Here is a 144,179-nt window from a genome sequence, read left to right as displayed (position 1 = left end):
AATAAAAAGGCACTTGGCAGCTGAAAAGTAAGGTTTAGCTGCTGAGAAATACAGAAGCAATGATAATGACACTATTTCATTAAGAGGAGAGTCACGCCTCTTCCCTGATGTGCTATGAAAATGCCGCTGCAGCTGCCTCCACCCAACAGTTGTATAGTCGTATGGCATGGATAACATCAGCCAGTGGAGAGAGTGGCACGGCCAGGAGATAGCGTGCAGAGATAGAGATAATAGTGGCCACTTGTTCCTCTGATGCCTGTGAAATGATGGACCCCTCTGGGGAGTTTCCTCCGAGAACCAACGCACACAGTAAATGTACTGTAACTGGATTTGTATCTGTGTTCAGGGAGGCCGAGTCTAACGTGGGAAAGGCTCAGACTATTGCAGGATGGCATGGACACAACGCACTGAAGTCGCATGAATCATTTAAGATGTGAGGTACTTAATTATGGACAATGGACACAGATCTAGTCATCAAACATATAATTTTCCAAACAACTCACTCACGCTCTAACGCTCACGCTTATCTACGTTTATCTATTCACTCGCTTCAGCAACTGATCCCAAAGTTCACATGGTATTGGCCATTAGCATTATACCAACGGTGACGGAGCCCGAATTTCATTTCTCCCAAATTAAAGCTGTTTATTAGCGTTTTCTATTGTCTGTTGGTTACGGTCTGTTCCTCCAGGCCATGGGATCTGGAGCCCCACACACACACACAGCTCCCTCTCTCACAGTTAGGAATGTGCTCTCTCTCTCTCTCTCTCTCTCTCTCTCTCTCTCTCTCTCTCTCTCTCTCTCTCTCTCTCTCTCTCTCTCTCTCTCTCTCTCTCTCTCTCTCTCTCTCTCTCTCTCTCTCTCTCTCTCTCTCTCTCTCTCTCTCTCTCTCTCTCTCTCTCTCTCTCTCTCTCTCTCTCTCTCTCTCTCTCTCTCTCTCTCTCTCTCTCTCTCTCCATCATTATTGGCAATTATGCAACAAATGTGTCCAGATTTTGAACCGCTTTATACCTGGGGTCACTATTTTGGGCATGCCATTTTTGGGCATGTCAAACATTTCCAAAGATTATTTAAAATGTTCAAATACTCCATATACGATATGGAGTATTTGAGTATATTTGGCAAAAGGGCCTTTCTGTGTGGAGTTTGCATGTTCTCCCCCATGTCTCCTAGGGTAGATACCCTCACAAAAACATGCAGTAATCCTGGTCTCAATAATGCCTCCCCCTGGCCAGCCAGGGCGCCTGATGGAGGGGAAAGGAACTGGTTGTAATAACATGATCCTTCCACCCGCTACGTTCATACTGTGGATATCCCCCTGTCAGGTGAAAAGAAACAACTTGGACTACTCATGCATTGAAGGAAGCATGAGGTCAGTCCGTTGTCTCCCCATGCGCGGCAGAGGGAGAGCAGAGCCCAGGATTACATAGCTTAGGCAATTGGCACTGGGTGAAAAAATGGGTTACAAAATCGTGTGATAAAAATTATTAAAAAAAATAAAAAAATACTCCATATACAAGCTGACAATGCGTAGCATCGCGATGCATTGTGAGCGTATAGATTGGCTATTATTTGAAAAATAAATAAATGGAAGGAGGCAGGCAGGTTTACTGGTCCGGAGAACACAATCACTGGCCTGGGATTCAGCTCAGGTCTCAGGTGCACAGCAGCAACGTGCAGCGAGCCAAGAGTTTTCAGGAGTCCAGTGGGAAAGTGCATGAGGGTATTGAATTTCCGGTCACATCGAGAAAGGAAATACAGGCCCCTCTGTCTAAACTGTGGGTTTTGAACAACATAGTACAACTCGAAGAGAGCAGAGCTTAGGAAGACCCTGATCACTAGTCCTGTCGGAATATGTGGAGACTTTAAAATTACATTAGTAAAAGCTTGGCACCTGTGAGGCAGGGCGCATTATCATGGTTGGCTGTCCACTCTGGTGTACTAGCAATGCTGGTTACTGAAAAAAGTACACAATTTCCTTTCATCACCTCCCAACTCTCACAGGCTGTTACATCTGGTAGAACTGCATGTGCTTTGAGTAATTGTTCTTATGGTTTAGTTAATGCTTCCACAAAGGTATACCTTTGGTCGTCACACACTCAGTCCTCAAATCATCGTATTATTTTATTGTGCCATCAAAATAATAACACACGCCTTCCCTTGTGATCACATTATTCTGGCTTATTTGAGCTAAAATTAGCAAATCTTGAATTCATCCTATTCCGAATCCAAACCCCAACCTGATATGACTGTGCATGCGTGCGTGTAATGGTCTAAAGCAAAATGAATCTCAGATGTCAGTTTTCCGACTTCTAGATGAGGTTAAAGAGTGTTAACAGGCTTTCCACTCATAACCACAGTTTTCCCCCTGTGGGAAGATAGTAACACACAAAGAACAGCTGTCTGACACCCACTAGAAGATGTGGAAGAGTAGGAAACAAACACTAACTGATGTAATGAATGTTCAGAGTCAGACTCAGTTTTATTGTATTTGTACACATTTATTTATTTATATATTATAATTGTTATTACAGGATGACCACCACTCCACCTGGTTAAATCTTTTGCTATTGATGCTGGAATCAATGGCTCCAAAGTCCAAACTGAGAAAAGAGATCTGAGCTTTTGGGTCAATCAGATCGTCAGAGCATTTTCTTTCTTGACAATTATTCAATTATGTATATTTTTGCTTCTTTCATGTGGTATGGTTTGACCACTACTAGTTAACAAGTAGAACTGCCTGATGGTCAACATTCAATATCTCCACAAGCAAAAAAGCGTGCTCTATTGGCTCAGTGATAAGAATTTCACATAGTGCAAGTTTAAGTTAAACTTTTGTCCTTTAAAATTCAAACAGGAAACATGGTGTCCTCTGTCCTTGACCAACTTCTTTCCTGGGCAAAGAAGTGTCTAATCTCTCTCAACCTCATCTGGTCTCATTCTGCTCTGATTTCAAAGCACTCGTGATTAGGGATGAGGCCGAATATTCGGCACCGAAAATTTTTGTCCGAAAATGGCTAAAAATGCATTTTCGGTTTTCGGACGTATTGTTTTTAAAACCGAATAGTATAGCACCGAATAGTGTGAAGAACAGGGGTCCAGTATAATCTCTCAAAAAGCAGCATCAGCATGCCACAGTAGTTCTGTTGGTGTGGCCAACAGCGTTAGCTAGAATCTAGATTGTTGAAACTTGTAAACAAAGGGAACGGAGGGCTGCTGTCCCTCGGACGCGCCTCCATAGTCCACGTTAAAATAATTTACCGCATCGCGGTAAAAGAAAAACATTAGCGAATAGCAAAGGCTGCGGGCCGCGATTTTCTGCAAAGTAGACTTCCCAAGCAATATGGAGACGTTTTAATTTTAGAAATCCCTTCATAATTGACTACGCAATCTAATAATGTCCTTAAATCCTTGTGCATTGATTAAAAGCTGCAAAGTGAAAGTGATTTCTGTGCAACTGTGGCTCCCCCTCCAACTTTTGGTGTGTGTCTTAGGGTGCTTTTTTTTGCCTTGATGAAACTTAAGCAAGGCAGCGACATACAGTACTTTCTTCCTTGACAACAATGAGAGGCAGACAATACCATTACTGACATTTTGCTGAATATAAAAACGTTTTATATTGCTAATAAACAAAGTCAAATGGAATCTTTTGGAAACTTAATGGGTCTGTAACTCAGTGAATAAATGGAACCAAATGGACCTGTTCCATTTGTACTCTAGTATTTTAACATTTAATATAAATTGGGGTCCCAGTGATATAAATATAATTAAATGGGTGTCTGTAGCCTAGTGTATTTAGAAATCCTAGTTCTAAGTTCAAACATTAGCCAAATTGTAAAATAAATATAAGAAATAGAAATCTGGAATAACATGTGGGTCCCTGGCTGGCACACAATATTTTGAGAAGGGAGTCTGTGACTAAATTGGCCTATATAATTATGGTTTTGACATAATCACGTTTGCCATAATAAGGTAGCTTTACAGCAAATGTACTGTAATGACAGCAATGATACAAAAATGGCAATAAAAATACATTATGCGCATAATAATATATATTAATAATATTCGGCTATTCGGTATTCGGTTTTCGGCCGAGTGTTTCCATTATTCGGTATTCGGTTTCGGCCAAGAATTTTCTATTCGGCACATCCCTACTCGTGATATCTGATGGTCCATTTATTACCTCATCTGTACATTTGATATATATTCCTCATCTTCAATAATGTCATGCACTAGAATGTACCACTTTGCACTAAATTGAGTGATCTTGCTCCTTTCTGCCAATTGTGTCATGTGTATGTATGGTTGACTTGTGCACCACGGTCAACTAATCAAAGTCCTGTGCATTTATTGTGCTTCTATTTATGCTACTGATTGGGTCCATGCTACCCACAGATCTCCTGTCCTGTCCCGTACTGTCCCGTCCTGTCCCAAGTGTCCCCACCCTGTCCTGAAGTGATCTTGTCCCTGGACCCAGGAGTTTGGGGAGAGGCAGCACAGCAGGCAAGCAGGCACAGAGCTACTGGAGGAAATTAAAAACACATCCACCCTTGCTCCTCCTCCCTCTCCTGCCGAGTACAGCCAGAAAATCTGCCTACTGGGTTCCCTTCATTTTTAATCTCCATTCCCAGAATACTCAAGAGTTTCAGATATGAGAGAATATGACCTGGGTCTGGTGCCTCCTGGGCAACTGGTTATTCAGGAATCCTCTGATCACAACAAGGCCTTCTCCCCCCCGTATTTTTGAGGGAAAGACGACAAGAATGAGCCTCAATTGTACTCTCTCTGACTGGCTATTCAGGAATCCATAACCCTTTTCACTTAAAACTCATTAAGAGGAAGCCCTTTCTCCAGAAACTCATTTATGAGGGCCTCGCTCTCCTCTTCCTCTGTGCATTCTTTCCCCCGCTACTGTGGTTGAGTTGGTGCGCAACGTCTGGAATCAGTGGGTTTTCAGCCAAGGAGATGAAAGGAGTAAAGTAGGAGAGCGGCGGGCAAACAGACAGACTGACTGACACAGGGAAGAGAAGGGGGCTAACCTAAGGGGTAGGAGAGAAGGAAATGTTGAACAGAAAAGACAGGCAAGACAACATGGAAAATAGAGGGAGTGGAGGGGCTGTATAGAGGGGAACCCCCCAAAAATATGATCCACCATGTTTTCACAGTCAGTCAAACTGAGAATGGCCAAGTGAAGAAATTCCCCCAGTCTAACCACCTGACATCCACTCTAACAATGCAAGGTCCAATCCATTCAAAATATTAAACATATTCACATTCTCACACATCTTGAAGGCAAATATTGCAATATCTATTTGTATTGCATTCCGTTTTAGTCTCAAGTGCAGATTTCTTTGCAGACAAATCTAATTTATCTGCACTATTCTATTAGCTCTCCAATGCAACCATATTGAATACTACATTTTGTTGGTTAGTTAACACTACTGAATGATGAGGAGAAAAACTAGTATAGACCAGAATGCCAGTCATGTAGAAGCATACACATGGAGGTGGATTTATTTGGTTCTGTGTAAAAAATGCAAAGCCGGCAGTAATGACAGCTCTTCGGTATGCCACTATTTCGGGATATCTGTATTAAAGTGGCTCATCATGTCTGCCACTCTTGAGGGACAGTTTCATCTAAACATGTTCAAGCAGCCCAAACAACCCAAACAAAGTGGCCTGGAACTGCTGGCGTAACAGGAAATTCAACTCAAGACACAGTAGCATACACACACAGGAGAGTTGAAATGACTCCAAAGAAACCAGGCAATCAAGTTTCACTACACCATGACTCACCCACTGCTCACAAAATGTGTTGTTCCTCAACAGACAATCAACAATAAGCAGCTTCTCTTTTATATGGGTCACCTGATTGTTTGATTGAATGATGATAAAAGTGTTTCCGTTGTTATCGAGAGAACAGACAGTATGTAATGCAAGAAGTACTGGGGGGGAAACGGAAGTTCTGGAAAAAACATTCAACACGTGAGAAACCAACCTAAAGCTTGTTTTCAAAGGCCTGGAACTTCCTCTGTGATCCCATAATGCAACTGTAGTCAGAACCAGAGAGGCAGCCAAGTAGTAGAGTAGAGAGATGGTTTGAGTGGTTGCATCTGTGGCAGGTCTGGTTAATGAGACTAGCATGTCTCTTTATGTGACACATGTGTTGCAGAAACAGAGACACACTTTTATGCTTGGCAACGCCTTCTTTCTACTAATTAGCCCCTCAGCCTTTCTCTTCTTACAGTATTCCCCACCACCTTCTGCCCTCTTCAATATAACCCCCCGGGTATGTAAGAGCAAGATTGCTACCGTGTAAATATGGCCAATCAGTGTTTTCTGCATGCCAATTCCCTCTTTCTAGCCATCTCTCAAGCTCACCTGTGTATTAATCGTGCTCAGCTCAACACCACGTCTCTCTCTCTGCCTGTCCTCTCCCTCTGCCAGATGGACAGAGCAGAGGGTGAAAACGGAGAGCGGGAAACAAACAGCAGAGTGCCTACAGCTCTCTGGGTGGCCTGGGTCCAAGCTGTTTGCCGTTTGCTGATGGTGTATGCGAGGCAGCAGTAGCTCATGATAGAAACATGCAGCAACCCCACACACACACACCTGTGAGTGCTAGATGGTAGCCATGTAATGAACCCTGTTCAAGCCACTAACCACTTAGAGCTGTGGTTTGCTCTGATGCTTTTTATAAACACAGACCTGGAGAACATTAGGAACAGGTGTCTCACACACACACTTATGTACAGTATGTATGGAGCTAGGAAGTTGCAGTCGTGCTAAGATACAAACGAACGAGACTCGCTCTCTTTCTCGTTTTTACCTTGTTTTCCTGCCAGAAGTCAGGCACTCACAAAAGCAAATATTGACTGTGGGCTGGTTGGGTGCAGCCTCTGTGCTCTACCGCATCACCTTGGACTACAGCTCAAACGGCTGAAGCCGGCTTCCAAAGCCACACAAACCACTCTGGTCTGTTAGTCACTGTGTTAGCGGCTGAAAGAAAAAACCCACTCAAAGTCAGGTCTGCGACAGTATTTTTTCCTGCTTTCTTTCATTGCTGGCATAACTGTCATTTCCACATTTCTGAAAAAAAGAGGCATGGGATTATTTTCAGGTCACTGCAGTGATTCAGACAGTAGCTAAAAACTAAAGGAATACGACTGACGATTGTCTGACCTAGTAGTTCTCAACCCGAGAGACCGTTTAATCTCAAAACATTTGAGGCGAGAAGTAGGCAGGTATCAAACATGATTCAGCATTTGCCTTGGGGCTGTACATGACGCACCGTAATGTGTCGCATGTCATAGCATTTTGATCAGATACACACCCAGCCCGTTTCACAAAGACATTTGTCACGATATGGTCACTAAAAGTCATTTAATTTGATCTTTAGATAGTAGGCAGCATTTTTCTTTTGAGGAGAGAGAGCGAGCCAGGAATTTGGCTGTGTGTGTGTGTGTGTGTGTGTGTGCACACTGAGACAGACAGATCACGTTGGCTCCGTGCAGAAGACAAGCCTCCTAAACCTAACCTGCCCTACCAAAGTTTAAGAAACATTCATAATGACAACAGTGAAAAGTTTATCTAGATAAGGAAATATTGTTACTCTGTGACAGAGAGTCTCTACATGAAACAGTGGCTTCTCGAAAAGCCCATCAAAGGAACCGCAAGATCCATCTAAGAGTACCACACCTGACACCCCACAAGAATCATCGACCTTAATCGCAAGTGAGAAACATAAAGTGGTTAAGGATGCATCGTTTATACACAGCCAAAGCTGTGCAGCGATGCACTTGCAGCACTCAGATCCACTGTCATACCTGTGTGACCTTGTGTCCAGGAGGTAGGGGTCTACAACCACTTCCTGGTGAAACCGGAAGTGAACAGATCCACTTGTGGGTTGCACCATTTAACTCCACACCCCTCGGAGAGGGTGTGGGTGAAGTTTCAAGTTTCCGACAAACCGGAAGTAGGAAGGAAAACCTGACATGGTCATTTTGTATTAAATTGAAGTCTGTAGGACCAGCTGGACCACTCAACATGTTTGGGGCCTGTAGCATGCTGGGAACTGGGCTTATCACTGATGAAACCCCAGCCAATAGGAACATAGAGGGGGCGGAGCAATGGTGCGCCAGTGGAACCTAGGGAGTGGCACACGTGGTCCCTGGTGTGGTATTGTAAGGCAGGCAGACCCTAGCTCGTAAACCACCAACTTCCGGAGGTTGGTGGTTTACGAGGCTAGGCAGACCCCTGACCAGTGTTGGTGGTAAGTTTGGTGTGGAATGGATCGGAGCAACAGTGCGCTTCGCAGGTCTGCATGTTAGGTTTGTGACGTCCACCCACCCACCTTGGGTTGACCCTCTAGGCTAATTTAATATAGGATAGATTCACCTGTAATGTTATGAAATGGATCAGCCTGAGGTTCTGGCACGCAAAAGCTTAAAACCAAAGAAAATTAAGAGGTATTTCCAAACCAAACACCCAGATCACATTGATAAACCAGTAGTCTTTTCAACATAAAGAGGCAGAACTGTGGGGCCAATGTGAGTGGCCCACTCGAGCTGCATGAAGAGGTGCCTATTCCGTCCCAGGATGGATACCAATAAATTGCAGGCATTTCAAGCGAGTGGGAACGGGAATCTAGACTTGAGGGAGAGTGAGAGAAGGTGGTATCAGTTCCCCCAGGTGTGAATAGAAGAGAAGTCACAGTAAGCGACCATAAGAAGCCCAGATGGCAAAGATCCTGTCTGGACAGCCCCCACCACCACCATCACCCCTATCCTACCCTGGCCTGCACTGGGCCATCTGTCTGACAAAGCAAATTGTTCTAGGCCAGGTCAGGTCTTTAGCGGGCACTGGGCAGACTGGAAACTACTTCCTCCGACGCTCTAATTTATCATCGTTTGGCTTGCCTCCATCTCATCTTTCTTAATGAAATCCCTGAACTGGTAAAGTAGCAGCTTCAATTGTGGTTTAAATTATAAAACAATGCCCTGGAAGAATGCATGTTCTCATGTGAGAGCTCAGAGATAATGCAAGTCTTAGGGGGACAAGGGGGCTTCTGTGAGATGCTAACAACAAGCCTTCATGGCTGCCTGAACCCATCAGAATGTAGATGAAGATCTATGCGATGCTGGTTATGTGCCACTGTACCCCGCGCACCCCCCCCCCCCCCCACCACCACACACACACACACACAAAACCAGGCCACTGTTAAAGTTTAAGTTCTGCCACCATGACTAAGCAGCGTGGACTTGGCCAAGACCTTCATACAAAAAGAAGGACAGCATCTTTCAGCCCAAATGATGCACTGTCTTTTCAATCGAGGGCTTCTCTTTGTCATTCCAGCTCACATGTTCTTCTATTTATTGCCTCTGCCAGTTGATCAATTCATTCTCTCTCAGTCATTTTCATTCACAGTCTTTACGCTGTACTATGTAAACTCATTTTCCTGCACAGACACTTTTACACACACGTCCCACTTTCATTGTAGAAAATAGTATCTCACCCTAACCCCCGCCCGCTCATTAGCATAGGAGGGACGCAGTAAAGATGTGGGAAGGAAGAAGATAGCAGGGGAAATAAAGAGAATAGGGAATGAGTTGGGGGTGAGGAAATACAGCTGACCCCGATTCTGCAGTGTGTCGTGTGTGTGCGCTCTGGTAGGAGGGGGTTGCCAGCCAGCCCACGTGCACTGCAGACGTAAACCCACAGTGACAGGACCGTTGCCCTGAACTGCTGCACTTCTACTGCACACACACACACACACACACACACACACACACACACACACACACACACACACACACACACACACACACACACACACACACACACACACACACACACACACACACACACACACACACACACACACACACACACACACACACACACACACAAGAGGAGGCACCATCCTGACATGTCGACAAAACTGATACCGTAAACCCAAGCAATAACAAAAACAATCGGCCTCTGTTGAGTGCTGGGTATGTATCAGTGAAATCTGTGCAGCCCTATGGCACCCACCCGTGCATGCATGTGAAAAGAGAAAACAGCCTGCACACAAAGAATGTGGGGAACGTGGCGCTACTATGAGCCAATTCTTATTAACTGTGGGAGGCCAACATAGCGAGGAAAACAGGCGTGCAGCGGTGGTTCTTAAACTGAGGTGATTAAAGCCTGACCGATATTTCGGTCATTATTGATTATTATCAGTAACGCCAGTTATGCAGCTGATGCGTCTCAATTTTTAACCACTTTCAGCCTTTCTGTCCCTATATTTTGGGTATGTAATTCTTGGACTCTCCAAAATCGGGAACGGCTTAAGATTTCTGGCATCAGTCGGGCACTACACTTGATGGGAGCTTGAAGCCCTACCGCCTACCCACCCCTCAATGTGGAAGGGACCCCCCTGGGGCAGCAGACCAGTCCAGCGACAACCACTCAAGTGGGGGACTGGGGGTACATTAACATGCCTGCTCGGCTGTGAATGTTGTTAGAAACCAACAGGAGGCTCACTTCAAACCACATCAGGGCCACTTCACTGGTGTGTGTTTATGATGGGGAAACTGCCTGATGAGTTGGCAAGCCACACAGAGAAGAGAGAGCAACACATTAACTGTATTATGTATCCATCCGGTAGAATTCTTTGGTTATTCCACTGTTAAACTGATGACAGTTTCTAGGACTACCCATGTTTTTTAGATTACTATTTCTATGCATTTGATGTATTACTACTACGACTACTGGCTCACTTGGGAAGGATTAAAAGCATTAAGCTAACGTTTTGGCAGGAGACCCCGGTTGGTGTGCTACTGCTAAGTGGGTTAAAGCACACAAGTCTAATAATCGCTGTGGCCTTGGCTTGCACCCCCCACTGATTTCTCTCTCACTCCTTCCTTCTCTATCTGCCAGCACCATTTCTGTCCAAGTTCAAGAGAGTCCCACAAATGACATATGGAGGATACTACAAATTGCCTGAAAGAAGACATGCATCAGGATTTATACACTTTTTCATCAACGTTATTACATTAGTTTGCCATGATGACTACTTTTAACTTAATTTCCACAACATTTCCCAGGGCTGCCACTGAAAAATATGTGCTGTAACACTGACTGTAATGAGAGGCAGACTGTTGCACAACCTTTATATACATCACAGAAACGTTACTGCCCCCACGATGGTTCCATGGCGTGCACAGTCAAATTACAAGACTATTTTAAAATAATTGGTTTCATTAATAATGTGCTTGACATACTGACTAAATACAAGACTTAAGAAACAAACCCGAAAAATTGAATAGCTTTAACAGATTTCTCTGTGGTTTTCATGACAGTAAGGATGCAGCATAATGTCATCATAATACTGCACACATGAACAAAACAAGTCCCAGACTAATCCATGTCATTCTGGCCCTTAGGGACATAACTGTCTTTTACAAGGGTCTGCTACCTCTCCTTTCCCACACCAATGAGCAATCTAGTACTTTAGTACTTCCCCCTCAACTGTCTCCCGCTCCAAGGACATTATACTCAGAATGTGTACAGTTATAACCTTGCTCTTGTGTGTACAGTTTTATCACTGTGTACACACACTGTGCCTGCTTGGCAAAAATACACATCTGGAGTACACACTACACACATAATCACTAGCCATCGCCAATACATGTTCACTTTGAGCGCACACACACACACACACACACACACACACACACACACACACACACACACACACACACACACACACACACACACACACACACACACACACACACACACACACACACACACACACACACACACACACACACACACACACACACACACACACACACACACATCTCATGGTGTCGCTAGCCAGACAGCATGGTAACATGAGGACATGTTGTAACAGTAATACTATTGCATAGCTTGCACGGCCCCGCTTCACTGTAAAACACACTAGTGCTACGGTCCCAGAGAGACCACGCTCCGTTTGGCCTGCCAGACTGTAGCTAGCTAGAGCAAACACAGTACAGTAGGCCCATTGAGACTGGGCTGAAAACGCGGGGCCGCACAGACACTGAACAAACGGAGACAGTAGACAAAGGGGAAGAATGCTGTGAGTAAGCTAGTGCTTTAAACCCAAGCAAATAGCGTTAGAAGCTTTCCCAAAGGCATTAGATTTTTTTTCTTTTTCTCACATGCACGATTGCACGTATATCGCACATGTAAATGCATGGCATAAGTGGATGCACTCACACAAACTGACATACAATCCCTTCCTCCTAGCATAGTGAAGAGAGGCAGGTGGTGAACACAGGTGAATGCCCAGTCTATTCACAGGACATTATAAAGAAGGGCTTGTCTCAACCAAAAGAGACTTACAGAAATAAGGTGTGGCTCTGTTCAGTGCACAGTAGCATTGTGTAAGTGTGTGCATGTGCGTGCGCATGAGTGTGTGTGTGGCTAGCTAGCACATGAACTCAGAAAACTCTATTGTGGCACACAAATGGAAACACAAGATCCAACTAAACTTCTGTCAACACCTTGCCTTCAGAATCCAGCGGTCACAGCTAGCTAGCGTTGGCCCACTTTCAAAACCAATCTCTCCTCTCGCACCGACAACATATGTTTCTAATACAAAGGCAGCGCTGGCAATTTATGTTTACTTGTTGGTTTTCAGGTCGCTGCATGAATCAAATGTAGGAGAGTGTGAGTGAGTGTGTGTTTATGTGTTGGGGGGGGGGGGGTAGAGATCTCAGCTCTGGTCTGACAGAGAAGAGGTATCTAAACATGGAATTCAGACGTTATTACTGGTCAAAGATGTGTCCTTTCCAATTATATCGTCCCGTTTGCTGTAAAGTCAGCTTTCCTATGACCATGAGCAAACTCAAACAGGGAGGATACAACACTGCATCGTCAATTCATCACACCGATTTGTCTTGCTCACCAACTGAAGGCTCTGTGCAGTCGAAATGGGGAGGGTGTGGATGTGGGGGTAGGGGTGTGCTGAAGTGCAAGACTTGTGCCATCATCACTTCTGCTCACTCATCCCAGCGTGATCCCCTCTCATCAAAGTCCCGGCCTGAACCAACGCAGAGCGCTGTCACAACAAGCTAAATCTGTCCAGAACTCGCCTCTTCGACTCGGTTTGAAGCGTGGCGTGAGTCCAGGGTGTGGTTCCAGTGAGATCTTGTGCACACATGTGCACGCCTTTGCACGAATTGTAATTCATGCATGCATGCAGAAAACACACAAACACATGGCTTACTCTGTATCCAAGTGCATATATTAACAGCAGTGGCCAAACTTTTGACTAATGAGAGAGAAAATGAGTGTAGCCAGAGTGATAGAGAAGGGAGAGGAGGACAAGAGAGAGAGAAAGAGAAAACAAGAGGGAAGAGACACAGCCCAGAGGCTCCCTGCGGGGCCGCCAACATTCCTGTCAAATTCAGACGTGGGAACCACTGGAAAAAAGAAAAAACATCCCGGCCGGCATACATGTGTGCGCGAGTGTTACTGGCTGCATATCGGGATATTTGTAGTACTTGTAAAGCAGGAGTAGAACTGAAGGCAGACGTTGGTGCACTTAAGTGTCTGAGTTGAGAGCAGTGAGAAAGTAAGTTCTATGGCTGTGTAGAGGACAGACTAAGTAGTTCCTTAAGAGCAAAGGGTGAAGTGGAGTGGAGGAGGAGGAGGGAGCTCATAGTGTGTTTGTGCGCCTCGAGCAACAAAGTGGGTCAAGACAGTTTTATCTACAGGCGGGTGATAGCGGTGACCTTCACAACAGAGAAAGAAGAGAGAGACAGACAGACAGATAGACAGACAGACAGACACCTGGCAGTGGTGGTAACCATTATAGTGTAGCTAGGAGAGTCTCAATGCACTCTGATCTTTTTTCTTCAGCCTTTTCACGTAGCTCCTCTTTAACTGTATTCATTTCAATGGGAGATGTGCTGGATGGTTCTGCTGGTGCAAATACAAACACCCTCTTCTCTCTCCAGAGACACAACACACCCACTTGCCTTTTTCTCTTTCCCTCAGTCTCTCTCTCTAGGGGATTCTGTCACATTTTCTTTTGTCTCCCAACAGGTGTTTGTTGGCTATCTAGTTTCAAGCCCCAACCTGAGCCACAGGAGGACCAGGCCGTTAGTAGGCTATCATCTTAAAGAGTTGGACCACTGAGGTCATGGGGAAAAGTGAAGAAGAAAAGGTGGGGTGGGGCCGAGTCGCCCGTGTGAACGGAGTGAAAGGAGGAAGGAAGAGGTGAGGTGAGGTAGAAGAGGGGAAGGCAGCATGTGGGTCTGTTTAGGCTCTACTGACAAAACTCCCCCCTTTCATCCATCTCCCTCTCCCTCCCTCCTCCTTTCCATCATACCACCCCCGGCCATGGTCCAGCCGTTACTCTCCGTCTACATTATCACCTCATCCATCTCTCTCCTCACCAATAACAGGTTCTGCGACTGTGCAGCAAAAGATGACTAACTTCTGTTGCTTCCTTCCTTCTCTCCATCACTACCTGGTCCTGGACTACTCCTAGGGGACAATAGAAAGGCCGTCACTGTTGCTGCACAAGACAATAACAAACTCACACTAGAAAGAAAATAAACATTTAATTAAACATTTTTCATCGTTAGCTGTAGCTCCACAAGTAGGCCTTCACACATGTGTGTGCAGTGCACACACACACACACACACACACACATGCCCACACACACTCATCTTAGTATGAAAAAACAACAAACGGTTACATGTGTTGCTCAGAAATCCCCCTATTTCCTCGCTAGTCACTATCTTGTTAGCGGAATGCGGGTGCTCGGCTATGCCGCCATAATAACAGCAGCACATTAGCATACCATTCCCTTCTTTGTCGCAAAAGAAAACCCGTCAACCTCACACAGAAATGGCCCACTGAACAGCCTCCACCCCGGCCCCTCAAATCTGATTTGGAAATGAGAGGGGAAAGCAAAATTGACCTTCTGATACAGTACCATGAAAATAAAATAAAGTTAAAAAATGGTCCGAAACTCCAAATGGCATTCGAGGAATGACCGCATGCTACACTCAATTAGCATGAAAACAATGACTCCACAGTTTGCAGTTGTGGCGGAAGATCTGTGCTATGAGGAGGAACTACAGGGAGGGACCCTGGTAACATTCCAGAGTGGAAGCGAGAGAGTGTGTGTGCGTGCGTGTGAGACTCTCAGAGAAAGACAAGGGAAAGAAATGGGTAATTAAAGTGAAAGAGATAAGAGAAAGTGTGTGAGTGTTTCAGGGCATGAAGGTCACCAAAGGAAAAACATCCTGAAAGACAGAGGAAGTGGAAACGAAACATGCAAATCTATTTCCATGTTTCCTGGTGCCTGGTGGTGTTGTGTGTTACACCCTTATCCCTGCTGCAGCTTCTCCAATATACAACAGCTGGATGCTGAGCAGTGTGGGGTAAACCCACTACTTCCTCTCCAGACAGATGAACTAATCCAACTATCTTCATGACCAATGAGCAGAGAAAAATGTCTGAGTAATCAGCTGTATTGTCTTGGCATTGAGAGGTCAGCTAGCGTTAATACTTTGATAAACACAGCAGCAGTGTTTTACTTCTATGAGCAAGCCTTTCCTGTATATCGATCGCCCATGTGTAGCCTTATTCCTGCTTTACTCAGCGTCCGTGCCAATGGTCTGATTCACTGCAATACTGATCCCTGACCACATACTCACTTCCTCCACACACACACACACACACTTCCTGTCCTAACCCAAACACACACACAGCAGAGATAGCCGCAGTGAGTAAGAAGCCAACAATTCTGCTCCCAATAACAGACATGGAATTTCAGGTGTGGTGCCGTGCCTAGCAGAAACAGTGTCAGTAACTCTTACTGCTTTACAAACTCAAAAGGCATTCGGGTTCAAATTAAAAGGGGATAAATGCACATCTTTCAAAGTGAAGGAAAAAGGCTTAAGGAAAAAGGCTCACTGTTTGATTGAATGAGCTGGATCTTAATAAACTTTCACTCTAGCAATGATTCATCACATTGAAGGGACCGAATAAGAAAAACTATGTTCTTAAACACTGGTTAGGGATTTGCTTTCTGTTCACCTGTTGGTATGGTTTCATACTTAACCCAAGTATGGAATGATGGTGTAAACCATATTTGGACCCACACATACCACTGCTGGTCTAGGATTCTATCCCCCAAGTGTCATGGGCAATATCAATAAAAAAGATAAAAACTACACCTTTTAATAGGTGACTCTACTACTTTCATGAAAGTTGTGCATTCAGGGCCCCAAAGTATCGTTTTAAACAGACAACAAGCAAACTGTTCAGTTGACAGAGGATAACGGTCAGAGAGTGTGTGTGAGAGAGAGAGGGGCGCACAGGGCTAATTCACTCCTCCTCGCTCCATAAAACAGACAGCGACTAAATCAGCTGTTTCCTTATTCTTTCATGCTGGATTTCCTCTTCTCAATAACATTTCTCCCCTGGTAGTGAATCCTTGGCAGAACACACACACACACACACACACACACACACACACACACACACACACACACACACACACACACACACACACACACACACACACACACACACACACACACACACACACACACACACACACACACACACACACACACACACACACACAACCTGTCATGGCCCCATGCGTGAAGACTCAGTTAGGGACAGACATGGAGCAGGTGTAATAACATGGATGTTATGCCACTTAGAACAGCGGCAGAGAACCCCCCTTTTCCACAGGCAAAGGAAACACAGGAAGGGTAAAAGATAAAGAAGAGGGACATTAAAAACACAAGGTAGCGCTTGCCTCAAATTGCATAACTCGCATGACAATTCATATTAGGGTGGTGGGGTTGGAATGCCTTGCATGTTTGCAGAACAAAGGCTATCCCCAGAGATCAGCATTCGTGATTTGTGCTCCTGTCATCTTCGGCCTCTTGCTGAGCTGAAAGATCTTTTAGCATCAGCAGTACTGTCTTAAATAGGCTTGTTGGTTAGGTACACAGACACGTTACAAAATGGGACAACACAGAGAAGAGCAGCTCAAATAATACTGAAAGGCACACATCAAGCTTGTCCTAGATCATTGAAGGACAAATCGAGATGCGGACAGAGTTATCCGAGTGACGGTCCGAGTCAAGGTTTCAAATTCAGCCTTGAGAACTTGGAGATAACACAAACCTGTTTTCCTGTCACGTCTGTGAGAAGGTTCCCTGAGCTTTGTACCTAGGCCTATCTCATCTATTTAAACAATTCACAGTTGGCACTAAGAAATTAATTTCTGACAAGGCCAAATACTGGCTTGATCTGAAACGGAGTAACGTCCACTATAAATTCACTAAATGAAGACACATATGTAGGCCAGTGCAAATAACGTATATATGCACAGTCTTTGTGGGTCTGTACAAATGCTTTGTAGAACCATGTATGTCAAATGTTTTGTGCCAAGTCCAATAACCCTGTTAAAGTGCTTTGTGAGTGAATGGCAGTGGGAACTGGGAAGGCATGCCTCTCTCTCTCTCTCTCTTCCCTTATGCTGCCACTGCTGGCCAGGGGGAGGATGCAGGCCGACCTGTGGTGAGAAAGGCCTACTCAACATCTGTGTTTATCCTCTAGCTAAAACCAACAGGCTATATTTACCCCAGTCAAACAGCCCCAGCACAGAGGACTTTAAAAAGGAGGGAAATATCCTGGGCAAAGACCTGGTCTTGTCTGTGCCAGGGAGACCCAGGCGGTCGGTCTATTATCCCCTCTGAGATGTGGATCTTTTCGATCTTCTCGCTTTCCCCTCAGCAGCGAGAGTGAGACATAGAATCAACACAAACCACAAGTGTAATGCATATACTGCTCATCCTCTTCCTGAGAGTTGAGGCATAAATTAACAAACATCTCTGAGGGAGTTAATGATGCAGTATGCAAGTTGTATATCCTCTCACGACCGAGAGATGCAACTGCAACTGATTTCGGTCCCGTGTGGGAGACCGGCAACACCTATCTACCGCTCATTCAAGAGGGAACGTATCTGCTAGGCCAAAATATTATAGGGGAAATATTGGGCTTATAAGCTTCAGGCAGGTCTACTTGTCAACCCACAGGTGTCTTACATACTACATTTCTCTATGGAAGAGTAGGTACTGAGAGACAAATTTATTGTACAGTATTAAAACAAACTGTCATCTACCATACAGATTGGTTAAGTGTTTTATTCATTCAAATAAGTTCCTGACAGCAAAGGGCTGCCGGAGCAGGACTGGATAGCTAGTTATAGAGACTAGTAGAGAGGGGAGAGGGCACCTACCTTGGAAATGTTTTATAGCTGTACAGGGGGTTGTAAAGCACAGACTCATTTCAGGAAACAGTGCACTCTTCTTTCTATAAATCTCTCTAGCCTCTTGACACTGCTATACATGTTGAGTTATGGACAAGAGCCTCAAGGGAAACCAATACATCAAAGAGATTAGGAAGCAGCGATACTGTAGGTGGTCCAAATTACATTTCATGTCATGCCTGGTGTGGCAGCAGTACAAGTTGCTCACTGGCTAGCCCATCTCTACAAGTTAACAGACTTAAAAATTGTGTCAAATCTATGCCATCACAAGAACACCTATGCCTAAAAAAGCCTAAAGCAGGTGGGGAGAAAAGACTTTGAAGATACTGTAGCAAGATATCAAGTTCACAATAATGTCCAAAATGTCTCGCTTGGACCTTGGATACCCCCCTCACACACACACACAGGAGTGACAGGACGACATACACCAGATGGTATCCTTAGCCAAAGGCATGTTCCCCTCTCTTCATTACCTAGCAGGCTATGCTAATGAGTGCAATGGACCCTATTTGATGTGTGTATGTGTGTTTGTGTGTGTCTGCGACTCTGTGTGTGTGTGTGTGTGTGTGTGTGTGTGTGTGTGTGTGTGTGTGTGTGTGTGTGTGTGTGTGTGTGTGTGTGTGTGTGTGTGTGTGTGTGTGTGTGTTCAGTGTGTTTTGTGTTTTATTTGAGAGAGAGAACGAGAAGTCACGCACATGCACGTATCCGTGTTTTGACACGCAACTCTAGCCAATTGTTTATTTCGGTTAACCTTTATTTAACCAGGAAGCCTCCAAGGATTATTGGAAAACCTGGCAAGAATACATTCTTTCAGTTCTAAAATTACAAACGGCCGGAGGACTGCCAAGGTGTCGTGGTCGGGAGAGGAGAGCTCAAACTGGGTCTCATGGTGAAGACCAGCAAATCTGCCTGAAATACATCTCACGCAGGACTTGTGTGATGTACTTTGATGCATATCAATGCAACTCAAAAGATTTACGTAAAGTGCAGATTCAGTCTGAGCACACAGCAGAGACAGAGACACCTTTGAATAACCTCCTAGACTGTAAATGCAAGAGATGACTACAACTGCATAGCTGTCAACAATTTCCTTTGAAAACCCATAAAGACAGAAAGAAAAGGAGATGAAAGTTGTGCTGTAGTAGTGTATACAGTGGTAACAGAACTCAGGTGGCCTAATTCAGTCTCCTTTGAAAAGACAATGCTTTGCAAGGAAAATACTAAAATATCAGAAGTAGAGCCTGGTACATAATCTGTCCAAAGAGTCAAACTTTGTTCAGATCGGTGTGCAATAACTACTTCATTCAGCTTCATTCTGCTGTACTACTGTCGCACATATTTTATATCAACTTTTTTACAAGCAGCTGTACATGAAATCAAATCAATGAAGATTCTGCAACTACATGTCATATTTAATATCTAAAATGTATACATTGTTTAAAAACAAACTAGGCAAGCTTTGAGCGGTTGCATTTAGCCACATCTATGACATCTGACATCAAACATACAATCCCTTTTATGCAGATACATGGAGATCCCCGTCTGTAGAACCAGCCACACAGATATGGGCTGTCGTGGCCATGTATGGATTCTGTTGTTGTGGTATGTGGCCTCCATATATGGGCATTCCCATATGATGTCCTGTTTATTGATGACATCAAGGAACTCCAAATATGGGCATAAAAGGGATTCTGTTAGTGTGGTTACCCTGACATCACAGTGATGTGTGTCACAAGTTCTTTCAACAGTACTATGAAGCAGATGAATATGGCCTGGTATAGCTTTCCTTATTGTGGGTCATATTAATGCTGAATTAAAAAAATATTGCATCGCCTATACATGGTAGCCTATGTGATTTAGCCTTTCAGGTCATTTTGACATCCATCTCAGGGGTTGACACTAAGGTCTCAGAGACACTTGCTCATCGGGCAAGTAAGTACAGGCCATGTTCTACTTGCCCAAAGGTCATGCCCACTTGCCCGAAAAGTAAATTGAATCGAATAATTATAAAATTATAGGTAGAATTTGAATTTTCGTTCAATTTAACACTTATTTTGTTTTACTTCCTGGGGCTGTGCGATTAAGAAAAATGCATACCTAATTTTGTATCCAAATTCCTACATAGCTATGATTGAATATGACTATGGGTTCACACCTATTTTATATTTTTAAGTGTAGCAACAGTGAATATAGCACATTATATCTGGTGTTGTGTTTATAGACGGTTGCGTCCCTGCTCAAACAAGCACTTGCCCGGTCGGGCAACCTGAAAGTAAACTCCACCTGCCCTAAAGATTTATTTACCTGCCGGGGGCAGGTGGGCAAGCCTTAGTGTCAATGCCTGCATCTGCTTACCGGCGTGTGTGCATAGTGTAAGATTGATATTACTTCACTCAGTGGTGCTTTGGTGTTTTCTTTTCAGGGGGACAGTCATTTATTGACGCCACATGCACGCGTGCTTTTAGATGTGTGCGTGCGGCTACATTTGCGTATGGAGCAAATAGAAAATACTGCACTGCAGTAAAGAAACTAAAAGTTTGCTTTGAACAAATCTCAAACGGTACCTACCACAGTAATGGAGCCATGTAGCCTATGAGGACACACACACAATGCACACACAGCATACAGTCACCGCTGGAAACCTACAGTAGGTGTTAAAGTAGCCTATCCATATGAATAGGGTAGCCTACTTCACTTGGGCTTTGTGAATCAGGGGGATGCGCAAGCCCACCAATCACTAGTAAACGGGTAAACCTGGTAAACTTGTTAAGCAAATAGCCATTTGATTAGATAGGCTACGGCACGTTTCACTCTTATAGCCTATAACTCCATGGTTCTTCTAGCTAGCTCTGGTCCATCCATAGCGTTAGTGGAGTTCTCCCTAACGCTATGTTAGTCTACCTCCCAAATCCTTGGCAAATCCGGAAAGACCCGTCGTCTGGTCAGAAAATAACAAAAACTGTTTCGCCCCTCACCAAACCAAAGGTATCAGTGGACAGTTGAAAGCTTACTCTACTTAGTGGACACGGTCTGAGCCCCCCCACCACACGATGAAAATACATTTCTAGGGCAAAATGAAAATTGTTCTACCGGATGGAGACTCAATTTCTTCTAGTTTTTCATTATTTGTCGTCGCCATCAAGGTGCCAACTCACTACTGCCGTGCAGGTCAGAGGACCGAATTACACAGAGCATTAGTCTTCAACCAGGAAGATTGTCTCCATCCGGTGGAATATTTGTAATTTTGCCCTAGAAATGTATTTTAATCGTGTGGTGGGGGGCTCAGACCGCGTCCACTAAGTAGAGTAAGCTTTCAACTGTCCACTGATACCTTTGGTTTGGTGAGGGGCGTTATTTTCGGACCAGACAACAGGTCTTTCCGGATTGCCAAGGATTTGGGAGGTAGACGAACATAGCGTTAGGGTGAACTCTACTAACGCTATGGACCAGAGCTAGGTTCTAGCATGCACTGTTCCGCGCCGTTCCTGCGTGTGCATGTGGGAAATATATTGGCCTGACGGTGTCCGGCCTCGAAAGCACTACTGCTTCAGATCTGATAACCAATATCACAATGATGATCCCTTTGTAGAAATCACCTTTTGAAAAGAGTTCTCCATCACAGTGATTTGAACAAATGGAGAGTAAGAGTCTGCAGACCCTCCTGGCCATCCTTTGGCATTCAAAACTTCACACACTGACTGTAGTATGTGTTGTCGTAATATGATTTCCTTCTCAATTCAAGAAGGAAGATACTATTTTTGTCCTTGCAGCAGCTGGTATTGGTGTGACACCAATGATCTGTGCTAAAAGAACCCACTGTTCTCAGTAACAGGCAGGTTAGTGAACATGGCCCTTTTCCTCTCAAAAGTAGCATAACCAAGTTAAGCTACTTAAGCATGGGCCTGATTACAGTTATTGTATTAGTTACGGACGCAAGCTGAATCAATGCTGAGCACTATAATGTCTTCCATGATGTATATAGAGCAATAATTATTCTGATATAATTTGATGTGCCATTTCCTGGGGCACAACTCACAGCATCTTCATTGAAAATGAGAGGATTCACCTGACACAGTTTAACCGCGCATGCTGGATGAACTTATGGCAAATATGGCATTTGGCGTTGGAATAGGCAATGGCATAGTACAGTATGCCTGCCCGCACAGGTAACACCATGATGATCGATCCTCCATTCATACATTAATAATGTTTTAAATAATCAATGACACTTCCTTTCTCAGACAGAATGTACTATGCTGCTCCAATGCAAGAGAGATGTATCAATCTAAACCCCTGTGTAATCGCAGGGTTCAGTTTTATGTGCAGCACAATGAAACAAACCCTCTGTCATGGCAACTTCCGATTGCAGCACAACTATTCAGGATTCAAAGCTCGTCCAAGCTAACTAGCTGCTAGGAATACACTCCCCAACTCAAGAGACAATGGTCCCATTGTCTGGAACTTGTAGTTTCGGGGTGCTCGCTTGGCCCTTTACAACCGCGATACTCAGACATGAAAAAACTACAACACCGAAGTCTGCGTTGCACTATGCGCATGCGCAATGGTGTCCTGGTTGATCAGGAAGGCTGCATCGAATCATTTCTAGTTAATGTGTTAATAACGGATAATAACTCCATATTCGTGATAACAAGCTTGTTGGGAGACCCGAGGCGAGGCGCCGTCCCCAACGAATTCATGACAAGCAGGACACAAGGTGAAAACTGCGCCGTAGCATGCAAGCTTGTTGCCTGAAGAAGTTGGTCGGCTGCTCGGCTCGCCTACTCTCGGTGTTTGCCTTTGCTCGTTGAGACTAATATACTCCGTAGTACGACAAGCGACGCCGTCGTACTACGAAGTATATTGGGCTCAACAACGACACTTCAATGTTGTCTAGTACTGTTAAATCACTCTCACACACACACACATAATAACACAAGAGCCCGCTTACCGTATCCAACGAACGAGGCTTCCTTTCTTTCCGTTCGGCTTACATCCCGTGGAAATAACGCACGCGCCGCTGTAGAAAGAAGAAACATTCACTGCCCTTGATGTTTCCACTTCGCCAGCCCTGCTGCTGTGCTGCTGTGCTCGCTCGCCGCTCGCAACGTTGCCAAGAATGCTGAACAGAAACCACGAACACCGTGGAGCTCCGCTCCGCCTCCACTGCGCCTGTGCAGAGTCTGCAGACATGCTGCATGCGCCATGGTCATAGTAACACATAGGGGGCGCTATTCGGCGCTTTTCGATTACTTCCCTGTTCCCACTCATTAACTGATGAAGAGCACAACCTTGTGGTTGTCAGACATGACAGTCACATTTAAAGGTACTGAAAGTTACATAAATAATCATTATTATTTGTATTATTATTATTGTTATTTTTATCTTATAATTAAGTAGTGTCTGACATTTCAGATTTGTTTTACAGATCTTGAGTGTACCAATAGAGGGTATGCGCATGCATAAAGTGAATGGCAAATCGAGTGGCAAAGTGAGTGGCAAAGTGAGTTTAACGTTGTTTAACATTGTTTAAAGCAATCAGATAGGACTTTACTTTTTGGATGTATGGGCTTTCAAGGCCAAAAAGTATTTTTTTGCCACTCAATAGGCGTTCCTGCATAACTTCCTGGTACGGTGATGATGTCACGAGCATACCCTCTATTTGCATAATTGTTGCTTTGATTGATTGATTGATTGATTGAAGGCTTTATTAGAAGTTTGCATAGGAAAATGTACAGATTCATGACGGTACAGTTCACTGGTACAAGGTCTACTAAAAGGAGATCCATGAAAAGACTAAGCTTATTTCAACAGGAAACCATTAAAGTATCTCATATAACATTGAATGACAGACAAATAGAACACAGTACTATGCAGTAGATATGTAAAGAAAAAAAGAAAACAGTAGGTCTATACAATCAGTAAGTACAGTATATACAATATATACAAGGAAGGGGCAGGTAACAGTAAGTCTAAACAATCAGTATGTACAGTATATACAAGGAAGGGGCAGGGAGGGTAGGGTTGGGCTAGGTTTTTTACCAGTTGCGAACGGCTGCTGCCTGTAAGTGGTTTTTTAATATGAATCTAATATTTAGCCTGTGTGCAGAAAGCTGTCGAAATGTTGCAATGCATCATGGCTTTGCATAATAACGTTACAGAATATTACAAGTGTGTGTGTTTTCTGATAGGATAGATAGAAAACTAGGGATACCAGGACCAGAGTCGAGAACATTGCAATAGATGAGGTTGAGAGTTGAGAACATTGCATAGGTCACATCCATATTGTAACAAAATGACATTCCTGACAACTCATGCTATGTGTGGTTAATAATCCATACAATAATAATAATGGTACTACTTTATAATGGATTGTTGTTTATGTTGGTAGCTCTCACAGAGGATGACAATTCCTAGCACATTGTTCTAATCTAATTCTAAACAGTGTAAAAACACTGGTCATGGATCTGTACTTCTCTGTACCCAATCAGAACTCATCTCCTCAGCCTCAGGCCATAGCTAACTACCCAGGCAGTGTGTCTGTCTGACTGTCTGTAGATGAAAAACTTCAGATTTTAATCAGTGGAGCTTGAGAGGAGGCAAATGCTGATTTTCTGCCCTAATTGGTATGGAAAGAAACCCAAGAAATCTCTGGATAATATGGTTACAGTAATAGTGTATGGAAGAAGAGAGTTGACAGCCTTCCATTGGCGTTATTGAAGCTGTGTAGCCTACAGTTATTATTATAATGTTAAGTTCTCTTCATCTTACTTTGCTGTTATGTTTTGATCTCTCCCACATTCATTTTTGCTCAGTTTATACTCACAGGTGCGGTGACCCTGATAAGCAAGAACTTGGTCTGCTGCTCTGCTATTAACACATTACGTGATGTTAACTTGCTTCTAACTTTAAACATTGTCACCATGACAAGAAAAGATCTCCTTGTCTGTACCAAGGGGGACACCTACTTGTATGAATTGCGAATGATGAGGCACTAACCCTTTGCCAGGAGGTACAAATTCTACTAGCACATGTCGACTGGTATAGAGGTTCCCAGCTCCTTTATGAACTACAGCTTAAACCTGGATCCAAGGAGGTTAATCACCCCAAATTGAACTCAATGTTTAATTGGTATTTATCCATTATTATCAGCATTATCATACTAGTTGGGTCAAGGTTCACGATTTTAATTGTATCATTCTCACAATATAGCTGTGGCAGCATTGCAGGCAGTGAAATTCTTGTTAGAAGCGCCTCAGCAAAGAGAACAAAATCCAATAAGAAGGTCAGAGTCATAATAAAATCAAAATATCAAACAGTCATGTAGCAAAATATAATTACAGAAAGAAAGTAGGCTAGTATAAAATAAACCTGCGTCTACACAAACATCCATATTGTAAGTAGTCTATGTATAGTGTGTGTCTCATATGTGAAAATCCTCAGTGCCTTCACCCTACTCTCACTGTTTCCCAAACAGTGGGTCGGGACCCATTTGTGGGTCACGGACCAATTTTTATGGGTCATGACTATATATATATATATATATATATATATATATATATATATATTTATTTATTTTTTATTATTATTTTTTTCCAAAAGATTTTTTTAGAACTAGTAAAGTTTTCAAATATTTTTAGTGGAGTAAAAGTACAATAATAGTACAAGTACCTAGTTACTTTACACCAATGGTCTCTGTCTCACTACCTTGCCCTACTGTGCTCACATGTGACCAACCTAGGTCCTCATTGATGTGAACCCTGAGGAAATTGAAGCTACTCACTCCTTTTACTGTCCCATTAATGTGAATGTGCTCCCCACAGCCTCCTGTAGCCCATAATCATCTATGCATGCTATCCTGACACTGACACCACAGTGTCAGGGCTCTAACTCTCTCTCTGTAGGCCATCTCAGCAATGTCTGTGATCAAGCAATATTGCAATAACATTGGTGTCGCCTGTGAACTTTATGATGTGTGAGTGCAGATGGGGGTTAAGCACACATCCTTGGAAGGCATTAATGCTAAGAGTAAGTGTGGAGGAGGAGCTGGTGCCAATTAGTGTTAGGAAGTCCAGGATTCAGTTGCACAGGACGGTGTTGAGCCCTATATCTCTCTTAGCTTGAGCATGAGCTTTGTGAGCATGATGATGTTGATGCTGAACTGTTGTCAATGAATAGTCTCACCATGTACAGTATGTGTTCCTCGGTCCGTGGTGGAAGAGGGCAGTGTGGAGGTTAAGGGCAATGGTGTCATCTGTTGACCTGTTTTGTCCGTAGGCTTTGCATGTCATGGAAAGCTGGGTTATGGTTAATGAAAGAGTAAAGGCATAAGTACACAGAAGTACCTATAGCATATATATGTGCCATATTAGGTACAGCAGTAGTGGGGCTGTGAGATAGGGAAAGGAAGAATCCAACCCAGAGACACCTGGAGGGAGAACAACCTTTTTCTTGTTCTGCATCAGACAGGATGACTGTATGGGGTCTATACATCTGGTCTGTTTACTTAAATAATTGTTCATCACGCTCACAGTGTTATTTTTCTGCACCAGACAAGATGATAGAGTGCATACTTATTATGGTGTTATACTCTTCTGTATCTACTGTATTTCTATTCTATGCCCTATCTGTAACTTTTACTGAATTTCCCCCACGGGATCAATAACCGTATCTAAAGGTACAAGTGTAAATCATGGTGTAAATCCCTAACTTCCTAATCAGTCTGAAAAGTCACTTACAGGCGGCTGCTACTCAAAACTTGTAATAGACAAAGCCTATACTTACCTTCTCCACTGTAAATATCTTTTATTTTATTTTATTCTTTATTTTATTCTTTTTCTTTTGCTATTGATGATGTCCTCTGCCTGCAGTGCATAGTAGGCTACTGTGTTCAATGTATATGAGATACATAAAGGTTTCCTATGTAAATAAGTCAAAAGGCTTTCTTGGATCTCCTTTAAGTTGACCTTGTACCAGTGAACTGTACTGTTATGAAACTGTACCTTTTCCTATGCAAACTTCTAATAAAGTCTTAGTCTTCAATCAATGAATCAATCAAGATCTGAAGCAGAGAACATGACCAAAGGAAGACTAAAACAGTACCCGAGTTTCCTTTATTGGCCAGCAGGTGTCAGTATAGCCATACGTGTGTGTGTGTGTGCGTTGCGTGCATGCGTGCGTGCGTGTGAGTGCGTGCGTGCGTGTGTGTGCGCGCGCGCGCGTGAGAGCGTTATAATAATAATACATAAACTATTGCTCTTGCTGGTACTATTAATCTCAATCTAGATATAAAAAGACTGGTGTAGACAAAATTGCTGTCAATGGTTATCCTTTGGATCTATGGTTTGGATACAGGTCCAGTAGTAGGCCACCTAAATTTGTGGTATCTGGTATGGATAGCCTACCTGCCTCAAATTGGAAAAGAAAAAAAATCCTCCCTATTAAATGTAAAAGAAATAAACAATTTTAATCTCTTCGCTGTGAAATTCAATATTTTCTGAAGTAACTAAATATATCATTATTAGGTTTTATCAGCTGTCATGGTGATATAGGTCAGTGGAGATCCCTGACGAACTACATTACCCATAATCCAATAGTTTTGCCACCCCCTGCACAGCCGAGTCCCGTTCCCAGTGTTGTGTCAGTTTCAATAATCTTACACGCTCGTCAAGTAGCTGCATAAGCATGTAATTTCCGGTTGTTGAACTTCAAATTAAGAGTATATTGGGCCTATCATATTTTAAAGCAGGTGTCTTCAACGTTTTCAGGCCAAGGACCACTCTCTTAGTTGATAGAGAGATGAGCAGGGACCCCCACAACCTTTTCAGAGATTCCATAGTTTCATTGTTTGACAGCCCAATCATCAGTGTATTTATTTTAGTGTTTTCTGAGTGATATTAACCACTTGAAAGTCTGCACTTCCCAAATTTCACATCACACTCTGTACACAGAACTAGAATGCATCTCAGATGCATTCTAGTTCTACACTTGCATCCACTTACTGGGTGATAACCGGAGCTGATGACATGTAGATCTTTGCGTTTAACTACAACACCCTGGAGAGAGTTCACATGTTTGAGACGTATAGACTACATCTGCTGTATCGCTGTGCAGTGCACCCCACCCAGCCATGCATACTGACTAGTAGTGATGATGACATGCTGATCAAGCTGTGGAACTAGGACAAGAAGTGGACATGCAGTCAGGTGTTTAAGAGTCAGGTGTTTACACTCACTACGTCAGGCAGATCGTCATCATTCCCAACAACCAGTTTACCAGAGCTTCTTGGGAACAGAACCATCAAGGTGTGGCTGCTACTTATAGTCCAGTCATTTTAGGCCAAAATTAGGCCAAACCTGGAACAAATTGCAATAGTAGCAAACTCAACTGATTTTGTATCCTCAATATGTCCTTAGTGAGGGAAAAAAAGTCCCAAGGAATCCCGCCGGGGCAAAGTTTTGAAAACGACCTATCTACCTTCACTTACTATACACTACAATATAAAGGAAAAAATTACTGAAAAAAAATCTGCTTTAAGTGGGATATGAGGGGTCAAACTAGGGGTTTTTAATTATTCTGAATCCATTGCAATCATTTGTTTTGCACGAAAAACATTCCTTGGGCCAGAAATGGCCACTCAAAACGTCAATTTTCATCAATTTTCAGTCTTTTGGGGTCCGTTTTTAGCCCAAGGAATGTTTTTCATGCAAAACAAATGCTTGCAATGGATTCAGAATAATTAAAAACACCTAGTTTGACCCCTCATATCCCACTTAAAGCAGATTTTTTTTCAGTCATTTTCTCCGTTATATTGTAGTGTATAGTAATTGAAGGTAGGTAGGTTGTTTTCAAAACTTTGCCCCGGTGGGATTCCTTGGGACTTTTTTTCCCTCACTAAGGACATAATGAGGATACAAAATCAGTTGAGTTTGCTACTATTGCAATTTGTTCTAGGTCTAACCCTAAAATGACTGGACTATTAGGCTCATCCTCTCCTAACTTCAGGGCCATGATAAGGTGAACTGCACAGATTACTACACTGGAGGAGACAAGCCCTACCTCATATGACCGTCTGCCGTCTGATCTGGGATTACCAGATCAAGAGTGTGTTCAGAGTTCAGACCCTGGAAGACCACACACCCCAGAACGTGTCATTTCCTGTGTGTCTCCTTCCAACCTGAACTACTGAATGTTAAATAAGCAAAAAACTATGTTGAAATGTACATTATCCCAATAGACCACATATTCAAGAATGACAGACAATTGTTATGTTATAGCCTAATGTTGTCCTTTATGGAATTTGGGATTGTTTTCCCAAACGTCTAATGTACTTGATGATACTATGATGATTATTATTATTGTTGTTTTTATTTTAATTATTATCATCATTATTATTATTTTAAAGTACATAAATCAAACATAAATAGAACATGAACATAATATTGTCAGTCAATTCACTCTTATTGTGAAGTCCACTGATCGGAAGTTAAACGCTTACAAAGGTATGCCTTGATAAACGGGTTAAGATGATTTAAACTGACGGAACACAAGTGGTCTTCTCTTACCTTGGAAACCATCCTATAAACCTATCTAACAACAAAACGGGGTGGGGGGAAAGAAATTCTAGACTAGACACAGCGCGTCTACCAATCCAACAGCGCTAGATCAGTGACAAATTGAAGCACTGTCGTATATTCGAACGGCGCCGGTGTATTTGGATGCAAAAGTCAGACTGACAGCTGCTGGGCCGACGGAATGGCACATCTTTTGGAGAGAAAGGCTATTTGATTACAATGGACAACAGGTTAACGGACTGATCCCCGGGAATAGGGACTGCAAAGACATTTATTTTTCAGGAATTCTACTATGGACGCTGATGGTCCCTACTCGGATGCAATTACACGCCCATGCGACGATGTCGGTGGATGGGGCTGCCTTCGGTGTCCAGGTTAGGCTATACAGCAGAAATGCAAATATGTAGGCTATGAATTAAGATTCCCATGTTTATTTGAAACGCAAGACGCACATTTTATTTGGGTTTTACAAGATGTGCAAGGAATATTAAAAAGATACAATAGGCCTAATAATAATACTCGTTTAATATGATTTTATGATTATTGCGTGAGTATTTAATTTAACACTGATGGTCCTATAATAGTCTATCTTTAATTTCCCATCCTTATTCCCATGATTTCAAGTGGGATCACTTGGACTATAGGCTACTGTAGCTCTGTCGTCAGTCCCAATTGAAAACACCGTATCCTTTTTATAATACAATGACAAGTCGGTGACATTTCAGTTTACCTAACACACTTCAAGGATATTATCAGGCAGCAGCGCGTTGTCGACTAGGTTTAGCCTGTCAAACACTCTCTCAAGAGATCTCTCTCTTTAAAACAGAAGTGGACCATCCACGCTGCTGAAATACTTGAGGCCACACAGCAATGAGGCAGGGCGCAGGTGATCTTTGTTGTGATCTTACTGACATGGTGCCACAGCCACTTCATAACAGAGCATCCCCGCCTTTCTGTTCGCTGCCCATTATTCCCAATGTTAACATGGATGAGCCTTTTTGCTAAAGGCTATTTAAGGGCATTAAACTGGCTTATAGTTGCATGTAGGATTTAGTCCTGGCTAGCTTGCCAGAATGTAGGGCAATATCAGAGGACAATTCCAAATACAGGGGAGATATAGAAAACCACAAGCCTGATATGGGAGTGTGCTGTAAACCTTCCTGTGGTTTATTTTTGCATTGACACCATTGCTTATTGTCAACATGTCTTATAGCAGATGGATAATTTACATCTGTAAATAAGTTACTTTGAGACTGTTCTAAATGAGTCAAAATTATGTAGAGCATTAACCATTTACTATTCATCAGACATCAGACAAGGACCTAAAATTGTCAGGGCACCATGAACAAATAGCCTACTTAAATATCAATGGTAAATAAAAGAACATTTATAGAAAATGATTGATGTAAGAAATGTAACTTATGTGTTTCAGAAAGATTACTAAATAGTTATAGTTGTGAGGTCAATATGAGAACCTGAGCCCACAACTGTCATTAACTTCAAACTGAAGCCAAGTTACTATTCCTGAGGACTTTTGCCATAATGCTGTTTACCAGCTAAACCAGTGGTTCTCAACCTGTGGGTCGGGACCCCAAATTATTTTGGGGGGTCCCCAGATGTTTAGCTAAATGTTAACATTATTTTCTCACTCAACAGTAAACAGACCAACATACAGTATAAGTGTATGCAGGGTATCTGCACATTTCTAAACTGACAATTTAAGTACTTTAAAGACCCTTTTAGTGCCTCTGGAGAGGCTCTGGTCAAACATTAGTCAAATTGTCAAATATTGGAGGCAGAAATTGTGAAAATAGCTGATCTATTTTCACAATGGTATAGAACATTTAACTTGCTTTAGGGAACACATGTCAATTACTCACTGTATCATATACTGTAGCAAAAGTGTTGACACAATTTGGAACTGTTTCAACAGCGAGACAGGTGATGGGAGAAAGGAGCTGCAGTCCTCTGATCCACTGATGCCATCTCTCCTCTGGTCAAAGAGGCCTTGTCTCAGTCAATGGGCCCTGTATGGATGTTTTGCGTGAGTTGACAGAGGGCAGGGCTACAGTGGCGACCAGCAGCCGGCCTGCCATGGAGCCATACGGCACAGTGAGCAGCACAGCCTCCCCCCTGCCTTGCACCAGCTGTGGGGGCTGCTGCTCCCCTCCTCCCCCTTCCCTCATCCCCCCTCAGCCTCTCTCTTCAAACACCTCGTCCTCCCACATGCCCCCAAATATGACCCCCCCACCCCCGATGTACCCTGCCCCAGCCATGCAGGTGGAGAATGGAAGCGGCTGGAGCTCGTACACCATCTCTTCCTCGGGCTCCCCAGACTCCCACCACCATTGCCACCACAGTGTCGCCACCAACCCCAACCATTACTGGACGGCAGTGTTTGACTACGAGGCCACAGCGGATGAGGAGCTAACCCTGCGCCGCGGGGACCTCCTGGAGGTCCTCTCCAAAGACTCCAAGGTTTCCGGGGACGAGGGTTGGTGGACAGGCAAGATCCAGGATAAGGTGGGCATCTTCCCCAGCAACTATGTTACGAGGAGGGATGCTGGCAACTACCCACAGCTGGCCCCTGGGGGGCTGGTGGCAGGTGGGGTTGGGGTGGGTGTGTGCCCCCTGGAGATTGACTTCACAGAGTTGGTCCTGGAGGAGGTGATCGGAGCAGGTGGGTTCGGAAAGGTCTATAGGGGCGTGTGGCGGGAGGAGGAGGTGGCAGTGAAGGCTGCCAGACAGGACCCTGATGAGGACATCAGTGCCACAGCGGAAAGTGTGCGGCAGGAGGCCAGGCTATTCTGGATGCTGCGCCATCCCAACATCATCGCTCTGCGGGGAGTTTGCCTGCGAGAGCCCAACCTGTGCTTGGTGATGGAGTACGCCAGAGGTGGGGCACTGAACCGGGCCCTGGCAGGAAAGAAGGTGCCTCCGAGGGTTCTGGTGAACTGGGCTGTCCAGATCGCCACAGGGATGGACTACCTGCATAATAAGACATTTGTACCTGTTATACACCGAGATCTGAAGTCCAGTAACAGTAAGTACTCATTAACAACCAAGTTACATGTCATCGGAAATCATACATTATTATTATATTATTCTTATAACGCTCAGCAGTCAACATAATACATTTGTTTTCAGTTTTTGCTTTATTTAGACAGGATAGGAACTAGGAAGGACATGCAACACAGTTGTTGAACCAAGACATGGCCCACGCACAATCCAGTCAAATACCAGCACACCCCAGAAATAATATCTGCAGAACTATTATAACACATAATATGCAGGACTAGAATACTTATTGTATTCTACAAGATATTACATCAGTTGTGGGGAAATAAAATAGATTTCCTTCGGCTTGTTTGCACATTGAATCTGTACAGTTACCGTATACTGACATGATTCTATTTATAGTCTTGCAAAGGTTATGGATGCGCAATGGTAGTCAAGTGCATTAGAACTTCCCTCCAGTCAGGATAGGTTAACCTAAAATCCAATGTATAATAATGTACAATCCAGTCCTCTGTTTCATTTTATGGTGTTGTACTGACTACTGACTTAGTTCAGTGATGTTTCATAGAAATCTGGTAATTATTTTGGGGTGTTTGAGACAAGACTCTTAAGTTTGATCATAGCAGTGCATCTTTAGTACTAGAGAGTGGGTCTCCTTTTGCCATCTTCCCTCAGCCTGCTCTTCCTCCCCATCCTCCTCCTTCTGCCTCCCCTCCTCAAGGAGAGCAGTTCTGCTCTGCAACTCACTGTGCTATTTTTGGTCTTTTGTGCTACTTGCTGTTTAAAGACGCAGTTGCAGTTGTGGATGCATCAAAGACATAATACGGTGTGTGCGTTTAACTGTGTGTGCGCATGTATGTGTGTGCGCGTGTGTGTGTGTGTTTATCTTAAGTGGCATGACTGATGGGGGATGGGGTGTATAAATATGGGCAGAGTGCACGGGATGCTGACTACAGGCCTTTTTAGAAGTAGAGCTTGCAGTGGCTGAAAACAATTCCAACTGATCTGCTAAAAAGATCTAGTAACCTTCTGCCTCTCAGTAGTTCTCGACTCGAGTCTCTGATGTGGAGAGCGTTCTTGTGTCTATCGGCTTCAGTATCCATCCTTCTTTCTCTTTGTTATATAAACAGTACACACACCCCATTATATCCATTACCTTCTCCCTCTTTCCTGTTCCCTCCCCCTCCACGTTGCTCTTAACAGTGATGATGAGGCTCTGATGGGTATTGGACAGCGAGGCCTTGGCAACAGCACCACCAGAACGCCGCCTTGCCATGGTGACACGGGTGTTGCTGTGTTGTTGAGTCATACAGCCGCTAGTTTCTGTCAGTTGCAGCGCAAAATGTCAATCTCTTTATGAAAACAACCAAGCTGAAAACTGGAAGGCATGCCCTTCTGCTAATAATGATTCTTACTGCAAATCGCTGATTCGACTATACTACTATGGAATGATAACCAGAGGGATGTTTGTGTTACACGGTGATGCCCATCGGGAGAGAAATGGTGGAAAGTATAATATCAAGCAAGAGAGATGAGAGGAGAGCAAACTTGGGGACCAGGAAGAGCGAAGAGATGTGAAGCAAGAGGAGAGGGATGGGAGCGAACAAGAGAAGGAGAGGGAGAGAGAGAGAGGGGGATAAACAGTGGTTCATCACAGGTTAGAGTTACACCTCAGCTCATTGTCCAGGTGCGCTGGGCTCAGGTATCCTCTTCAAACCACCAACTGCTTGGCATCGCCGCGGTTACAGAGGAGAACAGGCCCCCAAGCCTCTCTTGTGTCTTCCATCACATTGTTTTTTGGGGGGGCTCAGTAAACTATTCAGAGTATTCTTGCAGCATTGATACATATATGTAGACTGAGACTCTGACTTTCACAGTGCTGCTGAGAGTTATACAGCAACAAAAAACAAATGTGTATAAATGTCACACAAGTGTTTTTTTTTTTTTTTTCTTCAATAATTGGGATTATTTCTATTGGTGGAAGGTGTTTCAAGCACCTCAGTTTGATTGTGCATGTTTGTTTGGATGCGCCTTGTCTAGTGTTCAGAGAGTAGTGAGTGAGTGAGTCTGTGTAACTGGGATAATCTGATTATGGTGACCTCCTTAGAGTGATGTCACAGTGCGTTTGGGTGTTGGAAGGTTGCTGCCCTCATAGTCTTTATAAGCCTTACCTGACTGTCACCCTGATCCTGGATCAGTCTCTAGGCTCACAGTGCACAGACACACCACTAGTCATTTTGGGTTAAATGTAGAATTAAAAACAAGATAATCTATTTCATTATTGCATAGGCTACATAGGATAGTCCAACCAATCGTGGCACATAGTTACGGTACCTGTGCTATACATTACTGTCTGACAGCCACTGACACTTTATCCATAGATGTACAGATAGCATGAGTCAGCAGGAGCAAGTAACACAATACATCCCTGTTGATCACCTGTCTGTGGCCACAGAGAGACTCAGGCCTCTGGCTATGATTCTACCTTACACTTGCACACACAAGTGTCACGTGATTGCACTGCATGTGAGTTACATACCATCTGTACAACATTTGTCCGCTATTGTCAACTAATAGATTAGATCCCCTGTGTATTCATTCTACAGCCATCAAAGAATAAATAAAAGCCTAATTCATACTCTTTACATTCATTGTGTCGCTTGTCACAAGAGACACCATCGTGCAATGTAGTTTAAAATGAAGCTTAAGGTGGAGGAGTTGTTTCTGTAAAGGTTAACATGTGAATGCATCAGTTATTACAGACAAAATGAAGACACAGCAGGTCTAACCATACCTTCTGTTTTGATTGCTGTTACTTCAAATGGAAACCTTGTTTACACAGTCAACAATAGCCTGAATAGAGGACCAGTCTGTCCAAAAGCAGGATTGACCGGTCCATCGCTCAGTTATAATAGAATACTTATGTATTACTATGTGAGTAAAAAAAAAGACAAAGAATGGAGAAATGTATTTGCAATAGGGTCATGTTTACATTTCTCGTCATATATATTTGTGTCATATAAACCATGTAGCTCCTGGAAAATAACAGAATTTCAGCTGAAAGATATGGCAGAGGTGCAGCTGAAAATCAGTTATTTTCGTCAAGCAACACGGTTGTACGACAAAGTAAATATTAAGTATTACCGCAACACAGGGCATCAACAACTGCACCACACTGAAGTCCCATTAATAGCTATTTATCAGATTAGTAAGGTGAGATATGCCATAAAGAAAAGGCTCTGTGTGTGTGTGTGTGTGTGTGTGTGTGTGTGTGTGTGTGTGTGTGTGTGTGTGTGTGTGTGTGTGTGTGTGTGTGTGTGTGTGTGACTGTGTGTGTGTGTGTGTGTGTGTGTGTGTGTGTGTGTGTGTGTGTGTGTGTGTGTGTGTGTGTGTGTGTGTGTGTGTGTGTGTGTGCGCGTGCGTGCGTGTGTGAGAGAGAGAGAGTGCGAGAGAACATATTGAGAGTGATTGTGTTGAGGAAGCGATTAGTGTTGTGGTTAGTGCTAGGCCGCCTGTTAATCCCTCAGAGAGACAGAGTGGTAGAGAGCTAGACTGTGACTAACTAGACCAGCGGAAGCTAGCAGCGGGACTAGAACACAAATGGAAGGCGTGCATGAGGGAGAGAACCTGTCTGCCAGCCATTTCTAATAAAAGCTTGCCTTGAGCTTTAATTAAATGGAGGAGTCTCCTCCCGAATGAATGGTTGATGTTTCCTTATGGGGGATAGAAATGTTTTGTGGTGTATATATACTTATCAGGCCTGGAATTTCGTCATTTTAGGGGCAAGGCCACTTGGCCTTTGGTGTAGTCCATTTTTTTAAGGGCACAAAGGCCAAATGCCAGGGCAGGAAGGCCATCAAATAAAACAAGATTTAAGAATTAATTGAATGTAAGGGTTAAGGATAACTTTAAATGTAATGTAGACTATCTGCTGTGAAATAAATAAATTGGTATTTATAATCTGATCCATGCTCAGCCCTGCACCAATCAAAGATACTGACGTTGTTTAAATATGGGGACTCAACAAAAGACATGTCTACAAGACAGAGACAGAGGAGAAAGTGGGGCATTAAGGCCACTGTGACCTCAGGGCATACCATTTTTTGGAGGCCAAACTGAGGGGCAACGACGGCCATGGCCTTCATGGCCTCCATGAAATTCCTGCCCTGATACTTATACATTGAGTTGTGTACAATATATACTGCTAGCAGGTTAGGACAGCCTGTAGTTTTGTTTGTGTGCAATGTCTGTTTGTGTTTCATTAAGCGTGTCTGCATGCTTAGTGCAAATGTATGTATACACATGTTAATATGAGTGTGTGTGGAGGTGGGACAGAGGATCACTGTGGCACGGCAGCCGAAAACAAACACACATGTGTGCATGCGCGACACCCTTACACGTATCCCACACCGGCGCACACACACACACACACACACACACACACACGCACACGCACACTCTCTCTCCCTCTCTCTCCCTCTCTCTCTCTCTCACCCACCGCAGCAGAGCAACAATGACCCCATTCTCACACAGCAGCTCGAGACAGAGTGAGAGCGAGACTCACAATGGCAGGAGTCACTGTAGTGGGGAGAAGGGGGGGGCATGAACGAGCGACAAGAGATGGTAGCAGCGAGGGCAACTGTAGACTTTGAATGACAGAGTGGAGAAATGGAGGAACGAAGGAGAGATAAATGGATGGATGGAGAAACGGAGAAGGAATGCAGTGGCTCTAGAATAGCCCCCGGAGGTGGAGTTGGGGGAGGTGGTGGTGATGTTATATGTAGATGGGGGATGGATAGAGAGAGAGCGAAGTAAAGGGTCAGTCTGATAGGAGGTCATAGCGTTCTGTGAGTCTGGCTGCTGCAGATTATAACTAGCATTGTCAATGTAAGCTACACTTAACCACTATCTCCGTGTCTGTCCTCCTTATAGCAATAGACCTTCAATAGTAGGAGCTCACTATCGCGTCAAATGTAACTGAAGATGTAATATATCAGTATAATGGGGCATAATTTGCTATTATTCTTAATTGCTATTACAACATGCTGCATTAAAAGATAGTTGTTAATTGAATGCAAAATAAATAGCTAAAAAAAGAATATACAATAGTACATACAGGTTTTCTATCTAGAAAGGTCCACCAGGCCTCAATGTGCTTTGGGTATGATTGGATGTTGTTGTTTTGTAGGAAATAGGCCCTAACTCACATTTTTATGTGAGCTATGAAGTAAACCCTGTTTGATGTTCATTGTCATATCTTGCTTAATTATTGCTTATCACTTTCACACAACAAACAGTGATGTTGGTAGAAGCATTTGTGGCACCCCTACAGGTAGAAGTGAAATTTGTGGTAGATTGGATGCTGTGTTCATGAGTTTAGGCATTTAAACGGGCCCCTCCCTGGCCTCCCACAGACTTTGGAAGCCAAATGCAATGGAGCATGAAATATCTGACTGATGCTTCTTGATGACTCAAGAGATAGTGACCGGGTTTCCCAAAGCGATTTTAGCCCTTCGTAGCTCACACATGGTCGTTGAGACGAAGCCCTGACCATCATGTTCCAGAGCTAGTAGTAGCAGAAAGTGTGTTTTGAAGAGAATTTAGACAGGTGGAAATGGGTGTGACTGTGACCTATATGAAGACTTGAAGAGTTGTGTACATTTTATTGTATGACCTTCAGGGCGCCACCATGAGGCTGATTTGATCCAGTCATGTCCTAGATTAGCTCTGCTTACAGACTCACAGACAGATAGACGGACAGGTGCCCAGACAGGGGCAAAAACATCCCCATCCCTTGCCATTCTGAATTGGCGGAGATAATAACAGTAAAATAGGAGGTTAAAAACAGGATAATAGGATTTAACAATAGACAGTAAAAACTGCACAGAAGACAAACACGTTGCAAGACAAAGTACTTGCAGTTCTTAGCAGCTATTTAAAAGAATCAACTGACTCTGCGTTTTTTCCACCAGGGGAAGGCAGTTCCATAGAGTAGAGAACTGTGAAGGCTCGGGCACCCTTAGTTTTTAGCCTAGATTTTGGGACAGTTAGAAGACTGAGAGTTATCTCACAATGTCCTGACGGCACAATAAGTTAGATAATATCGGGGCCAGCCTGTGTGGTGCTTTTGTATGTGATTAAACTTAATTTAAAATCGATTCACTAGTCAATGGGTAACCAGGGTAATGCAGCAAGCACTTCCATTCAGCATAAAGGATACATTTTAATTCTATGTAATGTTATTATGTTGGAGACGCAAAATGTACCCCAATTCTGGAATAGGCCATATATACTCTCACACGCACACACGCACACACACACACACACACACACACACACACACACACACACACACACACACACACACACACACACACACACACACACACACACACATTGACACATATTTGCTGGAACCAAGCAGTGTACTTTTGTTTTGTTGAACTGCATTATGTACATTTACATTTCACACTTTTCAGAATAATAATGTAAATCTACATTACCCCAGTCATGTAGAACCCACATTGTTTTATCATTTCCCAAGTTCTTGCAAAATGTAAGTACCTGGCTGTTCACAGAAAAAAATTAAGAAAAAACTTTACTCACCCCATGATGTCTTATTCAAGGAGAATGTTTGTTTATAGCATTCCATTACAGTGAACAAAGAATACAAAAATAATAAAATACTTGATAAATTGTAGGCCAAGATTAACAGCAGCAAAGCTATATACAAATGTGGTTATAAACACCAAAACACAGCTCACAGTTTGATCCCATGTTACTCCTATCCAGTCGTACATCACTTTATGTCAAAGAAAATGTACTTTATTATAGTTTAAACCGTGACATGCACAAAGAACACACCTGGGTGTACCAGTGGGGCTCACCAGGAGCCATTCAGATTGTGCTTTTAGAAACACATTTTTTATATAGTTTTGTTGTTGTTGATCTTGGCCTTAATTTACTTCAAGTACCATCTTCATTTTTGGATTCTTAATAAACGAAACCTCTCCTTGTATCTCTGGGGTAAGTAAATGATATAAACAGTGTTTAGAAATCAAATTCAGAGTGCTTCCGTCCAACTCATGCTGCTCTGTCGTCGCGCCAGTGCAGACCACAGAACTGGCCTTGCAGCGTACCTTCCTCCATCTGTTAGCATCACGTGACAAATGGCAAATACAAGAGATATAGTGCACGCACGCACACACGCACAACAAATGCAAATACAAATACTGTACACAACATTTCCTTCTCTTATAGCAACAGCAAACACACATACAGTATGAGTGTATGTGTATGAGTTTCATACACTCACTGTCATCTAAAGGGCTGTCCATCTGTTGGCTGCATGCTAACTGCTAAATGTAAACGGGAAAAAATAATCAGTGTTAGTTTAACTCTGAGACCCATACAAGACCATTTTCACACTCTCGTATAGTTAAATGAAGACTGAGGATTTGACGGTGGGCACTGCTGTCAGAGCGCCATTGTTGCTGGCCGGCAGCCTGGCACGGGTAGTGGGGCGTCAGGCCCCGGGTGTCCCCTGAGCCAACACTTCTTGACCCACAGTCATTGTTAAGTCAAGCAGAGGACACTTCATTGAGTCTGTTAGACAGTGCACTGTACACAGTCAAATCCTCACCATTAATTTAACTCTGAGGCTTGTTTCCATTTGCACACTCTTAAGACAATGTTCCCACTCCCAACATTTTCTGGATCAGGGACCACTTGGAAATCTTGACACTGTTCGCAGCCCACCCATCTGACCCACCCGTTCACGGTCCACCCAAGTATATTTTTAAGTGGTCAGATGTGTGGGCTGCCTGCATTTTCAGAGCTTATTCAGTGTTTATTTTAATGATCAATCAATCGATTGTGTTCCGGCATGGATCAATGGAACTGACATTGTAAAGTATATGTTAAGTATCGGAATCACAATGAATGATTTTTCAGAGCTTTAGATTAGAAATACCATGACATTTAATTGTATAATTTTTTTATTTTAGTTTATTTTAGTTACTTTAGTTAGTACGAAAATGTCCAGCTCATATCCGTCCGTGAGTCTGTGAGCCACCCTCACGTGTCACGCTAATGCACAACATTAGACTCATGTGCCACGTCGCGTTTCTGTGTCGCGTCGCTGATTGCCTGTGGCTTTCACAGACAGCTCAGCTGTTCAACCGAACGGTGTCTCTGTGTGTGTGTGTGTGTGTGTGTGTGTGTGTGTGTGTGTGTGTGTGTGTGTGTGTGTGTGTGTGTGTGTGTGTGTGTGTGTGTGTGTGTTGGGGGAAATTGCTTCGCGACCTGACAGTAGCTTCTTGCCCTTGCGGCGTGTTACTTGGTTGCAGTTTGGTATGAGAAACGGCACATCTTGTTTATGGGTTTGACGCTCTGACATCACGCTCTGACATCACTGTGATGTCAGGGGAACCACACTAACAGAATCCCTTTTATGCCCATATATGGAGATCCCTGATGTCATCGATATTAAGCCCACATCTAACAGGTCTTCATATGGGAATGCCCATATATGGAGGCCTCATCGGCCACATACCACACTAACAGAATCCATATATGGCCAAGATAGATGGCCAAAGCAGCCCATATCTTTGTGGCTGGTTCTACAGACAGGGATCTCCATATATGGGCATAAAAGGGATTGTATGTATGATGCCAGATGTCATAGACGTCATAGGACTTTCACATAACGAATAACTGAGTAAGCATGTTTGGGTCTCACATCTCACATCTCCATATATGGGTACCAGGGGTCTCCATATATGGGTAACCGGTCTGATATACATCACTGGCCAGAAGACTTTATTAGAAGTTTGCATAGGAAAAGGTACAGTTTCATGACGGTACAGTTCACTGGTACAAGGTCTACTAAAAGGAGATCCGTAAGGGTCCGTTTGGTTCCATTTTATTTTGAACACTCTCAGAATTAAGTTAACACTCAAGGATTGTACGTATGTATGCGCTAGTATCTACAGCCAAGGGGCAATGTTAGCTTAAGTGCGTAAAAAGTGCGTAATGGGTCTCCTGTGTATAGGACTGACCAATTAACCGAAAATATATTGAAACCAATATTTAGAACCAATAACATGTAGGTTAATTGAATAATCGAGAAGCAGATTTTTCTTATTATTTCTTATATATCAACAAATCAACCCAGAAAACATGTAATAGTTGTTTTATAATCGACTAAAACATCTATTAAATGTTTTCTGTGTCGATTTGTATATTAATCAGAATAATGCATTTAATTTATTATTCTGTTTAACCACTTAACCCTGAGTTATATTACAGAAATGGTTCATAAGGCGTCGCATTGCCATGTGTTGTGCTATTTTCACTTAATTTATTTTTAATTTATTTGAAGTCAAATTACCCAGCCCAACCTGTGTTATATCTGGGAACATCAGAAGAGCTCGACCATCCAGGCAAATTCAGCTAGGTTTCCTGGTCCTGATGGTTTGCATCACAAATAGACAGAAATAAATGGTCACCCAAAATGGTTTAATTCAGTAGAGTGTGAATGTGAATGTCTTAATTGGAAACATTCTGTATTGTACAACATTTTACTATTATAGGTCGGACTATGTTGTGGACGGTTTTTGAGTAAAATATGCTACATCTGTCCCAATTCTCTGTGAATTTCCATATCCCAAAGTAATACCCCCCAAACACACACACACACACACACACACACACACACACACACACACACACACACACACACACACACACACACACACACACTCACACTCCCCACAAGGAGAGTCAAAAGTAAGCCGCCTTATTTAATACCTCCATTTCTTCTGGTGGAGAGCCTGCCTGGTCACACGAATCTGGCAGCCGCATTTGTGTGGAGACAAAGTGAATGGCTTGAGGGTGAAACTGTGCCACTGACTGCACAGTGCAGGATTAGAGCCCCAATGGCCTGTGGAGGTACCAGTGGAGCCAAGCAGGGGTATCAGTGACATGGGAGCATACAGTGCAACTTCCATATCAAAGTAATGGAAAAGACCCAAATATACAGTATTATAACGCATGCATGCATGCACTGCCACTGCACTGTTACCGTTGGACCTTCATGTTCTTTCATATTAAACCAGTGTCGTTTAAGAGGATACACAGACTCAACTCATAGCAAATAGTGGTTGTACATGGATATGTCATGGGCTGAATCTGCAACTTTAATGTAATTAGAATCTTACTCAATAAAGCCAGCAATGGTCTGGATTTGGTTCCTCTAGAACAGATGGACTGAATGTTACTTACATCATTACATTGCCTAATGGGCACTACTCTCCCTCTTCTAACCTGGGGAGAGCCACGAACTGAGCTCATGTTTCCTTAAATGTATGAGGAGTGAGCAGGCTGCTTCTTATCCCCTGACAGTGGGAAGTTTCCCTTGTAGGGTGTAACACGTGGAAGGAACACTTTATTCCAACCAGTTCCTTTCCTTTCCCCTCCATCAGGCGCCCTGGCTGACCAGGGGGAGGCAGTATAGAGACCAGGATTACTGCATGTAATCCCACAGCGTCCCCAGCGGGAATCGAACCCGGGACCAGCTGTGAGGGAACAGCGCTATATTATTCAACACATACTTCAATGTTATATTGACTCTTGATGCAAGGAATGGTAGAGCGCAACTCGTGAGAGTAGCTCAACAACAGTTTTTTTTTAAGATTTGTTTTTGGGCTTTTTGCCTTTATTGGACAGGAAATGGGGGAGAGACAGGGAGTGACATGCGGCAAAGGTCGCCCGGATTGGGAATCGAACTGGCGACGCCGACAGGCATTGATGCCGAAATGGCAATGCCTATATGGTATGCGCCTGGTCCACTAGGCCACCAGGCGCCCCGGCTCAACAACAGTTTAATGTTTTTTAGACTGAATATTATTTCTAAATGTGGACTGTAGTATAGCAAAACAGACCTGTATTTTGACTAATGATGTAGTGAACTATACGCTGTGTCTGTGTGTGTGTTTGTTTAATTCACTGTGATCAGCCTGCTTATTTTGCATGTTTAAGAGCGGCAGCAGGGGGAGGATATGGGCTTCATGTCTGTCTATTCATCTTGAAATCTCTCTTTTAGAGAGAACTATGGGAAAGGAGAGTGTTTGAATGCCAAAGAAAATGACAGATACCTTATGAGATACAAAGACACCAGGTATAACATCCTGCCAGGGAGATGACAAAAAATCCCTCCAGTCATCTCTCTCCCACTCCACCAACGCACGATGTCTATGATCCTCCCATTACTCTCGTTCCCATAACTCCCCTCCTTTCCTGCTCAACCCCCCAGTCACTCAGCCAGTTTATTCCCATATTTCATCCCTTCCTTCTGCCCTGATTTCTGTCCCTTTCCTCTTGTAATTTTTCTTCCTTTCCTGCTGCCATCTCTTTTCATCTCCATATCCCCTCCCCCATCCCTCATCTTCAGATTCCCTCCATCCTTTTTGACGGACCCCCCCCCCCCCCCCCCCCCCACCATTCCCTTACTCTACTTCCCACATTATGAACACACACTCTACCTCTCAATTTCTCAATTCATCACCGTCTCCTTCACACTTTTTTCTTCTTTTTTCTCCATCTCTCTGTTTCTTTTCCCCTGTGTGTGGTGTAGGCTGAACTGACTCCAGTCAGGCTGGCGACAGCTGGAATGGCAGACAGTCAGGGAGGGGGCACCAGTGGAGAAGAGGGAGGGGGTTATAAGGGGTAAGATGGAGTCACATTGGGGATGAAGAGACAGGGTCTTAAGGGGTTTGTGGTGGGGGTAAAGGGGTTTCCTTTTTGTTGGCAATGGCTATGGCTGTGTGATCCTTGAAACAGAGGCAGGCTCTGGCCCCGAGGGGCAGGGGACAGGCTGCATCAAAGATGGATTCATTCTCTTTGTACGTCTCTCGTGGCCCCTACAGCCAGATGTATGATAACAATATTGCTGATCATCACCCTGCGGGTCAACATTTGTAGTCACAAACACAACACTAGTGGTGATTGGGGGGGGGGGGTGTAGCACCAGAGGTAGCAGTTTCTCTATAGGCTGTTATAGGATCATGGGACCTGATTCGCTGACTTGGCGCCACGGCAACAGCTGTTCCGCCCTGTGGGCTACACCTGTTCCTACAAGAGGGGAACAAGGGTGGGGGAGGGGGGGGAGGCAGGGTTGTGAGAAAAGACAGAAAGAAAAGAAAGGGGATCAAGTAGGACGATGCGGTCTGTGTAAAAGGAGGTTGAGGTATACGAGAGACTCTACGAGAGAGAGAGAGAGAGAGAGAGAGAGAGAGAGAGAGAGAGGAATAGGACAATGGGGAACTTTACGGGGACAGAGGGCTACTAGTCTCTGTCTTTCTTTTTCTTTGCCTCCTAGCTTCATGTATGTCAGAATGTGACCTCTGCTCTTGTTACCATAACAACTACTTAATGACACAGTTCACTTGGCTTTGGCCAGAGTAACAGATTACAACGTATAAGTCAAATGGTTGGGCTTCTATGTGTCGACAGACTTGACACTCTTACGTCATTCTACAGTATCTGTTGAGCCGTGACGCGCTACTAGGTGGCATGAAAGAGGAGAATCCGGTTTTGGTATGGCGTGCAGGAAGGCATAATTGTTGTCCTTGGCATTTATATGTAGCTGACAAACAAAACTCTTTCAGTAGTGTCTTGCTCACGCTCAACCTTTTTCGAAACTCTTTCATAAAAAAAATATAAAAACAAAAAATATATACATACACACACACACACACACGCACGCACGCACGCGCGCGCGCGCGCGCGCGCACACACACACACACACACACACACACACACACACACACACACACACACACACACAGGGTTGTGCACACTCAAAGTATTTGCAGACTTTGGGTTATGTGCTGTGTACAGTACACACTACAGTATATGCTTTCACTGTCATGTACATAGAATGCATTGCGTTTTTATTACTGAACACATCCCTAAACAAAGTAGTAGCAGCAAGCAACTATTAGCACACCATTCAGGTGAATGAAGAAAGCTTAGATGGTTATTGGTAATTGTAGCCGAGTGAGAGAGAGAAAGAGAGAGAGAGAGAGAGAGAAATGGTAAATGGTGCATTTATATAGCAATGTGATATTACATTTACACAGATGCCAGTGGAAACTACATGCAAGGCATTACTGTAAGAGCAGTTAGGAGATAACCACTTAAACCCCCAGGGCTCAATAGGCACCCTCCTATTGTCATTCTACACTAAATATCTTAGCAGAAAATAGCCGCTCACAAATGCAAGCTCACAATGTGTCACAAGTGTCATGTCTTTAGACACTCAGCCCGGAGGAGCCGGGGAACGACCTGGGAAACCTTCGATTCTAAGGCGGCCGCTCCAACCTCCTGAGCGTCTGCCGCCACATCACCCCTAACTCCCTTGATCCATTCTCTTTTTGTCTGGTGGCAGGCAGTGGGCTAATGTGTCACCTATACAGAATACACTGACTAACCTGTCTGGATGATCATTAGTCAGGGTGAAGTCTGTGTAGTTTCTCCTCTATCAGCCCCATGTTTAAACAGTGACTCACATTTCTCAACACTGGTCTCGGGTCAGGGTCCAAGGACGAAGTGATGGCTGGGGGGAGTTTGGGGGTGTCAGCAGGTAGAACGTAGCAGTAGTATTTGTTAACCACTTACAAACTTGACAGTTGTTGGCTGTGTGTCTTTTTCCCATACACCAAATCTCTTGGAAATAGCTGATCTATAGCTGATCGCCATGTTGTGACTTGCCAATATGTTGTGAGCTTGCAGATCTGCTGTTTTCAGTTCCTCACAAAATAGGCATGCTAGGGTTAAATGGTTTATGGTTTGTTTGTTTATTTTGCAAAATAAACATACCTGGAATTTGACCTCCAACCACCCACCCACCATCGGTTGACCCTCTAGGTATTTTTAATATAGGATGGATTCACCTGTAATTGCGACCATAGGTCGCAGTTAACTATGAAAACCGGTGCATCTTGTCCGTATCTCTGTCACGCCTGATACTGTGGTTAGTCGCTCTGACATCACACTATGACTTCACTGTGATGTCAGGGGAACCACACTAACAGAATCCCTTTTATGCCCATACATGGAGATCCCTGATGTCATTAATATTAAGCACATGGACTTCATATGGGAATGCCGATACAGTATGTGGAGGCCACATCGGCCACATACCACACTAACAGAATCCATATATGGCCAAGACAGCCCATCTGTGTGGCTGGTTCTATCCATCCATCCATCTTCAACCGCTTATCCGGAATCGGGTCGCGGGGGTAACAGTTCCAACTGAGACTTCCAGATTTCCTTATCCTGCGCAACTTCCTCCACTCCCTCTGGGAGTATACCGAGACGTTCCCAGGCCAGTCTGGAGATATAATCCTTCCATCTGGTCTTCGGTCTGCCACGAGGTCTCCTCCCAGTGGGACGTGCATCGAGGACCTTCCTAGGAAGGCGATCGGGGGGCATCCGTACTAGATGCCCGAACCACCTAAGCTGGCTCCTTTCCAAGTGAAGGAGCAGCGGTTCTACGCTGGTTCTACAGACAGGGATCTCCATGTATGGGCATAAAAGGGATTCGAATGTCATAGACATGGCGCGACCTCACCCGAGGTTGCATGTCTCCCTGAGGCATCTTACTAGTGTTTATTAAATGAATCAGCCTGAGGTTATGTTCATGGTGTCCACCGTCAGTCTGCCCCGCCCACCCACCTACCCACCCTATGGGCAATTTAATTAAATATAGGATTGTATGACGAATAGCAAAGATAGACAATTTATAAGCTCACAACGTGTAACATTGTAATATTTTAATTCTTGAAATGTTTGGAAGCTTTTGCCAATAATGACATGCCCAAAATAGCGACACCAGGTTGAAAGTGGTTAAGTCTTAAAGTAATAATATTTGATAATATTATTGATCTTTTCCACATTTATATCTGACATGGAAAGTGGTCTGTCATGCCACGTCTTCTGTTTCTGATAAAGAAGATGGTTTGTTGACTGTAAGCAAAGTATCATAGTATAGCTATAAGTGTGTCTCAGTGCTCAGTACACTTAGTGCTGAGTGCATACAGTACACATTGATCCAACTGATGTGTGACAAAAATGCTGGAGACAGTGAATACACTATATACTGTGTTGTTGGTGTTGTTATACAGAAGATTATATATTTAAGCTCTTTTGCTTTGAAGAAAACATGTCTTCTCAGGCTGTGAATCTAGCGAGACATGCAGTGGAAGCAGGTGCCTCGGTTTTGATCACATGACAGGCTTGCGCTCTCAGTCTCTCTTTCATCCCCTCCTCTCTCTTTCTCTCAGCGTCACTTCCTTCATACTTATTTTGCATTTGTCTCTCTGTCCCACCTCTCTCAGCATCAGTCCTTCGTTCTTGCTATCCCAGGCCATATAGATACGCTCCCTACATGCTGAAAGACGCACTAGTACACAGTACACATCACCCACACAAACACAGCATAGTCTCTTCTTCTTTCTGCCTGTCATCTGTCTGTCTTACTCTGTCTCCATCCCCCCTTTCACACACACACACACACACACACACACACACACACACACACACACACACACACACACACACACACACACACACACACACACACACACACACACACGCGCGCACGCGCACAAACAGAGGGAAAGAGAGAGTCCTGGGGAGGCAGGAGACATTGGTATTAGAATAGAAAAGAGTGCTGGAGGATGACAATGGCTTATTATGCCTGTCTGCCAGCTATAGCCCCTTTTCCCTCTCTGTCTGTCTGTCTGTCTGTCTGTCTGTCTGTCTGTCTGTCTGTCTGTCTGTCTGTCTGTCTGTCTGTCTGTCTGTCTGTCTGTCTGTCTGTCTCTCTCATTCAGTCAGTGGCAGGTCCTGAGTCGAGCACTGGCCAGTGGTGTAACCACTTACTCAAGTACTGTACTTAAGTACCATTTTGAGGTATTTTTGCTATACTGGAGTATTTCCAATTTTCTGTATTTTTACTTCTACTCCACTACATCTCAGAGGCAAATATTATACTATTACTCCACTAAAATTATTTTAAAACTTACTAGTTACTTTGTAGATTCTGATTATTATTACAAAAGATACATTAACCATTTTAGCCGGGCTGCGAGCTTGTAGATCTGCTATTTTTTTAAAGTTGTGAAAATGTGTGCAAATCTTTGAATATATGTATTTTTTAAGCGAACCTTTGTAACTCAAATTTTGCTTCTGAGGGGTCCCTGGAACTAAATATTTTATAAATACATACCTTTTTCGGGGTCCTTCACATGGAAAAAGTTTAAGCACCACTATAGAAACCTAGGTTTTTCAAAAAACCATGCACAAACTTTGGTGATTTTTCAAAAATAGCAGATCTACAAGCTCGCAGCGTGGCACTCAGTGGTGCGCTGTGAGCTTGTATATCAGCTATTTTTCAATAGTTAAGGTACCCAGAATTTGGTGCGACACCCCTGGGAGTACAGCTGGTAGCATTTATGGGAGTCTCTCTGGAGTCCCAGCTAGACTCCTAGTAAGGTAGGGAGGGTGGAAAGTGGGCGTAGCTTTCACAGCTGAGACCAGAGTGCAGAGTCTAGGAGGCACACCTTGATCATGTGAGACACTTCAGCACTGTGTGTGTGTGTGTGTGTGTGTGTGTGTGTGTGTGTGTGTGTGTGTGTGTGTGTGTGTGTGTGTGTGTGCGCGCGCGTGTGTGTGTGTGTGTGTGTGTGTGTGTGTGTTAACGAGGACACCGCTGTGTGTATTGCCTCTGTACGCCTCCCTTTGCATACACCTGTAGATAAGCCAGAGAGAGAGCAACCCCCACCTTGCTCCCAGTGCCGTGGACTGTGTACACTCCAAATATTTCCATAGCCAGCCCTCACACGGAAATATAGGAGGAAGTACATGGAGAGAAAGAGACAGACAGACAGGCAGACAGACAGACAGACAGACAGGCAGACAGACAGGCAGACAGACAGACATACAGACAGACAGGCAGACAGGCAGACAGGCAGACAGGCAGACTGACAGACTGTACAGACTGTACAGAGGGAGGTTCAAGGCCATTGCTGAGAACTGACCAGGAAAAGCAAACTCAAAGTTGTCCTTCAAATAAGCCTTGCATTTGAAAGTCATAGTTAAAGATACACACATGCACACAACGCACACAGACGTGCGCGCACACACTGTGCACTCCAAGGCAAGTTGCATAATGCACATCTAACAGAAACCTGAATAGCACTTGACCACACCTGCTCTGTAAACATTGTGGTGTACACGCACCTTTGAAATCTACTCTAATATTCATGCCTTGTTTGATCGTGAGGTTTCTTTTCTTATCGTGGTATGTGATGAAGCTGGATTACATATTTTTCTGGCAATCAACATACACACACACACACACACACACACACACACACACACACACACACACACATTGACACACAACATTGACATTTAGCAACAACAGCATGTTCTGTTGCAAGTCAGCTTTCGTTGCATGCTGGTGTCCCACACTGAAAATAGCTGATCTACAAGCTCACAAATGCAAAAAGTTGTGGCAAAGAATTAATGGTAGTACTTCAAATGAACATACTATTAACAAGCATTAATTAATGTAATAGTTTTTTTTTTGTTATCAAATATTTTTATTTTCCATAATCAAAAGAAAAATGCAATTAACAGACAAACAACACAAACAATAGTAAAACAAGAAAAGGAAAAGAAAACCCACCCACCCCCTTTCCCCGGACCAACACGGAATGTACAATAGTGCATGCCTGTGCTAGGCTGTTACCACTATATAGTGATTTCTTGAATCATAGCCTTAAGCTTATCTGCAATGTCCGACCACATATTAATGTTTTCTTCTTTTGCTCCGTGTAACCTTGCTATCGACTGCTCTAAATATACTATATCTAGAAAGGTTAAGGCCCACTGGCGAAACGTTAATTAATGTAATAGTTAATAAGATACTTACAGTAGTCCTATTTCCTATTTTTATATTAAATATAAAATTCGAAATATCTAAATACTGAATCAAGCAACTCAAATACCAACTGGGGTGCACACAAAAACCAGAGTACCAAAAGTATTTTAAAGCAAAATATCCCTTTAAGCAGTCTATAAACTGTTGACACAACAATTATATCAATCCTCTATACACTCGGATCAGAGGTGTATCACTTACATCTCACGTTAAAGGAACTCAAGTAGCATTTCAATGTGTTAAAACAAATAGATTACAGTAGTTATGGATTATAGAGAGGTGACCTGAGGTTTAAACACCTCACGTGATAATCCCCACCAGGGCTACACTGCTGTCGTCTCCCACTTAACCTGAATTGCAATTACTCAATAACCTCCACTACTGTGTATCGTCTACTACTCTAGGCTACTGTAGTATGTACAGTATGTATGATGAGATTGTAGTCGCCTCGCTGTGTGACAGTTGCCCTATGTGAACTATGTAAGTGGTTTTCAAACAGTGGTCCGGGGACCACCAGTGGTCCTTGAGGGGGTGCCAAGTTAGCTTAATGATGGAGAGTCGGTAACTAAATGGACAAATGGAATTGTGGACAAAATCCTATCCAATGATAAAAAAAAATCTACGTTGTCTGAGAGGTCTGAGAGGCTAAATCTCATCAATAACATACCTTGCTATGAAAAAGGTTGAAAACAACTGGTCTATGTGGTTTGGTTTGCAGTATTCAGTATTCTGGCAATAATAATAAACACACAATGTGTGTTTATTAAGAGTTTATAAGAGTATGTTTTGTACAAGATCCACACACTATGCAGTTTCAAAGAGTCATAAGTACAGGGAAGTGAAAGAAGCAAAGGAAACAAAGACAGATAGCAAGAGACAATGTCGGATCATATGGTGCATATGGTTGTCAAAATAGAAATACAGATCAATCACAGGCTGACCACCTTCATGCCATGCTGAATGAAGACATTTGTTCAAAAGTATTCCAGACCAAGTACTGAGTGCATTAATTAACATAACTTTTCCGAAGTTGACATTTCTGTATTTCTTCTTATTACAGAAGAAAATGAACTTTTACACATTATTCATTTTATTTAGATTCATCTTTAAGTAAGGCAGCATACCGCCTCTTGTGCAAGTCAACACATTTAGTAGCAGATATCGTGTCATATGTTTGTGCAGAGACAGCACCTGTACAGCAGCAGTATTCAAGGTAGTGACAATGCCTGTCATATTATTATTGCATAACATTTACAAATTAGTTAGGCTACTATGTCAAATATTTAACATGATCATTTAAAAGAATGTGAGCATGACTAGTCTCAGGTTTCTTACCGGGTGCACAGCTCAGAATGAGTTCATATAACATCACAAGCAATCACAAAAAGTAATCTTTATTTAAATAAAAAGGGACACTTTGGGAGTGCTGGTGATCTTTGTGCTTATGCCACATCAACATGCCAACATACCATCTCTGTTTGCCCCCCTCACTGTCTTAAATCTTATCTCTTTCCCCTCCTCTCCCCAGTCCTCATCCTGGAGCCGCTGGACATGGATGATCTGAGCGGTAAGACGCTGAAGATCACAGACTTTGGCCTTGCCAGGGAATGGCACCAGACCACAAAGATGAGTGCAGCGGGGACCTACGCCTGGATGGCTCCGGAGGTCATCAAAGTCTCTCTGTTTTCCAAGAGCAGTGATGTGTGGAGGTACTGCTCTGTTTACTGTCTGGCCACTTAAGTGTGTGTCTTGTGCTCAAGCATGACATAAAAACAACATGAGACATTAAAGGTGATGTTAACGTGAGCTAAGCTAGCATCATCCAAGTCGTTATCCTCTTTTGATGTGACTAACCTTGGTCATACGCAACTGAATTTCTTTGCATTGGTGAAGTAGACAAGCACAATGCAAGGAATCAAAAGCATCTGCACCATCCTCATTTGCCCAATAAAGATCAATTTGATAGGCAATGTTTCAATCAGTACAGTATATGATATGCCTGAAGAAGGTTGTCTAGTAAATGTATATCTGTTGAGCAGGTGAATACAGTTTGTGGGTGTTTTTGATCTTTCTAGACAAAGTAATTAGAGGGAAAAGAAAATCCAATAACAGTGACAGGACTACAGTATAGTACAGTAATGATGTCGTCTATAGAAAAATCCTGTAGCAGTAAATAATGGAATCAGTAGAACACTATGACAGAAACCACTATGGTTTTATTGGGATATGAGCATGTTTTCTGATTCAGAACTGTAAGTCCCACATTCAAATAAAACTCATGACGTGTAGATATTGTAGATAAAGGTCCAAGATCATGGAATGGCACAATGTAAATTATTACCAGTGGTATGCCATGGTTTACTGTCAAAAAACATTTTAAGCCTGTTCAATGCTTACTTGCTCATCTCTCTGGCTCTGTGATGCTCCCTCTCTCTTTCTGCATCTGTATCTCACCTTTTCTAGTTTTGGAGTGTTACTGTGGGAACTGCTGACAGGAGAGGTTCCATACCGGGAGATTGACGCTCTGGCAGTAGCTTATGGTGTAGCCATGAACAAGCTAACCCTCCCCATCCCTTCCACGTGCCCAGAACCCTTTGCACACCTCCTGGGAGGTAAGCAGATCCTTTGTGGTAATATTGTATTACTTAGACCTCAAATGGTCAGCATTAATCATGTTGAAGCCTTTTATTTCCCTGCTGGGATCTACAGCATGAGGGTAAATGGTGCATTTATATAACGCTTTTATCCAAGGCGCTTTACATAAATTGTGCATTACATTCACCCACACATTCATACACCGTTGGCGGTAAGAAACCATGCAAGGCACCAACCTGCTCATCGGGAGCAATTAGGGGTTCAGCATCTTGCTCAATGACACTTCGACTCTTACTCCGGGGAGCCCAGGATTGAACTGGGAACCTTCCGGTTCCCAAGCGGCCGCTCTACCTCCTGAGCCACTGCCGGGAAGATGGATAAGGAAGGACCCCTATGGACAGTTTGAGTAAATAGTTGTTATTTTATTTACAGGCCTGTACATACACTCCTTTGTGTAATGTACTATTTGTTGGTTCCAATCTAAGATTGATCTAGAGCTTTCCTGAACCAGACCAGACGTTCCTAAACTTTTTAGTTCGACACCCAAAAGAGACATTTGATGTCTCCCTGGGACCCACCCAAACTAGTGAAAATAGTCAAGCTCACAATGCGCCACGATGCAACGTGTTGTGAGATGAAAAAGTGAAATGGCTCTGGTGCCTGACAGTGTGTTGTGGGTTCGAGTCCCGATCCCGACGACCTTTGCTGCGTGTCACTCCCCATCTCTCTCCCCATTTCCTGTCAGTCGAGTCTACTGTCCTATCAATAAAGGTATAAAAGCCCAAAAACAAAACAAAAAAAAAGGGATATTTACTAGCAACCCAGAAAAATGTGTCCGTGACCCAAAAGTCTATCATTGTTTGGGAAACAGTGCTCTAGACTCACACCTGTACTAAACACTAAACTGACTTAACACCCGGACTCCAAAGCTGCTTTCATCTGATGTCATCATTCATAATTCTTGCAGTATTACTGTCAGCCCGACATCAAACTTCAAAGTCACCTCCTTCTGTTTCCATCTCATGCTGTTCCTAAAGCAAATTCTCAACTATTCATTTATCCCATCTTTTGTCACCTCTCTCTCTCTCTTTCTCTCGCACGCACGCACACACATGCACGCACGCAGCGCACGCACGCACATGCACGCGCGCACACACACACACACACACACACACACACACACACACACACACACACACACACACACACACACACACACACACACACACACACACACACACACACACACACACACACACACACACACACACACACGCACACACACACACACGCGCACACACACAAACATTCTCTTGATCCACATGGTCTTCTATCAACCTTTGTTAAACATGCCTAGGAGTCCAGTGCGCTATCCATTGTGCCACAGAGCCCCAAACAGAGCCTCAAAACAGTTCACTTTGAACAGGTGTGACGTCGTTCTTTGCATTATCACTCAAATTATGTGTTAATGTTAGACGTTACCGCCATTCTTTTAGTTAAGGATTGTATTGGTTGTCTAGTGTATGTTGACACTCAACGATCAGCAAATGAGGTGCATATTGCGCCCCCCAAAAACAATGCATGAACCTTGCCATATGACATCCTACTCTACCGATCTCCTGTCTTTTCTCGTCCTATAAAGCTATGAGAAACCAGTGTAATTACAATAATAAACCGTTGTGTTTCAATACAAGGCAGCTTGTCTGTCAAAAACGTACACATTCCGAACAGAAGTAGATGCACTGATGTGTGAGAAGGAAGAGCTTATATTCAGTCTCCACTTGCAGGTGTGGCAACCAGGGATACTGTCAACTCACGAGGGCACCACAGTGCAGTCTACACTCTACATCAATAGTCCATTACTAGCTAGAGTTTCAACAGTGAGTCTCTACTTACAGAATGACTCAGTGACATTCACTCTAGCCTGACTTCTTGATGGGCTTACAGTTTTTACGTTACGTAGCAACCACGTGTTTTTGTATGCTACCTAGATGCTACCGTAGCATCTAGGTAGCATTGCTAGGTTGATTGATTGATTGAAGAGTTTATTAGCAGTTTACAATAGAAAAGACAGCACAAATCACTGGTACAAGGTCAACTAAAAGGAGATCCTAGTAAGCTTTGCGGCTTATTTACACAGGAACCACTTTATGTATCTCATCATATACCATTGAAAGACAGATGGATAGAACATAGTACTTTACATAGGATAACATCAATTACAAAAGCAGAAAAGAATAAGAATAAAAATAACAGATGGGGGCTTAGTAATTTTACAAGTAACAAGTAGCAGCCGTCTGAAGGTGACTTTTCAGACCAATTTTGAAGGAGGCTAGGGATTTGCCTGCAGTAGGGTGTTCCCCATGTTGGTGGTATAGCTGGAGAACGAATTAGAGCCTTGTTTAGTGTTAAATCTACGTTGAACACGATTAGTGGAGCTGCCTCTGGTGTTGTGATCATGGACATCATTGACCTTTAGGAAGTAGTTTGTCAGATACATGGGTATCTTGGAGGTGTAGTGTATCTTGTACACCAGCTGTCTCACCCTTTACAAAAGTCAGGTTCTGTTTGTGGTTTCTTCCCGTTAAAAGGGAGTTTTCCCCTTGCTGCCGTCACCAAGTGCTTGTTCATGGAGGAATTGTTGGGTCTATAAATAAAATTGACTTACTCTCAAGACACTCTCTGATTGTTTTTTGCACTGCTATTTCTTTGTTTTCTCTCTTGTCCAGAGTGCTGGAGCCCCAACCCCCACAATAGACCGTCCTTCACCAATATCCTGATGCGGCTGCTGGCAATCGAGCAGTCAGCCATGTTTCAGATGCCCCTGGAGTCCTTCCACTCTTTACAAGAAGACTGGAGACTGGAGATCCAGCAGATGTTTGATGAACTCAGGGCCAAAGAGAAGGTGGGGGACTAACGAATAGTGTACATACATGTATAGTCCAATCTACTATACAATGGTGAGGATAAATATGATCCACAATTCAAATAAAGTATGTCAGCTGCGACTGACAAAGTAATAAACTTTGCATAATAATCCCCTGCTGATTTAATAAAATATGATATGAAGATTTGTATAAAATCAAAGTCTTCACTGCCATTTTGTACCAGATCTTTCAAATCCTTTCTGTTCTAGTCTGGTAGTACATGGAAAACACAGACTAACCTTTAAATGATGGAGTCACACATTATTGAGTTTTGAAGGAGTCTTACCCCTCACTCACTAGAGGTGTTCCTGCAAATTGGAATTACCTTAGCAACAGACTTTCTGCCTGAAGAGGTGTCATATCATTATCGCCAACATCTCATACATAGCATTACTCTCCAATACTGTTCTACTACATATCTCCTCTCCTTTCATCTCCTCTCCTATACTTCCATCTCCTTTCCTTCCATCTTCTCTCCTCACTATGTCTCTGCTCCTGTCTCATCCTAATGCAAGGGTCTTCAACGGGGGGTCCGGGACCGCTACTACGGGAGGTCCTCCAAATCTTTCAATCCTTTTTATATTAACAACTTGAACCTTAGTGAGCATATTCAGAGAACTGTAGCCAAAAATAGAAGATCTACAAGCTCACAACGTATTTAATATTTTCGGCAAAGAGGTTTGGTGTAGAGGGGAAAAAGAGTATGCTAAGTACAGAGTGAAAGGTCAAGTTTATTAGGTAATGACGGCTCAAGTGTTTAAATATATGAGAACACAATTTGACATGGATCCAAAATACACTGATTGTGCTGTCAAACAATTAAATTATATGGAATCTGGGGGTCCCTGCTTCATCTCTCTCTCAGCTAAGGGGTCCTTGGCCTGAAAACGTTGAAGACCCCTGCCCTAATGCCTTGTCTCCTTTAATGGTGTAGGAACTGAGATCCTGGGAGGAGGCGCTGGCAAGGGCAGCCGAGGAGCAGAAAGAGCAAGAGGAGCAACTGAGGAGGCGTGAGCAGGAGCTGGCTGAGAGAGAGATAGACATTGTGGAGCGAGAACTCAACATCATCATCCATCAGATGTACCAGGAGAAACCCAGGGTGAAGAAGAGGAAGGGCCACTTCAAGAAGAGTAGATTGCTCAAGCTAGGCCGAGACAGCAACTGTATCAGCCTGCCCTCTGGTGGGTAAAATCCAGAACTACAAGCATTGTTGCTGTTTCCTTCAGTGGAACAGGTTACATTAAAACATTAAAACAGGCAGCTTCCTGGTTTTGCCCTGGCTTGCCTGTTCTGTAGAGCACTGTCTCAACGTAAACATCACTGTTGTCAGCTTAGAAACTCTGAGTACACCACAGAGTTGAAAAGATAACTCTCATCTCACAGGGTCCCCTCTTTTTGGTCTTTGGAACAATGTGAAGCAAAAGGCAAACATTTGCATCATTAAACGATAAAAGCCTTTCACCCCATCATAATCCCTAAGATAGTTTACTTTTGTACAAAATGTGTGTTTAAAATCCGCTACATCTCGTGCAATTCTATGCTTTATTCTTACACATTTAGATGTTTGAAAATAATATATTTCTGACAAGGCAATCCTCTTTAATATTATATTTCCTGGTTCCAGGCTTTGAGCATAAGATCACCGTACAGGCATCTCCAAGTGTAGACAAGAGGAAAGGAAGCGAAAGTACCACCCCTCCTGCTAGCCCAGGAGTCATACCAAGGCTGAGAGCCATAAGATGTAAGTACAGCTGTGCGTGCGTGCGTGCGTGTGTGTGTGTGTGTGTGTGTGCGTGCGTGCGTGCGTGCACACTTATATTACTATACTTGTGAGGGACAATTTGAATCCTCACAAGAGAAATGGTTGTTTTTATAGTTAAGATGTATTTTTATAGAAGGCTTACAATTAGAAAGTTACTGAGTTAGGGTCAAAAGGTGCATTTTAAAATTATATATATAGCGGAAAGGGGGAATGGATTTGTGAATACTTACTATATTTCCATTGTCGCTCAGTGACTCCCAGTGATGGCAGTAAGACATGGGGTCGGAGTGCTGTGTGCAAGAAGGAGGACCTGTCTACGAGCAAGAAGAAAGGACGCACGTGGGGTCCTAGCTCCACCCACCAGAGAGAGAGGGTGGGCGGGGAGGAAAAGTATGTGTACAATCATTATTACAGCATTTAGAAAATGTCTGTCCTTTATATTTGTTGTGCAGCCATAACACTGAGCAGTTTTCTCTGTCTCTTAAAATGCTGCCAAAATTGTGCTGAAAAGTTAACCCTATATAACCATTACGTCCTGCTTTTTAACTGCTACCGTCCATGGCTGTGACATCGTCCTTGTTCTCTGTGTTTATGGCAAAACGTTATAGAAGAGAATATGGATAAGGTTGATTTATTAATTATTATTGTTTATGTTTATCAATGTATTAGTTATTTCATAATCGGATTGAATTTGAGGTGTTCCTACATTACATTCTCTCTCCCCGTAGATTGAAGTCACTGGGCGAAGGGTGCAAGGTGTGGTCATCCAGTGCCCCGAACCTGGGGAAGTCCCCCAAACATGCACCCATGACTGCTGCCTTCTCCAGCCTAAATGAAATGGGTGAGTCTTTATCCTCGTCATAATCTTCCTTATCAATGAACATAAAATGTACCTCTGGGAAAAAATATTCGAAATAATTACACAGCTTTGTTGAATGATCAATTCTGATTGGTCAGTCGCAGCATTCTGCCTTGGCTCCACTTTAAATCGCTAAAACAATTGTTGTTCCTATAGACAACATGCCTGGCCACGCCCCCTACTTCCGACCGGAAGCCCTTTTTTGGGCTTGATCGTAGCGCGATTTCCTGTTTACGTTCATCTGATCTGATTCTCCTCTTAACTAATGAGACGGGATTGTTTTACTTTGTAATTTTACTTTGTAACTTATGTTAACAATGTCACTTAATGGCAACACTCATCCACTCTGCTGATAAATAAATGAGTTGTGACGATACACACCTGTTCTGCCATCATTCAATGTTATGAGTTGGAGGGAAAAAAAAAGAGATCTCAATTGAAACAATTGCCATAGGCTTTCTTGGGCGTATGCTTTTAGTTGACCTTGTACTAGTGTACTGTCATGAAACTACCTTTTTTCATATGCAAACTTCTTAAAAAATAACGCTATTTAAATTGTTTCAAAAGCTTTATACCCTGTATATATATATATAAAATGTCACAATGCGACATAGCTTTTTACACAATGCTGTACTCCCTCCAACTGCATGTCATATTATATGTTCGCCATTTTAAACTGTTTTTATTTTATTTGACACTTGCTTTGGCAATATAAACATGTCTTCTCATGCCAATAAAGCTCCTTTGAATTGAATTGATATAGGCCTACAAATAAACAGATTTGTGTATTTGAAAGCAAGCATTGAACCTAATCAGTATTTCATGGAAGCGAATGTTGTATGATTTCTAGCTAGCAAACCTTTTCCCTTCAGAACGCTGGTTGATCATGTCAAACGTTGTCATCTCCATTCTCCTCTTTTCTGGGATGAAGTCACAGTTGGCTTGTGTTGTGTGATATGCATTAATGTTTTTACAAATAGGCCTGTCAACAACTCAACCCACTCCAGAATAGACATAATACACATTAGCCCACCTATTATGTGCATCCTATGCTGTGTTCATTTCACTATATCACTGTAAATCATCGATTTAATCCTAATCAAGGCAATATAAATATCCATTCATATTTAATGCTCATTTAATCATTAAATCCTAAACTGTCACGTCAAAACAATGAATACATTTGGCTTTAATAGATACAAAAACAAACTGGATTAATTGAAAATGACAAGTGTTTAAAAGCATTCCTTCAAAGCATCATTGGGAACATTCCTTATCTCAATAACACAATATACAGTACAACATTTGAAACCCTCAACAGTAAAAAAAAAAGGCATGGACAAGTCAAAGAAAAGTGTGTATAAATATTTTATTGCAATAAATATGATGAGGAGACCCTCACATCTGGCTTCATTGGTCCTGGACGTACAGTACAGGTCTGAAAGACAGAAAACAATTGCATTCACAGATACAACACAACAGCGAAGAGCTTGTATTTCAATTATAATCAATGTTGTGTTGTCACAAGTGAAAATAACTTGTACTTAGTTGTAGCAAGAGTAGTCCCCATACAGTAAAAGATCGTAGCTAACAAGGCTAATTAGCTAGCATGAGAGTTTTACCTTGTTGTTGTTGTTGTTGTTGTTGTGAGTCGTGCTGCTTCTCTGGGGAGTTTGCTGAGTTTAGGATATGTTAAGGATGTCATCAATACTATTAACTGGTGTAGATAGAATAAAAACATCGAAGATAGCGGTGCGCTTGCATATCAAGAGACCATGACCGCAGTCACCGCACCATCTGACAGCTGGAAAAAAAACCTCCGTTGGTTTAACCCTTTCAGTTCATTGTCATAATCTTTTACTGCAGCGCTGGGCAGTGTTGCCAAAATTTGTGAGAGAAATAAGCCAAACAAGCCAACTCTTGCAATATAAATAAGCAAAAAAAACAAGATAGTTTAGGTAAATAAATTGACTTGGCAACACGTTTATATGCATGCCTGACAGAGAGAACCCGGAAGTTCCCTTTCGACTTGGGGGCGGGGCGTCCCTCCTGCAATCGGCCAGGAATGTTGTCTATACCTTATGTAAAATTATTGATTTTATGTCTGGGTTTATATCTCAATAATGACCATTATCACTTACTTAAAGCTGCAAACTGTAACTTTCCTGTTCTAGCCAGGATTTGAACCCAGGTCCCCCAAGTCAGTGACAACATTTTTACTGTTGAGCTCTAACGGGGAGCATGTTTAGGTTAAGTTGTTTACACTTGAGTCTCATGCAACATCTCTTGTCACCCAATCTACTCTTGCCATCTCATCCTACCCAACCACAGGATAAGAATTTTCCTATAGAAGAGCAGGAAGATCACCCCAATCACGGCAATTGCGTTACAGTATATTGTATTAAAATTCTCTGCCATACAGATTAGTTAAATTAACGCTTTACTCACTAAAATAATGTATGGATTGCAGCTTTAATAGTGCTTCTGCATGTACACTCTTAGTTACACGAACAATTGATTTTACAGTGTACATCACTGATCTTTCTACTCTTCCTCTCCTTTCCAATTCCTCAGAGGAATGTGGTGAGTTTGAGGAGTCGCCAGGCTCCGTAATGCCTTCAGACCCCAGCAGCAACGGTGCGGTGGAGGATGCGGGATCTCTTTGGGGAGGCCTGGGTCCCAACATGCCCAGCTCCTGTCTGGGGCCTGGGAGCCTGGGGACAGGAGTGGGCCACCAGGATTCCCTGCGTCGCTGCAGCCAAAGGAAGAAGAGCGATATGCTGCTATTAGGCTGTGCCTCTCTACTAGCATCTGTGGCCCTGGGACAGGACTTGCTACAGCTGGGGAAATTACAGGTGAATAGAAAATAGGAATTAAAAGAGAGAGAAGGATAAGATAGAGATACAGTATGAATGGCTCACTATGAAAGTAGTGAGTGAGTGGAAATACATGTTCTACAGTTCTACCCCAAATATGAACCTGGGTTTCCAGCAGAAGTGCTGCTTAACTGAGCTAATAGAGCCTGCCTGCTTGCTCTGGGTAGAAATAGAATTTTGACCTTCAGGTCAAACGTGTCAAACCAGAAACAGGATTGTGTCAAAGGCCTTTTCCAAAATAGACACAGGATCTAAATGTCTCAACCAAGAAAAATTACATAATAGAGCTTTAACTAGTTGCTGCTTTTATGGGGTGAGGAAGAGAGCTGCTGAGGTTAAGAGTACAGATGATATCATCCTTGCCCCATGCTATTGCATCTTTTGGTTTGTCTATTTTGACTCATTGAGCTGGTCAGACTCAGCTCATTCTTCACATCATGTCAGTATCATGTTCAGTATCACTGTCACTATCATGGACAGTATCATGTCAGTGTCATGGTCAGTATCACTGTCACTATCATGGACAGTATCATGGACAGTATCATGGTCAGTATCACTGTCACTGTCATGGACAGTATCATGTCAGTATCATGGTCAGTATCACTGTCACTATCATGGACAGTATCATGTCAGTATCATGGTCAGTATCACTGTCACTGTCATGGACAGTATCACTGTCAGTATCATGGTCAGTATCATGTCAGTATCTGACTTATAACTTTGATTGAAACACATAGCCAAGATGGATAGCCTTGTGCCTGGTTGACATATTCTTTGCTCTTACATCAATCACAGTTGAAAGTGGGTACTGTGATTGCTTTCCTTCAGTGAAGAACACAGTGTGTGGCCAATTGCATTTTAGAGTGCTTCTACATTTCAGCCCTCCTAGAAATGTAGTCGGGCAAAAACTGAAATATTTGTGTTTGAAATGTAATGGAGTGAAATATCCAAAACATAAAATATTCAAGTTAACAGATAATCCAAACAGTTACACAAGTAAATGTACTTGCTGCCACCAAGTGACTTCCACCAAGGTAAAAGGTTTGTCTATTATGTGCCACAGTGTTTCTGGTACCAGGTCAATAGAACATCATGATGATGAACTACACATTGAGTACTGGACCAGTTAATCAGGTCTTCCTGAGCCCATGATACAAACCTTTTTCAAAGTATTGTGGTGTTGTTAAGCTGTTCAGAATTGATATGGATTTTGCCAAAAGGCATGAAAAGTTACTCAGTTCTTCCTTGAGCCAGGCAAAACCATTCTGCCATGTTTAATGCAATTCCATTCAGAACTGCTCAAGCTATCCTGCTAACAGACAGACAGACAGACGGAGGTAATTACCTTAACAGTTGTGAACTTGTGTTACTGTGTCAATGTAGGTACTTCAGGATGAGCAGGACTTCCGGGAGGAGCAGCGCAAGAAGAAGGAGGGTCTATTCCAGCGGACGGGACGCTTCAGACGCAGCACCTCTCCACCCAGCCGCAACCTCTCCCTGTCCCTCTCCCGTAACCATGACTCTGCCCTTGCGTGCATGGACCCCTCCCCATCTGTCACGCTCCTCTCCTTGTCGTCGCTGTCCGACTGCAACTCCACCAAATCCCTACTTCCTTCCGACCTGGAAGATTTCCCTACCACGCCTGCAGCAGGGATGAAGTTGCCCGTGGCGCCCCCTGCCCCTTCCCTCAACCCCCTCCTAGACCTCCGAGCAGAGAGCTTTAAGAAGGAGCCCAACCAGTCTCTAACCCCCACCCACGTCTCTGCTGCAATGGCCCTGAACAGGGGACACAGACGCACCCCGTCAGACGGGGCAATACGACCCAGAGCCCAAACCCTGGGACACCGCAGAACCCCTTCAGATGGAAGCATGCCCATGCCTCCTCCAATTGGGGTACCCTCCGTCACAACACACAAATGTGAGTGGCTCTGGCTGGGGCTATTGACGGGCTTAGATTTTAGAGCCTATTGATTCTGATTAATCTGTCCATTCTGATTATGACTTTCTGTTGATGTTGTCCCGTTTGCATCATCTCTCTTGTAGGCACACCGGAGAGCACAGATGTCCGTCGTCTTCCTGACCCCACCTCCATATTTCCAGTGGTTCATCGACGCAAAGCCCCTCCTCCGCCTATCCCTGACCCGGACCCATTGTCTCTCATCAACCCCCTGGAGAGGCCCAAGACACTGGAGTTTGCTCCCCGACCCAGACCCACCCCGGCCCGGGTGAAAGCAGACCCCTGGAAGCTGGGCTCCCTTTCCCGGACCCTGAGCTCATCCCCAGGCAGCAGCTGTGACAGTCCGCTGGGCTCAGGGGACAGCAGTGCCAGCACAGCGAAGCCCAACTTGATGGACATGGACGTAGAAGGCCAGAGTCAGGATGGCACTGTGCCCCTGTGTCAACAGCTGCAGGCTGCCACTCTCTGTGGACAGCAGTACTCCTAGTGAGAGAGGGAGGACACTTGTTTTCTTACAAGTCCAATCCAGGATCTCACCATTAAGAGTTGTTCCTGTCTCAGTAAGGACTGCTTATGCTGTCTTAGCCTAGCAAGTGCAGACACTGACATTTTCCCCATGCTCCAAACATCTCACCTGCTTGCCATGTTCAAATGCAGGCCCTTATTGGAAGCCAGCAGCGCGCCCCTCTATCTTGAGTGTATAACATGAAACAAAGTGTCTAAAAAAAAACATTTACGGTGAAGCCTTTTCCCTACACAACCACCAATCTCCTATGCCTTGCAGTGTGCCCACTGTATTCTCTAGCACTTACCCCCCCCCCTTCAGAAGCCATCGTTAGCTCATCGTTCACTCTACAAGCTCTTTAGTTTTGTCTGCTAGATTTGTTTGGTTAATTAAAACCTCATAAAAAGGCAAATAGCTGTTGAACTTCCCAGAACTCCACTTTTGATGCTTGCCGTTTGTTCCTACAGGTATATCCACCCATTTGTGTGTTGTGGTCATGTTTACCGGCAGTCCTCTCTTGTGCTTGTATTGTATCATTACATTCATCTTCCATATTTGTGCTTTACCACCTCTCACTCCAAAGCCTGGATTGTAGGGATAAACTTTGATTAGCTTTCTTAGTGGGCGATAGGTCCACAGAAAACAGAGACGTTGAACTAATTCTAATTCCACTTAAAATTCTTAAATGGAGAGTGTCCTTGTTGATATTTTTTGCACGTCTGCTGTGTAGTAGTGTGTTTCACAAAACACACACCCACTTCCCATATTGTCTCTCTTGTTCAGACCCATAAATAATACCTACCTTGCTGCATCTTCCATTTACAGTAGTTATGTAGCTATAGCTCAATAGTCTACCTATTCAAAGGGCAGCCCATACTCATCCATCCTATACACAGTAAAAATCTCAGTGGTAATTTAACTCTGAGAGTGAAGAAAATGGCAAAATAATAAATGGAAAAAAAAAATCGACCCATGAGGGTCCCTGTCTTTCATCTCTGTACCTGTACGTGGTATCGTACCACCCTCTCCCCCAAAGACTGTCAGAGGAACAGAGATTGCCATTTTATTCTCACTGCACAACAGACTTCTCATATCCCCACCCTTGTACTATAAATACAAAATACAGAGAGTTTATTTTATCAATGCCTGAACTGTTCCTGTCATCACCCTTTTGGAAAGCATTTTCTATTGATTTAACACATTTTCTATTGATTTAACAAACCTGGTGTGTGTGTGTGTGTGTGTGTGTGTGTGTGTGTGTGTGTGTGTGTGTGTGTGTGTGTGTGTGTGTGTGTGTGTGTGTGTGTGTGTGTGTGTGTGTGTGTGTGTGTGTGTGTGTGTGTGTGTGTGTGTGTGCCTTCCTGTAATGTCTACAGTGTTTTATGTGCGAACGAGCACAATTGTGCAATTATGTTTTTGTTTTTTTGTGCATGTTATTAAGTATGAATGCGTTCATGAGAGGCTCTCTCATGTGACATAGGATGATGCTACACACATTCTGATATCTCTATCCATTCTAAATGTAACAGAATACATTGCCCTCTAGCAATCGCTACCTACCGCTGTATGGAACTCATAACTACCATCACTTGTGTCAAGGAGTACTGTTTTGAACCGACATTCTCCATTCTGCAACTGTACTGAATATCACAGTTTAAAAGCCATGTTTTGCATCCAGTTTGTCTTTGTATGGACTATTGAATTCGGCACTGTGTGCTTTAGCCATGACTTGACAAATCAACATACTGTAGAGCTCTTGTTTTTCTGTCTCTGAAGTTGTTCCACAAGTTGAAAATGTGGATAATGGGCATAGTGCTGCTGGAAGGAGCTGGAAAAACATCACTTCCGTTGTTGTCATTCTTTTTTTCTATAATTTCTTTCTTGCACAGTTAGTCCAGTTTTAATTTACTGTGCAAATTTCTATGGGAATGTTTGTTTGTGTGTGAGTGTTTGTATGTGTGAGTGTGCGCATGTGGCCATCTATGTCGGTGGGATGTAATGTGATAGTCCCATTGGTAGAAGGATGAGCCAAACTCATTCTCCTTGTGTGGTTAAGAACACTCAGAGTATTTATTGAATTTATTGTTATTATTGAAATAATAATTAATTATTGTTATTATTACCTTCCCGGAATATCTGTATATATTTGTTAATATAACACAGACAAACCAAGGACAACCTAGGAAACTATTGGCAGTGGCAGCTGTCTTACATCTCAACCTGTGATATGTTTGGGTGAAATGATGAATAAGAACATGTGAAATGTGATGAATGATTGTCCCGAGAGACAATAAAAGAAGGAGAAAGCTACCTTGGGGTCTCTGCTGTCATTTATTATGTTTCTTCTTTCTTTTACAATTATTATTATGTGATTATGTTTATCTTTCTTAGGTTATACAAAGTGTGTCGTATTTTTACAACTGTTGGATGGCCTATTTGCAGTCTCAGCTGAGCCCACCAAGGAAGGTTAGGCAGGAACAGACAACACCCGGAATTTGGCACACCATGGGACGCCGCCATGACACTTTTGGGTGGCGGAAGTGACGAAGTGCTCATAGACGCTAATGTTATTTTGGGTGGCCACCGGACGTGGCCACCCGCCACCCATGGAGCCTAGATGACGTTGGTGACTGTTCTTGCTGAGACCTTCTTTGGAGCCCACCAGGAAGAACTGGCTGCTGCAGTAACTAAAAATGTCCTCTAGATGTCATCAGAGATCCAAAACGACATCATAACAGACAAAGACAAATCATCCAAGTCTACTGTAATTCTACAGGTAATGTATTCCTACTGTGTTCTAAATGTCTGCCTGGTGCAGACGGTAGAGAGGAAATGGACTTAGGAAATACAAATAATGGTTATTAAAGTTTATGATCAACTGGGGTTAGTTCAGGAATCACTCAGTGACATCAAATGATCTTGACAGATGACGTCTTCTTTTTGGATATCATAGCCTATAGACCATACAATATCTAATACTAGTAAGACGCCTAAGCAATTCTTGGCCATCTGGCCAGTGATGTATATCGGACCAGTTGCCCATATGGAGACCCCTGGTACCCATATATGGAGATCCACGTACTGTAGGCTATATGGTACATCCCGTAATTCCCGTTTATGCCCATACATGGAGATCCCTGTCTGAACCAGCAACACAGATATGGGCTGTCTTCCTCCATATATGGGCATTCCCATATGAAGTCCTGTTAGATATGGGCTTAATATCGATGACATCAGGGATCTTCATATATGGGCATGAAAAAGATTCTGGGGAATACCCATATATGGACTTTTACATAGCGATGTCACCTGTGATATCACCTGTGATGTCACAGTGATGTGTCAGGGGAACCACAATGTCAGGCGTGACCTACAGACAGAGAGACCTACGTTCGCAAATATACTATATGTTGGCACACAGCACACACACACATAGGTAGGTGTGCTATGAACAAGGGAAGGAGGGTCCATCCTTTCATAATCGTTTTCTTTTCAGCACCTCCTTACTTCATTTTCAGGTCCGTCATCCCTTTCCCCCCTTTTTCTTTGTTGTTGCTTTTAATAGCATCGCCATGGAAGTGAAGAGTGGTTGCTAGGTAACTGGCTGGCGTCTGGACGGGTGTTTGTTGGTGGTCACACTGACATACAGACAGAGCAGTTGAGTGAATAATGATAGTGTGTGTGTGTGTGTGTGTGTGTGTGTGTGTGTGTGTGTGTGTGTGTGTGTGTGTGAGTGTGAGTGTGAGTGTGTGTGTGTGTGTGTGTGTGTGTGTGTGTGTGTGTGTGTGTGTGTGTGTGTGTGTGTGTGTGTGTGTGTGTGTGTGTGTGTGTGTGCTTGCGCAGGGATGGGATTACAAATACAGGGTAAAAAAACTATTCACAATACAAATACAAAATACTGGTCTGAGAAATGTATTTGAGATATAGACCTAAATGTATTTCGTATTTTGAAAATACATTAAAACACATTTTATAAAATTGATGGGAAAGCTTGACAAGAATATGGCATGAGAATGAATGCACAATCCTACACAGAGCTGCCTCTAGCCCTATGCTTCACAGATACCAGGACCATGACACTGACACCAGGACATGAAGGATACTGACCATCAGGAAACTGACATCAGGATACTGACTGACCAGGATACTGACACCAGGACATGAAGGATACTGACCAGGATACTGACACCAGGAATACTGACCAGCTACTGACACCAGAATACTGACCAGGATACTGACACCAGGACATGGACCAGGATACTGACACCAGGACATGGACCAGGATACGGACACCAGGACATGGACCAGAATAGTGACACCAGCAGGATACTGATATTACATACTGACACCAGAATAAAAGGAATTGGATAAGTGAATAATTCATAGACATGAACTCCCTAAAATGGCTCCTGCAACTACTGTAAAAGTACAAAACCCAACCTATTCTCGGTTTGCTAGAGACAGATAGTGATCAGCTGCCCCTATAGGGTTGTCTGTTAATATCAGTAAGATATGGATTGCTCTCAGTGTTGTCCGCCTAGCCCTCTGGGGACGCGTACCGCCATCAGCCGTTTGTTTGTTTGTATGTTTTATTTAATTTTTTACTTGTATTTAATTTGTTATTTCAGTTTTTTGTATATTGTCTGGTCTTATTGTCTTGCTTTTAGTTTTTGAATTCTGTGTTTGTTCACTTGTTATTTCTTACTCTAATTGTATATTTTATATTTTGCTGTTTATATTTGCTACCTGAAAAAAAAGTTAATAAACAGATGTTTAAAAAAAGAAAAGTACAAAAGCCAAAGATGATATTGACTGACAATGTACACTTGGCTTTGATAGGATCAACATCAACATCATACATACCGGTACACTGGGAAGTGGGAAGCTGTGCTGGTTGACCAGACAAACATCAAGTGGAATAATGTATGGCAGCTACAGAAAATAAAACTCTCTCCAGAGAGCAAATTGTTTAAATATGACATGGAATTCTTCAAAATATGTCAAACCTGTACAAATAGAAGCATATCCCTACTCCTCCATCTTTTACTTTGTATACTGCATTACCGTATAGGCTACTTCATGTTTATTTGATGTACAGGTTTATCCATCCTTTTTTAATTGTGGTTTGTAATGTTTAAATAATAATAATTAAATACATACAGTAATACATAAATTGTGAGATGATGTGCTTTAGACCATTTCCCAGTTATGACTGCAAAATGTCACACCTCCTGCTATCCCAGGGACTCGTTTAGCTAGGCTGTCAGTAGTGACTGACACATTATGCCCGAGGGGGTAGAGAGAAGGAGTGACATAACATGCATCATTTTAGCCAGTGGTAGAAGAAGTATTGTTTTGTTTTTTATTAGTTTTTTGCTTTAGTAAAAGTAGCAATACCACAAACTACTCTTTTACAAGTAAAACTCCTGTATTCAAAATATTATCCATTTTAAAATTTGTCAAAATCTTTGATCTCACACATCACAATGTGACACATTATGAGCTTGTAGATAAGCTATTTTAAAAAAATGAACTACATTTGTTTTATGCATGATCTGAATGTCATTGTATAATTGTATTTTTGCTTGGTGTTTGCATTGAATTGCCATGAAATGTGCTGTACAAATAAAACTGCCTTGCCTTGCCACTGATTTTTAGCCCCAGCAATGTACATTACCACCATGAGTCCTGAAAATGTGTGTGGAGAGAGAGAGAGAGAGAGAGAGAGAGAGAGAGAGAGAGAGAGAGAGAGAGAGAGAGAGAGAGAGAGAGTGAGATGGCGTGAGAGGGAGAGATAAAGGTTTTTGTGTGCATGTGTTTTGTTTCAAGGAGAGGATGTGGAACATTTTACTATAATATCAGCCAATCAGTTTGTGTCAAAGTTTACTACACAGATTCTCTCTATTACATCTCATCCATTTACCCTCCAGCAGTTATTACCAACCGGATCCTTAAACATCACTGGGAACGGGAAGTACCATGATATCAAAACCACACCGTATTTCTGTTTGTTTTAAACTTTATTTCATATCTTCATTTACCAAACAATAGTGCATTCCCGGGCTAGCAGTTCAGTCCTCATGATGTTTTTGATGCCGAGCATTGAATAAAAGGTACTCTTCAGGAGAGGCAAGACAAATCTTCCAGTGGCAAAACTATGGCCTTAGCTATGATGTCTCCAGCTTCGGGCCCGTTCAGTCATGTTCAATACAGGCAAATAAATAAATAAACAAACACAACTGAATCCCATCATGTGGAGTTCTGTGCTGGATGTAGTACAGTATTAGGTTTCTCAAGAGTTCTCCACGTGACCCTTCCACTGGCTTTCCTACAAGTGTATAAATGGCCATATTATGGGGAATATGGTTGAAAGGTCCTTTTGGGGGGTTTCAAAGGGCATTGCACATACTCTGAGCAGGTCCTGGATCCCCTAAAACAAGGGACATCATCAGAAACACCACAAATACAGATACACTCTCAAAGCAGCTCTGTTGAGAGCTCGCAAAATTCTCTTTCCTTTCTCTTGCTTTCATTTTCTATTGATAAAATAAATCAATAAAGTAAAGCTTTTCACAACCATACATTTTTCTGTTTTGTTTCTTTTTTGTACAATTGTATCATATCCACAAAAACTACTGACGTCTGACAAACATTTACCTCAAATGACATCAAAGGAAAGAGCAAAAATAACAGCTTGTATTACGGTTCCATCTCTCTTTGTTGTGCTTTTGGTGTTGTTTGTTTTTCAAAGCTACACTGATACAGAGATTAGGTGTCTATCTCTATTAGCACAAAGTGTTGTCTTGTCACGTTATGCTCACAACAACAGAATCAGAGTCAGTTGTACCGTTTATCACATAAGAATGGGCACACAGAGACCTGTGGTGGCCAGAACTGAACCCTAGGCTTGTTTTGTGTGCAGCTAGTATCACCAGAAACAGTGGTACATATTGAGCAAGAATGACATAGCACATTGAGACAAAAACAAGATGGTGGACTGGTGCCATGGAGACAGGACCATGGGAGGAAACCTATCCCCGAGGGGCCCATGGGTGAGTAGACTCAGCCCAGGCAGCCATGGAGACCAGCCCTGCAGGTGCCATCCTTCAATGTTGTTGGTTGATTTAACGCTCCTGGGATACCAGAGGCTTGAACCACAGAGAAATAGATGGCGAGATAGACAGAGAGAGAGAGAGAGAGAGAGAGAGAGAGAGAGAGAGAGAGAGAGAGAGAGAGAGAGAGAGAGAGAGACTATGACAGAGGAGAGAAAAGGAGATGAGAAGAGAGGAGAGGAAAGCAGGAGCACAATGAACATGAAAGAGGGAAAGCATTGAGAGAAGGAAGGATGCTTCAAACAACTGATCTTGTTGGCCAATTAAGATGAGCATTCTCATAATTACTCTAGTGTCTTCACTTGTGAGAGCAGCATGGCGCTGCAGCTGTTTTTATTGGGGCTGATGATGGCCTACTTCTCTCTCTCCACTGGAGCCCCGCTACATCATACTGGTTTCATCCACACATGGTACCATCTCTCCAGAGTCCCATTGACACACTTAAGTCCCTATTTTCCTCCTATTAGGTCACAGGAAAATGGGGAGGGAGGTCTTTTAATGCATTTGATTTTCAGTTCCACCACTTTGAATTTCTTAAGCAGTGGAATTAGGTTTCGTCCCCTTTATCGCTCACCTTGGCCAAGGCAGTTATAGGCCTACTGATCACTGACCCCAATTCACAAAGGAACCTTTTCCCGATACAGATTATTTTTCTATGATGATAACTACTGTCACCATACTCTGTGTTCGCAAAGGGCAGAAAGGATTAAAATAGGGGTATGAGAGAACAGGTTGGTGGCAGCATTCCATGACAGAAAGCAATAGAATATCCCTTAGATCTGAAATGACTTTCCCTGGAGCCACGCGTCACATGCAGGGGAAAGAAGAAGAAGAAGAAGAAGAAGAAGGAAACTGGGTTTCGTGACATTACTGATTAGACGAGGGAATTAAGGTCATGCTTTCTTACATTTGTCAGTCCAACCTTCTTTGCAACAGGGAAGGTATGTAGGTCTATACCAGAGTGGATCTCAACCTTTTCTGGATCATGGCCTTGAAGATTTCATAAGCGTTCACTGCCCACCCATCTGACCGAAAGGCTGCCATGTTAGGTGGTGTCAAGTGGCCGCGTGCATTTTTAGAGCATGATTATTTTAATGATCAATGAATCGATTAGATAAATGAAAAGTATTTATCATTATCATATAATATATTATTTTATGTATTTATTGTTTTAAAATCAGTGTTTTGCCAATTAATTGGGGGCCCACTTGCAATCCCTCATGGTTCACCAGTGATCTCCAGTCCACAGGTTGAGAATCACTTTACCCAGGATAAAGCTATATTATGAAAAGCGACAGTGTCTATGAAATCACCAGAGAAAGTAGTGTTTACGTATCTCCGCTCTGTTTACAGCTATAGCCACACGAACCACATCACGTGTTGTCTAATGCTAACAATGTGAATAATCTGTCCTCACATACGATGCTATTTTTTTGTAACAATTTTAAATGTCTGAACATTTATAAAACACAGAATGATGTATCTACCAAACAATACAATAAACTCAATGTACCGGTATATGACACTATCTGGAGTCTGGAGTGGCGCACTCCTGTTGATCTGCCTTCCCCCAGTGTCCCTTGATACGTTATCAATGTCTGGGGGGGGATTCAGCATTAGTGATAAGGGCAGGAACTCTAGCAGAGAGCTTAAGAATCCTAGCTTCATAGTTTCCAGCTTAAGAGCAACTCTGGCACAGAACCCAGAACTCAAAGTGGCCAATGTTGGTTGATGGAACTGGCTATTTTCCATTGTGACATCGTTTTAACTGGAAAACAGGGCTGGGGCGAGGGGGGGTGCAAGGCAGGGAGGGGCTTCGACGGTGTTGACGACAACAACAGCACACATCCTGGAGGAGGGTCTCTGGACAACGGTTTTCACGATAACACACCTGACAGTTAGCACAGCAAGTCTGCTGGATAATTTAGTTTGCTTGTTCTGTTCCTCATTTGATTACTACTAAGGATGATGAATATACCAAAAGCAAACTAAGAACCCCTGGTAAAATCATCAAAGGAGCAGTTACAGACACTTGGAATTAGCCCTTGAATTGAAAACAGTCCCGAAACTGATAGACGTGACATCCAGGACATAAGTCAAACGCAGGAATGATAGAATAATGAGCATTGAGGCAGGATTTCTTTCCAGATGACTATATGATGTCAAAATTACAAGAGATTTCGCGTGCTAGTCTGTTCCATAGTCCGGGTAAGGGGCTTTTAGGGCCTGAGTGAGCTCTGCTGTGACAGGATGGGGGTAAGGTGTACAATCAAATTGGGCTATGGTCTTGATATGTGTCACACACACACACACGCACGCACGCACACACACACACACACACACACACACACACACACACACACAGACACACACACACACACACACACACACACACACACACACACACACACACACACACACACACACACACATTCGCTATTTATTACTTTTACACCAAAAGTGCCTTCACACACCACCCGCCATACTCCTCTATCTACACTGGCAAGCTTACCAAGTACCAACCCTGGAATTATCTAAAGTGATCCCAAAAAAAAGACAAAGATTGAATGAGAAAGAGAGAGAGAGAGAGAAAGAGAGAGCTGGAAAGAGAGAGAGAGAGAGAGAGAGAGGGGCAGAGGCAGAGAACCAAAATGCAAAAGAAATGCACAATATGCTTTAGAAACATTTACTAAATTGCGCAAATGTTCATAAGTAATATGCTTTTTTAAGATCCCTTTTCATTCCACCACGTTGACTATTTTGCGTGAGTATAATACAGCATTTTATGTTTTTTATTCATATCTCTTTTTCCGTCGAGAAACACAGCACCCAAGGGAGAAAGGGAATGAAGGGATGACATGGCAGATTAAGAAGACAAGGTGGGGTTGTGGGAGGGTGGGTTGTGGGGAGGGGGGTGCATGGTCGTAGTTGCAGACAGAGCTCCATACGCCTCCCATTCTGGTGGTCCATCACTGGTGGGAGCGGCGGTTCCGCCTCCCCCGCGGGCTGTGCTGTCAGGGCTCAGGAGGAGGGGAGGACAGGAGGCGGAGCTACGGAGGGTCGATGTGGGCCGGTTCGTGGGGTCATATAGGTGGGAGTGTTAGAAAGGTGAAAGGTCAAGGGTTAGCCCAGGGCCTCTTCTCTCTCTCTGTCCCGCTGTTCACTCTTACTCATCTTCATCTCAGTGAGCTGGATGTACCGCAGCACGTTGGTGTCTTCAGCACAGAGACGGAGGGAAGCAGGGAGACATGAAGAAACGGCGTGTTTAGCCAAACAAATATTGTATGATGAACTTGTTTCTTTTTTTTTGTCATTTTGAAAAGAATAGTAAAATGCATTTTCATGGCACCTTTCATAGTGAACGCATGCTCACTGTTGCTTCACAATAGACTGTTTTCACAGCAGACATTTTGATGGGTTAAACACAGCTGAAAGTAAAGGCTCGTCTAAAATACGTCTAATATACGTCTAGATTTGAAAGTTTTTTAGACGTCTAAGCTTAGACGGCTAATAGACGTATATAAATAGACCGCGACGTATATATATCCACAAGTTACCGCGGGAGTTTACTGGAGACTATCAGGACCAAACTTCCGGGTTTAACAGCAGACATACAAGCTCACGTCGCGTCGCAGATGCAACCCGTTGTGAGCTTGTAAATCGGCGGCGGAACCTCGGTGCTGACGTTTGCGCAATGCACTATGGGGCGTAGGAAACTCGTGGATAGACGCGGTCTATTTATATACATCTATTAGCCGTCTAATCAATGTCTAGTCTAAGCTTAGACGTCTAAAAAACGTTCAAATCTAGACGTATATTAGACGTATTTTAGACCAACCTCTAATAGACGTCTATTGCTCAGTGGGTAATGATAACTGTGTGTGTTTCATTTACTGCCGGTGCTACTACTGTATGTGCTCACATGGACAAGCTCCTGTAAAGTTTACATGTACAATTACAACTAGAAAGGTGCAATTCTGAGAGAAATTGCAAGCGTGGTTGCACTGACGCAAGTCGTGAGGAATCCACTGAAATGTATTCTTCTGTAGTCTTTTTTTACTGTATTTACTGTATATTAGATATTGCGATGTCATGTGAAACATGACCAATCCTGTCTGATTGGACATTATATTGTCCAATCAGAAAAGGGACAGCAAAAGTAATTTGAATTTGAACTCAATGGTCTTTTGGGGTTACAGAAAAGTTAACAGAAAAGAGGTTTACTCTAGGTGAAATAAAGGTTTAGGTCTACAGATAAAATATGGACGATAAAAATAGTCTAGTTGCCCATAGAAACCACACTAATTACAATTTAGGCATCCAGAGCGACTAATCACATAGAATGCAGAGAGACTGTGTATAGTGCCTCCAGAAACTAGAATCCCAGGTAAACAATGAAGCCAGCTGTTTAAATAACACGCTCTCTATATGCCATTCTTAACATTAACATTCAGAAGTAACCGAAAGATATCTCTGCATGGTAGTCATATCTTTTTTTTTCTCTTTATAATTTTTATCCCACAATTTTGTAACCCATTTTTCAACCCAGTGCCAATTGCCTATTATGTAATCCTGGGCTCTGCTCTCCCTCTGCCGTGGCTGGGGAGACAACGGACTGACCTCATGCTTCCTTCTATGCATGATTGAGGAGTCCAAGTTGCTTCTTTTCACCTGACAGTGGAGATTTCCCTGGTTTGGATGTAGTGCATGGAAGGAACACGCTATTCCAACCAGTTCCTTTCCCCTCCATCAGGCGCCCCGGCTGGCCAGGGGGAGGCATTATTGAGACCAGGATTACTGCATGTTTTTGTGAGGGTATCAACCCTAGGAGACACGGGGAGAACATGCAAACTCCACACAGAAAGACCCTATCGCCAACCCCACCTAGGGTGTTGGCACTGATAACACGGAGGGAGAAACACGCCGCCAGTGCCCACAGCGTCCCCCGGCGGGAATCGAACCCAGGACCTTCTAGCTGTGAGGCGAAGTGCTAACCACTGCGCCACCGTGCCCCCGATGGTAGTCATATCTTGACTTGGTCAATTGCTAGCATCATTCCAGGCAGAAGGTAGCAGGAAGGGCTACAGGGAGATTGAAGTGCTCGGCAAGCTGGCTCACACGAACAAAAATACGCACACATGGTTAATGTTATTACGTTCAGCTGTGTTGTTACCAGTCAAAATGTCTGCTCTGAATAGTGTCCATATTGATAACAGTTGACACAACAGTATATCAGTACTGTAGCAACTGCTTTACAGATTTACAGCATCTTACATAACACTATTTTGTCGCTGTCAGGCAGAAACCAGCTGCATTTTCATAAATCAACGGTATTGAACACCCTTTGCGTCGGTGTGTTGGTTAACAAAATATTGAACCAAAGAAAAGTATTAAAAAGCACTTCTGATTGGGTGCCTGCTGGCCTACTGGTCCAGGCCCATACCACACAAGGCATTGCCACATAGGCATTGATGCCTGATGGCGTCGCCAGTTCGATTCCTGATCCGGACAACCTTTTCCGCATGTCACTCCCCATCTCTCCCCTCATTTCATGTTTCATAATGTCCTATCGAATAAAGGCATAAAAAAGCCCAAAAAACTAATCTAAAAAAAAGCACTTCTGACAAAACTATCGACCAAACCAGCCAACTCCACCCCCTCTCCCCTGCGTGGTACACAGCTGCTGCAGACTGAAGAAATCTAACTTTAACGAGGCAGGAAGTAGTCTGTTAAAAGTATAACTATACCTATCTGTTTATCAAACTTAGCACTGACGCTAATGTTATGAAAATAATTAATTCTGTTTCTAAAATCATTGTAGTGTTTTCTGAGGAGAACAACGTGACAAGAAATGAGTTCATATAGCATTTCTCTCGCTAGTTCTACTGGAAAATGAAAGTCCTGCTTATTATTGTAGGCCTATATAAGCAGTATGTCATGAAGCATCAGGCATTCATTTAAGAGTTGTGATGCATTGTTTGTGAGCTTGAAGATCCATTGTCAGCGGTTCTTGTCAATGAGTCTGGATTTGGATAAAGTTGTGATAACCCTGAAAATATACATTTAGTTTTTTAATTTCCTAAAAATGTTCCATTTTTGACTTAGCTGGTTTCTGGCCGACAGCAGAGCATTACAACCTCAGTTGGAGATCATGTAGTGAGAGGGTTTAAGTGAGTATGTCCTTGGACCAGACTTTACCTTTTACATGCTTTAATTTTGAAACCAATTGAATCTCACCTGTAGGCTCACGGTTCTTGGCATCACGCAGGTAGCGTAGGGCACATTCATAGTCGCCCAGGTGGTAGAAGGCAATGCCAGCACGGTACATTGCCTTGAAGTGGTCTCTCTGGTGACCCAGCACCTTCAGACAATACTCTTTCACACGCTCATAGTTCACCAGCTCTGACTGCAACAGGCATGCTGAGGAGACAGAGAAACAGAAACAGAAACACAATTCATGTCCCATTCACAATTTTGATGAATAGCAATATACAATATACAATATAGAAAATAATTCCTAGTGGAGGTTGGTTTGTGTGTGTTCTATAGAGAGATTTTGTGGTTGATGTTAGAGAGAGGTGAACTCACAAAGCATTTTGGTTATCTAATTACTGTATTTATGTGGGTATGTACAGTATGTGGCCATATCTTGTTGGCTGGGCCTTTAGCCAATGAGGGAGCAGCCTTCAACCATCAACCAACAAGTGTCACCTGATACAAGGCAAGTTGGCACCTCGACAGAGTGCAGTGTAGTTGAAGATTTATTGAAGAAAATTCAGTTTCTGCATTTCCAAAATCCTAACTATTAGCAATAGCAACAGCTCAATGCCTCTGCCTTCGATGTGAAGACAGGAGGAGCCAGAGATCAAACTGCAGACGGCTGCTGTACCTTCTGAGTCATTGCCCCATATCAATAACCTTTTTATTTATTTATTGCTATATCCTGTGTCTGATTGAATGCAATCTCAATTGCAAGCACTTGGTCGAGAACATCATAGGAAGAAATAAAAGAGTGAATGTCTGATTTAGCTGAAATCCTACTCTCTCTTTCAATACAGCCATGGTAGATTTTAGCCACCACACTATTTCCTCAGGATGCCAGTGAGCTGGTTATAAATAGCAATGCACAAGAGAAAAATACCATGCAAGCACTTATGGTTCGAGAGTAATTTCTCGACATGCTATTGAGACAGCCTTGAAAACTATAGGAAGCAGAGAAAATCAAGCCAACACAGCTGTCACACCTTTAGGCTGGTGGAGATGCTTAAAATGTATTTTCCTGACTTAGCAGGTGTGTGGGAAGTAGTTAAAAGTGGAGAGGAGAGGAGAGGCTTGTGACTAGGCTGTGAAGAAAACTGCGGAGAGAAATGCAGATTGAATTACAGGAGTAAGCTATGAATTGAAAAGATACCTTATCAACAAAACCGACAGAGCTGAACTGCAAACAGCAGACACACCAGTAGAATTAAAAGTACTGCCATGAAGCACAACTCTGTGAGTACTTAGGAGAAACGCTAGTGTTTCATTACAGTCATCAATCCTATACGTAGATGTGCCTTGCAGTAGCACTTCTCAGCTGCTCTGAGATCAGCTTAGGTGCAGATAACTTCATTAGTAAAGACGCACGTACAGTGCACGCACACACACACACACACACACACACACACACACACACACACACACACACACACACACACACACACACACACACGCACGCACGCACACACACACACACACACACACACACACACACACACACACACAGAGACAGCTTTTAGTCCATCTAGGCTTTTAACTGCCTGCTGCTGGCTTGGATATGTGATCTTTCAATCGCTGCTTCCTACATAATCAGAAACACTTGTGGTCTTGCCTCAACTATTACAATACCTTTTCCACCCATGTTGCATTATGCATTTGTCCTCAGATTCCCTCGTTCTTCTTTTCTCTATAACTTTATTTGCCTGCTATTTTAACTTCTCCAAACATGTCCCCCATCTTCCTCAGCTAGTCATCTCTCCCCACTCTTTCACAGCCATCCCTCCTTCTGTCCTTCTTGTCTCAATTAAATCGAGGGTATGCGCATGACATCATCATCATACCCGGAAGTTATGCGGGAACGCCTACTGAGTGGCAAAAAACATAACGACATTACATTACGTTAAAAAACATTAAACTCACTTTGCCTCTCAATTTGCCATTCACTTTATGCATGCGCATACCCTCTGAGTCAATTCAATTCAATTCAATTCAATTTATTCAATTCAATTCAATTCAATTCAATTCAATTCGATTCAATTCGATTCAATTCAATTCGCTTTATTGGCATGAGAAAACACATTTGCATTGAAAGCAAATGCGAGAAACAAACAAATAAGAAATCTATGTACAATTAAAAGGGAACAAAGAGATGTTTAAACAGAGCTGTGTCACATTGCAACTTAAAAACGAGCTCACAGAACCACACGAATTGTGCATTTGCTGTTAGAATAGTAACATGTAAGCAAAGCTCTCCCTCCCTCGCTATAGCCTACCCTCAGTCTGTCCTTGACACACAGACAGCAGCACTCCACAGTAAACAGCATGAGTCAGGGTCTATTAGCTGGAAGGCAGTGTGAGTCAGGAGTGAGAGACAGAGGAGGAGGGGTGGAACAAGGCTGCAGTGGGGGGGAGGGTGTATGGGGACATAAAGGTGACTTGCTGCAGTGATGAAGGGGCCAAACAGAAGATGTGGGGGAGGGTCCATTACCTGTCACCTTCCCTTATATCTTGAGGTCTGCGTACACGCATGCGCGCGCGTGCGTACAGTTTATGTGCGTGTGTGTATGTATGTGTAGGTATTTGTGTGCGTGTGCGCATGAGGAACAAATTGTATGACAAGCCAATACAGTGAGCGAGAAGGTGTTCTTCTAAAAAGAACAGCAGATAATGTCAGTTAAATGTGGCCTTGAGTGTTGACAACATGAGTCCATCACACTGCATAATTTACCAGATGCCAAGAGAGAGACCTGTTCAATACTGATCTATATGTTTTGGTGTTTATAGATTGAATTTACATACAGTATAGTGTGTGTGTGTGTGTGTGTGTGTGTGTGTGTGTGTGTGTGTGTGTGTGTGTGTGTGTGTGTGTGTGTGTGTGTGTGTGTGTGTGTGTGTGTGTGTGTGTGTGTGCGTGCGTGTGTTCGTGCACCTTTATCTTTGCCCATGATATTAAAGTGCAATTTGGTTAACTTATCTTTGGATTCAAACTCCCTCCAGACACAGAAGTCTATATTTAAAAATCCTGTTGCATTGAAAAAGATAGCAAGGCACACGCACGCATGCATGCATGCACGCACGCATGCACACGCGCATGCATGCACACAGCTACAGGCAACAAACCACTGGAGGCTTGAGAACCCTCTTATTTTGAGATGAGTCAGGCTATTGATGGTATAGAGAGTGAGGCGATTGAAGATGAATTACAGTACTCAAGCACTCACTCCACACAATAGCTCTACCCGTCCTGTACGCCTCTCCATAGACAGTATGTTTACAACCACGCAGCAGTGGCACAAGCCACTCCTCTCCTCTCCTCTCCTCTCCTCTCCTCTCCTCTCCTCTCCTCTCCTCTCCTCTCCATTGACACAGCTTTCAAGGGATCTGGTTACAGCCTACAGTATATTGGCCTAATGTCTGATGTGCACTTACACAAGATACACAAACACACACCCACACACGCGCACGCACGCACGCACGCACGCACGCACGCACGCACGCACGCACGCACGCACGCACGCACGCACGCACACGCACACACACACACACACACACACACACACACACACACACACACACACACACACACACACACACACGTGCTGGGACATACATTCTGCATATGTACACAATATCACAAAAGCACATGTGAATGCAAGCAAAGATTGGAAGGTACATAACTTCACAACAATACCCTGAGAAACACACACACACAAGCACACAAGCACACATGCACACACACACACACACACACACACACACACACACACACACACACACACACACACACACACACACACAAAGAGAGAAACCCTAATAGACAAACAAATAAACAAATACACACATGGTTTGCACAAGTGATGAGTGTCCAGCCGCACCCTGCCGAGCCATTAGGCAGACGGATGGCGTGCCAGAGGAAATGGTGAGTGTGGTGAGATGCATTAAGGATGTGATAATGACAGGAGCATCAGGAGCCAGTCAGACAGAGACACAGAGACACCCCACTGTTGTACTGCACTGCACAGACACACTCTCAAATGCAGTGTTTCTCAAACTTTCAAATTTCAAGGTCTCCCCTTAACTCTGACAGTATACAAATGGAACCAAATGAACCCGTTATGGGTTCATTTGGTTCCATTTGTATCCTATCAAGAGTTACAGACGTGTATGGGTCAATTTAGACCCCCCTAAAGGAACCCACAGGAGTCCCTGAATCCACTTTGAGAACCACTGCTCTAACGTACGCAAGGACTCATGACAGGAAAAGGACCATTCAATGCATGCTTATTCACAGTTTCAACCATATATGACACATAAACATGTACTATTTTTAAATCTTTGCATTTTTTACCGTGTTTACATTATCTGCATACTGTGCATAGTCATTAAAATGTTACCAACCTTGCCTGAATATCACAATTGATTGGATGGTTAAAGAGTCCAGGATTATTTACATGATCCCCCAAAAAAGCTAGAATCAGGCTTGTTTTAGCCAAAAATAGCAAATCTACAAGCTCACAGATTTGGCGTTGATAGAAAAAAAAGCACATTTGTAACTCAGGTCCATTTGACAAAGTCTGGGCGGTTAAAGTGGTTACGTAATAGGTGACTTGCATGTGAAGAGATGGATGATGAAACAAATGAGATGGAAGATTTTTTGAGTTGCAAGAGAGAGAGACACACAAAGAGAGAGAGAGAGACACACAAAGAGAGAGAGAGAGACAGAGACTCAGAGACAGATAGAGAAAGAGACATACAGAGAGAGAGCCTTGTTGTGGTGAAGGCTATATCTGCTCTTGGGTGTCTCTGAACACTTATAGGCAGACTATAAATGAGGACATGGAAAAAGACAACATACTGGAAGAAAAATGTCAAAATGTATCCGCTTGTGATCATGCTTTTCAGGAGAAACCCCAACAGGTGTAATGGCAGCTGTCGACTGTTTGGTTTGTGTGGGCAAGTGTGAGAGGCTCTGTGGCTGTTCGTGTGTGTGTTCGTGTGTGTGTGTGTGTGTGTGTGTGTGTGTGTGTGTGTGTGTGCGAGTGCGTGTGTGCGTGTGTGCGTGCGTGCGTGCGTGCGTGCGTGCGTGCGTGTCCAAGCGTGTGCGTGCATGTGAGTGAGTGTGCATGTTCAGGAATCCCACCGGTTTGCCCTAGGCATTTATTTCCAGAGTCTGCAAAAAGACATGCCTTTCATGTTTATCTGAAACCGTCAAAGCCAAGGGAAAAGCCAAGGGAAAAAGTTGGAGCCATAACAAGCACAAGAAAGAAAGGGAGAAGTAATAGAGGGATAAGACAGACAGAGGGCAAGGGAGGACAGAGAAAGATAGCACCGTGCCAAACAATGTAGAGGCAGACGGCAGAGGGAAAAGATAATGAGAGCCTCCGTGCGATATTGAGCGATGCTAAACACAGGGCTGGACACACGGAGACAGGCATCAGGAGGAGAGATACAGCAGACAAAAAGAGGAAAGTGCTGGTGAAACATGCAGTAAGTGCAGAGATAACTAGGAAAAGTGCTCCTCGGAGCAGAGGTCTCTGCCAGGTCAGGTGGGTTATTGTGGGCCAGCAATGCTCGGAATTGACCAATCAAATGTGAAATAATAGGGCAATGTTAAAATGGTGGCATTTGTTCGACAAGGTAGTGCGAAAGCAGGTGCAAAGTTTCAACGCAATCGGACGCTGTGTTCATGATTTATGGCATTTTGTTCAAAACGGCAAACTTACTGTAAGATCTTAGCCAATCAGGATGGAATATGAAAAATCAGATCCGTCTTGATCACATGACTATTATAGAGATCAAGTGTACCAATTTGAGTGAAATTTGAAAAAAATAATAAGTAATATGAGTATAATATATATCTTCGTATATAAGTCGGCCTCCTGGTGGTGCTATAAAAGGCAAATGTGAAAAGGTTTTGACAGATCGGTGCAGTTATGGGTAAAAACACATACACAAGGCCTATGCATGTTTAAAGGAAATGGTCAGTTAACACTGAGGATATAACTTTGTACCGTACTCATCTGTACTCCTCCTCCATACCCTTTTTGGAGTCTGACCCTCTTTCTGTCTCTCTCCCTCTCCTCTCCTAACCCCCCCCCCCACCCCCCCCCCCCCATCCCCCACTCAGATCCGACGCGACACCGTGAGCTAATTTAAAGCCGGCGGTGATCAGTCTGCTGCTCATCACCCTGTAATTAGTTCTGGAGGAGTATAATAGCAGATGGAGGGGAACCCATCACTCTCCCTGACGCTCTCTCACTTTCTCTCCCCCACACGGACGCATGCACGCACACACGCACAATGTCCTCATTCCCTCACACATTCCCTTGAGCTGTCTCACATCCTCACATTAATCTCTGTCCTCATCCTTCACTCATCCACCTTCCATCCCATTCCGTTCACCTCAGGTCGGCCAATTAATCCTCAGCTCAAACCCCCGGCCGGTCCCCTTTCTGCCTTGCCCTGCCCCACACTGGTATCACCTTTCACTGGACATATCCCGTGTCATGGTTTGGACAAAGCGTATATTTTTATCTTATTTATTTACCTCTCATGCACTTTGCTAAAAGACGTCAGAGATCACAGATCTCGGACAGTGTCGTGTGTCATTGTCCTCTCCATGCCCACTAATAATAGTTCCCCTTCTCAGCCTTGTGTAGACGCCTATATCCTTGTTATTGAGAAGGGCAGGGCTGGAGTGGCATCGCTCGATCTGAACTGGCGTGACACAGCATTATTGTCTACCTACACCAGTGGTTCTCAACCTGGGGGTCCCCAAATTATTTGGGGGGGAGGTCCCCAGATGAAATGAATGTGCAATTTTGTTTTCTCACTCAACAGTAAACAAACCAACATAAAGTTTAAGTGTATAGAGGGTCTCTCTGCACATTTCTAAAGTGAAAATTTAAGGACGTTGTGAAAATAGCCGATCTACATGCTCACAACGCCTCACAATGTGTAGATCTGTTATTTTCACAATAGGACCGTGTTATACAAAATGTAATGCCTGAACTCTTAGTGTTCGTCAGTGTAGGGGGGGGGGGGTCACCAGTTCAAATATGATTATTTTGAGGGTCGCGGCCTGAAAAGGTTGAGAACCACTGACCTACACCACCCACCAGTGGTGTAAGGTAACTAAGTACATTTACTTAAGTACTGTACTTAAGTACAATTTTGAGTTTTTTTTACTTTACGTGACTATTTCCAATTTCCAGTACTTTTACTTCAACTCTTACTCCATTCGGTTCATTTTGACCAGTTTTTCCATTTTCAACTTAAGGAAAAGTATGTTAAAACACTTTTTTCTCTATGAAACTTCTTCTGCTTGGCTTAGGCTATTTACCTTACTAAACATGGGATACAAAATGGTACATTTCATGCATTTGCAACCCCCCACTGCATTAATATATAACAGCCAGGGTGTTATATCAATATGTGTCCATATTAGACATATTGATATGTTCTAGTAGGTACATAATTTGCTTGTCATTACTAACTACATTCCTAACAATTCAATCAATATTTTTCATTATCTCCAGGACAGCCGAAGGCAAGGGATTACGTTTTCGCTCCTCCTGGCCGCTAATCTCAGGCACCGCTGGACCGATCAGCATGAAACTTTACACACACACGCTCCCGGAAGGCCTAAGAAAAATGTTTCACTTTGGCCTGTTATAGCATCACCATGAAGCAGAGTTTTTGCAAAACACGTTTTTGGTACTGTATACTATACAGATTTTGTCCTAACCTCATGCCAGTCCGTACACTGCTGTTGAATGCTTGTGTGTGTGTGTTTGTATCACAGAGGTCTGGAACGGTCTGGTATGCCAAATGAGCAGGTGTTTTCTGTCCCCCACCAAACACGTTGGCACTACAGTATGTTAGCACTATTGTAGCACGCAGCCTAATCCCTGGAAACTGCTGGTACATCAAACATTATTTGCATGGATTAGCCAGTGGAACAGTGATCCTTTGAGTGAGTGGGGAATAAAGTAGCCAGATTATTCTGTTGGATCTAACAGCGAGAACACCGGAGAGTGAGTGAGAGAGAGAGAGAGAGAGAGAGAGAGAGACTTGGTTTGCTCTTTTTTTTACCTCCGCTCCCAACCTACCGGTATTTGCCGAAAATAGCCAATCTACAAGCTCTCAAAGCCTCGCAGCTATTTTAGGCCAAAGTTCTCCTCAGAATAGGGATGCGAGGGTTCTAAAAGAATTATCCTATCACACAAAGATTTGGCGGCCCCCCTGTAGTAACTCTGAGGACCCCCTAGGTGTCCCAGACCACCCGTTGAAGACCCCTGATCTATGGCACACAGTCTACAACGCAGGGTACAACATTCGTCAGAGGTGTGCCCAGGCCCCAGACCAATATTGCTGGTTAGTTAGGCAGCAGTTATCTTTGCACAAAATAAGAAGTATATGAGTGTATGCTGCTACTAAATTAAATAAATACATCAATTTTTATCCCTTTCTCTCTACCTCCCTCTCTCCTCAACGCTTGTCTCCATGCAAAGAAACTACATGTCCTGCCTATAACGTTACACTCTACCTCCATACATTGTTCTATTCACCAAAAATAGTTGCTGACTCAACTTTAATTCTCGGCTGCTTAAATATTTATACACATGAGGAAGCTATCTTTGCTATGAGTTCTCTGAGAACGAAATAATCTAATACTCCATTCCACTAATTGCACTCAGAGTTTAGAGACTATGTTAATTGCTTCCTCCCTTCTGCCTGTGGTTCCTTGTGTGTGTGTGTGTGTGTGTGTGTGTGTGTGTGTGTGTGTGTGTGTGTGTGTGTGTGTGTGTGTGTGTGTGTGTGTGTGTGTGTGTGTGTGTGTGTGTGTGTGTGTGTGTGTGTGTGTTGCGTGCGTGCGTGCGTGCGTGCGTGTACGTGCGTGCAGGCATAGTGATCAATCTTGTGCATGTCTAGTTGTTCTTTTGTCTTTGGTTATTTCTTCCTCTTTAGGGGAAGAAATCCCTGTCCACTGATTTGTTACTGTTTCAGATGATCAAATCATACTTCTCCTAATCTCCTTGCCTTCTGAACGCATTGTTTCCCTGGGTCTTTTGAGTTGAAACAGACATTCAGACGGATAGTGACTCGAGTGAAATAAAACACATAATATACTTATTTTTATTGAGATTATATCTGTAATTGAACTCCAAGCCACAGACATAATTCTGTTGTGGCGCTCAGAGGCCATTAGCAGGCTGGTGATGTCATCTGTGGAAACGGGGCAGATGCAGAGCCTGCAGCTCTGCAGGTCAAAACATCTATTAGAACTAAAGCAATTGCCTTCCACCACAGATCAGAGACCATCTATGAATAACTCTTTTTGAAATCCTACATTTTACTGGCAAAAATGATGTGTGCTTGCCAGCATTGATTCACGGTGACTCACTGGTAGCAGATACTTGCTTACTTCATCTTTTGAAAGCCTTTGTTATGGACAGTTTTGTCCATTGGTTACAAGACGGATGTAAGTGTCTCTGCCTGGAGAGGTCAACGGAGAACGCTGCCAAGTGGTTTGGCGTGGAATCTCACAGGACTGTAATCTGATATATATAACAAGCTGTAAAAGTGTTCTGAATAAGTGCCCCGTTAATGGCTGAGGCGTGAACTGTCATTTCCCAAAATGGTAAAAATCACTAAATTAGCAACAGCAACCAGTTATGCTTTAGGAACAGTCAGACACAGTATGCGCGTCACATACAGGCAATCACAAACACACATCATCACACTCAGTGTAGCAGTATAGGCTATTTGTATTGCATTTGGTTACAGAACAGAATTCAATCCCTAATCAGACCCAACAAGAATAAATACACTCACATGTACTGTTTTGTGTTCTATGTACCGGTATATGTCACAGTATGATTGGAAATGCCGTTAGATTGAAAAAGGTGCACTCGTTTTCACTGCCGTCTGAAGTTGACTTGAGCCAACAATGAGCGAGCTTAGGCGTGCGAGACGCCATGCCGAGCGTTGCAAAAGAGTCACCTTCAGCCGACTCAGTGCCGTCCGAGTTATATCCTGATATAAGACAGAATCTTAAATCATCGCCACCCCTAGTCTCGGTAACTCCGAGACGTCATTTGTTACGCGTTTTCTTCGAGTTCTTACGCGTAAGAACTCGAAGAAAACTAACACTCCTTTTTCAATTTGACAAACATTCCCAAACATATATATGCCTACAGAGAGCATGAGAAAGATAGAGAGAGGCAGAGAGACACAGAGTACGTTTTTAAGTTTATATTTTATTGATCCCTTGAGGAAATTAATCTTCCTCATTTCAGCCATCCTAACTGTGTGAAGCAGTGAGCAGCTATTGAAAACTGCCCGGCAACCAGCTCCAGCCCTTGAAAGAGAAAGCTTCTACGTTTACACAGTAGGGCTTAATACCGTTTTAATCTTCACATCTTGGTAATAATATTTCCTTATCATACCATCGTTTTAATTTCCTTCTGCTTTTCTAGTGCACTTTCAATTGTGGAAAATAACTAGCGCAGTGTCCGTACTGGTGCTAACCCAATATAAAATTGGCCCAGTGAGGCTCATATACTGTACTAGTCTGTAGCAACAGAATCCATTAGTGCTGGTTCAGCAAAATGCAGCCGACACAACCTTTACATTTCAATGACAACACAGCCAGGGTGTAACAGGGATAAGCCTCCAATGTCAGCACCTATAAGCAGCCCATGTAAACGAAGCATTCAATGTCAAGCCAGAGCTAGCAGGGGAAAGCTCAGATATGAAATATGGCTTTTTATCAACATGAGGCTTTCGGGTGGAATATATAAACAGCCAAATTGTGTACTCTGCACTGTCCACTGGAGTGTTGTGTGTGTGTGTGTGTGTGTGTGTGTGTGTGTGTGTGTGTGTGTGTGTGTGTGTGTGTGTGTGTGTGTGTGTGTGTGTGTGTGTGTGTGTGTGTGTGTTTGTGTGCGTGCGTGCGTGCGTGCGTGCGTGCATGCATAAAAACAAATAGCTGTAGTAAATTGACTATTGACTCGAGTACTGATGGATATTTTACTTTGTCTCTCTCTGAGGATGTCAGATAGGACATATGTGTCAAGTTGCTCTGACCTGATGCTGTGACTTTCGAACACCCTTTCTCTTTTTCTCCACTCTCTTTCTCCTTATCTCTCTCTCTCTCTCTCCCTCTCAGTCAGTCGTCCCATGCTCGAACCCCCACCCCTCCACAGATGAGCGAATCTTATTTACTAGTGTGACGGGAGTCATCCAGGCCTGCCATGGCCATGATGTAATAATTTAGCTGTGGATGGGATTTATCAGGATTGGCCTCGTCCTCCCGGCGAGAAACGCTACACAGGAAAATTCCTAGTGTTCATTTAACATAGGAGAGTGTACAACTGGAACCAAATTGACCTGCAAGGGTCCGTTTTGGTTCCATTTGAGTTCAATTAACATTAAGGACTTTACTGTGTATGCAAATGTGCCCCTGCATAAACTCAACAACAATCCTCCTCTTCTCTCCTCTAGTCGCTTGCTTCCCCTGCATGTCACTCTACTGTTATCTCCCTCGCCCCACTACTGTACATAATCGGCTCCTATTAAACCGTCCTCCGTCCAGTTTCTCTCGCTCCTCTCCATCCTCACCCCCCCTCTCCCTCTTTTCCTTCATGGCACCCCCTTAGCCTCAGCGCCGACTCACAAAGTCCACCCCATCCTCAGTTTGTCCTACAGAATCGCCGCCCCTCTCCCACATTCTGCATTTCTTCTCTCTTGTTTTGTTTCTCCTGTTTAACTTTATTCCTCTCTGTTTAATTACAGAGACATCAAAGAGGGCTTTGAGCCCCTGCCCTTTTATCCGTCTGTAAAAAAGTGCCCTCTCCAGACCATCAATTCAGTTTTTATTATGGTGAAAGAAATGCAAATGCCCTCTTTCCATGCCATACCTGAAGGCAGCATTGGAGAGAATTAATTGCCTTGTCCAAACTCTCATGAACTGGAATGCAGCATATTATGTTGAAAGAATTGCCCTCTCTGTGTAGAAATCAAGCATCGAAAATAGCAGACCTCCAATACAAGCTCACAACGAGTCGCAGATATTTTCATCAAAAGGCCCTTTTAGAAATTTCAGCCCCTGTCTCTCAACATTCTCTGCACGTCCCTGTTCAGCTGTGGAGATGTAGTGATGTACAGAGCAGTGTGGTGGTGTTCGTGGTACAGTAGAGTGAGCACCCAGCCGTGTGCCCCACAGCCATGCCACGCCATCTGCAGACCTGGCACACGGCACTCGCACACCTCCCATTCTGCTACCCCCAACACATACACATACATAGCCCTCACCCCCCTCCTCCTCTTAACTACTCCTCCTGCAAACATGCACAATTCACATTTCACTGTCTGCCGTCTCCCTTCTTTTTCATGCACAAGTACTTCTCTCTCCCTCTCTCTGACACCCTCCGTTCTAGCATTAGCCCGGTCCTGCCTCTTATCATCTTCTCCACCCGTCTGACTCCCCTCCACACCATCTCCCTGTGTGACGTAGCTTGGCAGGAGATGAAAGGGAGGAGCTTTAGTCTTCTCTGCTTTTGCAAAGCCACTGGTTCACCAAGGGGCTTCTGCTCTCCTTATATTTATACTTAGTTGTATGACGGTGTCCCACACCGTAAATAGCCGTAAATGGAATGAGTGCTGAGCCAAGTAAGTAAGTAGGTTGCAACCAGGTGTATTTATTCACCATAGAAAATACAAACAGGACAAGGATACATGTAGCTCCTCACCCTCAACATACCTCAGTCAACTGGCAAGTGGCAGCCTTTTATGCTCAAATATTTAATACCCTTAACACCCACAGGTATATTAAAAGTCTCGGTGAACGACTAAAGTACTCTTTCCTCATGGAGATGGGTGAGAATACTGGGTCAAATGCTGACCAGGATATTGACACTAGGATATTATCCTGTGTGTGTGTGTGTGTGTGTGTGTGTGTGTGTGTGTGTGTGTGTGTGTGTGTGTGTGTGTGTGTGTGTGTGTGTGTGTGTGTGTGTGTGTGTGTGTGTGTGTGTGTGTGTGTGTGTGTGTGTGTGTGTGTGTGTGTGTGTGTGTGTGTGCGTGCGTGCGTGCGTGTGCGTGTGTCTGTCTGCAAGTGTCTCTACACTTGTGTGTTTTCTTTTAATTTTCTTCTGTTTAGATCGGCTATTTTCGACAACGAGATTTGGGTTAGAGGGAAATAATATAGCATTCGGACCTATAGAGCCCTGGGGGACCACCGGATATTAAGTATATAGAGATTTTTTTGGGAGTGTAAGAATTGACCCAAGATGGGTCCATTCATATTTACGTCTGTGAGACTGCGCATACACACTCACACATACACACATACACACATAGATTCAAAGATATTTATGACACAGGTTGCATTTATGCTTGAGTCATTTCCAGATGAGCCACATTCTGTGGCAGTGATCCATTATCTTATGGCTCCACAAGCTACTTTATACAATAACCCTGTACCCTGTCAAGCCTGCATATGCTGATTCATGTCTGAGTCTGTGAGTGCAGAGCCAACACCGTAAATCCATTTTGCACTTAAGAGTTATATTAACACATTGCTAAATCATCACACTGAGTAGATCAATGGAAAGCTGCGGCAGCGCCTGAATAGCAAAAAGGTGTTTGATATGATGATGAAACAAAGGTATCCACTCATCTATTCCTGAACCTCCCTCTTTCTCTTTCTCTTTCCCTCTCTCTCTCTCTCTCTCTCTCTCTCTCTCTCTCTCTCTCTCAATCTCTCTCTCTCTCTCCCCAAGGCTGTGATTTATGACTCATTGACACAGATTGAGCGAATCACAAAGACCAAAGCAGGAGGACTCAGGAGGAGATTAAAGTGAGTATAAAGCGAGGAGGAGAGATCGGCTCCATTCACATCATGAATTCTCAACAGATGAATTCTCCTTCATTTTTCTCTTCCCTTGTTATTTTTTCATCAACTACGATAGTTTTATACTGTCTATACGGTGTGTACAGCCAGGTTTCCTCTCAATTCAGGCGTGCTGTGAATTCCCTTTGAATAATGCACTACAATGACCTCCACTTGAGAATATTTTGTGCCAATGTGCCAGGGACCGGGGACCCATTATGTCCAGATTTGTAAAATGATTTTTTGTTTAAACTGTTCTTCATTTTTCTGGTCCCTCAAGGGCCCCAGGGGGTTCCCGGATCCCACTTTGAGAACTATACTACATGGTCCTTGTCACTACTAACCTCATTGTTGTTGGTCCCATGGGATGGTGTAGACCAGTGGTTCCCAAACTTTTTAGCTCAAGACCCAAAAGAGAAATTAGTAACACAAACTAGTGAAAATAGCAGCTCATAACGTGTCGCTTCACGCCGTGTTGTGAGCTTGTAGATTGTCTATTTTCACTACTTCTTAAACATTTGTTTTCTAATTTATAGAATTTCTTAGATTTTTCTGTTCTGATTTCTTCATGAAATGAAAGAAATAGCTTTTTTGGGAATGTTTTTTGAAATATTTAGAAATTATAATAATAATTATAAAGGTAAGTGATTTCATTTAATTCAAAGAATAGTAAAATGGGTCTATTTTCTGATAGTTGTGACTGTAGGGAGCAGTTAGTATCAAAACCTCCGCCTCCTGTCTGTCTGTCTGTCTGTCTGTCTGTCAGTCAGTCAGTCAGTCAGTCAGTCACGCCTCATGTCATGCTGCATATTATGGCCGTCCATGTCCCTTTTAAACCCATATATGGAGATCCCTGACGTCATCAATATTAAGCCCATGTCACAATCCATATATGGCTGTCCTTGTCCCTTGTATGCCCTATATATGGAGATCCCTGATGTCATCAATATTAAGCCCATATCTGGGAATGCCCATATATGAATATATTGTATCAGTCCCATGTGGTCTCAGTGTGACCGTCGCTTCTCACCCTTAGGGCGAGGTCGCTTCTCACCCTTAGGGCGAGGTCGCTTCTCACCCTTAGGGTGTCTTACTAGTACTAGTTACTAGAGTGATTGGTCCATATAAGGACTTCCGCCCTATCCCCTGTGAGAAGAAAAAAATCTTTTTCTGTTTTCCCTGTAGGTGACGGCCTTCCTCCAATCAGGATTGATTGGGGCCTTCCTCCAATCATGATCGAGTGGGGGCGGGCCTTATGCACACCTTGGTGTGCGCCTCATGTCTAACCTCATGTACATACCTGCTTATTATGCTGTGTATACTGTATATATATATATATATGCAGATATCAATTTATTTTCCTCCTTGCTCCCCCTCTCTCTGTCCCCCCAAGCTTTCACCCACTGATTTACACCTGTAAACATGTGATGTGAGCACACCGTAAAATCCTAATCAAACAGTTTCAAATAAAGTAAAAATGGACGATCGATGTGTTGTGAACATGTAGATCTGCTATTTTCATGTCAAAAATGCATTGAAAAAGATTTATGGGGAAATGTGCTTTGTAATTTGTACATTATTGCCAGGCCATTTTTCGGTCCTGTTTTAGACCCTAGCAACCACCTATAATTAGACCATAGCAACCACTGTTTTACCCTAAAAAAAACGTGTCTGTACTCTATCAAAACCTTTTAACACTACTAATACTTTAACAACTTTAAAACCTTATCTAGCGCAGCGTAGTTCATTTGGACACGGAAGTTAGAGTCTAGATATAACCCGAACCCCCCCTCTTCATTCGCTAACAGCTAATTAATTCATACGCCCACGTTCATTCTCATTCGCTACAAGCTACTTCACACACGCCCTCTTTGCTCAGTGTAGTCCTTATAAGCAGCCTCTGCTCACTGCTCATTCTTCATGTTCAGCTGTCGAAGCAGGTTGTGTGATGTGTGTTAGAAAAATCCTCCACCTCCCCGGCCTCCTCCCTGTGGCATTAGCTTCAGTTGTATGGATGCTCCGTGATAGGATAACATGGGATCGTACCATGGTTATTCTATGATTGTGGTATAATGAAATGTTGATTGTACTATGGTTATTCTATGATTGTTTGATATGTCGATTATTGTATGATGGTTATTCTATGTGATGTAATTTATGATGTAATTGGAAGTTCATGTTTCATGTACATCTGTAACTTATGCTCTGCTCTGGGGGGTCTGAGATATCAGATTCTGTGTCATGTTACGTTTACACAGATAAATCTGTATATCATCAGAGCAGAGCCCATCTGCCAAACTCAATGCAATATCATTGCATAAATGTTACGTTATACGTTATTTCTAATAAATGTTAAATGGTCAACTCTAAGCTGAAGTGTTTGAATGAAAGACCTTTAAAATCTTTAGAACCTTTAGAATCTTAAATCTTTAACAACTTTAAAAACGTTAAACTCTTTAAAACCTTTAACACTACTAATACTTTAACAACTTTAACACTAATAAAACTCTCAATACTAAATACTATCAACATTCTTAGCGACCCCACACTGTTTCTTCAGGTGCACCTCTGGCTACTAGCCACCACGTTGCGTCCCAATTCTCCCAAACATAGGCTGTCCCTTCAGGGAGGTCTATCTAAATTGACCCATACAAGTCTGTAACTCTGACAGTGTACAAATGGAACCCGTTAGGGTCCATTTGGTTCCATTTGTACACTGTCAGAGTTAAGGGGGACCTTGAAATGCAAAAGTTTGAGAAACACTGGGCTACACTACTGTGGTGGTGGTGCTGCTGATGATAGTAAAACTCATTTAGATGCAGCCCTACATGGACTCAGTGGCTGGGGATGTCTTCTTAAAACAAGGCCAGCAAACAGGACATTCATCATCCCTCATCTCCCACTTAGACAGAATCAGGTAGCATAACAGTCAGCCATTTCTTTCTATTTTTCTTTATACTATGAAGCAGAATCTGGCGTGTTATTTGAACTCTGAGTGCTTAAATATGCACCCATTAAAATCCATTAGACTAGAGTGTTAAATGAACTTCCTGGGTTTTACTGTGTACTCTAACCTTGCACAGTGTTGTAGTCAATGTGCTTCTTAGTTGCCGGCATCTTTCCAGTAATAATCAACAGTTTTTCATGTATTCATTCCCTCTTATCTTGTTCTTTCACGGTTGATCCCCTTTTCGTGTTCGCTCCTCTGACCATCTTGGGTCTCAAATTTCAAAGAAGTGCTGAGCCGACAACAGAATACAGAAACTTGTGACTCTCACTTTCTGTTGAGAGGCCATACCATTAAAAAGTTGCTGTGACTGGCACAAGACACACTGGAAAAATGACAAAAGAAAAATGACCTTGTCAAGAAGAAAATCACACACACACACAAGCACGCACGCACAGCGATATATACCCATTCAGTCAAACTCAGCAATGTCAGCATGGGTACAACAAGAATGGCAGAACGACCAACACAGTGAATACCTCCCCCTTTCTCTCTCTCTCTCTCTCTCTCTCTCTCTCTCTTGTTCTCCCTCTCTCCCTCTCTCTTTCACTCACTCTCTCTTGTCTCTCTATAGCTCTCTCACTCTCGCACGCACGCACGCACGCACGTACTTGGCCAGCTGCTGTTCTTCAGGGCTATGACTGCTGAGACAAACAAAATAACACACACTCTGACTCTCTCACACACACATACAGTACAGTAGGCATGCATGAACCAACACACACACACACACACACACACACACACACACACACACACACACACACACACACACACACACACACACACACACACACACACACACACACACACACACAATCATTCATATGTATACACGTGCACTGCGTGGCTGGTGGTGGTGCTGCTCTCGTATCATGCATCAGAGCGTGAGACATTGACCAATGAAATGGCAGCTCTTAACAACAGGGGCCACCGTCTGTCCAACGATGGGTAACAAGGTGTGGAGCAGAAATCACACAATCTACAGCAGGAATTATGAAGCCCAAATCCTACATTCTTTGCTTGATGGCTGTTTTATCCATTGTTAGGATTCTAAATATTGAATATTATTCAAACATTTTTAGTTTTCTTTGGTTGTGGCTCCTGAACCTACAGTATCATACCCACGGTGCATTGCCATAACAGCCGGCAATGCGGCGTGGCTTAATTTAGTTACGTTTAAATACTGTTGTGTTTATGAGTTAGGTTAGACATGGTTATGTACAGTAGCAGGACTATACTGAAGGTATATGGTTAATGCTGTTGTGTTTAGGTGTTAGGTTAGACATGGTATTCGTCAGGCATAGGCCTATACGGTTAGATACTGTTGTTTTTAGTTCGGAGTTATTCCAATTGGTTGTGTTTAGGCACTATAGTCTAGGTATGGGTTTGGTGTGATTAACAAGAAATCTTGTTCAAGAAATAAAATATCGTCAATCATCAAGGACGATGATACACGAAAGAAGAAGAAGAACTTAAGAAGAATGTCAGGGTAAGGATCTAGGAGCGCAGTGAGTGCTTATCCAATGAGATTGCGTTACTTCGAACTCCCAGAGTGTGTAGAAATAGTGTACTGGTTCATGGACCAGGACCTTTTGTTTTTATATGTCACAGTGTCTCTCCTTCTCACAAAATGAATTTCTGTTTTAAGGTGTATTGTTTTTATATGACACAAGGGTTAAGCGTGTGAATCAGCACACACATGCACATGGCATGCAGGTCCACATGTGTGTAGTGTGTACATGTAACGTGCAAACAGAAAGGATGGTTTTTGAGTGATTACAACAGAGAAAGGGACGTATGACGGTTGCTATAGCAATTATGCCCCCCATAGCGAGCTAGCTAGCAGTCCATTCACTTCCTTCATCCCCCTCCTATTCTTTTTCTTCACTCTCTATTTCTCTCAAAGGCTGCCTCCTTAACCAACCAAGCCCTATTTCAACATAGCGAAATATCTTATCTACAAGTTAACAACACGCAACAATGTGTTGTGAGCGTGTAGATCTATTATTTTTTATTATAAGTGGTTAAGTGACTTCCCTTCTCTCTTTCTCTTTCTTTGTTTTCCTAACCATTCATTCCTTCTCTCCCTCTTCCACCCTCCCCCACCACTCCTTCACACCAAAGTGGCCTCCCCCGGGGCTCCAGACAGGCATCAAACACCGGGCGGAAAATGCCGACCTCCGGTTCATGGCATCAACCCATGCCCAGCTGTAGGTAGGCCTGGGATACGGAAACACCTACTGAACAACTACTGCTACCATAGCCGCTGTCAGCCTCTCCGTTCCAGCATGAAAATGTTTGCTTGATTTTATTTATTTCAACACATGCCTACTTCATCACACAAACGAAAAGGCCCAAAACAAAATTCACACATACCAGCCTAGGCTTAAATTTGTTCAGGGGCACAAATGAACCTGTCTTGTCCTCCAAGGCATTCTCTTTAAATCTTGCCAAGACAGAACCTTCCTCTCTGAAAAGCCATTTCAAAATACATGATTCCATTCACCAGATCAAAAATGTATTTATTTTTATTTCAAATTGATTTAGATTTGTTTTTTTAACAAAGATTTCCTAAATCTTTGGTAACTTGGATCATAACCAGGACATAAGCATTGCTTTTTGGATACATCTTAAACCTGCTCACCTCTGTTGCCAAAGGCAAGACACCAGTTCTCATCTGAGCACATGTAACGACTTGTAATTTACGGTTTGTTAACAGCATATATGTAAGAATGTAACAACCCCCATGTGCACCACAGATCACATCATGTGGCTCTCTTTAACCACATCTTAAATATGGATTACTTCTGCTGTGATTATGAACACTTTACAGCTTCAGGAGATACTATAAAAGTCTGTCTGTCTATAAAATTGATAGAAAGTGTGTTCATTGTTCATTTTGCTGGTAGTTACCCCCTTTCTCTTGATTTAGGAGAAAACACGATTATGCATTTTTCCCAAGTGGGAGCAAGTTCAAGGTTTAGTTAAGAGAAAGGTGTTCAAAGTTTTTTTTTTTGCTGTTATCATTACTTGAGGAATCAGGGACATACTGCCTTCACTTCCTCAATTAATATTTAATAGGCAACATTTTGTTTAAGAACCTTTTTCAGGCATATCACTCAATATGTCTGAAGAAGGTCCTTGAACGAAATAGTGCTTATAATCTCTGTTGAACAAGAGAGAAAGAAGTGCGGGCCAGTGCGGCTGTACCTGATCTCTGAAAATATACATGTTTACTCCCTCAACCACAAATATTGTATTCAGGTGCAGCAATAGAGTTTTGATGACCTATTGTTATTGTTGTTAGAAATGTGTTATATGAGACTGCACGACTTCAATCATTGCTCATATATCCACAGTGTGTGCTCATTGTATCACTTACTGTTTTCACCTCTGCTAGTCTTACAGATTTATATGCTATAGAATTCCATGTGTTAGTCAATAATGACCATGTGGTAATGTGACTTGAATGTGATAGCACTGTAAACACTAGAGATTTGAACAGTTTATATAATCTATTGAATTGACACATTTTGTAATTCCAATGTATTAATCCATTGATGGCAACAAAGTTGTCCTCAGATGCTCACAGATTTCACCAGTATTGCATGACATTGTGAATAGTTTTTCTTAACAAGCCAGCATACTGGGGTTTTACATAGCCTATTGTGATGGCAGCTGTAGCAGTCTATTTCCAAACAATTGTGAATATTTATAAAATGTACATGAAATCCCTAGATGCTGTTATTTTCTTATCAAATCATTTAATACAAAAAAGAGTAATGGAGGGTCAACAAAGTCATTGGATAGTTAATAGGCCTACCCTACATTGATTATAGGAATTACAGGAACACAATCAAACTGGCTGCAGTACAATCATTTTGGAATTAACCTGGGACAATTGCACAATAAGCCGTTTGGTTGGCATATCGATTTCTTAAGATGATTTGGTTTGACGGTGAAAAAGAATACAGCGCTCCATAATGCCCATTAAATCAGCACCGTCGCGCTGTCCATCAGCTAAAACTAATTCCGCAGTAGGCTACAACGAATTATTTTTGGCCTATCGCGGCTTCTAATACGACAAACAACACATTTGCTTTCTTTCTGCGGAAGGTAAATCGGGGATGCTGCAGAACTATAGCTACATAATACGATTCTTTCTGTGAACCCTATGAACCGGAACGAACAATGGTGGCAGCAATATGGGCTCTATAGCATCTATCTTCTAGAATCTAGATTCCAGAATTCAAGCTTTCTGTCGAAGCACACCGACATATACCGGACCGGGCGCAGCTCACTCACCTGTCAGGCTGTCATAGCACTCGATCTCCGTGATTTCCACGGCTCTGCGCTGCTCCTCCGTCAGTTTGGCCGCTGCCTGGTTGAGGAGGTTGACCTCGGAGCCCGTGGTCCCGTCGATGACATGATGCACCCCCTTGAGCTGCAGCAGAGCCCGGTGGTACTTGCCGATCGCCTCCCGGAATTTCTTCTCCTTGTAGCAGCGGTGGCCCTCCGCCTTGAAGTCGATGGCTTTCTGGATCTTCGCCTCCATCTCCGTTTCAGCCGAGCCGGGTCGGTCTCCGCCCGCGGCCGCCGCCAGACTCCGGCCACCCGTGTCGGGGTAGCTTTTGAGGCTCTTTATCTGATGCTGTTTGGCTTCCATGTCTCAGTGCAGGGTGCAGGTGGAGCGGGCCATGCTGTGTGAGGAGGAGGAGAGGACTGGAGCAGCGTGCTGTGCATAAAGAGATGGAGATGGAACGACAACGAAGGCTCTCCAGAAACAGAAGAAAGGGCTCCACAAAAACGGATTAAATCGTCTACTGACGCCTTTATAAAAACATTAACGTCTATGACAAGGGTGTTTGGCGTTTAAAAGAAGGAAAATAGTTGGCCATAACCATCACTGTATATTCCTGTCTCGTTTGTAGGCTATTTCAACCTCTCTCGATAGGATGCTCAGGTCGTGTGGAGCAGCTTCCCAGGCACGCGCAGCTTCAGCACCACGGACAGCGCACACGAGCCAATTCCGATGCATTGTGGGAAAACGAGGAGTCAACTGGCGAGGCGCGCGTTGCTGCATCACGGCATAGTCAGACTACAAAACCTGAACATAATTACCCGTTCCGAAAATCACAGCATCTGCTGCACCACGTATACGGTATAGGCCTAGTGTGGTGGTGGTGGTGGCAGCAGCAACGTTTAAAATAGGATATGGAAATAGGTTAGGCCTTCGTCTAATTCACACCCAAAAACCTGTGTGAAATTAGGCCAAATAATCCACATCATAACTATAATAGGCTGTGATCAGGATAGAATCGCTCTTACAATAGCCATTTGAATTCAGAATCAGATTGTCTGATTATCCAGTAGCCACCAACTCTAATTATTTAAATCTCAATTTAATTAAAAAAAAATTACTAACGTCATTTTCAAGATTGATAGATGAATAGATGGACGGGTGGATGGGATGCATGGCTGGATGCAGGATGGATGGATCCCGAGTGGTGGAGGTGGAAGAGTTGGGAGACAGCGACCTCCAGGGGAAATGTTGGCAATTGCATTGATTTGTAATGGGAATACTTGAATCTACAATAGGCCTACACCAGCACAAGCACAAATCCACGTTATCAGTTTGTAGGCTACGTGTATACACTAAGCTACCGTTTTCCGCTGAGTTTGGGTGCTTTCTGTTTAACTTGTTGGCAAATCATTGCTATTAATTTTAAAAAGTAGCCAATTATTTCAGGGGCGTAGCCAGGAATTAAATTTTGGTAGGCGAAATGCCAGCCCACCCCGTCTAACGTTATAATTAAAACACTATTCCAGTATATTCAGTGTAAGGGCTAGTTATTTTCAAAAAGCACAGTATGGAGCATTACAAACAAGGCGAACATTGCTCCCAAATAGTGACATAGGCCTATTTCAACTTGTGATTACAACACTAGCTAAATTAGTTCAAAGTAAACATAATGTGTCCCTTAAAATACATGGCTCACAACAACATGCGGCGGGGCTTGAGCTTGAAAATATCGATAATTTTGAGAGTGAACTACTCCTTTAATGAAATACATTTTATTTTTTATTTAAGGCCCATTCCCACTGGGCCAGATAACAGATAAAAAAAATCTCTTTCTTTAGATATTTTTCCATTCAAAGTGGATGGTAGATACAGTTAAAAAAAAAATCTACCATGCACAGATATTTGCCACAGGTACTTTTATCTGTGGTAGATATTATAGATATATTTTTGGAGCTGTGTGAAACACAGGCTCCCTATACGTAGCTTTGTGGGTCTGTCTGTGTGTCTGTCTGTGTGTCTGTCTGTCTGTCTGTGTGTGTGTATGTAGCCTGAACTTCCTAAACTTCGGCACGCCACTAGTCCCACAGTTTTGCCACCACACACTCGCGCCATATGTCAAATCAACCGGCTTACTCGGGAATCGTGGGCTATTACTTTTCTAAGAGAAAGGTTCTATAGTTTAATTGATATTAATTTATTAGTGAATTAATTTTCCCCATTGACTTATAATGGGAATCGCAAAAACTCACATTCAATTATTTGTCTCTCGCAAACCATAGGGGCTAGAGTTTCAAGACTTGGAGAGGAGGTTCATAATGATTTCAAGGATTAAATAAAAAATAATTGTGTCATTTGGCCGCATGGTGGCGCCATAACACCCCACTTTACGTTTTGGCCTGTAACTCTTGAACCGTAGGTCGGAAAATTAAAAATATTTTTTCCCTGGATTCCTTGGGTCATGACGCATCTCCCCATATAGGCCACGCCCATTTGCGCCATGATAGATTTTCCGCCATCTTGAATTTTCTCCAAAACACACTTTTTGCTCCTTTTCCTACATATTTTCTTCAAATGTCACAAAAATCGGTACACATGATCCACACACACACACACACACACACACACACACACACACACACACACACACACACACACACACACACACAGCTCCACTTCACACGGGTGTGATTTTTTATCTGTTATCTGGCCCAGCGGGAATGGGCCTCCATTTATGGAAGAGGCTTGCGAGTTGTAATTACGAGTTGTAATATGCTACAGCTGGAGAGACAACAAGACATCAATTCTTAATCCAGCAGTGCTGGATTTAAACAAGACAATGATCACGTATTGTGTTTGGAAGCTGTTTACCTACTACATTAAGGACTTTATTCATTTGGAACAGAGGATATCCTAAAGGTAGGAGGAAAGCAGAATGGACTTTGTTCAGTGTGTTATTGTCTCTGTTGTTGCGACTTGAGTTAAATAGCCTGGCAGCCCAAATTTACATCTCTAAAAGGGTAACACTTTCTCAATGGCCAGGCCGCCTACTAGTCAATGAATGGAACTGGTTGAGCGACATTCTATAGGCCTATGGTCCTCTCCACACTGTAGGTCTACTGCCCAGTCAGGCCTTCACACAATGGAAATAAGAGACTTTTTTTTTTTTTTTTTGCCAGATCATTTCTCAGTTGGTAGGCGGTCGCCACGTTCGCCTACCGCTCCCTACGCCCCTGAATTATTTACCTATTTACAAACAATATGAATTACTCTCTGGATCATCTAACTCAGGGCTTGGAATTGTTCACCATTTCAATTAGACCTACTGATATAAATACTAGTGTAAAGGTAAGGGAAATTATTACAGAAGAGATATGCAATGTCATTTCAGAAAACATATATGTCTTTATTCATGTGTAATAGGCCTATCTATTGTATCTTGTGTATAAAATGCAACATCTGCATTCCCTAAGAAAGCGCACAGATGGATACACCTTCATACAAAATGCATCTTGGGCTGACACACTAACACATAACGGGAAAAATGGGTTCTGCTTTGGATTGGTGAAAGAGCCATGTCACTTCTGGACCTTGTCCTTCACCTAGCTCTGACGGTGCCTGTCCATTAAGGGCTTTTTAGGTTAGAAAAATGATTTTATTTCAAATAGTGGGAATGTTGAAAAGCGACTTGACAGTGCAGTGCACTCTCTCAAATGGGTGACTAAACATGTGCTTTTGACCCGACTAGCTGCAGTTAGTACAATGCACCCTACAGGTTGAACCACAGGGGGGCCTCATGTTTTAACTTACACACATACACTTGACACAAAGTCATTTTGATTTTGGGGAGACAATAGTTGGTTAAAGAAAACAGCCAAGATCTTTCCCCTTTTTCCTTATTTTTTTTAATTACAATATCAAGTTCTCAAACCATGGGGCTTGTATTCCGTAATATCTTAAAAATTGCAAAGATCTTTTTTTTTGTTTGCATTCTCAAAATCTGTACAGTGTAACAAAGTTCAGGTGTGAAGGTTCATAGACAAAAATAATACCAAAGTGTATTAGTGTCTTATATTGGGTTAACAGTTGCCTTCTGCTTCACCTACCGTAAAGCACAGTGATACCCATTTTGAGCACATATTCATGGGTGAAAAATAGTATGTACAGTTGAAAATATATGGAAGATAACAGGTATTCTGCTCTGACAATTCTACCAAATCTATAAATTGCAATATAATCTATAATCCAATATGACTTAGTAGGTAGTTGCAAAAAAAACTTTCATTATGGTAGAAAAGATAGAATGATCAAGTAAAATTTCACTTTGACACAGTAATATCTAGACTCTAGAGTATTCATGCACCCTGCAACATTTTAAAATGGACCCTTAATGTAAAAATTCCACTTTCAGAGTTAAATTAACACTGGATGTTACTGTGCATTTGTCTGCATGCATATAATGAGGTGCTGAGGTGCTTTAGACTGATTCAAGTGAATTGTGAGAGGCTGCTTTGTGACTGCATCATTTCATATTTTCAAGTCCAAAGTTGAAATTCAAGATTCTTTGGGTCGCCATATCTCTTTGACCTCTGTTAGAGGATGAAATGGACCCTTAATGTAAAAATTCCTCTTTCAGAGTTAAATTAACACTGGATGTTACTGTGCATTTGTCTGCATGCCTATAATGAGGTGCTGAGGTGCTTTAGACTGATTCAAGTGAATTGTGAGAGGCTGCTTTGTGACTGCATCATTTCATATTTTCAAGTCCAAAGTTGAAATTCAAGATTCTTTGGGTCGCCATATCTCTTTGACCTCTGTTAGAGGATGGGATTTTGAGGTGCTATGGCAAAGCAGTAAAGACTTAAAATTCAACCTGTTAGGAAAGCCCTAAGGGTGTACCGGTAGAACACTGCCCTGTGCAAATAATGAGTTGCCAGCCAAGCGATAATGAACAAAAACTCTTGAGGCTTTGTGGTCAGGAGATATAACCCCAAAGATTAAAAATCCCATTTCTTTTCAACAACTAACAGTCTTTCTTGTGATCATAAACACTACAGCTTCATGCATTCTGAGGGTCACACAAATTTCTCCAACACATTTTACATTTTGGAGGACAGTAAATAAAAGAAAAATAAAGTGTCATTATCATAAAGACAACCCTCAATTCCTACAGGAAGAAAATTAGATCATATTCAAATATTAAATGTGGTGGGTTGATGAATGCCATGCCCATGCCTTAAAGATAATTTCACATTGAAATGACACAATGATACAAATGATATTCTGCATGACAACTTAAATAAACGAGTTAAAAGTTATTTTTACTTTTTTTTCCTATGTATTCAATTCATCCAGAGACCTTAAATGAATGACAAGCTTGGCTGCCACTGAGAGCTAACACTACATTTGGCAGTCTAATTTCTTTCCAGTCATTATTTTAAATGCTATTATTCTAAAGATCATAATGTGGCACTGAAGCTGCCTTTACACTAAAGCAGATTGCAGTTTTACAAAACCTTCAGGTAAATTGAACAATGTATTGGTGATGGATGATATAGCATGATAATACAAAATACAAAATAAAAACACAGTAAAAACTCAAGACAGAGGGAAATTACACAACAAAAACATGTGTTAGGTCCTCTTACTGCCCAGTCTCTTGAAGACGCTGACAGACCCAATGTCCATCTGGGCTCCCTGGCTCTCCCCAGCTCCTGCCGTCCCCGTACTGCTGCTGACCTTGGAGCTGGCTACCGCCAGTCTGGCCTTGACCTTTGGCCTGGTGCTGGTCACCCTGTTGTCCTGTGTGTCTTCTGGCAGGTCTGGGGAATCGGTGCCCGCGTGCGTGGCAGGGAGCTTGCCCAGTCTCTGAAGCACGCTAAGCTTGGCAGGGGGGATGCCCTCGGGTGCAGGTGGTGAGGAGGAGGTGGGAGCGTCAGAGGAGGGTAGCTTGTATTTGCCTCCCAGGCGACGGAGTGTGGTGGGTGCTGGTTTAAGGCGATGCAGTATGGTGGGTTTGGGGGCGGTCTCTTTCTTTTTGGAAGCAGCAGGCTTCTTGAGGACACCAGCATACTGGAGTACAGAGCCCTCTCCATCACTGTCATCTTCTTCCTCCACATCCATGTGCAGCTTGCCTGCCTTCGGCTCATCTTCCTGTTGATCCGTTCTGCCAAGACGACTGAACACCCCAGTAGGCTAGAGGGAGAAAAACAAAAAGTTATGAATAAAGAACAACCTGTGCACAATGTATGACTGGCTGTTAAAAATAACTGAAGGTCTTACTTTGCTGTTGCTTGTCGTCATGTCAACCTGTGACTCATCTCCAAGTCTCTCAAACACAGATGTCCGCTTCCCACCTTTTAATGGAAAAAAAAAAAAAGTTTATAAACATTTAGAAAAATAAAATGGAGAACTTTACACACTTTAAATGTTGGTCAGGTCAGCAACAAAGGCGCTGCATCAAGCCGAACCAAAGTAAGCATGTTTTGACTTGCAGCTGCAAGTTGTGGGAAACTAGCGTTTTGCTTGTGGCCTGCAAATATATAATATAAATAATATATCTTTGAAGAATGTGTCATTTTCACTGTTGCTACCCTTATATAACAAGTGTGAACCCAATCGTAATTAAAATTAAGGAAGATAAGACTTTTTTCTGACAGACTGCACTTAATGTAATGTTTTCTGTACGCTTACAATACATTTTGCGTAGAACAACAGTATTTCCACATCTTTGACCAATCAGAGATGTCCAAATGGAGAGTCAGCTTGTTTTTTTTAAAGATATTGTTGGGACATTTTTAGCCCGCATTGAGTGACAGTGGAGGAGAGCGGAAATCTGGAGAGAGTTTGGGGATAATGTTCAGCAAATGTTCTGGCTTGCCAGCAATCGTATCGGGGACTCACTGATTAGCCCATGTGGTATATGCGACCTAACTGTTTGCCCCCACAAATGATGAGTTACCACCTTGGTCTGATTTTAAAAACCAGGACAGGATATTCAAATGCGGAATGAGAGGGAAGCACTTATAAGGGACAATGGATTAAATTACCCCAGTGCAAGGAGAGAAGACACTCAAAGCAGCCCCTGGTTTGCAGTTTGTATGCTGTTGATTTAGTCCAGTTTGCAGAAAGTTGAATCACGTTAGTGTGTTAGGTAAGACATTTAGGGAGCTTGCATTTAAGAGCCCAGGGCCACTGGGCCAGGCGTACCTTTGCTGGCCTGCTGGGCCAGGATGCGGCGTGTACGTGCCGTGGTGCCTTTGGGCATGTTGACGATGTACTTGCCTTCCATCTCTGCTGTCACACGCCGACGCTTCACTGCGGGTAAACCATTCCCCTCGTCTGCTGGCCGAGTCACCACTGAAAACACAAATGAATGATGGATGTAAGCATGTCACACTGCACAAATAGGCATGGACCGCAATCTACACCATTTAAAATTATATATATATATATATATATATATATATATATATATATATCATAAAATAAAAAAAGAATCTGCGCCGTCCGCTGTAACGTGTAATCCATTTATCTCTATTTCTTTTCCCATACTGCTCCATATTTTTGGGTGAAAACAAGCTATATTCAACAGCCCATAACTTTAGAACATAGATCACAATTACAATGTTATTTTTCCAGTGGAAAGAAGAGACAAGCCTTCCAAATGCCAAATCCATTGTTACATCTGCATTGGGAAACAAATTCTGTGGATCTCGAAAGATGCGGTAAGGTAAGGTAAAAACACTGGTTATTAGGTAGCGGTTATTAATTAATTATACAACAGGTAGTTCCGACGAAGCAATCCGATTGGCTGAAATAGCTCTCTACCTGTGCGGATAATGAGCTCTACCATAGGGTCTCATCAAACAAAGAATTCAGCTGTGCTGGTTGCGAAAGAGCTGAACGCTCCCTCTCCCAAGACTATGCTAGCGGCTAGGCTAGCAGTTTTCAAGTGAAGTTCAGGGACATAGTTGCTAAATGTGCCATTAAACTTTTACAAATTGGTATCGAAAAAATAAGATAAGATAAAAGATCAATCAAATGGTCCAGGAGGACACTTTTGTTATATACCTGCTTTGCCATTCTTGCTTGCCTGTTTGTTGGACACAGTGACAGAGAGGTCTTGGCGACGGTTTGGAGTGCTTGGTGGGGAGTCGCTGCTCAGGGCGTTGGCAATCATACGAGTGGCGGCTAAGACGGAAAAGAAAGATTATTTGTCTCAATTTACTGGTTGTGTTAAAATGTTCACATTTGCCCTTTCAGGCCAGTTGGCATGAGATAGTGAATTCCAACATAGCCACACAGTTCCAGGTTTATGTTATGAAGATATCTTGATGACATAAGTAATTGACAATCTCTTGTTTAAAAACTGCCTTGATTTGTTATTATGAAGCTTTGTTCAACCGTGTTAAGTTACTAAGTGCATATCGTGTGTGATATGAAATTTAAGCTCATAACAAACACAATAGTCATTGTTTAGTCAACATTATTGACTATCTTCCAATGTTCAATGAGAAATTATTGTGTGTCTGACAAATTATTTCTAGGATTGAGGACGTGTGATACCTACAGGTAACAATCAATTGAATAATGTAGCCAATATAAACAATACACAAACATAAGTATGGAAATTGCATCAAAATAAAAACGAATGAAAATGTATATGCTCTGTCCATGTAATTCTTAACAGAAACCAATTCTGGACACTCACGGGTACTGGCAGTTCGTCTTAGCTCAGCCTGAACACTGGTCTGTCCTGAGGAGATGGCCTCAGTAGCCATTTTGCACATATCCTGCAATTAGAGGTGTTACAGACAGAAGATGTAAGCCTAGATTAATGCTAAACAATTAGGTTATTCACCAGAATAAAACACCAGGATTTAATTAGGAGAATAAATTATCGATTTCTGGGGGAATATTTCATTATTAAATAGGAAGACACATCCTCTGCTGTTAAATGAACTGCCCAACACTGAGAACGAGAGGTGTTTTAAAAAAATTACATGTGACTTCAAGTTAGTGTGAAGTGAAACGGAATACAAGTTATTATCTTACAAGGCACTGTTATGCTGATACATTTCTGGCCACAATAATTCCATAAAAAGCTGGTTGAAGAATATCTTCATGAAGAATAGAAAACATTAATTAAAATAATAATTTGTGTTTCAGTCATTTCAACACCAAATCTGCATTAGATCTAAAATAAAATGTACCTCTCCCCCAAAAGAACTTGACAACACCTGATCAAATGTAGATGTTAATGTTGTTCCCTCATCAGTCCTCACCTGTCTGTACACCTTCTTGCCATGTTTGAGGATGGCAATGATGTCACCTATTACAGTGATGCCCAGGTCCATCATGATTTCCTTACTGAGGTCCATCAACATGTTCTTCTGAATTCTACAATGAGACAAAGAGCATATCAACCAACCTTTTCTTTTTTACAACACATCTTTCTTCTCAAATGGCTCAAAGTTATTTGTCAGTTACCTGTTGTCCACAAAGGAAACAGCATAGGTCACAGCTAGGCCGGCGGGGATTCCAGCATCCTTGAAGAACTGGATCCACTCTGATGTGGCTGGAGAGGAATAAGGGATAAAGTGTTAAAAATAGACATAATAAAATAAACAAAACATTTAAATTGGGTGAGATTTCTGGCGATCGATCACGATCAAGCAGTTTGCGAAATTATCTCCACACACACACACACACACACATACACCCTCTTAAAGATGGATAGTCTCCTGCAGAGTCATACTTTTAAAAAAAAGTTCAAAAACAACCCCAAGTGCTTTCTCTTCTTATGTAATATTCATTTGTACCTGAAGCTCTGACAAGAATGTAGTTAAACAGGTGTGGACTCTTCTGAATAGAGCTGGGTGGGTAATGTCTTAAGGTGAAGTGTGATCCGATTTACATACCTGTGCCATTAGGCTGTGAAAAAGAGAGATTTTCTGGGGTATCGGCAAATGGCCTTATTGGCCTGCCCACAACTCTGAACCCACATCATAGAATAAATACATACATAAGTAGTGTAACGCCAGGGATTCTGCACAGGAAGTGACACTAAGGCCAAGCTACACTCACTCCCTTTGACCCTAACCCTTTGTCCATCAAAACCCGATCCAGGTCATCATGGCACCAATTTAACGCCTGGGAGTGGAACCCAGGTCTCCCGCCCGGGAGGGGCACTAAAGCCAAGTCATCTTAACCACTAGTCAAAAAGGGAATTCCCCCTGGCCAGGGAGATATGAGGCTTTTGGACTTCAGGAATAGTAATACAGATAGAATCTGAGCCACTGTCTTGCAACGCAAGTGTACTTGTTAAAACCAAGGGGTAGCACTAAGACTGTAAGACCGTACTATGCCGTCTAATTTTTCTAGTCATTTTAGTCAGGAAAACTCACATCAAAGAAGATTTAACCATGGTTTACTTTTGAGGCTAAAGGCCTCTCCATACTTCGACCGAAATGTTCGGTGAGTTGTGTTTTCCGACGTGCAAATTTCCGAACTCTCGTTCGGTCCAATGCTTTTCAGAAGTCCCGAGGGATATCATTTTATGGTAGAAAAGGACCTTTTGACCAAAAACGGCGGTTTCGGTCGAAGTATGGAGAGGCCTTAAGCCACACAAATAGTCTGCTATAACGGTTAGGGTGGGCCGTGGCCCCAAACTGTGGGGACGGCAGGCTGAAGAAGTCACATAACACATGCTGACTGTGACCAGCTGCACGTTATTTTTAAAAACATGATGTAGTGCCTTCCCTTGTGGTAGTGGTTGAATTCATCAGGGCTGAGCGCCTAAGGCCACAAGCTCACAGCCAATGCTAACACACAAGTAACTGAGAATCCAATGATAGCAAACACATCACATTGGTTTAAGAAAGAACGTATTAGGATGACATCCTTGTATGTTACTATTCTTATTACACTGGCTTTTCTCAACACAAACTTGAAAATGTTATTAGGTGCATGATGTAAAGTCGATTTCCATCATAAAATGTCCAAAGATCCTCGCATCATTTATTGTATAGATAGCATACGTTAGGCAAGTAAACCATGTTCTGCCATCTGTTATAGTTGTGTTACGAATATAGATGAATCCAGTGGTGGAAAAAGTACTCCGGTTTTTTTTAATTAAGTAAAAGTATCAATCCTGCATTATAGAAATACTCTGTTACAAGTAACAGTCCGGAATTCAAAATGTACTTGAGTAAAAATATGAAAATATTGGAATCATAACGTAGCCTACTTCAAGTACAAAAAGTCGCACTGCGACGCGTTATGAGCTTGTAGATCTGCAAGTTTTCAAATAAACGTAGTGGAGTAAAAGTACAATATTTGGATCCGAGATGTATAGTGGAGTATAAGGAAAAGTATTGGAAATACTCAAGTAAAGTAGAAATACCTCAAAATTGTACTACAGTACATTAAGAGAATGTACACCACTGGATTTATCAACAGACTCAAAGGAGATGATTTGATGTGTGAATTTCAGCCGGCTTAGCTAAAATAACATCAATTATCATCAGCATCATCGCACGTATGGCTAAATAGTAAATACATAACACATGGGTAATACAAAGTGTGTTAATGTTGTTTTTAACTTATAGCTTAATTTCAGAATCATGTATAACAGGGACAGAGCCTCTTCTCAAAGCCAAGTACGTTGCTAACATTAGCGAAATGTAACGTTGCTGGACTTCAGATACTAGCCTAGCTAACTGTTAGCTATGCTAAGCGGCTGTTATCGACTCCTGAACATATCTACACACACTGTCTTTGAGCTCAACACAATCATTACAACAGCGTTTTAACACAATGGACTGCTGTCTAAAACAAACAGAGAGCGAACTATTCACGCATATATCATCAAAATAATCACAATGTATGGGCCCTTGTTCGCTTACCTGTTGTCACGGACGCCATGTTTATCAGTGTGTGTGTGTGTGTGTGTGTGTGTGAGTGAGTGAGTGAGTGGGAGAGAGTGAGTGAGTGTGGTGTGCGCGCGCGCCGCGTTCAGTTCAGCTGCATCCGGGGACGGTCGTTGAAATTACGTCATTTCCGTCAAAAGGGAAAAGGCTTCTTCTTCTTCTTTTTGTCGTTTTACGGCGGTTGGCAACCATATTTTTGGTGCATTACCGCCACCTTCTGATCCAGAGTCTGGATCAAACAAAAGTCTTAAAATGTTCTTTTACTGTGCTCACCCATAAAATCCCATAATCCCCCATACATATCCAGACATTTCTAAATTTCTCTCATTTCTCAAACCCATTGGTTTGAGATGTCAAAAACCCTTCCCTCAACGTGCTGTCCAAATCTTCTCCAGTTATGTCCACTATATTGAGGAATCTCCTCGCTGCTTCCAACACCATTTTAATGCGTTCAGATTTCCCCTGCATCTCAACCGCACAGTTTATCACCATGGCTATAAAAGCCAAGAACTGCCGTTTGTCCATGCACACATTTCTTTCATCTCTTCCCTTAATTTCCTCTGTTTCCCTTTGTCGAATCACTCTTCCTCCTTTCTCATTCAATCTCACAGCCTCCGCATATGAGACTCTCTTTTCAACTCGGATCCTGTTCACCTTAGCTTCCTCCCTACGTTTAGGACAGTCCGCCGACCCTACATAGTGACTTCCACTGCAGTGTAGACACTTTGGTACTTCAGTTTTACATTCATCAGAACATCCCTCCTTCCCACATCTTCCACATTTCCGAGCTCTTCTGCAGACAGACGCAACATGACCATATTCTTGACAACAATAACATCTTATGGGACCTCTCTCGTATGGCCTGACTCTATAAGTCATATAATCTACATAAATCCTCTCTGGTATTTCTCCATTAAATGTCAGACATATGGACTTGGTGTCTTCTCTTTGTCCTTCTCTGTATCTCGTCATTCTCCTTGCAATCAAAACCCCCTCCACGTCTTCAAATATGTCCGGCTTGACATTCAGAGGCACACCGCTGATAACCCCCTTCCTCCTCCTGATTCCTTCGTTCCCAAGTATAAATGTATCCACTGTGATGTCTCCAAACCGCATTATATTCAATGCCCGGTACAACTGATCGACATCCCTGCACTCGATGATCACTATCCCACTGTTAGTTATCCTCACGGATTTCACCTTACCCACTTTTTCCTCTACAAACTTTCCCACCTTGTACGGATCTCCGAACACGCCGTCAGCTTTCGTCTCTGCTTTCATTCCCAAGACATACCTTTCCTTTCTTTCTTCAGGCTCCCTTTCTAACCTACTTGCTTTTCTCTTTTTAACTTTGTCCCCAAATCCTCTCCTGTCATCCTCCTCGTCATTTTCTCCTCCTGACTCCATTTCAAACGAACTGCCATCAGCCGTCGCCATCTTTCCTCTGCCGCCCAAGCTTTTGTTTTGACTCTACAGGTCAAGGGAAAAGGCGAAGGCCTACTTCAGGGGTCTTCAACGTTTTCATTCTGTGACCACTGTAGTGCACTGTGTGGACAAGTGGATCTCAAACTTTTTTAAGGACCCCAAATTGACACTTATTAGCCCGTGGACCCCCATTTGAAAAGTTGTACCAGGGACCCCCATTAGAGAAGATTTTGACGGCTCTAGCAGTGATTCTCAACCATTTTTAATTTCAAGGACCCCCAGTTTGACATGCATTCGGCTACGGACACCAGTTTTATGGTAGGCTATTTACATCTCTGAGACACCAATTTATATTGTTAAATCAATCTTAATTTAACTCTGAGAGTGTACAATAGGGTCCATTTGGTTCCATTTGTACACTCTCTGAGTTGCAGACCCATAAGGGTCCATTTGGTTCCTAACTATCATTTAGCTGGGGGGGACCACCTGGAACTCCCTCAAGGACCTCTGGGGGTTCCCGGACCCCAATTTGAGAACCAATGCTGTAGACCAGTGGCTTTTTATTTATTTTTTTCATTTCAAAATCCCCCAAATACTACTGTGCATCAGGCCACAGCGGCACAGCCCATGGACCCCCATAACTCTGAGTGTATTAATACCAGATAGAACCAAATGGACGGCTATCAAGGTTACCGTTCAATTACCTGGGAACCCCCTGGAACCACCTCAACATACACAACATCAAATTAGATCTCCGCCAGTGTGTGTGTGTGTGTGTGTGTGTGTGTGTGTGTGTGTGTGTGTGTGTGTGTGTGTGTGTGTGTGTGTGTGTGTGTGTGTGTGTCCTGAGCTAATCTCAAAGACCGCTGGATTGAGCACCAGCAAGGGAGGCCAGGCCAGCCCAAAACCATTTCGATTGATTATATATTTCTTTAGTTTTTCTTTTGAAAACCGCAAAACAAAGGGTATTTATTAAATATGGTATATCATATAATTAAATTATATAGAAAAAAATCCTCACAGAATTAAATGTGGTCATGATTCACCAGATGCCTGGACAGCTTGATTCCATAATTGATACAAATATTTTTGGAAATCTCTATGGGAAAAAATAATGTCTGACACTGCTATGCCCTATAGAGATGAGACCTGGTGCCTGGAGAAAAGCCTCGCCCTCAAAGTATAATAACAAGGAGCTGATCGTGGACTTCAAGATGCCGAGGAGAGAGCATGTGCCCATCTTCATCGATGGAACTGCAGTGGAAAGACTGAGCCAGATCAAGTTCCTCTGAGAACACATCGAGGAGGAGCTCAAGTTGGATACACACACCATGCATGTGAGTTAAAAGGCCCAGCAGCGACTATACTGGTTTTGTTGCCTGAAGAAGTTCAGAGTTAGGCTCTGCATCCTCAAATTGTACTACAACAGAGTTACTGCCTGGTACGGAAACTGTACTGCCTAAAAACTATAGAGTGATGCGGTCGGCAGAGCACATAATTAGAGGCGAGCTCCCTTCGCTTCAGGAACTGTACAAGAAGAGATGCGTAGTCATAGCTCAGCGTATCATCAGGCACCACCGCAGCCAAAAACTGTTCAAATCCCTACAATGACCGTGGCCAGGCAAGGAGGCCTACCGATATTTTTGTCATGGTGAATTGACCACACATATGACATTCAAACAACTAAATACTATCCTTAAATATGTTAAAAGTAAATTCTGTGCCACAAAAAATAAGTTTGAGACCATTTAAGAAAGTATGTTCAAGGTTCAAGGTTAGGTTCAAGGTTACTTTATTTTGTCTCCCTCCCAAAGAAATTTGTCTTGGACACCCTGACCAGCAGTATACATACATACAATACAATACGATACAACACAGTACAAAACAAGAATAAGGTGCACAGTGACACGTACAGCCCATCTAGGCCTATACATAACTCTCCAGCATAATAAATACAACACCCCAGCCAACATTCCTAGTGCAAAAAGTACCTTTGTGCCACCTACAATTTACAATCTAGGCCCTTAGCAGACACCCTCAACCCAGAGCGACCTACCATAGGCAAGGCAATACACCATCAATACATCAAAACCTTCTATCCCTCCGTAAGGACTCCAATGAGGAGTGTAATTGACAAGGGGACAAAGGAATGCTTGTACCTATATTTACACTCGTACCTCCTACCTGACGGTAACAACCTGTATTCACAATACAATAAATGAGAGGGGTTGGACACAATCTTCTTAAAGAATACAGTGTAGCGCTGTTCTGAACGGGACCTCGGTACAGTGGTGCACGCCCTCGTAAGCATACACGTCGGGACAGCGCTCCGCACCCTCTATCGGCGTGCCGATGTTTGAGATTTTCCCGTGGCTATATTTTTAAATAGGCTCTGTCAAGGTGAATTGACCACACATGTGATGTTCAAACAACTAAATACTATCCTAAAATATGTTAAAAGTAAATTCCGTGCCACAAAAAATAAGTTTGAGACCATTTAAGAAAGTAGGTTCAAGGTTCAAGGTTAGGTTCAAGGTTACTTTATTTTGTCTCCCTTGGGAGAAATGTCTTGGACATCCTGGCCAGCAGCATACATACATATAGCTTTACTCCAGGTGAAGGAGTTTAAGTATCTCTGGGTCTTGTTCACGAATGAGAGAAAGGTAGCAGCAGGAGCGGTTTTGCAGTCGCTAAATCGCACTGTTGTGAAGAAAAAAGTGTTGAGCCGGAAGGCAAAGCTCTCTGTCTACTGAGCAATCTTCGTTCCTACTCTCACCTATTGTCATGAAGTGTGGGTCATGACCGAAAGTATAAGGTCGCGGGTGCAAGCGTCCAAAATGGGTTTCCTCAGACGGGTGGCTGGTATCTCCCTTAGAGACAGGGTGAGAAGTTCAGTCACCCGAGAGAGACTTGGAGTAGAAAAGCTGCTCAGCTTAGGTGGTTCGGGCATCTAGTACGGATGCCCCCGAGCGCCTTCCTATAGGAAGGTCCTCGATGCACGTCCCACTGGGAGGAGACCCCGTGGCAGACCAAAGACCAAGTGGAAGGATTACATCTCCAAACTGGCTTGGGAACGCCAGTTACGGAGTAGAGGAAGTTGCTCGGGATAAGGAAATCTGGAAGTCTCAGTTGTGACTGTTACCCCCGCGACCCGATTCCGGATAAGCGGTTGAAGATGGATGGATGGAAATTCCGTGCCACAAAAAAAGAAGTTTAAGAGTGTTTAAGAAAGTAAAGAATACAGCACTGAAAACAACAATGGACGACCGTTCGGCTCCATTCGTTTCCATTCGGAAAGCCTTGTTCTTGCTGATGACGCACTGATGACTAGCACCAGTCCATCAGTCACTAGTCCGGACGGATTATGCCTAATACAGCACTGGGCACCCCGAGCGCACTGGCCAATACAAACTAATACGTGAGTGTGCCTCCAGTAGCCATGGTGTGGACATTTTCAAGCGCTTCTTTTTTTAACTAGGAGCTGTCTGTTGAATCAGTTTGACAACCTGATTAAAAAGGAAGCAAATTAGACCCCGGCAGCTACCACCCTGTTTCTAATCTATGTTCCATCTCGAAGGATATAGAGAGGTTAGTATATGAACAGGCAGAGAAGTATCTCGCAGATAAAGAAAACTAATTTCAATCTGGCTTCAGAATAGACACCTGCCTATTTGACCGACCACATCAAACATGAGTGAACTCTGGCAAATCCGGCCAAATCCTGATCACAATGAAAAAATGAAAGAGACAAAAACATAGACAATAATGCTGTTTAATACACTTTTTTTCACAATTAAGAATTGAACGGTTAGAGGTTTAACCATCATTAAAGGGGATAGCTCACTCAGCCTTCACAGTCCATAAAAAGTGAGAAAAGTGTCCCTCTTTCAAGTACTTTAACAGGACACCATATCAGGAATCAGAAAGGGGACAAGAGAGCAACAAGAAAGAGAAGAAGGAGAAGAAAAAAAAAAACAGAAATGTAAAAGCAAACTACTATATTTGCTATATTTGGTCCTCTCAGAGTGGGGTATACCATGTAAGTGAGAAAGTTTAAGAGAAAGGTAGTATTGTAGAAGCAACGGCAGAGAACTATTGAGATTCAGTGGAGTTATCAGAGCACCTTCATCAGCCAAACATGAGACATTAGAGTGATAATGCCATTCCTATATCCTCCAGGACAAGCTTCAATACTTGGCTGTTTTGATCTCAAATGTGTTACCTAGCTAGCTGTGACAAAAAAATAAATCATTTGGTTCACAGAGAGCATTTTTTAAATCTGCAATTAACATGTAACGTGGCTTATGGTGAAAAGCATTGAATGGAGAAAAACAATGGCACCTTTGTCACAAAAAGAAAGGTAATTTCTTCACAAGACCAACATGATATTCTAACAGGGATTGATGACGACCAAAGCCATATTCAATTGCACAGAACACAGTAGCAGATAAAGTGTCTGTCAGGTCATTGTGAGATTGAGCTGCAAATGATTTGCTACATCATCATTTATCCAAGAGGATAATAAGTATTGCCTTTCATAAACTGTAAAAATATTAGTCCTAACATTGTGAAATAAACAATAACATCATAGAGAAAACAATAATAATTAATTTGGATAATTTGGATATTGGCAGGTACAGGCATATGGGTTCAATGGGAATATCACTTGCTTTTTCATGTTTACCTTCCTTACACATTCAACAATTTCATCTTTTATTTCTCCCCCTTTGGTTTATTCTAAATTCTTTAGCAAGTGATATTTTGAATTCCAAAAGATTGTTAGTGTAGTTGGAGCCATGCCTAAGTCTACAATAAAATTCCACTTCCAGAAATTACTGGAAAAGCAGTGCATAAGAAAATATTAATTCATTTAATTGATTGTAAATATCCGCAGTGTGGTAGAGTGCAACGGCCATAAAAGATCAGTATGTAACATTGAACAACCTAATCAGTAATTGATTATTATACTAATATTCAATGAGCAGCCTCTGCATTTGGGCATTCACCCAAAAGAAAAGAAAAGGAAAGGAAAGCTGCTTCCTTTAAAATGTAACATTGCTTCAATATTACCAGTTCATATTGTGTGGAATAGGTAGCACCACAAAATCTATGTACACATGAGAACCAATGGATATGCTTTATGCTTATTCTGATAGCAGAACATCATCATTACACATTGTTATTATTCTTAAATGGAGAAAGGAATCTTCATCATCTACGGTACTTATGTAAATATAGGTCTAACTCAAAAACATAAAAATCAGATCTGTCCCATTTCTGACTACCTAAAGCCACTCTTGACAGAATATTAATTTCTTATTAATTACAATATTACTGTAGCAGCAGTTTTACTGTTTATATACTCAGAATGAAAATCCTTATGCTACAAATGTAGTACATTGATTAGACTGATTGAGGTGTTTATTAGCAATGGATTAACATGCTTTGTGAAAAATGCAAACTGCACATGAATAACCAATTCTTAAAACAATTATGTCATTATGTTACAGTTTACACATTTTTAAATACTTCTCATATTGTTTTTTTTTTTTTGTGGCATTTAGCCTAATATATGCTTCAACGTAAAACAGTGTCACTGCGTAAATTAGGCTATAAGCTAGGTGTCAGGAGGCGTTGGGACAGACCTCGCAAACAAAAACAAACAAACAAAGGCAACAGCACTAATTTGTCAACTTGCATCATAGACACAATACATTTAATACATCTTCCTGGATAATGTGCTTTATATCTAAAACATATAAATACACATGGACAGAGGCAGAGATATTGAGTTCATGTTGATGGACTGGGGAGAACTAGGGGTTTTATTATAGTTTTTGTTCTTTTAGAAAAATATCCATTTTAAAACTAGTCGCAACAACATCACCCTGTTTTTCTTCATTGACAAAAATATTCCATTTAAATCTGAAAACATTCATACTTTACAATCATGGTCCATACACTTATAATATATACATGTTTCCTGTATATATGTAAATGCATATAGGCTTACAATTAGAAATGTTGACACAGAAAAAACTTTCATAGTGCACAACATGCCTCTGAAGTTGCCAAATGAAAATATAATAAAATAATGATATACATGATAATAATAATAATAGTAACAATAATGAGGAAATATCCACACACACACAAAAACAGACTTTGGCAGCAACAGTACAAGTAAGAGCAGAAGACAAAGCAAACAAAAAGACAAACAAATATAAAACAAAAATATATAACAATTCTTACTCAAACATATAGGAAAATAAATTGTACAAATTCACAGGCAAATAAAGAACGCTTACTCTGAAACGTCACCTCGCATTTTCTCCCCTCCATTTCCGGGTTTTGTTTTGGGCTCTTTGGGCACAACATTAACCTCAATAAAGAAAGAAATAAATGGGCTAAGTGGCTCTGAGTGGACACACTCACAATGAATGTACCCCAACTGTTTCCTCCTTTGAGAGGAAAGTACAGAGAACACTGAACCCAATGCTTAGAGGTTGTCCAAATCACTCAAAACAAAGGTCTCCTCCGAATAAAGGCATCGATTATCATCTGGACAATTCCATAGAGCTGACAGACTGAACGAGAAAAGCTCAAAAAAGCTCCTTGTCGATGAACTATCAAATGACTTTTTCTTTTTTTTAAATAACCACCTCATATATATAAACATAAACTCTGAATAAATAAGTCTGACTTAGGGACAATTCAGAGACTTGATATCGGTGGTATGAATGTGCGCGTGTGGGCCCAGGGCCGATGAGGCTTTGTGGTATGGAGGTGGCATTATGAAGGGTATGGTAAAAGGTCACCCTTCCACAACAGCTGGTAAGAGATGGATTTAGCTTTTTTGCTTTGTTTTCAACATTTTCCTCATTGATGGTCAAAGGCAATGAGCATCCTTCATTATCAGTTCTCAATGAGAGGCCTTCCCTATCATTCACCTTTCATCCTTATTCAACCACCATCAAACCACAAGTTGGGATTTAAGCTTCATCATTTGTACGTCCAACAATGGCTCAGCAGAAGACAGTGGCATCCCTCTTGCATTTTGTGTTCTTTGTTTGACTTTAAAAAAATATTGGTTTCACGTGCACGTGTGAATATATTTGATTTCGCAGCTGTAAGAGTCTGCTTGGAGCAATGCACTCCAAAAACAAAACGAAAAACAATCTTCTGTAGGGGCTTGCATCCATATCCATGTGTGGGAGAGTGCATGGGGTTGACCGGTGCTCACACGAGGTCCCATGGGCTGGATGGGGTCTTCGGGCTCTCATGGATCGAAGACTTCAGGGAGAGAGAGATATACAGAGACAGGAGGAGAAATAGAGATGGGGAGATGGCATGGGTGGCAGTTTGTCAGGGAGGCAGGTAGGTGGCAGAAGTTTAAAAAAGACAAGAAAGAGCAAAAAAGACAGGAGGCTGTTTGATTTCAGATCCCCAACTTTGCCATGTCCCAGCTAATGAAGAAGCAGAGAAACCGAGCGGATGAAGGAGGGAGAGGTGAGCAAGAGACCAGCAGTCTGTCCCCCACACAAGAGACCCTACAGCATGTCCTTCTTCCCTCGGCTTTGCATAAATACATTCAGCATGAAGAGGATTGAGAGGGATGGAAAAAAAGATGGCAGCGGGAACACTTGGGGGAGGGGTGACCAAATGAGGGCTGGGGTGGAGGGAGGGCATGGGTGGCTTGTGGTATTTTAGTCATTGCACTGTACATGTAACATATGAAAGTATTCATTTTGTAAGCTAGCCGTTTATAGAGCACTTGCCAGTAAGTGGCAAGGTTGATAGCCCATGTTTCATGACACAACATGTATTGTGTCCAGGTAAATTTCTCAACATAAGGATAACAATGAATGTGATTGTTGTCCTTATGTCAGATTGTTTACTTATTATGTTTTAAGTATTGATATGAATTCATCCATGTCTGATGTGCGTGAGAATGTTTTGTATGGCTCTTGTTTTAGTATACATGTTGGAATGTGTAAATATGAATCCAATTGGTTGTGTTTTTTGAGCTGGAAGTTAGAGGCTGACAGGTATAGTACATGTTCTTGCCTCAGCCCTATACGCTTCCAGTGACCACATCGCAGTATGTGTATGTTGATATGTGCCGGCGTGTCTGTCTGTCAGTCGGTCAGAGCGCCAGCAGCGATGGCGAGTTCAAGGAATCGGATGACTGCTCGCTACTGCTGTTCCGCTGATTGGCACTGACCCCGCAGGCTGCCTCTGGGTAGGTGAACACAAATGAAGATGTGTATGAGGGGTTGTAGCTGACAGCTGACATGCCGTCGTGGTTACCACCACCAACGCCGCCGCCACTGTCACTGGCCATCAGGCATGGTGGACCAGCCAGCAGTGGCTCACTTGAGCAATAAAAAGAACTAGAAAATGCTACCTCCTGCATCATCCCTGGCTGAGACTGCTGCTGCTGATGATGATGATGATGATGTTGTTGCGGAACCAACGGCTGGGACTGTGTGGAGGCCGGGTGAGTCGTGTAGGCAGGGGGCAGGTAGAAAGCGTCTTCCTTCACAGTCAAGCCCACGATGGAGACAGGTGGCAGGTGCTGGGGAGCGAGCTGGGCCTGGGCCGGCGGGAGGTGCATAGAGATAGAGCCCTGCGTCTGGTCCTGGTATGGGATCTTACAACCCGGTTGGTGGGCCACCAGAACAAACTCCAAACGCTCCTTCTCCTTCTGCAACTCCGATATCTCTGCCTCCAGCTCTGCCTTCTCCTCTTCCAGGATGTCTGTCTCCTGCAGGCAGAAGAGAGGAGGACAAGAGGAGAAAGCAGAAGAGAATGAAGGGGAGCAGAGGGGTGGATGGATGATAGAGATGGAGTAAAGAATGTGGCAACAGAAGAAAGAGAGAGGAGAAAAGCAGGTTAAAGAGAAGTTAAAGTGTATTTCATTAATTGTGGAGGAAGCTGCACTCCCCCCTTAGTAATACCATGTCATAGAAACTTCTCCCTTGCAAATTACATTACACTGCTACAGTGTAGTCATAAGTTCTTCGGGTATTGTTGCACAATAGTCTGTCTAGTCGTCAGACCTTTAGCACCATAGATAACAGGTCATATTTAATTATCATGACAAGCTCACCGACTGCAGTTTGTCAGTGAGCTCTCGTCGTCGGTTCCGACATTTGGCAGCAGCCAGCTTGTTCCTCTCACGTCTGACACGCCTCTTCTCCTCCTCCTCAGGAGTTAGCTGGAGCAAATGATAGAGAAAGAAAGAGAGGGATTAGGAATCGGATACATATCTAGCTTTCATTCTACTTTAAAATTAGCTTTAATTGCCTCTTGTGTGATTTCAAACTCCTACACACTAAAATCTGTTTACCTACACAGTTAAATTCTCAATGTTAATTTAACTATTTTCTTCACACTCTCTGTGTAAAATCTAAGTGTTATATATACATCGATAATTTAATAGTTACATTTCTGATATGTAAGGGCCCATGCAACCAAACGAGAAACAGCACAAGCACACACTTACTAACACACCAACATCTCCATCGTCACTCACAGACTCGTCTCGAGTGCGGCGACAGCGGGCTCGGGACTGACGGGTGGGACCCGGGGCCGGCCTCTGGGCTGGCCCCGGAGTCTCTGGACCTGCCGGGGTGGTGAACCCAGGTGGGGAGGAGTAGCTGGGACCCGGCATATCATACGGGTCAACCAGAGTCACAGGCTGGGTCATGGTGGAGGTCCCAGCGGTGCTACTGCTCTGTCCAGAAGCCTGGGAGGAGCTGAGGGTTGGTTGCACCAGCCACTGCAGGTCCTGGCTGCTGGTAATGGCCGTGACAGTGGGTACAAAGGTACCAGGCATCTCCACCGCTCCAGTGCTGCTGCTGCCCCCAGGAACGTTATCCACACTGCCTAACCCACCTCCTGATACACACTCCTAGGAGGGAACATGGAGAACGTCAGTGAAGTCAATGAGCAAAAACTAGAGCTCAAAACGAGTATGTCAGTAACATGCAACACGGACACCCAGACAGACAGCCACATACACACGTTCTAAATTATTTTTGAACCCACCCATAATAATTATATTAATTGTAGACCTATAATTAAAGCAATAGAATGATTTTGTAACATTTAAAGAATCATAGCCTAAATCTATAGGCTGATTGCACTGCATATGACTATAGTATGAGGGAATGTTTTCTAGTTCAATTCAAATTATTTTTTCTCATTAGTAAAAAAAAAAAAGATGATGTTCAGCCCAAATTTGTCACTGTTCTTTTTGTTTAATTTATTTATACCCTCCATGAATGCCAACAGGAGTTCAAACTGTCATTAATATTCATACAAAAGCCCATGAGGAGCTGAGGAGTCACCTAAACCAATCATATCTCTCCAATGCGTCTCCCCTCCTCTTTCCTCTCCTCCCCGTCACACCCCCGGTGTTCCCCTTAGCAACGCGACGTAACACTCCAAAATAGAACGCATTTACGTCACCGCAGAAGAGAGCGTGGAGAGAAGCGAGCGAAGGCGGGACTTCGCTACATACGTAGGAGAGTTCCATCCAGAGCCTTGTCATCCGTTCTGCGGCATGCTGCTGCTGTAAACCTACCACGTTGTCATAGCCGAGCCGGTGCATGCAGTGTTTGTCTATCAACTACTGTGACATTACTAGGTATTCAAATAAAGACAACTAAGAGCTAAAGCAAAGGCATAATAGAATATTGCCAAGCCCAATTAATCGCATCACATTTTTGCTAAATAAATATTTCAAGCCAATATATTTGGAAGGACTGCGCAGGTCAACGTAAAATAATATTATTTATATATAATGAATCTTATAAGGGATACACAGTTATCGCCCGAACTGCAACGCACAAGTTTGTTAATCGTTTTATTTTTTAAATCTAGAGAGTAGGGGAGAGCGGGGTAAACTGAGACACCGGGTAAACTGAGACGCTCCATTTATCTTGGCAATGGAACACATTTGTGGCCATGTGACCATTATATTTTCAAGCCCCTTGAATTTCCCACTTGTCATGAAAAGAGAGACCTGATAGTGCTGTAGAAAACATGCTTTTTTCACAAAAATGTGTTTTTTGCATGTAAAAGTAAATTTTCTTGCTGTCAACATAATCAGCTGTTGTGTCAAAGCAAATTGATGCAGGGAGAACATTTTATATCATACATGTTGATGAACTACCAACTTATAAATCCATGTGATAGATGCTAGCTGAAGATTACCCTGAATTGATAAAAATATCCCTTTTCCCAAAATGTGGCTGTGGGGTAAAGTGAGACAATTGCTTCGGGGTAAAGTGAGACTATCCTTAACATGAAAGACAGGGAGAAAGCTGTAAAAACCTAATTAAAGGGTGTACCAAACTAGTCTCAATTGATTCTTATGTATTTTCCCCTGTAGAATCCATTTTTGATATATATTTCTTTGTATTGTGCATAATTAATGAGATAATTAGCATATTTGACTAAATATGCGAATTATTTCATTAGTTATGCACAATACAACAATATACTTTGCAGAAATAGATTCTACAGGAAGAATTACATAAGGATCAACTGAGGAAAGTTTGGTAAACCCTTCTATACATTTTTTATAGGGTTTTTAGTTTTTTCCTTCTGCCCATGTGTCACATTATTTGACACATGGGTGGAAATGACAGGACAAAGCCTATTAAAAGAATGTCTGCTATGTACATTTTTGTATTGCGCATATTTAACCCGGTTAACCGGGTTTTTGTGTTTTTATGGTAGTTTTAAAGTGAAAAAAGTGAGTGGATCACTTTACCCCGTTGATTTCTCTGGTCTGTCTCAGTTTACCCCGGTCCTGGGGTAAACTGAGACACAAGACCACTTTTTTTAAAACAATCATATTTTCTCTGCCTTTTGTCTTGAATATGTTCTGATAACTTCCATTGTTAGGAAACATCCCAAATTACTGGGAAATGTGTATATTTTTACTGATATATCTTTTAGTTCGCCTCTAGGGGAGAAAATGTAAAAAGTGTCTCAGTTTACCCCGCTCTCCCCTATGGCGTTTTTAACATAACTTGGAACTCACCTGTGGTGCACTGGTAGTCGGTGGGCTCCCGAAGGAGTCCACGGAAGAAAGGTAGTGGGACTCTATGGATGGAGAGGAACTTCCACGGGAACCGCTATCGAGGTCGCCGGGGAACCCTTGGAACATTTCCCCGGAGGGAGCGAGAGTGAACGTGAAACCTACAGTTCCCGGAGAAAGTGCGGTATCACCTGCAGTCGTGGAATAGCAGAGGCACAGCCAGTGTTGAATAGCAACATATGCAGGAAAGATACAGTATATGTTATAATGCTTCCATATTTGTCAAAGCTTTGCTCTAATAAACGGTATAATTGCTTCATAATCGCCACTGTCCCGTTACTCCGTAACTCCCGTTATCAAGTTCATACAGCTAGCTAGCATTGTTTTTCATAGAGCGATACGCCGGTACCTGAGCAAACTTTGTGAAATTGCATCAAACAACAGATAGCTGAAGCAAAGACTGACTTACCGAAGTTGATCTTTTTGGTAGAGTCTTGTAAGATGTTCTTGGTTTCTTTCCAAAAGAGTTGCATGAAGAAGGTAATCCAGTTCCCTCGGAAGGGAAGTAACTCCAGATGTTGCAAACTGCTTTAAATCCAAGAACCGAAACATGCAGTTATAGATCCATGTAAAGTCTGCTATGTGTTAAGTGTACTCCGAGGAACGTTATAGTAACGGGGACCTCGGATAGCTCAAGTCTTATGAATGAAATCCCCATCGCATCTCAAAACCATTTCAAGCTACTAAGGTACCGCCTTCGGTGTTCCGCTGACGTACGTGCCCATATATGGACTGGGTTCTGCTGTTTGTTGTGTATCCTTGGTGACGTGAGGGAATCCCTCTCCCACTGAAATAGGCTACTGGCTTGCCTGCTGACGGATAATAATAGTTTTTTTTTACTATCACAACCACGAGATATTTCTCACCGTCTAACAATTTCTAAAAGGGAATAGACCTTGTGGAATTCAATTGCGTTGCTAGGGAACAGCTTGGGTCCAAGTTTATTTCCTGTCAGCTATCGATATTCACAACACAAACGCTGCGACAGGAAATAAACTTGGATCCATTTAGAATGTTTATGGTGTGAAAAGGTCTATTTCAGGAAACATCGATTTGTTTACAAAAATAACCGCTAGGTCTACTTCACTTGTATAAACTCTAATAGTAATAGTTACCTATACTTCCATTATCAAGGGTGAAATTGCTGGGTGAAAGTTGAACAAATCTAATTAATAATTTACTATAAATTCTGTTCCATTTCAGTTAAATTATTATGTTTTATTCGTGTCATGTGTAGCCAATTAGGTCTATAATAAGACATCAAAGTATTTATGATACGTTAAATGTTCATTTTAGATCTTTATAGGTTCATGTTGTTTGAAATTCGACATTCTCTTCAATCCCTCTATAAAAGGTATTTTAGGCAGCGGCGGTGTTTCCTGAATCGAGTAAAGTGACGTTGTGAAATAGTTGGCCACTTGGCCATCCCATGCCCTTGACCCATATATTATGCAAGGAAGCAGGGCTGCGCTCGCTCGAGGAAGGAATCCCGTCAAAGGAGGGGATATCCCTGTAAAGTTTCTCACGGCACGCCCTCGGAGTCGGGAGTTCTCCAATCTCCACTTATGTAAGTAGAATGAATGAGAGGATAGGAAGACATTTTGTCTGCTACATTAGTTCATTATGTCCAAATAGGCTACTTAATTTTTAACCTATTTAATTTCAATCCTATAAATTGTATAGGATTGAAATTAAATAATAGGTTAAAATTAATAATATTAATAATAATAGGAGGAGAAAAAACAACACTCAGGCATGATCAAACTCTACTACTACAATGTAGCATAGTCTAATTTATGAATAGGCTACATTAATTCGTAATGCAGGTAGCCTCATTCATTTAACAGTTTATTTGTCTGTCTGTCTGTCTGTCTGTCTGTCTGTCTGTCTGTCTGTCTGTCTGTCTGTCTGTCTGTCTGTCTTTCTTTCTTTCTTTCTTTCTTTCATTCTTTCTTTTTTTTTTTTTTTTTACCAGAAAATACGACAATACTGTAATTCCGACATCAACAGTGGGCAGCAGTGACGGAAAGCAGCGCCATACCACACTGTCATCGCAAACATCACCCAGTCGAACAGAAAATGATTCATTGTTGTAGCCTACACTGCTCAGCATGCCACTGGGAATGTGGCAGGTGGGAGTCGGGGGGGGGGGGGGGGGGCTAAAACAGGCAAATGCGGGAAAAGGATGAATGAAAAATCTGAAATGGGCCTACGTTTATTTGTGATGTCGCAAAATCCCAAAATGTCACGGGGCGGGCATGTTGCACGACGCACGACGACGTGCATACACAGGCGTGAAGAGAGGAAGAGTTGGGGTAGGCTATTAGGATATACAACAATTAGTCAGCGCTATAACGTCACAGCCGAGGATCTAATGCTGTCATTAACTTTTGTGGATGAAAAATCAAGGCCCACAAGTGCCACAACCTAATTATTAATAAACTCTATGCCCACAAACACGTTTATGGGAACTAACTATTTAATAGGCCAATGCCTCAGAATGCACCTGATTTATATCAAAATTTTAGTTACAACAATTTAAAAGTTTTTTAAGAGAATAAGAATTGTATAGTGAAACGAGTAAATGTATTTGAAGACATGTAGATCAGTAAAAGTATGGGCCATGTGCTTTTTCTCTCTCCCTCTTCTTTTTTTCGCACCACGAGTCTTCTGCATGTGTGTACAGCGTTCTGTTGCCTTGGATACGCCGTTCCGTGTGACGTAAAGACGCAGCCTAGGTCTTTTTTTGTTATGCCGCCTAGCAACTGGTTTCCGTGGCAACCGGTTGTGAGTGACAGGCAACGGCAGACAGCGGCCACTAGAGCAACATACAACATGGCTTCCTGCTTCTGCGCTGCTGCACTTTTAGCGTTTAACCCATAGGTTTAACCGGCAGCGATTTTGTGGTTTTGTCATATTTTACAGCGCTTTAAAACAAATACTCTCACGTCTAGACTATCCCTCGGTGTTGCTCTGAATAACTTCAGATAACGTGACGACGACGAGCTCTGCATAACGTCGTTAGAATAGCTCACGTATGGCATAGCTAAGCTAACCGTCCACACTGCAGTGTTTCAGACAGCATGCTTAACAACATTGTAATAATCCACCCTGCGATAACTTCTTTCCATGTTTGGTTTAGACGTTTTCGCTAAATTGTTGATAGATAGTGTCACACATAGGCCTATTGAATACAGGAATACAACCTCTTTGCCATTATGGCGATATTAATCCATATTTTACTTTTTACAAAACCTTAGGAATGTCTATCTATGTGACCGAAACAAAATAATATAAAAGTGGTCCAGTGCATGTGCAGATACGGTGTGCGGGTAATTTTTTAATTTTATTATGGGCCTACTTTTTACTAAATTAAATTATCTTAATATACACATCCTCAAACATGAAACAACCACCTTCATAATGTTGCCACTAAATGCAGTAGCCTAGTTGCTGTGGATTTTAATTCGATTCTTGGTCTCCTGTTACCTTCTGTCTGGGTCTGGGTTGTGGGCACATATTTCTAGACAGTAAGCTAATGTCTTGTCTTGACCCAGATCTAGACAACAAGTGTTGTTGTCTATTACCCCGGTGTGCTTTGTTTTGCTTGCCCCCGTCTCTTAGCGTGCTTTCGGGAAGCTACTAACTATCACCCTACTCAGGCCAGGCCCGTTCCCTCTGGGAGGCGGGACGTGTTTGCCCTGTCTTCCTGCCCAAAATATTTGTTACCAGGCAACGGCCAGAGGCCTGCCCCATTTCAGAGTAGTGTTGTTTACACCCCTTCTGGCTTCTCACCCCAACAACATTACATAACTTTCACTGCATGGCTTTCCCCACCTCGATCTGAGAGAAATTTGACCTGTCTTTTTACCCCCACCGCACATACCCAAATAAACCATTTTTTCTTCTAAACAGTCTCATGTCTTTGCTTGCTTTAAACATTCACCGTTTTAGCCACTGAGAGAACAATATGCTGATCAAAAGAGGCTGTGACATTTGTATGAAGCAGATTGTTATAGTGGATGCTTGGAAGTCGGCCTGCATTTTGTCTGAATAGCATTACAACTTTAGAATTCCTCTGTTGTCAGCATTTATTATAACTTTGTTTTTTATTGGCAAAATGTATTGTGAATTATTAGGCTGAGGTTTTGGACTTGAAATGGATTAGCCTACTTCAGGTTAGGCTATTTGTATCATGTGAAACACAATCCCAGAAGTAGCCTACACTAAAATGTATGCAAAAGTATATGTGGCCTGGGATGCTCCTGTCCATCTATTCTGCACTTTTATGAGTTTAATCCTCTTAAATTGTATTGGGGTGACCAGGCAATTGAAGAAGTGTAATGGCTTGAATGGCAACAATCAGCCACAAATCAGAACAATTGCTTTGTATGATGGTCCTTGATGTTATCTTTCTGCCAACATGTTTATTTTGTACAAATGTGGTATATATATATGGGCTACACGGTTATGATTTTTGGCATGCAACACTGTAATGTAAATGAGGAAAAACAGGGGGTTCTTGAGAGGAACAACCACTCCCACCGCAGGCTACAAGCTAGCCACAAAGGATCTCATTGTGTAACAAGAAAATGAGCTTGTTTTCCGATGCATGGAAATATATTAATATATTGGATGAAATTAAGTAGCAGTACTTATTTTAGTTTTCTTTGGTGTGAATTTTCTTTCTTTGTTGTTTATATTGCACAGTGGTTCTCAAAACCAAATTGACATGTAGCCTACACAGCGTTTGGTTGGCAACAAAACGCTCCATTCCCATTGAAAACCATTGCAAAAAGCAGTCAAAGCAGAATCAAAGTTAGGTGTGACCGTCCATACCCTTGTAGTGGTTTAACTTATTTTGATGATCTTAACATATTTAGCTGGGGCCCTAAAGGACCCCAGCTAAATGAGTCCTCAAAATGAGTACTTTGAGGACCACTGATATTGTGTGTGTGTGTGTGTGTGTGTGTGTGTGTGTGTGTGTGTGTGTGTGTGTGTGTGTGTGTGTGTGTGTGTGCGCGCGCGCGCGCATGCGTGTGTGCTTGTGTGTGAACGTCCTAAAAGACTCAAAAAGCTCAAATAGTGGAAAAATAGGTTCTGTTTTCCCTCAGTCTTGTAAATGAAAGTGCTCATTGAAAAAAACAAAATCTTGCAACAAAATAGCAAAACCAGACATCAGAGTTTGTGTAACCCAATTTAGTCTCAGGAATTTAGTCTGCAATCTCTGAGCTAGCTGTTATTATTTATCGCAACAAACTGAAGGCCAAAGTCCCTCGTGGTAAAGCCCCTCGTGAAAAACATGGCCCAGATCCATTCCCACTGTTGTGGCCATAGGGAATGAAAAATATTTTCTCACATCAGGATTTGATAAACAACCCTGTCTGGCTCAAAGCTGTCTGCATGTCACAGTTGTAACCACTCATCGTTGTAGTACAAAGGGAGGAGTTGTTATATATGTGAAGAATAGTGTGTCATTTTCTGTGTGTCATTGGTTATCAGATCTCCATTTACCATTTGATAAATGTCATTGAGTTTTTCTTATTCTATATTCCATCCACAACACAACCATGCTGCCTTTGTGTCATTTGGCACTCTATATCCTCCTGCATGTTGGTCAAGAACTGAGTTTGGCTGGCATTGACCAAGCATGTGACCTAATTCGGCCCTTGACTGCACAGAGTTGCCTGTAAACTGGATGCATGTGATGATGAACTGAGAGCTCCTGTGCTTAAGAAGACGTTTGGCTGCTTATTCAAGGGGGAAACTCAGAGTTATGTCATGAGGTGAAATATGTGTAAAATGGTTATTTTACACATGTCTGATCTTAACATTTTCTCTGATATACAGTAAAGTTATGTTATGTTTACCTTTGACTAATTTATTTCCCGAAGCACCCCAACCATCTATGCATCATTGTCAGACTTCTGAGTCTGTTGTGGGCTGTAAGAGAGCTTGACTGAGTAAAGCATTTGGAATGACTCCAAAGGTTCTATAATTACAGACTCCGTCAAGATGTGATTTCAGCTCTGTTTCTTATTCCGTTGTAGTGCGTTTTCTACACGTCAGCATTGAAGCCCAGAATTTGGAATGTATAGTTCAAATTTATCATTCACTGCATGGAAGTGATCAGTGGGCTTTAGTATTCACACAGCTCTCTGTGACTCAGACAGAGGCATCGCGTCAATCCGTGCCTACTTTTAGCAGGCCCACTGCCAGGCTGAGAGAGTGAGGGACAAGAGAGAGAGAGAGAGAGTGTGAGAATGAGAATGAGATGAGAATGGTTCATTATTCCCCTGACTCTGTTTTTACGCTTGTCTCTTTTATTCTCACCGTCTCCCACACTGCTCCACACCATGTACGCACACATGCGCAGTATGTACGCACACATGCATGCACACAAACACGTACCCCATACTGCTGTACTTGTGAGGACTTTTGACTGATTTCCATAGACTGCAATTCATTCCCGACCTGGCAACCTCTGACCTAACCTTAACAAAAACCCTATGAATCCTATAGCCCCAAAACAGACTCCTGTTACTTGTGCCAGCAGAGGACGCAAGTACTGCAATTGGTGTTGTCTGTATCCGGCTGACAGTACAAAGGCAGGGCCTTTAGCTAAGCGTTCTCGGTGACGTCAAGTGTCGTCATATACCCACATAACCAGCACCGATAGCAGTACTTTCACGCTCTGCCATACATGGCCATGAGTGCACAAGGAGCAAGTTGGCACCTCGACAGAGCGCAGTCTAGTTTTGAATAATTTCACTCATTTTGCCATCTTTGAGGACTCAAGCACGCATGCATGCACGCACACACGCACACACACACACCTTCCCCTTTCTTTTTACAGGGACCACTTAGAGGCAGGAATAAAGTGGGATCGTAGATGAAAGAAAGGGATTGAGTGGTGGGTGGATCAAGAGATGGAGCGATAAAGAGATAGATGGGGGTTTGTACTGAGGTCCATGTGCAACGCCTGCACCTGTCATCCCCTCTCCTTCGTCACTGGCCTACTGCACCCACACAGTCTGCTTCTATGCCTCACCCCTTTTCTCTCTCCACATCCTCGTCTTCATCCATTTGTGGGACGCGAACACATATTTATGGGTCCCTTAATATTTGGTTGTTTTCATTATATATTTTTATTTTTCATTTAAATGCAATGATTTCAAGTAAGTTCATGATTAAAAAAATATTTTAAGAAATTCCATAAATTAGAGAACAAATGTTTAAGAAGTTGTGAAAATAGCAGATCTCTAAGCTCAAATCGCAGCATGTTGTGAGCTTGTAGATCCGCTATTTTCACTAGTTTGGGTCCTGGGCAAAGTCTAATTTCTATTTTGGGTCTTGAGCCAAAAGGTGAACCACTGTGCTAAACACATTTTCAGGTTTATTTGGTGACCCTATTTTGGGCATGCTAAAATAGCGGATCTGCAAGTGTGTCGAATACTCACCATCAGTCCATCACACAACCAACATATTTTCCTTTTCGTGCCTCACATCCCCTGACTCCATCCATTTACCCATTTTCCAAGTATCTTGCTTAGAAAATGGAGGTTTGAGTCTGTGATGTCTTCCAACTGTCTTCAAATCAAGCTTCTTCTCTATGACAAGAGCAGTTTTGAAGGCATCAAGAAAAACCTTCGAGGAATATGTTAATCATATTGTATGGCCATAATTGAAATACTGACCCTGCTAATGAATATATAGAAGGAACAGGGTCAAGACAACAAGTCCAGATGCTATGGTGTCTCATTGTTGCCTGCCTTTCACAAGGTTGCCTGCAGAGGTCACCAGTAGTTGTAATATACTGTAAACGTATGGTAAATAACTTGCTCTCATGGGGCATGTGGTGTGATTATTAAAGAACTGATGACATCAGTATTCACCTTTTCATGTGGATGACCTCACACAGGATACCAGCTGGCTGGTCCCTGTAGTTCATAAACACACCTGTATGGTGCCTTGAATATACATGTCAAGCTGTCTGACTCAATAACCTGAGCACATGTGGGAGCAGGGGGGCTATGACCAATCTGCATGTTGTGACCTATCAGCACACAGATGTCACTATTACTAGTGGTGGAAAAAGTACTCACGAAAGCAGATCTACAAGCTCATAATCCTTCGATAATAATAGTTACTTACTTCCTCCCAAGGGGGAAATTCATTATTTTCAGCCCAACCCAGCTGATTCGCTGCCCACAAGGAGCGTGTGAGCAATTAAGGGTTAAGAGTCTTGCTCAGGGACACACATCGACATTGCTACCCTGGCCTGGAATTGAACCAGGGGCTCTGGTTCCCCACATGGTGTGTTTTCTCAGTAGAAGACCTTTTTTTTATTTCATTGGATTCTGCAGCATATTTGTGGAATTTGTAAGTACACCCAGTTCACATGGTACAAAGTCTCTTGGGCTGCACCATCCAATGAATAAAAAAATATTGATAATTCCCATACACTCAGTCACTGCTTTATAATAATAGCCCAAACATAAGTTCTCATCACTGATACAACATTTCATAACAAATGCAAAATCACACGGTAGCGCTTGGGTGGCACAGTGGTAAAGTCCCTGCCCACCACCACAGAGGTTGTGGGTTCAAATCCACTGTGGTGCATCTGGCTTTGTCGAGTGTCTATACGAACACAATTGCCCTGTGTTTGGGAGAGTAGGAAGAAGGTACTACATCCTCCCGGTGGGGGCTCCTCACTGGAGTGACAACACAGAAATGTGTGTGGGGAGGAATTAACTGACATGACGACTAAATTGGGGAAAAAAAGAAAAAGTGGTACAAAAAAAAAGAAGAAAAAAAAGAATCACATGGTGTGCAATATCCTTTCTCAATGTCCACTGGTTAATATTGAGATCATTATGTCAGTCCAATAATATTGTGTACTCAATTTTGTGCAGATAACTGATAGATAAAATTGCTGCTTACATACAAAATATAGAAATAAATTATAACGTTTATTGAATAGATCTATAGAGCCTTTGTTGCGACCGTCAGATCGCAGTTACTATTAAAACCTCCACCGGCTGTCCGTCACGTCACGCCACGCCACACTTTTGGCCCTACTCTTATCTCCGGCACTGCCGCACTGTTGCCCTTATATGCCAAACTTTGAACACACACTCCTTGGCTAGCAAACCACAACCTCCGCCCCTGATTTCTCACATGCCCCTCTTCTTGTGCCACCATGAGGTTGCTTTTTGCAGAGACCATTAATGTTTATACATGCGACCTGACGGTCGCTTATCTCCCGATTAGGGAGTCTTACTGGTCTCACAATAACAGGCATCATTGCAGTTTTTGTTAACCCCCCCCCCCACACACACACACACACACACACACAATAAAGTGGCATGTAGCTCCAGAGAGGAGATGTAAAACTGTTAGAAAAGATGACAAAAGTGGTCTGCATTTCTATATCACCTTTATGCAAAGTGCTTTACAGTGTGCAAAAGCAGAGGCAACCTTGCTCAAGGTCACTTGTGACACCATGCCAGGAGGAGGCCGGGAACCATCCAGTTCCCACACGACCTGAGTCACTGCTGCCAGTGTAGACTAGAAATGTAATATGTATCTGAACTAGGCCACTAGTCTTACTGGCTGCCTCATGTTTGGTGATGTGATAAAGACGGAAATGAGCGGATGCCAATGGAGGTGGCATAGCCTCGGGAACCCAGGCGTTTCATTAAGGTTGCAGTGACACAGAAGTTGACTAAAGTCACAGATGTTTTACTAACATAGTCACTGACTGTGGCGCAACAAGGCATCATCATTGCATGACCATCTTTTTACAGCTTTATTTAACAACATATTGCCAAAAAAAACAAGGACAAAATGAAAATGGAAACGTAGCTCTTGCGTCTAACATTTTTAATTAACACTCATTACATCGCGTAAATAATGACTGTCAGTACAAACATGTAGACTCCACATCCCATGCCAATGCACACGCACACAAATCTTTAAATACCCGTGCTCTGACGACTGAGACAGTCCTCATCAACATTATGCGTGAGCGAGCGCCTGGGCTAAATCTGCAGCTTGGCAGCCAACTTACGCAACCTCTCCTCGCTCCCTCCTGTCTACACAATGGCATAAATCTCGCTAGTTTCTCTCAGTCATTCCAGCCCTCTCCAGATGCCACCCCCACACAATACACTACAAATCTACACACTATTCCTGTACCCGCCCCCACCACTATGGCCCGAAAATACCACAGCACCTCCAAGAGCAGACGCCAAGCCTGTCAAAGCATCATCGCATCCCACAGGACAGCTGTGGAGGGGAGGGCGAAGAAAAGATAGATGAACAGAGCAGCTGTCAGAAGAGACATGGAAATTAATTAACAGAGGAAATTAACACAGGGATAAGGTGCAAGAGAAGAGAAGGTGCAAGAGAAGAGAAGAGAAAGGAATGCAGGTTTCAATGGTGGTTCAATGTTGGTTCAATTGTGGTTCCCAACAATCTTTTTGAGCCCTGGACAACCAGCATATTTTGAACAATCCTCAAGGTCCACTCCACCAATCCTGTTTTTGGTTTGACACAAATTTTGACTTGGAGCGCAGCGGCAAAAATTTGCAGCACTTGCACAGGAGACCCGGTTCCAAATTCAGGGTAGAACTGGAAAGTTACATACAATTTGTATAGATATTAACTTCAAGCTTCTTCTTTTTCCCCCACACCACGCCAATTAGTAGTGATGTAACCTTGAATGGTGTTTTTTCTTTTTTTACCTACCCAAATCAGAATATCATCTCGCTCACAGTGGAACAAGTGTCCTTGTTGCAGTGTGAGGCCTGAGATATGGTGTCACAAATACTCATCTTCTGCACAGAATAATGAGAGCGAGAGACTGATGAGAAAGAGAGAGACAGAAAATGGAAGGACACTAAAAGGAAAGGCGTAGAAAAGCTAAGAATAATGAAGTTAGAGACAAGAGTACCACAGAGTACCACAAATTTAGGACAGGGGTCTTCAACAGGGGGTCCGGGACCCCTATGGGGTCCTCAGAGTTACTACAGGGGGGCCGCCAAATCCTTGTGTGATAGGATAATTATTTTAAATGAACAACTTGAACCCTCGCATCCCTATACTCTGAGTCTGAGGAGAACTTTAGCCAAAAATAGCAGATCCACAAGCTCTGTGGAAGCTTGTAGATCAGCTATTTTTGTCGGTTGTCAAAATCGGTTTGGTGTAGAGGTAAAAAAGAGCAGACCAAGTACAGAGTGAAAGGTCAAGTTTACTAAGTAGGCCTATTGAGGATTTAAGATTCTAAGTGGTTAAGTGTCAAAAAGGTATATGAATCTATCTATGAAATCGATGAGAATGTAGAGGGGAGGGGGTCCCTGCTTCATCTCCCTCTCAGCTAAGGGGTCCTTGGCCTGAAGTTCTTCGTCTCTCTCTCTCTCTCTCTCTCTCTCTCTCTCTCTCCCACACGCACACTCCCTCTCTGTCCATCGCCTTTATTCCATTCCCATTCCTTAGCTTCTCCTCTTCTCTGCATCCCTACTAGATGGACGGTTGCTGAGGGCAACCTCAGTGCAGTCACCTAACAATGAGCAGGAAGTGGTGAGTGTGCCTGTGTGTGTGTTTGAATGTGTGTGTGACCAAAGGTTCTATTTTTAGAAACCTGTATAGAAACGACAAGAGTGTGCGTGCGTGCATGTGTGCATGCGTGAGACTACGAAGGAGCAGTCGGTGGGTACCAGGCGGAAGGACAAGGCAGACCCAAGCCTAATTTACACACACCTGTGTGGCAGTGCATCACTCCGAAAATAGCTGATCTACAAGCTCACAGCACGTCACAATGCGACGCGTTGTGAGACTTACAATCTGCTATTTTCGGTGCACGACAGTGGTGAGCAACCAAGTGTAAATCAGGCACGAGGCAGTTACTAGAGAACAGGAGGGAGCAGTGGAGTGAGGGATGGAAGGTGGGAGCGAGGGAACGTGGCGGAGGATGGGGCCAGCGTGTGTTGACGCTGTACGTGGCGTCAGTGTGATAAGAATAGAGACAGTGCGTGCGACGCTTCTGAGACATTACTCTTTCACACCCTCAGCAGGGCATGGCCACACTCATTATGTGACATAGAGGGATCTGCTGTGTGTCTGTGTGTGTGTGTGTGTGTGTGTGTGTGTGTGTGTGTGTGTGTGTGTGTGTGTGTGTGTGTGTGTGTGTGTGTGTGTGTGTGTACGCATGTGTGTGTGTGTACGCATGTGTGTGGAGATGTTTGTACAATATACAATGCACGTGTGGCCAAGGCCAAAGCTGATTGCACAATCGCAGTTACAATATATATTTATTTAAGATACATTCATTTTTTTCGTTGTATTCATTTTCAATTTGGGTAATATTGAAATATTTTCATTCAAAATTAAACTTTCACCAAATGCTTCTCTCTTCTCTTTTTTAATAATAATACTATTATGCTCGGACCAAAACCAATTATAAATGTTCAACTAATAATACTTCAAATTAAATGCAATCTTGCAGTAGTAGTTTAATAATGCAAAACACTGTGTTAATACAAGTGTTTAATACTTCTCTTCTCTATCTTGAAAAAACCTTGCTATCATGCTAACATGTCGATGTTGCTAATACTTTACACTAGAATCTAGTGATGACAATAAATGAGTTTACAAGCAATATACAGAGATTAATAAAAAGAATAGGGCAGGCATGATATAATAAATAATATAACCTAGATTTGGAGTAAGGCTCGCTTGCCAGTAGTTGTAAAAACCTATTTCTACACTTTCACAGTTAAATTAACACTCTGAAAAAGTCTGTATCTTTCTAGGACCTTGAAGGATACCAAAATGTGACTGAGTAAAAAGAAAAGAAAAAAGAAGCAAAAGAATATTTTATAATATATATTTTATAATACGTATGTTCAGCAGGGAGCAGAACTGGAAGGAATAACGGGGAATAGGAGTATCACGATATTTTTCACGATATTTTTCCAAGCTGTATCACGATACACAATCTTATCACGGTTATTTTTCATGTTGGTTTTTATGGTTATTTTTCAAGTTACTTAACAAAAACTAAAATAAAAAGGAGTAACATGTGGAATCCAGGGACTCTCTGGGTTCCTTTTGGGAGGTCTAAATTGATCCTTACAAGTATGACAGTGTACAAATGAAACCAAATGTCCATTTGATTTCGTTTGTACACTGCCAGAGTTAAGGGGAGATCTTGACATTTTGAAGTTTGAGAACTACAGATTTAGACCAAAATGTAGGTTTAAATTAATTCTGCCATGAATCTCTGCATTAACTATTCAACAGGATTTTTTACGAAGCTCCCACATTGTATCACGATATATACGATATCTCTAAAAAGGCATCGGGAGAGAGAGAGAGAGAAAGAGAGAGACAGACTGACAGAGAAAGAGACAGAGACAGGGGGAGTAAGAGAGACAAGTTGTAAACAGAGGAATGACATTGTTATCTCCTCGGTCAGACAGGACGGCTCTGCAGAGCCTACGTGAAGGCCGGATTCACACAGCGGTTTTCAGACCGTTAGGAATGTATGCAGCCACTGTGGATGACAGGGAGACAGAGAGGGGACATGTCAGCAGGGGCGTCACAACGGGTAGGAAAGTGGGACTGAGTTACTAGGGCCCAAGGTGGTGGAGGGGCTTTAATTATTTTATACTTTAGCTATTGAAAAATAGCAGATATACAAGCTTGTAGATCTGCTATTTTTGAAAAGTCGTGAAAATGTGTGCAAATCTTTGAATATGTAGTTTTTAAGCGAACATTTGTAACTCAAATGTTGCTTCTGGGGGGTCTCTGGAACTAAATATTTTGAGATGGGGGTCAGTGGCCAAATACATACCATTTTGGGGGTCCTTCACATGAAAAGGTTTGAGAACCACTGCCATCGAAACATAGATTTTTCAAAAAACCTTAGAAGGATTTGAAATATTCAAAGATTTTCATGATTTAAAAAAAATAGCAGATCTACAAGCTCGCAGCGCGGCACTCGGTGCCGCGCTGTGAGCTTGTATATCTGCTATTTTTCAATAGTTAAAGCACTGGGGCCCCACAGTGAATCCTTGTACCCGGGGCCCAGAATTTAGTGCGACACCCCTGCATGTCAGAATAATGAATCAGAATGAATCAGAATAATCATTATTATGGTATGACGTTGTTTTCGAACTAATTGCCATTTCGTGGTTTGGTGATGGAGTTCCTCTAGAACAGTGTGGTTCCCAAACCTTTCAGGTCGAGACCTGAAGGAGAGATTAGACGTTTGCCTGGGTCCCAAACTAGTAAAAATAGCATATCTACAAGCACACAGCGCGTCACTTCGCCCTGTGTTGCGAGATTGTAGATCGTCTATTTTCACTACTTTTTAATTATTATTATTTTATATATTTATGGAATTTGTTAGATTTTTTTCCTTTTTTATGTATAAAATTGCGTTCTTAAATAATAAATACAAAAACCTTTATATATATAAATATTTTAAATGTAGGAAAATAATTACCTGTAGATTTTTACTCGAGTTGTAACCCATACAAATTGTCGACCCACTGTTTAGGAAACAGTGCTCTAGAAGGGTAATAATATTCAGACTGCACTGTGGGGACAGCGTACATTTCTCTTATAGTAGGCACACATACTCACAGAATTAATTCCTCTGTCTTTCACCTCCTGACTCGTCTCCAGTTCATAAAGAGCTGAGGGAGAGAAGAGATAAATAATACAATTAAAAATAACGTCCTTTTAAATTAGCTCTATTGTTCAATCAAAGGACTACTGTATGAAACAACTTGCACACAGTACTTGCAAATAATGTAGTCCCTAATTCAAACTCAAACTCCTAATATCTGGTACATCATTTATCAATACGTCACTGTTGGGCAGAAACCTCGTATCTCCACGTCCACGTTTCAAATGTGTATGCTTTTTCGTGAAGTAAAGCCCTACTTCATCATTCAAGGCCGTCGCACAAAAGTAGTGAAAACCTGACAACAACGAATACTTACTAATTAGTTGTTAATTATTCAACTGCATCGTTATTATCAGCTCTTGACTATATACATGTCAATCTAATAATGCTTGTCGTGTATTCATACACTGAGTCTATAAACACACAACAAGTATATGAGCCATGAAGTGGGAGTTACATTTCACACTATATGTTTGTGGATAGGCCCATTCATCATTCCAATTCATCAATCATGGCAACAGTGTATGTTGTTATCTGTTCTGAATGCAATTACAGTGTGAGCATGTGTTACCATGTAGTTTGTGCAGCCTGGACACACATGCCACAAAGCCATGGAAGGACAGGTGGAGTTCCCCAGAGCCGAACCTCTCTGACAGCAGCTGAACCACCTTGTCATCGCACTGGAGTCCTGGAAGAGTCCAGTGATACAGAGGAATTACTAATTAGTTCTAATGGAGACATTTTATAATATTCTTATACAGGCATAGAGTTATCGTTCTAATAGATATTATAGAATTATCTAATAGAATTATAATTATGTTATTATATATTAGCTCTAATCGAACTCTGTTCTATATTGTGTAAAGTGTAGTTAAATAGTTCTAATACCAGTAAGACTCCCTAATCGGGAGATAAGCGACCGTAGGTAGCTTATCTCCACAAATAGGGCAAAAATTTGTTTTTCCAAAATCTTCCTGATCCATGTTGATGACATGAGTGTAGACATGCTGTGTAGTGATATTCGTGATTTTAGGGCAAAAACTGTAGGAGCAGTGTCCAAAAATGTGTTTTAAAAATCGGCCTGAAGGTGGCGCTACAATAGGGCCATGTGAGAAATGAGGGGTGGGGTCTCCGCGTTGCCTTGGCGGACGAATAGGTACCGGCCCCGGCTCTCCCGGACGCTCCTAGCCCGAGTTACGGCATTTTATGTGTGCTGCAGTGGCAGGGGGTCCTCCACTGGGGGCGCCACCACTTTTGCATCCGTTCTGGAGCACCAGGAGTCGGTGGTCCCCGGGAATTCCCCGTGAGCAGCCCCGTTGGGGTGGTCATTTGGTCATTTTTGCACATTTGGTCATTTTTTACATGTGGGGGTCCCCCAGGGACCTGGGGGTCCCTGGGGCTCCGGGGGTCCTTGGAGGTTGTAGTTTGGCAGGCAAGGAGTGTGTGTGTGTAAAATCTGGCATGGATCGGGTCAACGGGTGCGGAGATATAAGCAGGGAAAAAGTGTGACGTGTGACGTGTGAGCACATTTGGTCATTTTTTACATCTGGGGGTCCCCCAGGGACCTGGGGGTCCCTGGGGCTCCGGGGGTCCTTGGAGGTTGTAGTTTGGCAGTCAAGGAGTGTGTGTGCAAAATCTGGCATGGATGGGGGCAACGGTTGTGGAGATATGAGCAGGGCAAAAGTGTGACGGACTCACTCACTGACTCACTGACAGACAGACAGCCCGGGGAGGTTTTGGTAGTAAATGCGACCTACGGTCGCAATAAATGTTATATTGTGTAATATTAGCTCAAAACAAATTACAGCTTTTGTCGCATTCGCATATCCTACCAAAGGAAAGGGAAGGCACGTTTATTTCTATAGCACTTTTCAACAACAAGCAAGGCAATTCAAAATGCTTTAGTTTACACTATGATCATTAAGATGAATTAAAATTAAGGGAGGACTGGCTGGCGGACCATGGCCACTTCACCCTTGACTCAGACATAACCATAAACAAACCCGATATACGCCCGGTCGCTTATCTCTCGTTTAGGGAGTATTACTGGTGGTCATGTGTGTGCCCGTGTGTGTGCCCGCGTGGTTGCGTGCATGCGTGTGTATGTGTGTGCCCGTGTGGGTGCGTGCGTGCGTGTGTGTGTGCGCGCGTGTGTTTATGTGTGTGTGTGTGTGTGTGTGTGTGTGTGTGTGTGTGTGTGTGTGTGTGTGTGTGTGTGTGTGTGTGTGTCCAATGTGCATGTGTGCATGTATGCATACCAACTGCCAGAAGTGCCAGGCTGAGTTCAAATGGGCTCATTGTCCCAGAGGAGTCCTCATCAAACTGGAAAAAGGTGGACTGAGAAAGCAACAAGACAAAGACAATGAGAATAATAGCATTTTCACATTATGAAAACCCCCATCCCCAGCACTCATATAACTCTACCACACATGCACATACACACACACGCGCACGCACGCACGCACGCACACACACACACACACACACACACACACACACACACACACACACACACACACACACACACACACACACGCACACACACACGCACACGCACACACACACACACACACACACACACAGTCACCTGCAGTTTGCGCAGATGGGACACCAGGGTCTCTGCTTGGTCACGTCTCAGAATGCTGCGCCCTTTAGTCTGACAGATGAGTTAAGGACACTGCACCAGGACGGCTCAGAAAGACATTAGGACAGATGGTGGAAGACGCTAAGAGACAGACACTATGAGAGAGATGCTGCTAGAGAGATGCTGTGAGACAGATGCTGTGAGACAGATGCTGTGAGGTGAAAAAGGCAATAACATACTGAAATAAAGTTATTGGAATAAGTTAAACAAGAGGATCACCAAGAGGGTACAGTTGTGTCATACTGTATGCTCCGGTTCAGCACTATGCTATATAAATACATGTAGTGTTATTGTTACAAGTAGACAGGGGACTGAGTCAGAGTAAAGCCTATACCTCGACATACGTGTACGACCCTGTCACATATTGAAAATAGGCGATCTACAAGCTCACAACGTGTCACATCGCAACGTGTTGTGCGGTTGTAGATTGGCTATTTTCAGCCCGGGACAGCATCATATAATGGAGTATGAAAATTAGGCATAAGGATACTTCTTCCCCGAAGATGAGCTGTCTGCATAGTTCCAGTGGGATGTGGTAGTCTTTCTCTAGCACTGAAAAGCAAAGTTACATTCACAGTTACTTCTGTTTTTTTTATTTAACTTAATTTGCTGCATCCAAACTATTAGGTTCTGTCTAGACTGTCTTTGTGGCCTCTTCCTCTGGTCACCCTCGAAGATGAGACATGTTACTACTTTGCTCCCATCTAGTGGCCATTGTAAGAACAATGACAGCTTAGTGGCTGCTTTTGCACTAGTGTTTAAAATGCCATCATCTCATCTGGTTTTGTTATCACAAGTAAATGGTAAATGGTGTATTTATATAGGGCCTTTATCCAAGGTGCTTTACAGAGATTGTGCATTACATTCAACCATTCACACACACATTCATACACTGATGGCAGAGGAAACCATGCAAGGCACCAATGTGCTCATCAGGAGCAATTAGGGGTTCAGTGTCTTGCTCAAGGACACTTCGACACTTACTCTGAGGGAGGCTGGGACTTTACGGTTCCCAAGAGGCCGCTCAACCTCCTGAGCCACTGCCGCCCCATGTATCAAATAAAATGTGATAAGTTGGAATCACTCGAGTTGCCTTACCTGAGTTGACGAGGCTCATGAACTCTTTAGCATTCAGTAGGTCATCCTGTCAGAAGACACAGATTATTAGAATAGACTTAAAATGAAACATTTCTAGAAAAAGTGATCCACAGAGCACCGCCAGGTCAGCTAGGTCATGGCCCAGCAATGTTCAGAATTCAGTCTCTAGAGGGTAGAAACGGTAGAAGTTAAGGGATTCATGCCAACAACAACCCAATATTAAATCAATTAGTAATGTCAAGTTTTTTCAACGCCCAAGTTACAAAAATAACGAATCTGTGTGTTTGCGTGTGCACGTGTGTGCATTTGCGTGTGTGTGTGATTTGGTGGTTGGCTGGGAGTGTTTTGAGGCCACAAACAATCTTGCTTAGGGCCGGCCCTGCAGACAGACGGACAGACAGACAGACAGACAGACAGACAGACAGACAGACAGACAGACAGACAGACAGACAGACAGACAGACAGGGGGCAAACATAGTCTCGGCCACACCTTCGGCCTGGTGGAGACAATAACATAAGTTCTATAGTATGAATCTTAGCAAACAAGTTATGATTACCTTATCACTGCCTGAAATAGGAGAACAAATAGCAAAATAATAATAAAGAGTTACATTCAATTATGCCCATTTTGCTAGTCTAAACTCCTCAGGCACAGCCCAGGGGGTAGTGATTTATCGTGTTAATTAAGGTAATGCTGCTTTAGGTATGTAAAGGCAAAGCAGAAAGATAATTCTTACCGGTCCCGCAAACTCATCAAAGAACTTATGAACTCTCAAGTGGTCCTCTGGAGTGACAGGTGTGGACATGACCTGTTAGAACGGAGCAAAACACAGCAAAAGATTCCATATGACTTCAGCAGTCTGTTATCATACCAGTGTTAATTGGCTGTAGATGAGGTCAGTGAACTCACCATTGTCACTGCATTTGAGGTGCAAGTGAAATCCTGTGTCCTGGAACAGAAGAATCACCATCGTTAGTTCAAAATACACATTACACTAGGCAAGCAACATTCAATTCTTCACCTCCCCTCCATCCTACCCCAGAACATTTCCAGTCTTGGAAAAGATTCGGAGGAAGATCTCTCCGGGCTGGTTGGGTCGGAAGGTGGAAGCCACAATGACGTAGTTACCAGGGTCCAAATGCACCTTCCTCCATGCACTCCTGTCATGGAGTGAATACACACAGAACACAGTTTGTTTTTACGTGTTTAACTGGTTATATGGTTAGATTACATGTAGATCTGCTTGAAAAACACAATGT

The 144,179-nt window shown here is 42.7% G+C and overlaps 6 protein-coding genes across 9 annotated transcripts in view; 1 reads left to right on the top strand and 5 right to left on the bottom strand.

Moving 5' to 3' along the window:
- The window catches only part of sipa1l3 (signal-induced proliferation-associated 1 like 3), an 85,030-nt gene extending 61,605 nt beyond the window's left edge, over nt 1-23,425 (bottom strand). For all 4 annotated transcript variants that reach the window (XM_080732326.1, XM_080732325.1, XM_080732324.1 and 1 more), the window contains exon 1: nt 23,290-23,425. The gene's annotated coding sequence lies outside the window, so the exon portion shown is untranslated. The remainder of the gene's footprint in view (nt 1-23,289) is intronic.
- A 6,535-nt stretch (nt 23,426-29,960) lies between these two features.
- On the top strand, nt 29,961-65,665 carry map3k10 (mitogen-activated protein kinase kinase kinase 10). Its single transcript, XM_080730934.1, has 12 exons — nt 29,961-30,285; nt 31,845-32,954; nt 52,474-52,654; nt 53,409-53,557; nt 56,270-56,445; nt 57,402-57,648; nt 58,092-58,208; nt 58,481-58,619; nt 58,958-59,070; nt 61,663-61,943; nt 63,348-63,882; nt 64,008-65,665. The coding sequence occupies exons 2-12, from the start codon at nt 31,943-31,945 to the stop codon at nt 64,406-64,408; spliced, it is 3,351 nt and encodes a 1,116-aa protein (XP_080587060.1). The 5' UTR covers nt 29,961-30,285; nt 31,845-31,942; the 3' UTR covers nt 64,409-65,665.
- Nucleotides 65,666-74,661: 8,996 nt separating this feature from the next.
- On the bottom strand, nt 74,662-99,446 carry ttc9b (tetratricopeptide repeat domain 9B; the record flags this gene model as incomplete). Its single annotated transcript, XM_080730908.1, is given in 5 exon segments — nt 74,662-74,753; nt 77,776-77,958; nt 99,009-99,372; nt 99,374-99,406; nt 99,408-99,446. Coding segments are annotated over 5 exon segments (711 nt in total).
- Nucleotides 99,447-102,996: 3,550 nt separating this feature from the next.
- Nucleotides 102,997-112,373, bottom strand: cUnh19orf47 (chromosome Un C19orf47 homolog; the record flags this gene model as incomplete). The annotated part of the gene is made up of 8 exons (XM_080731821.1): nt 102,997-105,198; nt 105,286-105,359; nt 106,213-106,362; nt 107,077-107,196; nt 107,717-107,798; nt 108,291-108,405; nt 108,496-108,583; nt 111,863-112,373. The coding sequence occupies 8 exons, from the start codon at nt 112,371-112,373 to the stop codon at nt 104,638-104,640; spliced, it is 1,701 nt and encodes a 566-aa protein (XP_080587947.1). The 3' UTR covers nt 102,997-104,637.
- An 8,134-nt stretch (nt 112,374-120,507) lies between these two features.
- On the bottom strand, nt 120,508-124,545 carry fosb (FBJ murine osteosarcoma viral oncogene homolog B; the record flags this gene model as incomplete). Its single annotated transcript, XM_080731598.1, has 4 exons — nt 120,508-121,128; nt 121,474-121,581; nt 121,900-122,277; nt 124,420-124,545. The coding sequence occupies 4 exons, from the start codon at nt 124,543-124,545 to the stop codon at nt 120,508-120,510; spliced, it is 1,233 nt and encodes a 410-aa protein (XP_080587724.1).
- A 10,195-nt stretch (nt 124,546-134,740) lies between these two features.
- Nucleotides 134,741-144,179, bottom strand: part of capn12 (calpain 12) — a gene marked incomplete at both ends in the record, with an annotated part of 29,247 nt that continues 19,808 nt past the window's right edge. The window contains 10 exons of the mRNA XM_080731820.1: nt 134,741-134,811; nt 139,128-139,184; nt 139,749-139,865; nt 141,436-141,514; nt 141,765-141,833; nt 142,312-142,373; nt 142,920-142,965; nt 143,657-143,728; nt 143,830-143,869; nt 143,958-144,080. Of these exons, the coding sequence (XP_080587946.1) occupies nt 134,741-134,811; nt 139,128-139,184; nt 139,749-139,865; nt 141,436-141,514; nt 141,765-141,833; nt 142,312-142,373; nt 142,920-142,965; nt 143,657-143,728; nt 143,830-143,869; nt 143,958-144,080 (736 nt within the window). The remainder of the gene's footprint in view (nt 134,812-139,127; nt 139,185-139,748; nt 139,866-141,435; nt 141,515-141,764; nt 141,834-142,311; nt 142,374-142,919; nt 142,966-143,656; nt 143,729-143,829; nt 143,870-143,957; nt 144,081-144,179) is intronic.

This window comes from Nannobrachium achirus (assembly GCF_963921795.1).
Source record: "Nannobrachium achirus genome assembly, chromosome: 8".
NCBI lineage: Eukaryota > Metazoa > Chordata > Actinopteri > Myctophiformes > Myctophidae > Nannobrachium > Nannobrachium achirus.
The sequence above is the reverse complement of the archived record's forward strand: the minus strand, read 5'-3'. Positions and strand labels throughout refer to the sequence as shown.

Coding starts and splice junctions, on each gene's coding strand:
- map3k10 (XM_080730934.1), top strand. CDS start 31,943: ATGGATGTTTTGCGTGAGTTGACAGAGGGCAGGGCTACAGTGGCGACC. Junction 53,558..56,269: donor CTTTGCACACCTCCTGGGAG/GTAAGCAGATCC, acceptor TCTCTTGTCCAG/AGTGCTGGAGCCCCAACCCC. Junction 59,071..61,662: donor CTCCAGCCTAAATGAAATGG/GTGAGTCTTTAT, acceptor CCAATTCCTCAG/AGGAATGTGGTGAGTTTGAG.